Source organism: Acanthochromis polyacanthus, chromosome 8, assembly GCF_021347895.1.
Source record: "Acanthochromis polyacanthus isolate Apoly-LR-REF ecotype Palm Island chromosome 8, KAUST_Apoly_ChrSc, whole genome shotgun sequence".
NCBI classification, from domain to species: domain Eukaryota; kingdom Metazoa; phylum Chordata; class Actinopteri; family Pomacentridae; genus Acanthochromis; species Acanthochromis polyacanthus.
Window position 1 is genome coordinate 8,687,861 of NC_067120.1, and position 103,433 is coordinate 8,791,293.

The 103,433-nt window shown below is 40.7% G+C and overlaps 2 protein-coding genes and 1 long non-coding RNA gene across 3 annotated transcripts; all 3 read right to left on the reverse strand.

Moving 5' to 3' along the window:
* Positions 1-5,441: 5,441 nt before the first annotated feature.
* LOC110949758 (hepatocyte growth factor) lies at positions 5,442-25,928 on the reverse strand. Its single transcript, XM_022191976.2, has 18 exons — positions 25,768-25,928; positions 24,028-24,187; positions 23,589-23,701; positions 22,853-22,967; positions 20,689-20,837; positions 19,250-19,370; positions 16,571-16,689; positions 13,707-13,872; positions 13,472-13,605; positions 12,558-12,651; positions 11,208-11,338; positions 10,397-10,426; positions 9,776-9,881; positions 9,111-9,185; positions 8,732-8,881; positions 8,529-8,635; positions 7,913-8,055; positions 5,442-7,191 (listed from the first exon to the last, which is right to left on the reverse strand). Exons 1-18 carry the CDS (start codon positions 25,814-25,816, stop codon positions 7,012-7,014), a joined length of 2,142 nt encoding a protein of 713 aa, XP_022047668.1. The 5' UTR covers positions 25,817-25,928; the 3' UTR covers positions 5,442-7,011.
* An 11,954-nt stretch (positions 25,929-37,882) lies between these two features.
* Positions 37,883-42,342, reverse strand: LOC127535198 (uncharacterized). Its single transcript, XR_007943867.1, has 4 exons — positions 42,214-42,342; positions 41,395-41,507; positions 40,515-40,597; positions 37,883-38,106 (listed from the first exon to the last, which is right to left on the reverse strand). It is a non-coding gene; the product is annotated as an uncharacterized LOC127535198 (long non-coding RNA).
* A 288-nt stretch (positions 42,343-42,630) lies between these two features.
* Positions 42,631-103,225, reverse strand: LOC110949757 (voltage-dependent calcium channel subunit alpha-2/delta-1). The gene is made up of 34 exons (XM_051952068.1): positions 102,587-103,225; positions 95,719-95,800; positions 95,350-95,466; positions 77,994-78,053; positions 77,239-77,274; positions 76,183-76,312; positions 69,257-69,388; positions 68,314-68,383; positions 67,482-67,532; positions 67,166-67,265; positions 63,436-63,594; positions 62,424-62,528; positions 61,505-61,583; positions 60,892-60,941; positions 60,701-60,790; positions 60,498-60,572; positions 59,878-59,952; positions 54,626-54,697; positions 54,295-54,366; positions 53,664-53,725; positions 53,236-53,312; positions 50,624-50,684; positions 50,443-50,534; positions 49,262-49,343; positions 48,601-48,663; positions 47,928-48,031; positions 47,324-47,413; positions 47,154-47,221; positions 47,015-47,053; positions 46,672-46,743; positions 43,420-43,572; positions 43,148-43,200; positions 42,690-42,745; positions 42,631-42,641 (listed from the first exon to the last, which is right to left on the reverse strand). Exons 1-34 carry the CDS (start codon positions 102,673-102,675, stop codon positions 42,631-42,633), a joined length of 2,727 nt encoding a protein of 908 aa, XP_051808028.1. The 5' UTR covers positions 102,676-103,225.
* Between the last annotated feature and the right edge of the window lie 208 nt (positions 103,226-103,433).

Sequence of the window (103,433 nt, forward strand, 5' to 3'; positions counted from 1 at the left end):
TATGAGTTTAAATACATAATCTCATAACCAGTCATTTTTAACTTAGATACGATCATAAATCTTATTTTCTCTTCACTTCATAGTGGAAGGTAGAGAGTCAGAGTCAGTGCGTCATTATCCAGTCCATTCCACTTGTTCATATGGAGCACGCCCACATCACTGAAATCCAGTCCATGTTTTCCCTGCAACCTAGGCTGCTGTTACCTCCGCATGTGTTATAGGGAACGAGCACACAGAACGGAGGACAGCAGCATTTGGAGAAGAAATGCGAACAGGAATGGATATGCGAAATGTTTTCAGGAGAGGAAGTATTCATCGCTGCTGATAGTAACAATAAGTTAGCTCCAGCCCCCCAGCTAACAGCAGAAAGTCCCATGTAATAAATGAACCAAATGCTCCCTGTTTGACAAATGAAAACCTGGCTTGTTCATTCTGTAGGAGAGAGCCCCTTGTAAAGGAGGCAGAGATGCTGCTGTATCTCTGTGCACGTCTTACCTTTGTTGTTCTGCGGTCAAAAGTTACATTTCAGCTCTAAAAGAACGCTGCTACTTAGCTAGCTAGTTAGTCTGAAATGCACTGTGAAGGTTCTGGTTGTTCATGGAGTTGGTTGTGCACTCTTTTTTTTACCATATACTATCTTTGGGGTGACTTCCTTCTGGATAATAATAATAAAAATAATAATAATCATAATAATCACTCCACCACCCCTATTGACCTGTAGGAGTCAGGGCAGAGGAGCAGAGAGAGTGAGAGGGGAGAACCTCTACTGGAAAGGTGAGTCTAAAGGATTTTATAGGAGAGAATCATTTGTGATGCAGACAGTCTTGGATTTTTATGGAACTTGATGTGAATATGAAATATGAAACATTTCAGTCCAGGTGCACCATATAAGACTTATTTAACTTGAGCTTTTATTTATTAGAGTAATGATTGGAAAGTGGAGATAGCCAAGAGAGAGATATATAAGCCAAATATACGACATAAATAAATAAATAATTTTGCTAGTTTTGGACCTAATATGACTCTGTTTTCACTGGTTGGACTAAAGAAGACTAAGACCAGGAACACTGTGGCTCTAGAGGGAACACTCTCCTCTATTATGATTATTAAAATGGCTGGTCTGGAGCCATGCAATAAGTGGGAACCCACCCCAGAGATCATCAAGGCTTCAAAAAAAGCCACCAGGGAGTACAACATGGCTCACAAAAATTCATTTTTCCCTGTTCTTTTCCTGTTCCTGTTTACAATTGTGCCATTTATTCTGAGTTGACAGTCTTCATTATTTATTTTTGGGCATCGTTAATAAGTTATTCATTCATTTAGTCCTGGGTTTAGTCCATGATACTCTGCTCCTGTGATATTCAGTCAGACCTGGTTTAGTCCTGATTTTAGTTCATGTCACCCTGCTCCTGTGAGACAGAGTTTCGTGTGTGATTGTAATTCTGTTCAGTGAATAGATAACTTAAGTTATAAAGATGTTTTGCTTTTGCTTAAGCACTTTTTATTGTTTAGTTGGCTGATGTGGTCAAATTGAAGCTGTTGTGCATTAGAAATCCTCCAAGACAAATGTTACAAGTGGTTGCTGGAGTTATTTCAGTTATGCACATATTTATGGAAAATGCTGAAATGTGTTGTGCACATCCAGCCACAGAACTTTCATCCATATTTTACATGAAGAACTATTTTCAATACTGCCTGCCGTTGCAGGTTTTTTTTGCTCTCTGCCAGACAGTCACTCACACCTGGAGTTGAACCCCAGCCTCCTGGGTGTGAGACAGCCACTCTACCCACTGAGCTAGGCCACCCCATGCATGTCTCACTCACTCACTCACTCACTCACTCACTCACTCACTCACTCACTCACTCACTCACTCACTCACTCACTCACTCACTCACTCACTCACTCACTCACTCACTCACTCACTCACTCACTCACTCACTCACTCACGCCTGGAATCAAACCCCAGCCTCCTGGGTGTGAGACAGCCACTTCACCCACTGAGTTATGCCACCCTATGCATATATTAATCTTCACTCACTCACACCTCCACATGAGCACAACAGACTTGGAATCGAACCACAACCTTCTGGGTGTGAGACAGCCACTCTACCCACTGAGCTATGCCACCCTATGCATATATTAATCTGCACACACACACCTTACAAATGCTGCAACAAATAAGAAGTTGCCAGGATACAGCCTAAACATCTTGAGGCACTTATAATAATATATGGTGACTTCAATCATGTCACCCTCTCCTCCCACTTGACTGGATTTATCATTCTAAACACCACGGATCATCCACTCATAATATCGTGATGGGCCTCTCACTTGACTGCAGGACGGAGCGATATAGAAGATCTTTGTACCCACAGCGATCAGGCTTTATAATTCTATAGCAAATAGTTGATGAGCTGACAGACAAATGAATTTCCCTTTTGGGATGAATAAAGTAATCTGAATCTTTATTAATTAATTTAAAAAATATATCATGTGGATTACAATAAAGTCAACATGACAGATGATTAAAAACAACCAAAACGTTGATCTGAGTCTGAGAATTCAAAGAGCGCTTGTGGAGATCTCATTTGTTCTCTCTGAGCTTAGTATGAGATGCATGAACTGAAGCTGGGATGAGAATAGATTGAGTTCTTAGAGAGAGCTCTCTGATTTCTCTGCCTGAGATCACAAAGAGACACAAAAGTTGAGAAACTCTGAGAATTATATTAGAGCTTGTTGAGATCTCTTCTGAAACTTTAAAGGAGACTAAACTGAGATTTAGTGCATCTTATTGCTCTGGAGAAAAAATGAGACACAGGAGAAATAAGCCTTAGTCTCAGTTTGGTGTCACACAGATCTCAAAGTTGTCTCGGAGAAGTAAATGAAACATTTTTGAGATCTCTTTTTGAATTTTCTTTTCCTCTGGGATACCACTACTCTCAATCCTATTCCTTCTGATCTGGCTGGATTGGGCCTGTCTGTTTACATGAGACTTGTTGATTTTGATTGGAGTAATTTTCTGAGTATTTGTGTCCATGTAGACACAGCTAATGAGATGTGAGTCGGTTAATTAGCCAGTCAGTCAGTCTGTAGCAGTCCAAAAGTTTCTTGAAGAATTATTTTTGACAGTTAATTTCTTGAGCAGTGTGTTTAATTGTGTACCAAAATCTTTTTTTATAAAGCACATTTGAAAATCACCAAAGCTGACCAAAGTGTTGTTTAATTATACGACAGACAACAAGATCAATTTGTAAAATTAAGCAAATCAAAAATAGTAAAATATGAAGACCACTAAGACAAACCAAAGGCAGTAGAATGCTTGTGTATCTTGGGATATTTCTCAAGAATGTCAGTATTGGTGGGATGGATGGGAAGGTTATTTCAAAGCTTTAGGGATGCCACCACAAAGACACAATCTCGCTTACCCAGTAGCCTCGATCATAGAAGAGTTAATTAGTCATTCTGGAGATCTAAGAGGCCTGCTTACAGATCACTGTACCTCTCTGATTTCATTAACTTACTCTTATTTGTTAATATTGTCTTGTTTCTTATCTCATTTCCTTATAATATCAAGTTGGTAGTATTGGGCATATACAGAACTTCAAAATATTTCAAAGGTGTGAGAAAATGATATATACATTAATTAAAACTTCAAAAAAGGCTCCAATTTAATGCAGTTGCTAGAGTAAATCTGAGTTTATTTCTTTTTCAAAGTATGTTAAAGAAGCTATGTATTTCTGCTCTCTTTGTTGTAATTGATTGGTGTCTTTTTATGTTTTTTTCCCATCTGAATGTAATATGAAAAGTGAGACTCATCAGGTAAAGTGTGAAGTGTGTCTTGTTACAGGATGAAATGGAGATAGGGAAAGAACACTTAATAGGTTTGCTATTATCCCTCACACTCCCTTCTGCTTCAACTCTTGCAATCCTACACATCCTAGGAAATAAGAACACACACACGCACACACACACGTGCACAAGAGAGGCCTAAAACTGAAGAGTCCACAGAGAGAAGAGAAAGTGCCTAAAAAGAGGTTAAATGACATTACAAAGACAACCCAATTAGATTATGAAAGATATTCTTAACAAAGTCTGAAACTCAATGATCTGTAATGGGAGTCCTGTGGCTTATAAAAGCATTTCCCTGGAACCATCTCTCTCTCTGTCTGTCTTTCATTTACCGTCTTTCTCTCCCAACCACTTTCTCCTCCTCTTCACTCGCTCACAAATGTTAACACACACTTGCAGCGGGATTGAGACGCAGATCTCTGCACGCAATCGTCAGCCAACTGTGGCGGCATGTGATGCTATCCTGCTACTGTGTTTGAATTTCAATGGCCAGCCAGCTAGTGAGAAACCAAAACTATTTCAACACGCTCAAAATACACAACTGGGATGCTGCAGAGAACATCTGTTAATGATCTCACTTGATTTCTTTATTTGCACAACTGCAAACTGAAGACTAAATTTAGTCTTTTTGTCTTTTCAGATTCTCAAATTATGGCTGCAAAGAGTAAATCATTGCTTGAAAACTGATTATTGCTTTTAATCTTTTTTTTAATGTCCTGCTTTCATGCCAGAATGCACAAAACTGACACAAGCCACTGGATCATTAGTCTCCTGAGCTCAGGGATGGGAGGTCAGATGTCCTTGTGCCTTTTCGTCTTATGTTATTCATTTTTCTGTCTTTCTGTCCAGCCAGCTGACCTGCAGATTAAAGCAAACTTCTTACACATCATCCCTCTTTGATGCCTCTTCAGTACCTGTTATTACTAAATGCTCTGGCTGTGTGTGTGTGCATGCATGTATGGATTGTATATGTGTATATTGTGTCAGCATCAGTGCATACAGCGTGCTTTGCAACCGAAAATGTCGATCCCAGTGTATTTTCTGCTTGCTCTATAAGTTCCTTAATACAGCATCAATGGATTCAGCGTTTAATCTCCTAATCTCCAGCTCTCAGTCCCTGCTCTCCTACTCTTTCACCTTTAAGCACTCTGCTTCTCACCCCTCTAACACACACTCATACATAGCTACACTCTTACACTCCTACATATCTATCTCTGAATCCCGGTCTGCTAAATTCTAAATAGGATCACAGTGAAATACAGCTACTCTGTTGTACCATTTGTGGTAACTGCTGTAGGTATCTAACTCTGCGGTCGTGCAAGTGGATGAGAATGTGCAGGAATATGCATGTGTGTGTGTGTGTGTGTGTGAGAGAGAGAGAGGGAGATTAGCAAGATTACCAAGACATCCTTATAGCCTCGATGCTACTGTGGTGCCATCTTCTGGTTGTGAAGCACAATAACCTTGTATTAATTATACAGCAAGCAGGAAAAACTGGCTGAGACTGCACACATTTGCATTCCAAACACAAACACGCCACCGAACGAATGCGGCATTTAAAGCATGAAATGAAAAAGAAGAAATTCAAAGATTGAAAAAAAAACATTTAATATACTGACAAACATCATAAAGCATTTCAAATAATTGCTGAAATTGGGTTTAACATCTTGTATATTGGATAAGATTAACTTTATAGTGAATGTACATTATACAGAAAAACATAAGGCAGTACTGTACAACCTGTAGAATATAGCAGCTTGCAGCATCTTTCAGTGCGCACACGTCCACACACACCATTTTCTCACTCTCGTATGTACATACGTAATATAGTTATGATAAAAAGCCATCTCGATCATTTACACTGGCAAAGGAGGTGTGTTAATATGTTTCAAGGGCCATTCAGTCATCACAGTGAAGCCCATTACAGACAATTCAGTTACAAAGCCCATCCCATCCACGAAGTTTGAAGCAACAGACTTTGTGACACTAATATCCAGAGTGGAATGGAATTGGGGGTCTGCCAAGGTCTGAGTGAGGGGATAATTCATTCAGCACTGGCTCAAACATGCACCAGCTCACGTACACTCACACACACAGAGACACACACACTCTCCCCCTCTGCAGTTTTCTTTATGCATACAGACACTGCTGCGGAAAACCATATAAAAACAGACCCGCCCACATTTAATTTAGGCTTAACATTAAGGAAATAGATTTTGTATAGAAAGAGCTTGTGTGTACACATGAATGCTATATTTTTTGTTTTCCATTTCAAATCCTATCAAGGCTGGGTAACCGTACATTCGTTTTATCTACACAGAAAGCAAAGAGCATCCTCATATATACAGTCAGTGATATTGTTGGAACATTACAATACTGGTAATGGAGTTTATTAGGTGTTTCCGTACGTTTGACTTTGACTGAAGGCTGAAACACGCCGATAGTACACTTTATATCATTTTCCTGCCAACATTCACGTTCTCCTGTCATAGATCTATAAGACCCAAATTACATTTAGAGTGCCACAAATACACTCATTAAAATACTATGTACAGTAAGGACCACTTTATCTAAGCCCCTTGAGATGCTTGGAGCTTGGCAAGAGTGCCCTTAGCGTTGCCCTACCACTGGATAGTTTTCTAAGTGGCCCATTAATGTACTCTACAGAGGGAGCTGCAGAGCCACTGCATTTGGTGTTCAAAACATTCAAGTAATGCCAGGAATCGAGAGAATTCACATACACACATACGACTCTGGTGGATTTGCCACCAAAAAGAAAATTGTGAAATGGATGAAAACCAAATATTTGTTTGCCTGGTCTGCTCCCAACTGAATCAAAGTAAAATGTTTCAGTAAAATTCAACTTTTATTGGGTCCCTTCTTTACTTGTTAGCTGCTCTAGCAATTCATTTCCTTCTGTATGTCTTAAGATATGAACAATATCAACTTTTAGGCCTCATATTCGCTGTCATTGACTCTTAGAATCAGTACAGTATTCGTTAATGAAATCTTACATCATAGTGTACATGCATCTGCAGATCACTTTCCATGTAAGTATGTAAAAGTCAGGAACCAGATGTCCTGAGTGCACTGCTGAAGTTCAGAAGTACAGGCTCTTGATTTGATGTAGTCCCCTGATTGTGATTTATTCTGTTAAGTCGCTAAACAATCTGAGGGTTGGGGTAATATTTGAAGACTTTGTAGATCCACTGTGTGTAGAAGGGCACATTAATGAAGATGCCGGGTTGGTTGGCTCGAGCACAGCCTCTGCCAGGGACGCTCACGCCGACAATAACCCTGATCTCACCATCCTGACACACAAGAGGGCCGCCATAATCCCTCTGCAAAAGAATAGTAAATAGATAGCACATTTTGCGACGTCAGTGGGGGAGAAATGGCGATCGCCCCTGTTTACATTTATGGCAGGGTTAAATGAAAGCACAATGTCTTTTAACACTCTCAGCAAAAGACAGTACCACCAGTATTTGTGAACATTGGCAGCTCTCCTCCAAAGCTTGAAACCACAAAACCAAGTCTTTGATAGCTGATGAAATGTAGCGCAACAGTCTCCAGCTGCTCTATTTACAACGGACTGAATACTAAGCCTCAGGATTCAAACAACATTTGTTTGAGATTTAGATCAAACTGGGCTTTGAAAGCAAGGCACAAATAGCCTCATGGAGTCACACTGGGAACAATTACTTTATCCATAAGTCCAAAGGCCTGTCCTTGTTTACCAACAAGAACTGAATGCAACCATATGAATAATAGTGAATGGGTTTCCTTCTAAAACAATTTTTTGACCACATGTTTAAATGGTTCTCCGGCTTACTCCAACAGTCCAAAAAAACATGCTCAGGTTAACTGGTGACTAAATTGTCCTTAGGTGTGAATGTGAATGTGATTGTTTGTCTCTATGTGTAGCCCTGTTCTAAACTGGTGACGTATCCAGAGTGTCCCCTGCCTTCGCCTTAGATTAAGCGGTGTATAGCTAATGGAATGATGTTACATTTGTAAAAACTCTCACTAGGATAATAATACAAACTGTTCCCAACAGTTTACCTCACACACTCCTTCATTCTTTCTCCCGCCTGCACAGATCTTGGTGTTGGTGATGTGGAGGTTGCCTCTGTGCATCTCTCTACACCTGCCACTGCTCACAATGGGCAGATCCACTGACTTCAGGACATCATCATGACCAGTACCTAAAAGAGTTAAGGGTTGCACTTTATCATCAGTATTCTGTTGCTGCACATGCAATACAAATGAAACAACTGGACACTGGTACAGTTTTTGCATGCATATGATCTCACAATATATCATAAATACACAGCCAGATAACATTTAACATATTTGTGTATATTCTCACAGCTGAATGGTTTATACAAAATTATGGCCCATTTTATTAAAGATGTCATTCTTCTCTAAATCTGCTTCTCAAGCAGTGCTGACCCATGCTTAAAATATTACTGACACTGTGAGCCATTATTTAACAGAGGACGTAGTATAATATACTTTTGCACCTCCACCTTATAACATTTAATAAAATAATTCAGAATCTCCAAGACTGCTGCAGGAGAAATGCAATATAAATGCAATATATTGCAAACCCAGGTGACCTCGAGAGCGCGTATGTATACAACAGCTGTGGTGAATATACAGAGAAGAAGATTAGTACCTTTGGTCTCTCCCCAGCCATACATTTTACATATTGTGTCCTCTGGGATGGAGCACCCAGCGACAGGCAGCTGAATTGTATGGACGTTGTCTGCAGGAGAGGCAGGCCTGGACGTATTTAAAGAAAGTACAAACCATGATCAACATCACACACAGAAATATATATATTATTGTATCTTTAATATGATTTTTCCAGTCACTCACTTAGAGAGCTTTAAGAGGGCTAAACTGGAGCCCTCAGGGCCACAAATCACATGAGCAATGCTGACTTCCTGTCTCTTGGACCAGTCAGGAGCGTCCTCTCGAATATCAGAGACTCCCAGCCACACCCGATACTCACTGAGGTCTGGAACACTGAAGAGGCACAAGAAAGAGTTAATGCTTCAAGAATACTCCACATGTATTACTCTATACTGAGAGGCAATCAGATCTGAACAGACAGTAGTGACTATGGTTCGATAAAGAGATAAACAGACGAACTGAACAGATGGATCTGACTTTTTATACTGAGGGTTTAAATAAAGAAATATACCGATTCTTCAAGCAAGAAAGAAGTGACATTGGCAGCAAGCATTGAAGTTACCATGAGGAGAAGCACTGCCTGTCGGTAAGCACCCACTCTTCTCGTATTAGGGAACCGCCACACCAATGCACTGATCTGGAAGGAGCAGAAAACACACAAATGACATATGAAGGGCAAATATTAGGATTCACTAGCTATGAACGGTACAGAACCTTTAGTGGTCAGCTTTAAAAACTATACTGAGAAATCCAATTGATCTTCAACTATGTAAAGATTGAGTAGAAGGACATATAGTAGTACAATGCCAAGCTAACAATACAGTTAATAAAAACAAAACAAACAAAACATCCCTGATTAAATCTCTGCCTATGGTACAGTATAGCATTTGTAGTGTAGGCAGTCCTTATAGTTTTCAAAAATCTGAAGAAGTAAGTAAAAGTTTCATTGAGTTCTATCCATACTACAGAAACACTGTGCTCTCCCTTCACACGAGTTTCTTTCACTATTATGCAAGTTTTATGGCTAAATGAAGATACTGATTGATCACAAATGCAAAAACTCTGAAAATGCATTTGACTCCTACACTAAAAACAAACACACACACAAAAAGGAAAAAAAAACATTCCAGTTTTTTTTTTAAAGAAATTCAAGTCAGGTGTGGGCAGGATGGCCTATTGTTCTTCTTCAGCGGTGGAGGAAAATGTGTAGAATAGTAAACGCCGTACCCTCTCTGTATGCTGACCATCCAGCTGCCGTCTGATATTCCCACCCGACCTCCTCCCACAATCCTGGGTCTTTTATGGATAAAACAGCTCACAGAGGACAGTCCACCTAGCAAACACGCAGACACACACACATGAAATTACACACCCAAATATTTTAATGTTTCTCATGTCATACAATAAACACTTAATTTGGGCCATAAATATGAATTCACAGGCAGACACATTCGGTAGTTAATTTTGACATATTGTTTACACAATCACAATACAAGAGGCACTTGAGCTGCCTAATGAGCCGCCCTAATCATCAGTTTACATAGAAAACATAACCTGTTATGTTGATGAGGCCATTACTTGAGGTCATTATTGAATGTGTGGCGTAATTTGAGCGCTATATGAGGGGAGAGTGAGGATTCATCCTCTGTTCTTGAGTTACTATGAGAAGATGAACTAGTCATACAGAGAGACAACATAATGTTCTGCATCATGTACCGTAATAGCCGGACATAAAAGGACAACGTCAAGTTCTGTACAAAAAGAAATGCTACTCGCCTCACAGGCTATCAAACAAAAATCAGCAGCTTAGCCACTTGCAAACACAGATGTGCTGACAGAGACACTCACCCAAAGGAATGGTGTTCAGTGAAGTATCACCTGCAGAGAGAAGAAGAGACCAATAAAATGATTATGGAATACTAAACTAATGCAGAATAAGAAGCTCACGCAGAGATGTAAATTCTACAGTAGGTGTACAGCCATCAGGGGCCTTGTGTTTGTCTGTCAGGTCGCAATCACTTCTTTCAAATCTGGAGTTTCACTGAATATAATAAGCCATTAGGGACCATACTGGTATGTCTGCAAGCTGCAGTAATTTAACAGCTTAAGATTTTTAACTGGAACAAATCTCCAGGTTAGTTTTTATACAAAATACCTTTCTCATAGTTTCAGGCGACCTTCTGTAAATTTCTGTACACAGTGAAAATCAATCATAATCTGCTTCCATTGTGTAGTCTAATGTGGTGAACATCAAATTCACATTTTTTGTCATTTCATTATTCTTGCGCGTAAATGCCGTTTGCATGTTGACATTGCATTACCTCACAGTTTTAATGGTAATTTGTCAAGATGGTAGATACAGTACATTAAAATCACAATCCTAAACGCAGCAGCATTGTTTGAAAAATGGGTTGTTCGTATTGTCGGGTAAAACACTTGACAGAACTACACACTGGAAATAAAGTGTGTGTAAATGAGGCAGACAACCAGACAGAGTGAAAACAAATCATCACCATCTCAGTCTTTGATCTTTAAGTATGATAATCCTTACTTTCACATGGTCTCACAGTGTTTTCTGTAAGTGTAGTACATTATGTGTGACTATGTAACTCCACAAAAGCATTACATGTACACAGATCAGAGTACTCTGTGCACTCACATGGCTTTACGTTGCAGTAGTCCCAGAGTATTGCAGAATTGTTGGTGTGACACCAAGGACCATGTTTGTCTTTATCAGGATTTCTGCAGTAGTTTCCCTCCAGGCTGGCCGTCAGCATGCCCCTCTCGCCACTGGACAAACACAGAAACAAAAAAGATCCCCTAACTAATCTTTCATCAACACAGAGCGAGCCCCAAAGACAATGTTCAAAACAAAAGGCCGTTTTTTTTTCTGCTGCAAGCTGATGATTTGTCTCCTTTTGAGAGTACAAAGGATTTCTTTGTGATTTATATCTATTAGTAAAAGCTGAATGAATTTAGCTAGATATGATCTGGACAGTCAAACTACACAGCTGTGTAGGCTCTCTCCCTCCAGACAAGATAAGAACATGGATCTGCAGAGGAATTACTCACTGAGACAGTATGCACCCACCTACATCCACATATCTAAAACATACTCATGCAGACATATCCCACACATGAGTTATTCTCATAAGACTTTGAAAACCACACAAACAAAATTCTTTCTCACACCAAATTCCTCAACTGACAATTGTAATAGAAAAGGGTACCAAATCACAGCGACCCTCCATTTCCAATCTGTGTTTATGTGTGTTATATTTGTAGCACAACCAGCTCTCACTGTGACTCCCTAACCCTGACTTTTGACCCCTGGGCAGGAGCCAAGCAGCGGTGCTGAGTGGCTTTGAAGTGTCTCTACAAAGGAGGGGTTTGGGGTCAAAGGGTAGGAGTGAAGTGTATATCCCCCAGCCAAGTTATCACTGGGAGTCATTCCTGCTTAGTTAGGTCATCTTCAGGGAAACACTTTTCTAGCCATTAGGAGATGCTGTAGAGGCGAGTCATGGTACCCGCAGGAGCTGTTTGCACCTCTGAGAACCAAGAGGCTTGACTTGATCCTCTAACAACAATAAAGCTTATCTAGAGGTCAATAATAAGGTGCCTCCCTGCATTACCACAATGTCTCAGGTTTGCACACATGGTTCTCTGAAACACGGACCCGTTTTCCTGAACACTGAGGCCGTCCTGCACAAGCTTGTATCTCAGACAGCTCATCTCCCAGGCGTTCTTTTTCCTTTTGAAGCCTATAAAATTTGCATGTCTTCTGCTCATTATCAGTGGTTCTCTTCGATTCCACCGTGCTCCTAAAAATCCTTCATACTTTGATATGCTGTGGTGTTAACATGGTCTAGAACTGTGTGATATCTTGACATCTATTTTAGGCAGAGACGCTCGTCTGCAATTTATTAATGGTGCAGGTCTGGTTTTCAAATCACAGTGGAGTTTGGGAAAGTTATTAGGTCGGGAAGCAGCCGGGATCCAGTGGGCCGACCTGTTGCTGTGGTCTCTCCAGGGAGCGCAGGGCAGGTTTGATCTAGTCCTTGACTGCTGTCCTTGGTAATTCTCACCAAAGCTTTCATAGCAGTCTGGAATTGGACACAAAAAGAGGAAATAACATGAGACAGGCATTCTCGACACGTACTGCACATATGAACAAACAAAAGATTTGAACAAAAACATGCAAACCAGACCATACAGCCATTCTTAGCCAATTTAGTGTACTATTGTGCATATAATACAGTTGAAATAAAAACTATTAAAAATTTAAAACAATAACAACCCTTAGTTTAGCTATCATAGCTGTCACATTATATCTTGAATATGCAAAGCTAAGAATACACAAAGAAGCAATCCACAATGATGTCTTAGAAAAACATAGGTCATACATAAGTTTTTAAAGCTGTCCATCGCCCTTCACTTCACTGCTGAATGGGAATGTATGCAGGCCTCAAGGGTGTACCCACAACACAACCGCAGACTGGGTTCATAATCCCAGTGCAGGGCCACACAATCGAAATATCCTTGAGATCTCTTGGGAAATTTGAATTTGTGTACTCAGCCATAGATCTACATCTTTTACTTTCAAATCTCTTGCTACCCCAGAAAGAATCCCAACCAACACTAATCCTTCCAGTCTGACTTTCACTGTCCAGTGAGACCTGACCATCCTGAGCTGCTGTCAGATTATATTTATGTGAGATGTCGTGGTCAGTCCTTCCCACAGACCTAAAGTACTACAGTTTTCCGTGGGGATGGAGAAAACGTGGTTACAAACCAATATGTGTGGTTACACGGTCTCATATGAACTCCACCATCCACAGAAATACCACATATTTCTCTGCTTAGGATGCAGAGAAAATCAGCTTTTTCCTCGCTGCTTTCAAATAAAGCTGTCGAGTCTCTCACCGCTGACAGGCTTGTTTTGGGTGCCGCACTGAGGGATATTGGTGCAGAAAATTGTACGGACTCTTGGGTCTGTAGTAAAACACCAGGGGAATTCTTGACCATCTGGATTCCGACAATAGTTCTCTCTCAGGTCCCTGGAAAACGCAGAGAAAGACATCCTGTAATCTGCTCAGATGTAAGAGCAGGCTGGTGGGTGAGTGAGTGGATGTTTGCCTCATGTTGGTTTCTGACTCACTTGCAGGGGTAGGCTTGAGGTGTGAATGTGTGGTTATGGGGATACTGCGAGTCCCAGCGTTGGCAGGTGAGTCCTGTGGGCGTCACATCTACTGTCCCCCTATAGCCCTCTCCTCTCCCCTGGTAACACTCGGTTGTTTCCAGCACATTGCTTTTCTGAGGTGTTTCTGTCAGAGACCAAAAGATATTACGTGTATAAAAGTCAAGATGATGTAGAGAGCATTTAGTTTCACATAAGTAACTTTTGTAAATTCCACAGTTAAGTTTAAGAAAAAATCATAGTAATAAGACTCTTGTGTTTACAGTTGAAACATCACCTCAAATCTGAAGCTTCTGCCATGCCCCTATTTTCTAAAACACATCCTCTCATTGGTCTTTGAAGCACATGACTAAACATTGACTAAAATTAGACTGAGGCAAATACTATAAATGGAAATAGACACAAAAACAACTGAGGCTTAACTCATCCTCGAAAACTTTAAGATATGAGTAGTCCTGCAAGATTATTGAAATCTAAACATATTAAACTCCCCATGCTTTATGACTTTTTTTCCTTCAGCAGGCACAAACGCTGAATTCCTGAAAAAACGCAGAGAACAACACCGTAGATGATGATTGTAGTCATGCTGCAAGATAAATCTAAAGAGTTGCACGTATTTTCACATGTAATTGTATCAAAATAGAAAAGAAAAATGGATTGGGTTGCTAATTTAAGCTGAGATTTCAATGGAAAGGGTAAACAACTGATAAAAGTCCCATTTAGTTCAAATACTGGATGGAGAAAATCACTGTGGATTGCGATGAGTTGAACTTCATGACTGTGGTGTGTGCTGTGTCACTGATCTGCAACCTTGATGAAGCGGAATCCATTTGCCTGGCATTTGTAAATCATTTTCCATGGGTGTTTTTCTCCAAGGGGTTCCAGTAACTGTCGCAGAGGTTCCTCTAGTGCGTTGTGATTTGCTTTTCCACACCAGGACCAGAAAGATTACACAAATTAGCCCACTGACATATCAAGGTGTGACAGGCTCCAATTTCCTCTGAATGCCATCTTCTGCTAAAAATGGGCTACTGGCCTGAATCTCCTGATTACTGTTGGTCACAAATAACAAGTATAACAATGTTGGGCTTTTTGAAATGTCAGGTGTGCAACAATGCTGTGGAATGTGCTTGTATATTTCACCAAACAGCACTGTATAGAGCTGAAAGTCCCACACTGAGATTTTCTACACCTTCAGATAGTACTATACTTTCAAGGCACTTTCTGGGAGGCAAAACAGCCTCCAGAACTTCATTATTCCTCAATTAGACAATGCAGGATTTTATCTCCCAGCTGTCGACACCAAATGGTTCAGACTGTAACAGATAATTTGCTGCGACGGCAGCCAAACCAGTTGGCCCCTAAATTCCACCGTGTCCTCACCCTCAGGTCCTGTGTTAACATGAGAGCTGGATATATTGCCTTTAATCTGAATATATTCAGTTTGTTGCAGTACACAACAGTGTATGTTGGTAAATTAATGATAGTAATTTGTTATAGTGATTTAGCATGGAAATAGTCAACGTGACAGTGCCTCTCATATGATGAATGGCTAAACAGTGTCTGTCTTGGCTACCTACTTTCAACAGAATAGCTCCCTCTATGGGTTTAGATAACATACAGTATAACTAGGCTGATTAAAAATCGGAATAAACAAGGCAGGATGTCTTATCTGCTCTACTTTCCGCTATAGAAAGGCCGCTCATTATGGACAAGCAACCCAAGTTCATTAGCCTGAACATTGCACATGATTGGATCCAAAAATGTGTTACGTTGCAGACCTTCAAGGCTCAAAAACACATTTTCTACCCATACAATATGTCTAAAAATAGATATGGACTCATTTGACAGTAAACAAAGAAGAGGCCTTGTCAAAAGAACACTTTATCTCTCCGTCTCTTGCTCTGTCCTCTCTGCCTTGTTTTGATTAAGACTAACTGGGTCGTAAACTTGGTCTGTTCCCAAAAAAACTCCCATATCAGGGAGGAAGTGAGGGAAGGATGGAGTGCACGGGGTGGGAGACAATTTTTAGAGGGGGGAGAACACAGAGGGGAACAGTGAATCACTGAGTCCACATGGAGGAGTGCCATCTAGTAAACATGGTGCCAGGACTGTTGATGATTCTAGCAGGAAACCAGGCCAGTCACAGACTCAAGAGAAAGAAGCTGAGCCCAACAATAACACGAGTGCTCTCGCTGTTTTATGTTCTCAAGGACCTCAGTGGCTGTCTCAGTGACTCTCCTCTGATTGCGGGGTCAGCCACACATACATCTGCTGGTTTACGGCAAGTGCAGCGACACACAAAGCACAAAGCTCAGACGGGGCAAACACACCAAGTTCTTAAGCATCGGTCACGCCACTTACACTAAGTGGATGAGGTGTAATGAAAGCGATCTGCTTGTAGTGCGTATGACCCTGGTGTTGTGTCTGTATGTCTTACAGGAGGTTAATGCGGAGCAGTAACTGAGCCCTGTGCAGTTTGACTACAACACATAAGAGCTGGCACAGAACAATAAACAGCAGACCAGTGGCGCAGGGGGAAAAATAAACATTCTGGCTATTAGAGAAGACATAACAGAGAGCCAAACCCAAAAGGGGAACTCTGCATGTGTGTATGTGTGTGTTTCACAGCACCAGCCAATAAGAGGGAGAGGAGTGGTAAAATGAAAGGTACAGGAAGTTGTAAACTCTAGTGCAGTCAGTCAAACTTCATGGACCTTCACTGAACACAAACGTACCAACTCACAGAATATACTTTAAATGAACATGCATGGGGAATGCTAATGCGTTCAACTGCACACAAACATTCATGCATACATGCTTACCGCACACTTTGATGTTGCAGTACTCCCAGGACGTGTTTGGGTCTGTGGTAAAGCACCAGGGTCTGTGGCGTCCATCTGGGTTCCTGCAGTAGTTATCATCCAGGCCCTTGTCGGGGTACCTAACACAAAACATGCAGAACAATTGACTTGATGTGTAGGAAACAAAGCTGCAAAAGAGTGAAAAACAGCACAAAGCAACGATCCCACCGCTGCACTATCCATAGCACAACTCCTTGACTTGAAGTTAAGTAACTGTAGCACAAAACATTAACTGTCACATAACTCTTAAAATCCAGATGCGCTTGAAGAGAGAATCATGTTTCCATTTTTCCTTCCGAATCCCTCGCAGAATAAAACAGTAGAGAGGCGATTCAGCATTGCATGCAACTGACACATTAATAACCGGAATAGTGCAAGAACTCCATCTGCGAATCTGTTCAGAGGAAGATAATAAGTTGCAACACTACAGGTGTTCTATAGTAAGTCATCCCAAAGTCCCAGATCCCTTCAGGCCTGCAGCCTCTAGGCATGCAGTATCAGGCTGTGGGATACTCTCATTACATTAGTGCTGTGAGCAGTCTGGGGCGTTTACACAAACAGAGGGATGATTAAAGATGTGGTAACGAGTCTGGGCTAATCCAGACCACCTGCCATCCAACTACTTGGAGCAGTCTTGCTCACAGCTGACATACATACACACATAAACAATCTAAGATCATGTAGGGAATACTAATGAAGATTGAAATATATGGCCTCCCTAGGACATATTTAGGTATAAATTATCTTAAATTTGGACACAAGTCTGCTTCATAATCTCTGCTCAGGGAGGCATGAAAGATGCTGAAGCATCCTAAATCTAACATTTGAGTTGCCGCCATCTGACAGGATCTTCAGGATGCCAAAGTGTAAAGTGAACCGATGCAAGAATTCATTCATCCCACCTGCGTTCAGGATTTCAAATAGCATAAAGTAAGGGAAACATGATTTCACCGGATTTCAGACACTGTAACTTAAATTCTATTCAATTTAATTTACATAGCACCAATTCACAACATATGTCCTCTCATAGCACTGAACATGGTAATGTAAAGACCTTACAAATTTTAAATAGAGAACAGAGGACCCAAAAAATCTACAGTTTCCTTTGGACTGCCTATGAGCAAACAGTTGGCGACAGTGGGAAAGAACCAAAAAAAAAGAAAAATTTGTTTATTATCAAGTTCATGTATTTTATCTATCTATTTTATCAGTCTATTTTATTACCTCTTATTATACAGAATTATTGGTCTGACTACTTTTTTTTAAAATAACTTTTTATTATTTGACAAAAACCGCTGGCCGATTACATATTTTCTATCAATTGTAATGATTACCTCTGTGAAATTTGGCACTTCTTTTTCAATATGTGAATGTACATTATGATGTATGCAGATTCAATTGCCAAGACAAGTTTCCCTGTGGGATAACAAAGGTCATATCTAACTTTAAGCTACAGAGAGCAGCGTTTTCCAACCGCAGAAGGCTTAGGCGCAGTGTGCAAGTGTTTTTGCAGAGCCCCTTAAACCAAATGAACGTAAACAGGCATTTAGTTGACGTATTTGAGTGAATGTGAGAGTTTTATGTGCTGACAATAAATAAATAAATAAATCTTAAAAATAGAAAACGTGGACAGGTAATGGAAAGGTAAGCTGGCAGCAGGAATGACCTGCCGATCAACAATTACTGCTTGGATGAATGTGTGTGACAGGTTCTCATTGCCAAACTAATCAAACGGCTGACTAGATATTTGTCTGTCTGTATATTTGTCAACTCAAATATGCAGATAAACAAATTGGTAGCCATTAATAGGGTAAGCCTTAATAAAGAATAAATTAAATATAAACCTTTTTTGCTTGGGAGTAATACTTATGAATGTTAACAAAAGCCATAACAGAAAGCGATAAGATATACCTCTGTAGTCTATTTTACAACTAAAGAGACTGCTGACTAAGTTTGCATGGATATCCATGTACTCAATTACTTTATACCATGAAGGTAGTTAACTCTGCAAAGAGACACTCTGACAGAACTAATGTTACTATCGAACATGGCGTCGTAGCTAAAGATTGACTGTTCTGACACATAACGTCTTTTTCTGATGAAAAATGCTGGTCTAAAATGTAGTTTATTCCATCTTTTGCAACCATAACGTCACTAACTCAGAATTAATGTTACGTAACAGGCTAAGCACAATAAGTGTTGCCAGCTTTCTTTCACAAATGTGGTGAGGATAATGGCAAAAAGACTATTAAAAATAACCTAAAATTTCCTTCCAATTACCATCAATCCTCAGACAACACTTACGCCCTCTGAAAGCCTCGAGAAACCCTGGAGAGCTTAAAAGAATTTGGAACAATTAAATCAGAAGACGAGTTTTCTCCGCACCCCACTGTTAAAAACACACAATTACACACTGGTATTCCATTGGGGGAAAGTTTTCATTGGCTGACTTCAAATCACTTAATCTCCCAAATAAGTGCGCCACAACCACATGAAACAACTGGATGGACGGACGAAACATTCTCATGCTTTTTGATATTCTGTGCAGCCATGTGTGTGGGCTTAAGTGTGATTGAGAAGGCACAGTTTGGTGTGAAGCAGATGCAGGTCTGTGAAAGTGTGAACGGGTGTGTCCATCACCTCCTGGGGTGGTACAGGTGTTTATGTGGTTCGTCCAGGTCCCACCGCTGGCATTCCTTTCCACTTTCTGTGTGGTCCATAGGTCCTCTGTAATCCTCACCATTGCAGTTCATACACTCAACTGCACAAAATGAAACACAAATGCACACACAGACACAAGGGAGCTTAGAGAAACATATAATCCAACTATAAAAAAAATCCACTATCAATAGATTGAATATGACACTGGCAAACTCACCGTTAGCAATTGAGTCATGGATGGACACACACACAAATAACAACTAAGCATCCAGTTTAATACATTTTAGCTTCTGATTTTCTCCTCGTAAATAGTTCTACAGCATTTTGCAATAAACTAATAAATAATTCAATACCCAATGAAGCTTTATTATGGAGATTATACACTTAATGTATGGAACCACATATTATATGTTAAACTAATGAAGCCAAGTATCTCTTTAGTGAAAAGAAGTCACCATTTGTTGCATGGTAAGTATTCTACACTGTCTAGTGTAAACAACAGAGAGGATGCAGATTAGAATCAGATGTTTAGTCCACTCCTGTAACGACATAGCACATTTAATACCGCAGGCTGCTTGTGCGCTTGTACACTCTTTGTTTGCGTGTCTGTGTGTATGTTTCCTATTAGGACCACTTAATTTCTGAAGAAACCCCAACAGTCATTTTCTCCTGAAACAGCGCAGGCCTTCTATGAAAATAAAAAGTCATTATCTCTGCAGTACAACTTGTGATAACCCAGTGAGACACCATATGCTGGAGAGTTGGAGAGCAAAAGGGATTCCCATTTTGTCTTATCGAACCAAAACCTGGTCGCTCGTTAAAGTGATCCGGTGTCATGCATGCAGAGGAAACAACCCCTCTGACAGCATGAATCCCCAGCGATTAGATAACAGAGGTCATTATCATCTCCTCCTTCTGGGAGACATCAGGGCCTGACGGTAACATTGTGTGGCAGAGACACACTGAGAAAGTGGCTTCCTTTCATCACAACCACATGTATGCCACGGGGATGGATAAAATGGCTAACAATTTATGTAGAGGGGTCGACAGCGGGATTAATATCCTCTAACATTCCGACACCCACTTCTTTAGGTTCAAACCATTTACAAAACTTGAGCCTGACGGAATGAGAAAGGACAGCGTAAACTGAACCACACACCTGGAAACAGCTGTAGCTGGCCTCTGCAAATCAAGAAAACCTGTGCACCTACAACACATATGCATTTACGGATGGATAGCAGAGCACAGTGGTAGCGAGCATGGCCGCAGTCTAAGCATGTGATTGCTAAATTTGCTGCAACTCATTTCAGACTATCAAACCTCAATTTACAATGTGGAGCTGGTATTATTTTAAGATGAATGTTCGCTCAGATGCAGGCCAGGCTTGTTCTCTCTCTCTCTCTCTCTGTGTAACCTACCCTGTGAACACTGTGGTATGCCACACTCCTGGTGTCTCAGGTGGGGCCGTGGGTCAGTGGTGAAGCACCATGGGCCAACGGTGGAGTTGTCTGGGTTGCGACAGTAGTTTTCTCTTAGGTCCTTCTTCCTGAACCTCTTAGACATGAATCTGTCAGAAGCAGAGCTGCAGTTACACAAACAAACACATGTACCGAGACCAGCTGCCAAGTATTTCAGCTCGCATGCAGAGCAACCTTTTTTTTTTAAAAAAAAAACACCCAAGGCCACAGTTTTTTTTCTTTTCAATCTCTGAGAGAATGAGGACTTCGTTTTTCAGAGAGCTGCTGCTTGACTGAAACCTACCAGTAAACATGACCAGCGAAAATTAACAAATAATTGATGGTGATGACAAAGGATTGAATCATCAGTGGTCTGGTATTGTTAATTAGAGAAACCACATTCGTATGTAAAAGCAATGTCACTTTTCCATGAGGCTGGTTGTGACTGTAGTGTAAACACACTGACAAATGAGTCATATCTTTTCCATCAGGCGAGCACATGGCTGTGGTCACCAGTTGTGATGATGGACACAGCGAGTGTAGTCTTTGACTCAAGCAGTGTTTTTCCACATGATGATGAAAAGATAAAGTTATGAAGCGGTCGTTCAGTGGAGCGGGTAATGACAGGTACAGAAATGAGAAAGCCTTTGCTGGGCAATCACAAATGAAAGGAAATCTTTCACTGATAAAAAATGCCATTTGTTCTTGTGTGTGTGAGTGCATCTGTGTATATGTGTGTGTGTGTGTGTGTGTGTGTGTGTGTGTGTGTGTGTGTGTGTGTGTGTGTGTGTGTGTGTGTGTGTGTGTGTGTGTGTGTGTCAGAATATCCCATGCCTGTAAGCTGACTGATAAAACATACAAAGTTCCTGGGTTTAATTACCTGATTTACAGAGACATTAATAGCAGCCTGATAAAGCAGGTTCACTGGAGGTACAAACGTGCACTGGCGGCTTTGATTCGTCTGCCGCTGCAACGGCTCACTACAAAGCCTTTCACAGGGTTTTAATACCTCTGAGGAGAGAGGAGTGGACTTTTTTCCCTGTTTCTCTTGTCGTGAAGGCAAATATTATTCATGTTATTTGTGAATATTGAGCGATTTATCATGAGCTTTTTCTTTGATAAGAATATAATGTGTTATTTTTTTCCACATAAAAATAACTAAAAAATGATGATGACAGGAAAGGGAATGGTATTTGTGCAAATCTGGTAAACTGGGAAAGAATGAGGTAGCATGAGGGTCCAAGATAAGGTTTAGTTCTGTTTTGTACAATGATTTCTGATCGCTGATATCTGATCCAAAACAAACCCAGCCTTGTTTTACTGGCATTTTCTCCCCAGTGCCATTTCTCTCGCACTGTCCTCCCTTGACACAAAATAGTGCACTACAAGCAAGACCACCAACAACTCTTTTTTAATATTATTATTATTATCTGAAAGATGTTGAGACATGATGAAATAATCAGATTTCACAAGAAGCCCTAAAATACCTTTAAATAGACAGTCCGCTTTGTGTTCTCTTCAAATTAGTGAAGTCATTTGTGTCGTGTTTCAGAAACCATAATAGTAATTTGCAAAGAAAGGACTAATACAGTGATCTTGCTTCGTACCACGCAATTATTAGAGATCAGTGCTAATTGCACTTTCACGATCCTTCAGTGGCATCTTTTGTTTTTAAACTTTATCCCCTTGGGAGACGCAGCTTATCAAAAAGTATGTCTGCATATTGAAAAATGAGCTTTATCTGGGAAGTTAACTGGGGGATGTACCTAAAGCTTAACCAAAGCCTGTGTATTAGATATGATCCTAATCCCAGTAAAACACACACACACACACACACACACACACACACAAGCACACATTTGGACGCACACACATACCTAGATAAACAGTAGGGCCACAGCAGGAAATGATCTGTGACTCTGTAAAGCGTTACAATGAGGTCAGTTCTGATGAATGACTGCTCCCAGGAGCCTAATCAACTCCTAATATATCATACTCACACACACACATACACAAAATAGCCTCGAGCTACGAGCTAATTGCGTTACTAACAGGCCAACACTAACACTAAGAAGCACCTTAAAACACTATATTGTTTGACACTTTGGTAAAATCAGATTCTTACTTGTGTTCATGAGGAATGGGAGAAGCCCAGGCCTGGCAAAGGATCCCGCTCACTGTCACCGACCTCCGACCCCTGTAACTCTGACCTGTTCCCACAATGCACTCTCTCACATAGTCTGAAAGAGAGGATGGGGTGGGGGACAGTGAGACTAAAAGCGATAGCACAAGTGAATGTGCAAGTGCAACAGCTTGATCGCAGCATTTTTGTACGCAAAGCCAGTACAGATGATGAAGAAAACAGACAGAAGATGTTCAGTTATGATGCAGAGCTTAACAAGGATGTGACAATGCCAAAAGTCAAATCTGTTTTCCTAATCTGCTCGAAAAATTTCCATGAAATACATCACACAGGCTGCATGCTCACGGCCGTGGTCAGTCAGACTGAAAAGAAATGGGGGTGGGAATTTCCATTGTTTACACAAACACCGCTTAATGACAGAAAATGAGCCATAATGTGCTATAACACAATAAACACGACAATGGTCCTTGCCCTTCCTTGTCTCCCCCCTGAGAGTTGCTATTATTGCAAAAGTAAAATCACCCTTTAAAAAGGTATTTATGAAGCAATCAAGTTCTCCTACAAACTCTGATGCAACTAAACCTCCACTGACTCAGTGTTACCTATTAGAAGCAAGACAACATAAAGGATATTTTTCAGATGGAAAGACGTGATGACAAGAGGAGACACTAGTTTATTAACAGCTGGCAGAGAGACAAGGTGGAACAGTAGGGGGCACCTTTCTTTTGATAGAGTTGGTAGTTGATGTTCTGGTGGATCTGAGTTCCTGGTGAGTTCCTGTCGAATGACAGCCACTGGCATTTCCTGTTTTTATGATCATAGACGAACGCTCTAGAGAATAAGGAGGAAAGGAAAGGCGGCTGTGAGAACATGATGAGAGTGGACATCATGATGGTCAGTTCCCTCTGACTTCTAAAAGCAAACGGCAACCCAGGGCAGAGAACACAGATATTAACATGAGCATGCAGAGGAGGAGGCCTGCTGAACCAGATGGACAACAGTGTGTTAGGTCTGTGAAAAAAATAATTGAGAGAGTTGTGGAACTGCCACAAACTTCACACTCTGTAAATTAACAGCCTTTGTGGGAGAGTTACTTTCCCCTGTTAGCAAACAAATCCTGGAGCTGAGAAGTAATGCCAATAATAGAGCAGACCAACCTGCAGGCGAAGGGGAGTCTTCTGCTGCGGCTGCAGGATTTGGCACACCTGGACAAGCTCAGCTTCCTGCTTTTGGTGAGGTGGGAGGAATCAGGAGACGTGACAACCAGTTGGACGCCATCAGTTTTCTGGTAGTCCTGGAGTGCATTTCTTCTGCCCTCTGATGCACAATTACATAACACAGTCATGAATATTCAGCAGCATTAATTTCACATTTAAATGTCTGACACTCATCTATACTGAGTGGAAAATCACATCAGGCAGGACACAAGCTGACACTGATAGTTTTGTGACAGTCTAAAGACTTCTCTACTCTACTTTCAAGCTCTAATGGCCTTTTTTCCCCATTGTACTTTCTTTTTCTCTTTTATTAAAAGGAAAGTTGAGTCTGATTATTACTGATAAACCGACACACAAACTCATCAGCAAACTGTTCTCTGTGGTCTGGGAGGATCATCTGCTAATGAGCCGAGTGAGAACAAACATTGGACACCAGCATTACAATGTGTGAATTAGTCTGCTTTAACTGTGCATCCTATTAAGTGTACAAGACCTAATAGGATGCACAGTCATTTATCACTGGGCCCAAATGAAACCAAGGATGACACACACACTCAGACACACACACACACACACACACACACACACACACACACACACACACACACACACACACACACACACACTCACTCACTCACTCACTCACTCACTCACTCACTCACTCACTCACTCACTCACTCACACACAGTGGGGGGAGTCAGTGCTGTACCTCAGTGGTTGGCAGGTTTCTCTGCATCTCTGGGAAATTAGAGAGCCACTAGACATTTACATTTCGAGAGAAAACTCCTGCCACCTTCTTTTTTTCTCTCTCCTCCTACCTATTTTCAACTAACTGTCCGCCTATATGCACTTCAGTCGATCTAAGTGCTTTTATAAAAAATAATAAAAAAAAAGAAGTGTTATTGTTGGAAATGTGCCTGAAAAACTGCACAGTTCAGTGCAAACAACAGAGGAACATCAGAGCTGGTTTCAGATTGTATGTTTGGACAGTTTCCGAGGATCACAGAGGACACACTGGCTCCGTGTTTGTCCGATTCTCAACTTGAGTTCACCGGCTCGGCAGTTTCTCCGCCTGAGTGCCAATTTGGAGCAACGGACCGCGAAAGTCACACTATGTTAGAGCAACAAGGGGACGATTAATTTGATTTTAATAGGTCATTCAGGTGGAACAGTGGGCAGCCTGTTAGTGTAACTTATTTATCTCGTTATCTGGCCAGGTAATGCGTAAAATGCGGTGTTAATGAGCTCTGACAGGAGGGGATGACACAACAGGAGGAGTTGGAGATGGAAAAGCTGCTGCTGGTTCTTTACGGATGTTCATAAACTGCTGATTTCTTAGAAGGGTGGGCAACGTAAGAAATGACTTCAAAATTGTGTTTTAGCACCTAAACTGCATCGTACTGCAGTTTAGGTGCTAAAGCAGAAATAGTGCGATCATTTTCTAAGATGGTACAAATATCACAACACCAGCAGCTCACTCAAACCTTCCTTTTATGGTTTCCATCCTAATTTTTCGTCTTACAGTAATAAATGAAGTGAAATAAAGCCGCTCTGAACTCATGTTTGACAGTGTGCTCTGCGTAAAGCGCAAAGCCGTGCGTCCACACACAGTGTCCAGACCTCTCGGAGCAGCGAACCGAGCAGTTGTAAACTGTTTTCTCGCCTTAAAAAGAAACTTACCGGAGCAGGAGACGAGGAAGAGTCCGAAAACGAGCTTGTAAATCCACATCACGGTCGTCACGCACCAACAGTTTCGAATTGGATAAACGCTCGCCCCTTTGCTGCGCTGTCGGACTGCGACCAGGAGAGATGTTGCTTAGACCACTGCACAGAGGATGCGTCTCCTCTCTCTAAGTACTTCCTCGCCTCCCTCCCTCCCTCCCCCCTGTGCGCGCGTGTGTAGTATATCTCTCTTTCCTCCCTCTCCTTTTTCCTTCTGTCTCTTGTCTCTCTCCATCCATATTCCAATTTCCAATTAAGCTTTGTTTACTGGTCCTGACTGGTGTCTTGCAGATAATACTGAGAAAGCCTAATAACTGAATGCCAAAATCAATTTCTAGATCCTCCTCAGCATGCGGTCTTCATCTATGAGTTTGTATGCCACGGTAAAAGGTTACATTTATTTACATGTATTAATCAAGACCAAGTGATTACTGCGTTTAAAACTATTCCAGCATCTTTTTCTCTCTTCTTCTTTCTTCATTTTGCATGTGTAACTTTATTCCAACTCCTACACAAAGCCGTAAACAGCACATGAGCTTAATATACAGTTTGGACAACAGACAGTGCATCTACACACTTTGCAATATCCATTAACTGATTCAAATTTTACAAGAAACCTCATCTAATCAATTCATTAAATGCTGCTAGAGACTTAAAATTCTAATATAATACAATCAGGTTACCATAGATACAGGTCTAGACATACTGTAGTGAAGCTGTGGAAAATTAATCCCTATAAGGACAATTATTGTACTAAAAAATGCATGTATCAATCAGATTTTATGCTCAACCCTTTCTGTCACACATTAGCATTCGACTCAATCATCCTGTTGCATCCTTTACTCTTTTTTTCTTCACAAGTAGCTCAGTGAAACCAATATAGGCACTTGTAACAGACGGGAAACACAATAGGGATGCAAAAAAGGGGGAGTTGTTTATGCTACTTTACTTCTTCCCCCCCGAGTTAGATAAGAAGATACTGGTGGGAGGTATGGATGAGGACAAGACATCCCAGTCCGTCTCCTTAGTGTCATCTCTATTTGCAGTGACGACAGCTCAAGATAGCAGCCCTGACACTTAGGTGGCCTTAGCATTTTCCTCTGAACATCCTTGATGCTGCAGTGGCAGAGCAGCATCGCTCCTCTCCTCCACCGATAGTTGGATGGGGCTTACGGTAAACAGACTTCATGTTAGTTATCACAATGTAGATGGAGAAGTACCACATTGGGGAAATTCCTGGTGTTTTCTTTAAAATCACAGCATGTGTGCAAAACAAAACAGATGGAATAATGCATAAATATTTAACATGAGACAGACTCCATCTCTATCTCCTCTCTGGTTCAATGAGTAATGCTTCTGTGGCTTCCTGAGAGGACTACAGAGTCGTTTGCAATAATAAACAATCAGCCATGAGTCAGATACTTTCACTGGAGCAGAGCACCGAGTCTCCTTTTTTCTTTTTTTTCCTCTCTCCTTCTCTACCTTTTTCCACATCTGCATATACATGCAATAAAACCGCATACACTGTTTCTTGCAGGCAAACATGCATCCAGACTCCTGTTTCCTTTGTCTTCTACTCAAATGTACACACACACACACACACACACACACACACACACACACACACACACACACACACACACACACACACACACACACACACACACGCACACACACACACACACACGCTCACACATAACGAGCAGCAGATGACTGGATAACCTTCACCAGTTTGAGCTCGCAACAAAAAGCCCTCATCACCACAATCTCATTACTGACTCTCCGAGCAAGAATCCAGTGGGTGTTTTCACTGCGTTCGAGAGCCACGGCTTCTGCTAGGAGATGGAAATTAGAGAGACCCAGTAGCCCACTGCTTCACTCATATGAGTGCCGTCACCATTCAAGACTCCTCACATCTGTGGCTGGTTATTGCCAGAAACTTCATATCTCCATGCAGCTGGTAATGGAGGGAGGAAGTTCAATGGGAGATGATATGGAAAATGAAGAAGCTGATGCACAGAGTGTCGATGAATAGCAGTGTGAGAAAATGGATTTACTGTACGAGGGAGGTGTACTCACTGCCGGCCTGTCTGTGTGCTTATTTGTGGAGTGTGTGGAGTATTAATAGACTTCCTGTAGATTTGTTTGGAAGTGTTGTGTGCATTGTGCTGGATGCGGTTGTTTCTCTGGACACTTGTGTGTGTGTGTGTGTGTGTGTGTGTGTGCACATTTTCATCTGAAGCAAATTAGTCAGACCCCATCGTGACCTCTAATCTCTCCAGCCTCTCTTCCAGATTTCAGTCATATGACCTTATGTTCAAGAAATGGATGGGCAGGAAAACTGAAAGAGTGACACAGAGAATAGGGTACAGACGGTGTGACAGTCTGAGAGAGATAAGTAAAGTGGAAAGAAACTCAGGCTGAGGAAACGTGGGTGTAGAGAGCAGAGGTGGCTCAGGTATTTCACTCTAATTAGAAATGAAAGATGTTTAGGGGTTGTGTTTAGTGTGAATGTGTGTGTGTGTTTGTTGGGGTTAGTGATGACAGTGGTGGGCCTAACCACAGTAAACACAGATACTGTGTCAAGAGATCCTCCTTTAAACAAACACACACTTCCTGTTGTCAGTGCATGCGATTGTAGTCACTGCTCGTAATTGAGATCTGCTGACAGTTACAGAGAACACAAATAAACGACGCGCACACACAATCTGTCTGTACAAACAGTTTGAAAACATGGCTTCTCAGATGAAACGGGGGTAATAACAGACTTTTTTTTTCATCGCAGCCCTGTGGTCTGCCTTAGAGTCAAACTTCCATTTGATTTTTCTTTCTAAGCATAATTGTGAATAAAAATAACATATAAAGCTGAAGAGTGGGCATCAGACAGAAATGCAAAGCTGGAGTTTTAACACAGCAGTTCATTATCATGCACACTGACGCACTGAGTCACCAACACATCCCCAAAAATAGATTTAAAGAGGATCAGACGGCTATTATAGATATAAACCACTCAATACGCCATTGATTTTTCTCTCATAATTCACTCTTCAACAGTGAACAACTGCTTTTGTCATTGCCGCTGACGCAGTGAAGATTTATTGATCACAGAAAGCAGAGACCGAAATTTTACTGATGACTCATCTGTAAAGTGCAATGAAGATTTCATGCCTGGGAGAATAGTTTTTTTTTCTTTTTTTCACTGAAGGGATATTACTTTAAACAACAACAATAAAAATAAAAACTCATGAGAGTAAAATGCAGAAGAAATATTCTGTCATCTGCAGCTAGTGTCTTCGTATGGAGCAATTTTTTAAAGTTTCCAAGCTTTAGCAAGATAATTCCTGAACTGGTGGCTATTAAATCTTAATTCATACTGAGCAATTCAATTCAACAGAACACGTTTAGTTCACAATGCACAGTTCCGGCTCAGCTTTTGTCTCTCCCTCCTCCTGTGTTTATGGGTGTTGATGTGAACATTTGAGACTGAGCCTTGGAACAATTCTCCAACAAAATGGCCTGCTGACTTTGTATATCCACACAAACCATAACTGTTTAAATGACACATCCTTCAGCATGGTACACATCAAGTGTGTCACACAAACACATCAACATTCCACACGCACCCCATTGTGCCGGCTCTTTGACGCGAGATGTCAGTCACCCAAAAATTGCAACAAACTGGAAAATGCACACAAATAGGTCATGTTTACATACACAACCTTTATTGTGAAGGAGTTAATATTTTGTGCAATTGTGTTGCTTTCTGATAGAAATCTTTATTTTTGAAACAACCTTCCTGAACACAGCAGCCTATAGCGGAACCTATACTTCCCATTGGGACTCGTCAATTAGCTGCAGAATCAAAAACCAACTGAAAATAAAAGTTGACGCTAAACACACACAGTGAATTTAACTACATAAGTTCCAGTGGAGCTACTGAATCTACAGTTGAGTGTTTAAACATAGCCTTTACACACAAATAGACTATCCACAATTCCAAGCATCTATCACGACAAAAGAATAACCGCTGCATGGTCATGACATACAGGCAAGCTTGGAAGCCAAACACAGCCTGAAGACAAGGGGGACATGGGAGAGCAGGTCTTAAAATAGTGCCTAAACCTGTGTTTCCTCATTTCTTACACATCTGCTAACAGTCAGCTTGTCTTGTCTGCTGCTTACTGCTAATTTACCCCCACGTGATTCACATAGAACCGGAGACACTCATGGGAGGAGAGGTGGTTGGCAAAATTAAAGAACTGAAGGGGGGGAAAGCTGCTCTGGGGCAGCAGGTACATTTCATCCCACATGTGTCTGTGTCAAACCTCATACATGTAATTAACATGCTGATGGTGAACATGGCATAGAGCAGGCGGCTTTGCGAGCAGCCTGAGTCTTCAGAGCCCACCTGAGTGATTTGCCAGAACTCACACAGGTTACTTGAAGCATGAACACACACACATAAACACACTCTGGAAGGTCTTTTGGCATCGGCTGCTTGAGTTGGACTGCTTCACTTCTCTTAGCGGAGTTGCCAGTGGGACAATACTCAAGTGTCTCCAATCACAATCACGTTTTGTTACTCCCTCTCTGTCTCTCTGTTGATTTTATTTTCTCGCATATTTTGATACTTTTGTGACCATATAAAGTAATAAAGTCCAGAAAGGAGAACAAAAATCTGAATCAGATCAATATTTGGTGCGACCACTGTTTCTCAAAAAAAAAAAAAAAAAAAAAAAAAACAGATTCACTATAGTATACTTGAACACGGACTAAGATTCTTTAGTGATAGTTTATACCAAACATCTTGGAGAACTGATCACAGCTCTTCTCTGGATTTAGTCATCTCAGTTGCTTTCATCTCTGTCATCCCTAGTTTGTCTCAGTTTGTTGCAGGACTTGTTGTTCTTCTTTTGGATGAATGTCATCCTTTATGTCTCTGGTTGTAAATTTAAGCTCACTGTCATGCTACATAATAAATTCATGATGGTTAGAATGGAAGCATTACATGTACCAAAGCTTTTTGCTTATGAGACATGGAAAATAAAACTAAAATTAATGAAACAAATAACTTCACTTTAGTGATTTATTGCTAAGCATCTGAAAGTTTTAAACATTGTCTTCACTAAGTTTATTGAAGGATCTGAGAATCAGCATATGACTTATTCTCCAGGATGCAAGAAAAAGTTTGGTCCTTATAGTAATACAAATGTACAATAGACATAAAGCAATAAAGGAATGATATAGTTCACTCCACTTGTTAGCACTTTATACATCCGTAATAATTCAAGTTGCCAAATTGTCAAAAATACTTTTGGTGGATGACATTTGATGAGTTACTTTAGATGAATAACATGTTGTGCAATAATATATAATAAAAAGCTTACAGCTACACTAATTATGTGATGCATATTAGAAAATTTTCTGGTTTAATAAATCTGCAGTCAAATTTTAATAAACAGTTAGCTCAACTGTGGTTCACTGCCCATTGGAGGAAATCTGATGAACTAATAACTATAACAGCAAAACAATCCATGGTAGCTGCATGAGAATACAATATAGCATTCAAAAATACTTGCCACATGTTAATTGCTCTCAAAAATGAATTATTGCATATCTACAAATAACTGATTGTCAATAAAAGTTCCACTTCTAGTGTATTAACTATTTTCATTCAGTGCTACTCACAAATATGCATTGTGTTCATTTTTCTTAGGTGCAACCAAATCCTTAAATGTCCCACTTCATCCATCCATCCATCCATTCTCTATACACCGCTTTATCCTCTCTAGGGTCGCAGGGGGTGCTGGAGTCTATCCCAGCTGACTCGGGCGAAGGCAGGGACACCCTGGACAGGTCACCAGTCTGTCGCAGGGCTACATATACAGACGAACAATCACACTCGCATTCACACCTACGGGCAATTTAGAGTTACCAATTAACCTCAGCATATTTTTGGACTGTGGGAGTACCCGGAGAAAACCCACGCATGCACAGGGAGAACATCCAAACTCCATGCAGAAAGATCCCAGGCTCAGGCTGGGATTTGAACCGGGGGTCTTCTGCTGCAAGGCGAAAGTGCTAACCACTACGAGACTGTGCAGCCCTGTCCCACTTTAAAGGTATGCAAATTCTTTTTTTTTTAAAGTCCTGTATTGTTACATCCTGACTTACTAGCTACAGTTTTCTCTCCTGCATTTGTGTGAGACACTGCTTCGCACCACCAACTGTTGATCATTGGAATATGAACATAGTTTTAGGACTGTCCTCCTAAATATGCACGATATATATAAAAAACCATGAATCTCTTTAATAAATAAATTGCCACATAGTCCCACAGGGTCCCTTTAAAAAATAACCTCAACGTAAAGTATTTTACAAAACTAAAAGCTGTTACGTAAAGAGACTTAACAAATACCTGATCCCACATGAGAAAAGACATGCACTCTTTAACTGTGCTGAATGCATATGCCCCCCACAAACCTTACACCTCATGTTACCAGTTAATATATGTTAGGCCCCACTCTAAACAGAGAAAATCCACCAATCAAGCTGCAATCTGGGCTGGAATGGCATGTGTCACGTTGAGACTGTTCACCTGGACAGATTTTTCCTGTGGTACGCCTGCCAATCTCTCTCTCTCTCTCTCTCTCACACACACACACACACACACACACACACACACACACACACACACACACACACACACACACACACACACACACACACACACACACACACACACACACACACACTACGCTCACAAACAGAGAGGAGGAGAGAGGAGAAAAACAACAAGGTAGTGAGAACAGACAAGTGTGTGATCGTGTTTATGGATTTGGAAAAGGCTGTGGCATTTCCTGATAATCCAGGCCAAGTGTGTGCTTGGTGTTCTGTCCAGCCTTCAGTTTGCCGAACACCATCCTTCTCTCTCTCACACCATTTTGCAAATGCGTTATAAGGTTCCTTTTGGCTGTTGCCAGACTGGGTGGGGGGGATTGTAAGAACAGGTGCCAAAAAATGTTTGAACAATGACAGGAAAATACCTTAAGCCTATTTGAGATCCTTTTCCAGTGATTAACAACTTATTTGACACAATCTGTATTTTCCTCTCGCAGCATGCAAAACCCATCTGAACTTTCAGGACGGTTAGCAAAAACAGAGATTTATCTTTCAAATGACTGTTTGATCTAAGCCTGGGGGGGGGGGGGGGGGGAGTGTCTTATACAGGAAAACACTCTATAAATGAACTAAAGCACTCAGCCAGGCAGCAATCACTGACAAGACGTTTTGCTTTTTTGTTTTTTACAGAATGTCAGTGCTCCACTACAAACCTAAGTGACCCTGATGCCCCTGCCCCTCTGTGTTTTATGGTGATGGAAAAACAGTGACCTCTCTGTCACTACTTGCAGGAAGTGCACTTTTTTTCATAGCTTGAAAAAAACAACAAATGGTGTCAATTAAAAATGTTGAAGCTAATGTAAACCACGTTATAGTCACCAGATTCGGGGAAGTTTATTCAGACTCGGGTTGATTGCCCGGAGAGCATCGTGACCCAGGCGGCTGAGTGTATTGAAGCTAAACTTAGGAGTGTCATTAAGTTGCAGTACAGTTCCAAAAATAGCATTCGCTGGTGCAAAGTCTACGCAAATGGATGTTATACTGCGATCACAATAATGTTAATGAACTTTAGAGGGGTTTACTAATGACATGCTGATCCCTGCAGAGCCAGTCATAGGTCATGGTGTTGATGGTGCAGCATCAGTCTCATGTATCACTTCCTGCAATTAGTGGAACAAACCCAAAAAGCCACTCTCTGTCTTAACCACCAATGAGTCATGCAGTTCTAGCTTTAAAGGCTTTAGATCTGGTGAAATGTTGTTCCTTAGGGGAACCTAACACTAATGGTGTTCTTTGGGCATTGAATCAGCAAAAGAATAGAAAAAACAACTACCCATCACTAAGATTAAAAAAAGCCCCCATTATATCAGTCATTGTTCTGTTTTACACCACAATAATAGCAGAACATTCTGTCAACATTTGAATGATAAGTCAGAATGGAGTTTTCTGATTGGACACAGTTTTCATCAAATCCACAGTTTAAAACAAATCATCTAATCCATTCATTTGGACACCAATACAAGGGAATGCATGTCTGTTGTACTGGTAACTTCAGCTAAAATAGAAAATTAAAGATTAAAAATGTTTAACACATAGTAATAACTTATTTTCTTTTCCAAGCAAAGGTTTTAAATGAGTAGTTCGAACATATGGACTGGTTAAAGTTTCAGTCAGCGGTGTAAGCATCACGGTTTTTTCCAAATTACAAATTAAGAGATGTATAACCTGCCCCTGCTTCTTCCTGCGTCTGTAACTTCTTATGTTAAAGGGTATGACCTTGTCCCTATTTACAAGAGTATCCTGTTACAACCTCCCTTCTAGGTCAATGCTGTATAGCAGACATACAAAGACCTCCCAGCCTGACACATCTCCCACAAAAACAAACATTTTTCTACTTACCACTCCAAACTGTGGCCATACACTGATTCTTAGATTACCATCAGATAAACACAAATAGCATCATAAAGTAAAGCATACAGTTGCTCTCCAACACTGGCGTTTACATCTGGAGCCCCTCTGCTGTGGTAGGAGATAGCAGAAACTGCTAACAATGTTATAAGGACATTACAAAATTAGAAATACAGATATAAGACCGCTGTCAGAACTCAATGGGGCGCTCGCTGCCATGCTGCTTGTCATTGTACATTGTACAGTTGCGCTTTAATTTGGGGGCACCTGCTGTTGTCCTTTTCACACTGTGAGTCATGTGAACATCCACGTGTTTGTTGTAGCACAGGTGAAGAGGAAGAACTCAGCAAACAAGATAAAACTGGTCTTTGGAAGAGCAATTAGATATTTTCTTAGGTGGCCATTTGTACAATTACTGATGTAGTCTGATGTTTGGTCGGGTGTGTTTTATGCTAAAACAAATAGCTTAGCCCCTTGACACCAACTGTCACGAATTCGCAAGATAAAACTTTCAGACTGCAGCTGAGATAGCGTATCCATTCCCCCAATGCCAGTTTGTGTATATTCAACGTGTACCTCGGAACCTTTTGCAGGCACTGGTTTCTTGTAGGACCAGTCGGAATTGGAACTAACTATTACATATCTATGTGTCTATGTTCCATGTGTAATAGATAAATTAACAATCTCCACTTATTTTAATGAGCTGGAAAGCAAAAACACGCAAAAAATTGTTCATATTTAATTGTAAATAAATTCAGGCATCAGGGGGTTAAGCGTACTTCATTAAACAAGATTGAATTTAAATTGACTTCATATAAAGAAGCAAAACTAAATAAATGTCAACAACCTCTTAGAAACTTCAAACATTTACATTTCAATTACCAGCAGAAATCACATTAAGTGTCTGAACAAGTGTAACTTAACGCTCCGTGGAAATCTAGTTTTTAGCCGACCATCACCTGCCTGCATAGACAGACCATTCTGTACTGCAGAACGGTCTGGTTGCACCTCATTATCATTCTGCTATAGGCACGAACTCCTATCATGCGGTGTTAAGTCGAGGATGTAGCAACAGTAACCCTAAAACAGTGATGGGGGAATTGTTTCAGTTCAACATTTGCACGCAGGAGGTGAACACAGTCATCAAGTCGATTAATTTGCTGAAAAAGATTGCAGGGCTGCTTTAGTGCATGATCTAAATCCTCAGCAAAACTTGAAATTTCAGTGGGGTGGGTTGCTATCCTGGAGGTTGTTGTTTCCTGCAGTGAAGGGGAGGAGAACATCGTGTGAAATGCGAGGGCAACTGCAGATTTATACCTGCAGTCTACATCTGGAGAGTCCAGTTAGCATTGATGTAGACACAGGCAACACTTCGGACCACACTCAGCCATAAATCCCACCCATCACTGATTGTGGTGGGTCAGACATACAACAGTTTACAGGGTTGTGGAAGTGATTTCAGCCTGAGGTTAAGTTACACTTTCTTTCAGGGATTTGATAGTATTTGATATTGAAACAACAATCAGAATGCGCAGGCCTATTAAACAGAGCAACCGCACCTTTAATTCACACACCAATACAGGCTGAGTGAAGCACAGATGCAGATGGCTTTCCATTTTCAGCAGCTGTCTCTTTCAGCAGGAAGGATGACATGTTTGGTCCACTCCCAGTGGAGCCAAAGCAACTGGCCAGATGTGAGTAAAAAAGGAGAATTGCAGGTCATAACAATACAACACTTTTATTGTGAATATATCATATTTGCACATAATCAACACCATATTATAAACAAATTTTCCTTTCTTTCATTTTCTCTTTTATACAGTAAATAGTATTAGTGTACAAATGTATACAAAATTTATTCAGGCTAGTGAAGTTCCACAAAAGAGTATTTCATGTACGGTATAAAGCACAATCAGATATCGGAGGGACACACACATGCCTGCACATAGACACGGGACCCCCGGGATAAAACACAAGTCAACACGCGACTTTGATAGACAGCATAACCTGATCACTCAACACCAGCATGTCACCACAAAGGCAAGGTGGAGAGAACTACAAGAGAGGGAAACGGATGACGTGAACCCATGTGTGATCTCTATTGACTCGGTGGAAAAGTAAGGCAATGCAAAATTATCATTGGTATTAGTGTGTTCTCAAAAGTTCTCTCCAGCAGGCCCTGATGCTGATCGTAGGCTAGACAGTGTTCAAACACAGAACAAGCTCATCCATGACATTGCAGCATTTTCGACACTGAGCCTTCAGCGTCTGCTTCACAGCACTTATAGAGCAACACAAAGAGGAAACAAGCATAAGAAGAGAACAGCGAGGAAGGAAAAGAAAAAAAAACAGCAACAAAGAAACAGTCATATTGATATGCTGATCTCATTCACAAGTCATCTTGGCTCCTGAGTCTGGTGATCCAGAGAAGGAACAGAAACAGGATTAATAAAGAGAGGTGTTGGAACGCAAGCTCAAGTCTGGTTTTAGGTTTACTTTGACCAGGGAAGAAACTAATATTAATCTCCCACGATCAAAGTCTCTGGTTGTTTCTTCTGTTGCCTGGGCCACGTAAATTAGAATAACTGCAGCACACTGGGCCCATTTCATAACATATTACTGCAAGGGCTACCCTCTCTTCTCTACTGCAGCGATGTGTTCGCCAAGAAGCATACATGGTCAGAATACAGTGATGTGCTGCTTCAATCAGATACCAGACCGTTGAGCTACTATGTAGGCACTGGGAATTTGATGCATCAATTGAAGACAACCAAAGCTGTCAGTCAAAGCACAAACATATTTGAAATTGTAATATCCTAATAGGTTTTTTTTCACATTGGGTGCACATTGACCTCATTCTCAGGGAGAAATCTAACGGTAGCTATCTATCTAACACGTAAGTCGAATACTGATGTACACGCCACATCTGAGGAATTTCTTAAAATAAACTAGCCTGCAGATTCTCTGTAGTAGCTTTGCGTGTATCTGTGGTCCTTGGTACTTTGTGGAACCTTTGGTGTCAAAGTGTTGGTATTGTCTTTAGCTCTGCACCGAGCACATGCTTCTACAATACAACACCTAGCTAATCACAAAAATGCTAGTTGATTTTGAGACAAAAACTGAAATAGATAGGTAAGTACATTTAAAAACACTCAAAACCGAAGGAATATTCTTCATAGTTGCACTGGTTGCGGAAAGAAACGATCATTACAGCATAATGATTCATATGCAATAAATAGAATAAGCAACAAAACAATACTGAAACTACACAATCAATGCTGTCAGTGAACATACAGTCTTTGAATGATATTAGTTGGCAAGTGGATAACTCTTCATCCTCCGCGAAATAAATCACAGAAACAAATGAGGCAGACTTAAAGGTTTGGTTAGCTCTTACTCTGCACCATAGGAGAGTATTAAGAGTATATCATGAAAATGAGTGCAGCTGAGCACAGTAAATGTGTCTCTATTTTTTGAAATGATGAGGAGAAATGAATGAGCACCCTTTGGCATTGGAAAAATGGAAATGCTGATACTGGTTCAGAAAAAAAAAAAAAAAAAACGTCTCCTTGCAAATTTTGCATACATCCTGTATGGCGTAACTGGAGTGTCTTCTGGCCTCCTGTGAAATGAGATGATCAGTGCTGTGTGTGTAGGTCATGAGTGTCGTAAAGATGTGATGAGCCACAGCAGCAGCAGTTGGAGGGCCGAGCATTGGCCAAAGACTCGGCTTAGGAAAGTCCCTCCTCCGCAGTCAGAATCATCTTCCTGTTGGACAAATCAGCTGGTCAGTAAATCAGACACAGTCTTCACTGACATTCAGTAGTTCTTCTACAAGTACTACCATCAATAATGAGCACATCATGACAGCACTATGTCTTTTATCCTATTAATCTCTCTTATTACAGTATTGACTCTTGCTGTCTTGTTTCAAGTCTCTCATTAAAGACCTATGCAGACATTTAAGTAAACACTCTCATCACTTTCTTGCTCAATGTACATGAGAACTTTGGTATTATTCGATACATGGGACTTTAGTACCCTTGAATATAAATCTGAAGTCAGATGATGCCAGGCTTTGCAAAAACACTGTGCAGAAGGAGAAGCTGCAAGTGTAATATGTAAACTGGCAATTTCTGCTTTTGTAAAGAATATGTGCTCCTGGCTGGGTGCAGAGCCAGACTACTTTTTCTCTGGGGGTCATGTCTTTGTGCTGAGCATCTGGGCTGCTTGTGCTATCTTCATATCTACTGAGCAGCGAGAGTGGATCAATTTTCTCATCCATCTCCCAGCAGGAAAGCAAACAAGCAAATTCCCGAACAGAACAATTCATCTAAATGTTCTGCTGCAATTTGAACGTATTCAGACCTCATTCTGCTTATACGTTGCGCTTGTGTGTATGACATGCACCTGCCTGCTGCACTGTGTGGTTAGTTTTTGTTTTTTCTTCTTTAATTTGATGGAGTATTCGGATATCCGTGCATGCGGGGAAAGAGGTGGGAGCTTTCTGGTATTCAAAAGGGCAGAAAGCCATGTGAAGCTCCTCTGTTTACTCCAGTGACAAAATGGACTGGTCTGGACACAGAGCGCCTTTCCTACGAGGAGCCGAGCCAAAAGTAATGGGACACTTGGAAAGAGGAAAGGGGACACAGCCTACTTTTACTCTGTTCATCTCCTTCCTCTGCCATTCCTCCCCTCCCCTTTGCTTCCCAGCATGGCCCTCTCCGTAATATAAACATGCAGGCACATGAATGGTGGCCTGTTATGTGTACGATCGATGCCTTTGCAACACAATGAAAGGCAGAGTTCACAAAGATATGGGAAATGTGCTTTCAAATATTAGACATCTTATAAATTGTTCAAAGTTGGGTGGGTGATGCAATGATCTCAGACATGATTTATCCACCTTTCTCCTTTGTTTAACTGCTTGAGCTCAAATAATACAACACATGAACTTCCATTGTATCATTTCGAGGGAATCTCAATGATCTGCGTTGCTGTTGCTTGACAATTTGCTTTGAAGCACCTGAAAAGGTGTTCCAAATGTGGATATCGTGGCGTTTCACATCGCCTGACAAAGTGATGGCAGATGTTTTTGCACACAGTTTCGTGTTGCTATTTATTGAACAGTGGTGTTATTATATCGATTGCTTTAGCGCTTTTAACTGCTGAGGATAAATCTGCTCTCTCTGCTGGAGTAAACAAACAAAAGAAGAAAAAATACACAACAAAATGATGCCAGAATGCCAAAGAAAGGTGCAGCAGGCATGCAACAAAGAAACAAAAGCCCTACGTATTGATCATAGTGGGCTATTTACTATTTTCAGGTAGGATATTACTATGAATAGAATAGAATAACACAGATATTAATAAACACTATAATAATGAGTAGATTTACTTAAACATCTATATGTTTGTTAGAAAATCATTCAGTGGATCAACCTGAGTCAACAACCATGGCATCATTATGTTTATGTTCATTAAAGTTCATGTTACTGCGATGTGGTGGTGCTTGAATGGTTGTAAAACAGGTTAAAAGGCTAATGACCAAACTGTTACCCAGCAATTATAGTTTATAGCATATTAACATAAATTACAGGATAATAAATCAGCTGTGAGATTGGCGTGCCGTTATACAGCCTGGTGCACATTGTCCCTGCTATGAACTTTCAGGAACTGCAAAAGCTCGCAGTCGGTTAATACGTCAGTAATGAAGCTTCGTGAAGCTGTGTGATGACACTGACCCTGAAGTCAGAACCACAAACAACAAGAAAGGTGCAGGACTCAGCGTAGACCCTCTGCTGATTGGGCACAAGGGCTCATCCTAGCAGAGAAGAGCAGCAGCCATTGGGATGCAGAAATAGAAATAAAAACAAAGAACGGAAAAAAAAAATTGATGATGATAGGATGGCACAAAGCAAGAAAAATGCAAAAACAAATGAATAGCACTCAAAATTCATGAAAATAAAAGAATTAATAAAAAAGATGAATAAAAAGGAAACTAATGATAAATGAAGGATAAACAGACCAGAAGAGCAGCAGACAGCAGGCTTTCAGTCTATCAGAGAGGAGAGTGCTGATAATAACCAGACAGAAATTGACGGAGCACAACTGTTTAGTCTCGCTAATAGAGCTGTAATCCTCTGCACAAAGACTCGCGTGTGGTTATGTCTTACGTTTTCATTGTTGTCAAAACACACATCTGGCCCTTTGCGGTATCTGGGATTCTGAGCCAGCTCGCATGGATTTGGACCTTCAGCTGGACAGATACTCAGGAAAATATTATTTACTGTCAGCAGTGCACATTTAACATGTTTTAACAACAAAAAATGAATCATATTGTGACTCTTAAATTGTATTTTCCCCAAAATGTGTGTGTAGACAGTTGCTAATTTACTCGACCATCGTAAACATAATGATCAGCTGGATTTGGAAGCCAGTGATTCAATGCATTTTGCCATTTTGTCAACGATAACATGCATTCTTTGAACAAGTTTGAATGTACCTTTACAATAACCTCTGCATGTATGTTTATAATTACCTACTGTCTCGCAGGCAGCAGTGAGTGTGTATTTTGCATGTGTCCCAGTGTTTCCGTGTGCTGAGTGGCATCATTATTAGCAACTGGAGGCCCCTGTTGCAACCCCGTGGTGACTTCTGATGACGACACCTTTACTGTTACATCAGCGGGAAGCTGCATTCAAGACACATCTGTCAAACACATCTCCTGAACACATAAGCACATGCATTGTATATGAGCACGAGAACACCTCCGGCCTTGACCTTAATTCAACCTGATGGCAGCCTGCAGCCCAGATGAAATTAAACAACGGAGCCTAATCTAGGATGTAACGTGAGACAGGCTTTCATATGCCGTGCATCTGGTTTACTGTTCACCCGTGAACATTCAGGGGGACCCGCTGCAAACTCCTCAGGTATATGTCCTTGTATTGACAGTTTAAAGCCCCTCTGTCATGCGGGTGATGGATGGAGGATGGAGAGCGAAAAAGGAAGTGTAACTCTATGTTCCTTTTTTACGAGTCCAGTGAAAGATACAGGGCTGCTCAGCCTGCCGTAGAGGCCTGGGGTCACACGACAAACACGTTGCCTTGGCATCAGTGATCAGAAACACTAGGTTGGTGTTGGGCAGCTTCTCGGCACGATACATCCTGGAAAACGCACATGGAAACACACACATTGACATAAATACAGTCCGTATGCATATAGGCTAAATATCATGCAGCTCTAATTTACATGCATTAGTAAATTCCCCACAGTTTTTAAATACATGGTATACAGTATCTATCAAATACACATGTGGGTATGTGAGCACATGGATACACATTCGTACCATTTCCCTCCTCTTGGGCTTTTTATGCGTAGTCATTAAAGTTCTGTGTCTACAGTTATTAACTTTGGGGAGTAAAGCATCAGACACGTGGGACTCATAACACCCAGTAATTACAGCCATATTTAACCCCCTTCAACAGCCTGAATTGACAAAACGGAGATTAGAGCAAAGTAAATGTGCCTGTGCTCTGCGAATGTGTTGTACTGGTGAGTTTGAAGTATAGCCAGCGAGAGAAGGAAGAAAAATAGATTTAAAGAGCTTTTTGCTTCCCTCTGCAATTCCGGTCACTGACAGATCAAGGTAATCTGTGCCTGATCAGAACTCATCAGAAAACAGCTGCCTAAATCAGACTGCAAAACAGAAAGACTCCAGGAAACTAAGGCTATTCAGGAATAATCCCCACGACCACTAAAGAGAAGGATGTAACAGTCAGAAAAAAATTACAATAAAAGGTGGAAAATCTTTAATAATACAACCTCATTTACTCATGCAGTGGAATCATATGGAACAACACATGCTCATACCTGGAACAGTTTCCACAGTCCAGGACACCTGAGTAGGAGCTTCATCATTGTCAAAGAAGTATTTGGGTTTGTTCTGTGATACAGCTTTCCTTAAACATCGCATCCGGTATGTCTTCATCTGCTGAATCCTGGAAATAAGAAACAGGTTTTTTTACAGGGTGTTACAGAAAACGATTAGTAAGAAATGGTGGGAATGAAACTCTAGAGATGGATAGCTGTAAATGCTCAGGGATGGGATCAGCAAGTTCTGATTCCAGTGGAAAGTTGTTGACGGTGGGGGGCAGCGACTTCCAATCGCTGGGCCGTTTACAATCAAAGTGTTCAAACTTGAAATGAAATCTGCGAAATCCGCGGATCCTTGAAATGAAATCCGCGGAAATCCGCGGATCCGCGGAAAATTCCCATCCCTGAATGCTGTTACCTCTTGGCTAAAAAAGGACAACATCTATACACGGGTCATCGCTCATGTTGCTCACCTGCTTCTAGAAGGTTGGGGAACATGAGACTGAAGAAGAGCTGCTGGAGTATCGACCTAGACATGAGGAATGAAAAGCAAACAAAATGAGTCACACGTGAGTCAGCGAATCTTCAGGCATCTTTAACTGATTTACAAGCAGCCAATAGCTGTTTACTAAAAGCAACACATCTGCCTAATGTCACAGTCCACCGCTGATGTAAATGTCATGGGAAGTTTTCTGTCATTCTGTTATAAAAGCTGGTTATATTGCAGCTGGGCAAGCCATGCACAAAGTGATGCAATGAAATGTTGTGTAACTGCCCCTTGTGCTCCACTGACCCGGCCAGCTTCATCCCTCGACAACATGCAAGTCCACTCCCATTACAAACACCTACCCTAAAGTACAAATGTGCTCCCACTCTGAAAGTACACACACAAAGAACCAACAAAAAGCACACAACCTGCAGCACAACTCACCAGGCAGCACTGGAGGCCACCCAGCCGATACTGAGCAAGTCTGCAATGGTAGGCTGAAGAAAATAAAGGCAAAGAAATTCATTTAGTCCAACATAACACCAGTGAGGTGTTATTCATTTAGCCATTTAATGTAAGTATTATGGTTGTAGGAATAAAGATGTATCATCATGATATTACTGGAAATGTATCTGTTTGTAAAAAGTAATTATTTCAGAAAGAGTGTCTGCTGTCTGACAGCTGGTGTTTGTGTGTGTGTGAGGGAGTTATCTAACCACATAGACTGAGCGCGGTCCTGCTGCTGCCTTGCCGTCTTTCTCCGGGTCGCACACAGACTGGTAGTCATAGGTCTTGTTGAAGGAGTACAGAGAGGTGTTGACGAGGTTGATCATCAGCACCGGATCCACCTCGCCAAAGAACTGACCTATCTAGACAAGTGTATATATACATACACACACACAAGCACAATAAAAGTCAGTAAAAACAGTGTAAATCTCCGCTTGTAAATACAAAGCATGCAGCTGTGTCCCATTTCTCTGACAGGCCTTTATAGTTTCCTACTCGGATTTAACTCAAATTTGCATCCATGTGTGCAGCCAATCACGATGAGCCCACAACTGTTATGTTCATTTTGCTTTATTTATTTGTCTGGATTAGTGTTTGTTGTGGGCAAAAACATGAGCATCAGCAGAAAGCAAAGAAAAAACACAACAAACAACAACATCTAACGGACAACTGCACTTAAACAAAACCAAAATACAAAAGCAAACATAAAATGTCTTATCGACACAGACAGAAAACATACATGGCCAGATTTGTTATCTTTACCTCTTAGTGTAACAGATCAAACCATGAAGACATCATCCATAAACTAAACACAGAAGATGGAATCCATCTGCCCAAAACCTTTGGCTCAAGTCATGTTATCTGCTTCATAATTTCAGGTTCAATGAAATCCTGAATCCAACCAGCAGTAGATTCCTACTTTGAAAGATAAATGCATTGTTCCGTGCTGAAGCTTTATGCACTAAAATTAAAGAGAGGTTATTTTCAGATCCTCTGAGGTGCACTTACGCGCTGTTTTTCAAGGTACTTGGCAGGCAGGTTGTTCCCAGAATTTTGGAGAACTTGCCACAGTTCTTCTGTGAATTTACGCTATCGCAATGTCTCCCCTCTCTTCATGTAAACCCAGACAGACTGACTCGGCGATGCTGAGATCAGGGCTCTGTGGGGGGAATATACCATCTGTTGCAGGACTCCTTGTTTTTCTTGTGACTAAAGCTAGTTCTTTACGACTCTGTCTGCATGTTTGGGGCCGTTAATGCTGCAGAATGAATATGGGAGTGATGAGATGCCTCCCTGCAGTTTTCTTTGCACGACATAGTCTTTATAACTAAAATAATCACACGAGTTGTATAGACTGACTGAATTATCTTTTTTAAACAATGAATGGGTACTCCCCAATAACTCAAATTCATACATTTTACCTTTCAAAAGCAGTTATCAGCCTGGCTGATTATGGTGGCCGATATTTGCCATTTTTGCAGTTATCTATATTGTTGTTTTTATTGATCGATTATCGATAAATTAAACGCACTACTTCAGGTCTGATGCAGCCACCTCTCTCTGTCTGTCATCACTCTGTGGTCTCAGAAATGTTTCTCAAGCAGAGAGTACAAAAACTGAAGAAGAAACACAAGCCGTTGCCACATACCAGGAAATTTGCCTCTCTCACGGTGGCTGAGGCTACGCTAATGACGAGCAGCTAAGTTAGAATGCAGCCACAGATTACCCTGAAACAGAGTCTGGATAACAACAATTAATAATGCTTTATGATATGGACTGGACTGCATGGTGATTGGTGGTTAGCACCGTCGCCTCACATCTATAAGATCCCTGTTCCGCGTCCCTGCCTGGATCTGAGGTCTCTCTGCATGGAGTTTGCATGTTCTTCCTGTGCATGTGTGAGTTCTCACCAGGTTCTCAGGCTTCTTCTCACAGTCCAAAAACATGCTGAGGGTAACTGGTGATTCTAAATTATCTGTAGGTGTGAATGTGAGTGTGCTTGATCTTCTCTGTTTTGTCTGTCTCTGTGTATCCCTGCAATAGACTGCCCTGCCTTCGCCCTGAGTCAGCCGGGATAGACTCCAGCCCCCCACGACCCTACAGAGGATTAAGCGGTCTATAGATAATGGATGGATGGATATGGACCTCAGTGGGCAATAAAAGTGACAGAACAGTAAAATATTAAGAAAACAGAATAGAACAGCAGATGGAACTGCAGGAGACAAACTGATAAATCTCAGTCAATCCCACATAAACAGAGAAGAGGATCCTAGTTTAGTAACTCCTATTTCTATTTTACATATTCAGTTATAGTTACCTTTAGTAATGAATAACTCTAGTTATTAATGACAGGTCCTCTGCTGTCACATGCTTTTAAAACATTACATTAGTAGTATAATCGTTCTAAATATTGGTTAACGGTGGAAAACCCATTTCGGCTGATCCCTAATTTTAACCTGTTAGATTCATGTTCATCACAGAAATTAAATAAATGGCAAGAAAGTCTTATATGTCATACGTTTCTCTGGGGTTTAAAGGCAACCCTGCCACTTTCGTGTCCTAAATCGTGCCACTGCCATGCTCCATTTTCCCCTGTTACAGGTGTTGATATTAGGCTGCTGTCATTGTTACTGCAGATTTTGTGCTGCAGCAGCTTGACTTTTTCTCCATAAATCAAAACACGAGTTCAAAAACCAACCCAGGCCTTGCGTATAAGCTATTGCGTGACGGGTTGTTATTTATATGGGCCTCTCTTTAAGAATAAACTGACTAAGAATGTTAAGGTATGTATAAATGTTTGATAGGCTCATATGTAAAGATGATAGATAGAGAGGTGTGGCTTAATCCTGATAAATGTCTCTGGCTATGATCATAGAGCAACTGTTGCAAAACATACTTCTTGCTCTTTGACAGAAATAAGTCAGCAAAAATGTCCGGCGTCCCTACGGACACCAACCAATCAAAGACAGCAGATGCATGTCTTGACTGACATGAAATGTTTCCATATCCACTGTATATCCTACCGCTAACAGACAGCGGCCGATAGTAGCCTGAAAGAGTGGTGGAGAATTCTTACATACACAGGGGACTCACTTCAGTACAGCTTCCACGACTGACTAAAAACCGTCAGCGCTTTCTCTTTGATCCTCCTCCAGTGGCTAGTGCTTTACCTCACCACAGACATGGGTGTAATGCTGTCCTAGAGGAGTATAGCTCAGAGCAAGCAGGTCATTCTCATAACTTAACTGAGTCATAAGTCCTTTATTTGACCTCTGTATGAGATTGATGAATTAGAGAGAAAGAAATAGGAAATATGGATGCTAGCAAAGTCTTTGATTTCTCTTTTTTCCGATCATGTGGCCACAGATGTCTTATTGAGTGCCGATTTCCCGCTTACTTCCCAAATGAGTCACACATACTCGGTGACACTAGTGTAAAGATAATTGCGGATGATAACTCACCAGGGTAATATATTCGTCTTGATTGGACATGAGAAGAAATCCTCCATCATCCAGTATCACACAGTCTACATGCTACAGGAGAAAAAAAGGCAAACAATTTTATAATGTTGCAAAAAAAGTAGAAAATAACCCAGCTATATTTTAATAAAGGCATTATCAGGCTTCAAATGATGATTACATGGAATGCAAAAGATAAAATGGGACTCCTAAGTCTGGTTGGAGGAGAAAGAGAAACTTAAAGAAAATGACTAAGATAACCCATATTAAACCAGATTGGATTGGATTAGACTAGATCAAATAAACTGCTGTAAAATGTGTTTTTTTTTCATTCGCATTGCTGTACCTTGTCATTTCTCAGACAGCCACAAATCTCATCCTTGCACTAAAAAGAGAACCAGAAAGAAATTAGCTTTCCACAACTATAGACAAAGTTGTAAGATATGCTGTATAAACTACAAATCCATTTTATTAAAGCAACTTACATTCAGTTTTAGTGTAGCATTGATGAAACTGTTCATCCAGAATGAGACATTGAGTTTCACTCCTACCACTGCAGAACAAACCACCAAAACAGACAGATGTTTTTTTTTTTTTTTTTTTTCATTTGTGTTGCATCACAGCAATGCAATAATCTGGTATTAGCAAGACTGACCTGCTGGTTTGAGCGTGACTTCATCGATGACGAGGTCAACCGCTTTGCTTACCAGAATACCTGACTCAGACACCGGCTCCCTGCTCTCTGCTGCAATTCAGAATGGATTCACAGAAAACAGTCAGTTATTATGGTCATTTACCTGAAATGTTGTTTAAAATAGCAGGAAACGTTTCTGTGTATTACAAGTTCAATGGGAATAATAGCTTTCCTTTTTGGAAAATTCCATACATTTTTAGCAGCTGTAATTTATGACAGTGGAGTCTGTGAAGGCAGAACATGTGTTAATCCAGTCAAGTGTACTGTAGCTGTAAGCATGGCTACAGTACACTGACATTTGCCTGTCCTGATGTCTGCTAGAGAGATCAGTGGAGATGACAGGAAGTATACAGGGCAGGAGGGAGGGAGGGCGGGGATGAGCACTGAAAGACGCAGCAGGAAGGGTAAAGAGAGTGATATCAGAGGCCTGAGAGTCTGATCTCTGCCAGTAGGGTTGGGACGGCGTCCAAAGGCAGAGAACAGAATAGGCCCGGTGCCAGACCACACTGAAGATCCTCACGCACAGCTGAGTGCATGCCTATTCAAACTTTTCAGAAGAACTTACCGTTGAAAGATGGAGCTGTAAAAATATAAATTTCATTGTCCAGGGTCCTCTTGTAGAAGCTGGACTCGTACGTCTCTGGATTCTCTGTCCACTCTTCCCCAGCGCTGAAAACAACAGCGTATAATGGCCATTATCGGGAGAAAAAACACCGTCTAAAACATTCAGATTTTAATCTACAGCCAAATGCGAGTCATAAATATAGGGGTCACACAAATGATGCAGTTGATACACGAGAAGACCATCATCCAGTAAAACCAATGACTTTCATGTTTTATCGTGACAAGGAATAAGAATCCATTTTTAGTTTGAATGGTAGATTTCTGACTGAGTGGAACCTCCATATATAGTTCAGGCAATTGTAGCCGTGAGGAAATTGAGGAAATTCAGCTGCGTTTGGCAGCAGGATTTGTAGATTTGACCCATGTCCTGTACTGGTCTGGCAAGCTCTAACAGTTCAGCTGAAGAAGTCTAATCCTCCATGTTCTGGAAAATAACCCAGTGGAGCAGGTGAGTAAAGCAGCCAAAAGTGCTAAACCTAAGAGTATTACAGTCTGTATCCATTTTCATTTCACACGTTTACACCACCACATATTTCAGAAAAGCTGGCAGCAATGTTTCACGACTGCAGTGCTAACGCTAGCAGAGAAACTGATGATAAAAAAAGGAAGAGTACCTTCTTGGATAGACTCTTGTGATTCCTCCATCTGTTGCTACAAACCTGGCCACTATCCCATCCCTGAGAACACCAAGAGCAAGAGCCAATCAAACATCAAAGTCAATCACAGTCACGATTCCTAGTAAAAAAAGCACTGTTTGTGAACTTTGAGAGCGAACTGCAGACACGACACAAATTGTTTTATGCCCAGTCACTTGTCCCATTTTGTCTTAATGTTAAACAGATACTCTTCACTGTGTGTAAATGTGCGTTCAGATTATTTCAGACAAGTGGGCATACCATAAAGGGAAACACAGATGTAATTATTTTATTTTTCTCTCAAAACAGCACGCCTTGGCAGAGCTCAGAATAGCTGGGTGTAATACACATTTTGCGCTTTGCTTTCATCATATTTCACTGGAGAGTAGTGATCAAATCATCCATAATGGAGAAGAAAGGAATAAAACTCTGGCTCAGATAGTCAATAAAATTGTGCATGAAATAAGCATCGGCTATGGTCGTTCAGAGCAATAGTGTACACATGCAACACAGAATTCCACATAAGAAACATTTGTTTTGCTTTTTTTTAACCAGTGCAGTTAATGTTTGCTGCAAGATGAAGAAAATGACACCTTTGCATTGCTTAGAAGAGAAAAGAAGTGGCAGGTCTGGCACTCACACTGTCTGCTCGTTCCAAAGTTTAACCAGTTCAGCTGTCAGACCTGCATCCAGGATTAGTCGGCTCACGAGGGATACATTACCTATGCATTAAAGACAGGATGCATTACACATACTGCAGATATTACAACACCACAGTAACAGTGCTTAGTAAGGGAGTTGTGGTAATAAAACCAAAGGCAATCAACTGTTTACAGATATGCATAAGGAAAATGATGAAGTTATGCTTTTGTATTGAAAATTACGCTGATCAATGCACTGCACCCAGCACTCAGATGTGTTACACTGGATAACTACCAGAATACCAGTATGTATGAAAGTGAAAAGTCTGACAGAGAGAAGATGTGTTCTGCCAAATCTTTTCTTGAGATAAATGAAGGGAGAAACTGATCTCATGGCACCTGTCAGGAAATCATCCAGCAGGGAGACCATTATCATTCAAACAGCAGAAAGTACTTTGTGAAAGATTGGCTGTTGCAGCATTAGGAAGGAGAATGATGCCAAGGCACTGAGTTTAAAGCTCATTGTTAAAGAAGTCACGTGAGCGCATTTCTTTCAAAGCGTCTACGCAGTTTCAACACAGCATCTCCTGAGTGTTGTTTTAAAACATGGCAGCGACTTTTCACAAAGACTCGACACACACTGCACAAACAGCAACAAGAAAAGCACTAATGCCGAAGTATATAAGCTGACCTTGGGTTAAAACGGATCAGGGACATATAGATCCATTAGCTGGATGACGGTGGTAAGCCATACCAGGGGTGAGATGCATTAGATGATGACAAATCAAACCTCGTGAGTCACTGTGTAGCATGACTGCATCAGGCTTCTAGGAAACTCAGCGGATCAGTCTGATGTCACCCTGCTCAGACCAGAGTAATCTAATGACCAGAGTCATGATCTGACCTTGAGCTGCTGGCTATCGTGATATCAGAGGGGATTTGCTGGTTATGTATTTATTACCACAATGAACAGTGAAACATACCATGCATGTGTGCACACTCACAAAAGTCTACTGCACACACTGGAATGCAACACTACGTACTAATTTAGGTGAAACTGTGGGGGTCAGGGGTCTCAATATCCTCATGTGAATACAAACAGTGCACGAAACTCACACAATACGTGCAAGCGTGTCAAGTGAAATAACGCTGGAGAAAAAAAAGAAAAAGCATGACTCACATGCATCTGGAGTGTTTCTATCAATGTACTGGTTGAAGTCGAGGAGAAACTGGGTGTTGTTGACTGACAACTTCAGCTCTTTGCAGTACTCCCTGAAAAAAATAGTTATGGTAAGTTGGACATAGTGTTCCTTGTTTGTTGCTGAAAGTGTATTGTACAGTACTATAAGGGGAAAACTTACCTGGGAGCGATGTAGGTGTACCCAAACTCATCAAACCTCTCTGGCTGTACGGTCTCCATAGCTTTTGAAAACACAAAATAACCAGTTTAGGCCATTAAATGTTACATTGTGAGATGACATCACAAGCAGATGAGCGTATTAAATTTTAAGAAATGCTGCTGGATGATACGAGGACACATTACTGCACATTCTATAACATGCTCTCATATGTATACGCATACACAGACACACACAAAATACTTGACATATATGAGGTGATGGATTACAAAGAGGATGTGGATGGAAGTGCAGCGGTGAGGCACGGGAGAGGAACTGACTGAAAATACTTGCCTTCTTGCCCTGTTGTGACCCCAGAGACAGAAAGCAGTGGAGAGGCAAAAGCAGGAAAGAGAAAAGGTGATAAAAATGCATTCTTCTTCTGAGAAATGATGTCATACCGGGGGAAATGTGCTGAAATTTATGAATATGTTCCACAGTATGAAATAAAATATTTTGCTGCAGTGAAAGAATATTAGCTCTAATAGAGAGACCTTGAGAGAAAGGAAAAAAAAAAGATTGAGTGCACTATGTAGAAAAGCAGAACATAAAGTAATGAAAGGGGAAGTAGAGCATGGGCATGCAAGAAAATAACAAGTAAACATACAGCAGTGTTAGAGAACAATTCATTCCAGGATTTTGACCGCTCTACCTCTGGATTTCATTTAAAATACTGTCTGGTAATCCTTATCTCATAAATGACATGACAGGCATCAATGGCCATCATTCACTGCTCTCTTAAAATGAAGACATTTTGGACATTGCCTTTAAAATATATTGACTCGTGCGGAGCGGTCTGCTAAAACAATTACTGAGCACGGAGTTTCCTCAGGGTCGTGGAAATCTGGTGCTGGATGAAACAATGTCCTTCATATAAAACGTAACAAGCAGATTCATTGTGGTTCTGTCTCTATAGACTGGGCAGGGTGTCTCTGCGTCCAATGGCTTTCCACACCATTCTTTCCTTCGCTTCTTTTGTGCTCTCTGCTTATCTGTCACCATCTCCTCAGCACCAGGATTAGGTCATTTCTTCAACAAACACAACATTCCTCCTATGGATGAAATAAAACATCTTTCCATCCATTACACGCCTTTGCTGGTGACCCTCCCTAATGCACAAGTGGACAAGTGGCTGCGTAAACCACCTACTGCAGCAAAGTGGTGAGATGGATTGAGGTTTCTGGTGGTCTGGCTCCAATGTGAAACTCTATACGGCTGTACAGAGAACTTTAGAGTCCCAAACTCCCCATCGGAGTAGTCTGTGGCGGTAAGGCATGGTGTGTTACTTTCTTTAACAGGCCTGTAAACGTTCTGACAGCCTTTATGGCACAGTGACAGACTCGTTATGGCGGAGAGGGAGTGATACAGAGGCTGAAACACTCAGTCAAAATCTCATCTGTTGGAATAACTGCACCATTAGTTGTTTATGCTTTGTAGCGTCACATCAAGGTTATGAAAAATGCACTAAAGCCAGATGGTTGTGTGCTGAATCCACTGTTTTTTCTACTAATTACATCCTTTGATCAGCGGTGACCGTCCGCCCACGCTTCTTTCAAGTCGGTTTTAGCATTCATACAGGGATCCATCCATCCCTTTCACACCAGACATGCTGAGAAATTTAACCATGCAAACATATAGGAAGGCAAACAAAGGGTCATCACATGGCAAGGAGAGGACAGAGGACACAGAACAGTGAGTACTTGCCCCAAGCAGAAGCTGCGAAATTCCGACACAGAAGCAGGACGAGAGAGAAAAATTCACCATCAGAATCGAAAAGCAAAGGCTTGTACAAGGACTGACCACTGCACATCGAGTATGTGCTTGTTTGAAAGAGTTTTGTCCTTGTGATTTATAAGTGACTGGTGTATTCGCTTGGTTCTGAGCTGATAGAAGCAGCCAGATTTTATCATATGGCAAGACAGCCTTGGGAGCACAAACAAAGCAAAAATAAATAAATAAATAAATAAATAGGCCGAAGAAGAAGAATAAAAGGATACAGAGCGAGGGGAGAGGGACATCAGGAGGAAGAAAGAGTGTGAGGTGAGGACAGCGACCGAGAAAAACAGCTTGACAGACAGAGATAACAATTCAGAGGAAACTATGTTTGTTTTAAGTAGCTCATCATTAAGTAAGAATCTAGGAAATATATTCAAAGAGTTAACTGCAGCAAACAGAAGAGCAGAGGGGATAATGAGGTGATGAGGGAGGTTTGGTTTTGTCTTAAGTCAGAAGAAGGGCCAGACGAAAGGAGCGAAGGAGGTCAGAGGAGCAAAATGCAGACAAGATCAAAAGGCCCAGTGCTTGGGCTGGGTATGGGAGCGAGGGAAGCATGTGGAAGAGTTTGTGTGGGAGTGCAGGCCGACTGACCACTGGGTTACACTACAAAAGAAAAGCACTGTGGGGATTCGCTGATCTCAGCAGCAAATACAAAGGAGTGGCTTTGGTTCCAGCTAGGAGCGAGTAACACGAAGCAAGTGGAGATCCTCAGGAGTGCAACTCAAAGAAAGTATGCATGGGAGTCGGCTGCGAGGCACCAGCAAAATTAAACCTTATTGATTTGTTTGCAAGCTACTCACACATGGCTTGTATCATGTCTTCTCCCAGTTTAGCTTGAATGAAGTGTTCGCTGTATTTTGGCAAAACGAGGGCCAGGCTGCAGAAAAGACAAAGATAGTCGCACTAATTATATCGAATTTTGGAGTTGGAGCTCACTTGAGTACAGAAACAGTTTTGGGAAAACAAATCTGCAGTTCAATACAAATCAAATAGAACTCAAAGCATACAATATTTTCCAAATAATAGAACATATTGTTGTGCATGTTCAGTGAAATGCAAAAGATGATCCGACCAGAGCCCGATGTTAGAAACAAGAGAGTGACCCCTGTTGGTTTAAGCAGCATCCTCCATCAGTAGTCTCAGTAGTTAGTGGTATTATTTTGACATAAAGACAGCTTAATCAACCATAAACAAACAGGCGACTCTTCAGCAATAACAGACGTCTCACCTGTAATCTGTTCCATTGACTGGTGCCCATGTGTACGTCCTAATTCCTCTGTCTATGTACCTCTGCCAAAGATGATACACACAAAAAAGTAGCATTCAGGAAAATGCTCTGTAATGTTAATGCAATGTGTGACTGGCTCCTTATTATTTGTTCTTTATTGTTTCAAAAACATTCTGTGAAAAGTGGTGTTCTAGAGAGTCTGTTTTCTGCCCAAACATTGACGTCTGGCACATTGTCAGCAATGCATTTGTATTTTCTGTTTATGTTTGTCTTCACTTTGTCTAAGTAGATAGAAAGTCTGACCTATCCTCAGTGCAAAAAGAACATTAATTCCTGTATGCAGCTGTGAAAAATATTTTTTCTTTAAAAGAAAGTGCAAAGTTTTCAGACTTCAACAGTTTCAACAGATGAAGTGTGGCTGAATCATTTAATCATAATTTATTTTTAACACAGCAAAAGGAACCTCACTAATCCCTTAATGCTATGCACTAAATTGCATCGAAAATACATTCATATGTCTGCCCCAATTTGTCTATTTTACATCAACAACTCTCACACCATCCAAACAAATTTAAGTTCACCAAAATGCTCTAAATTAAAATGGAAAGCCCCCTCCAGTATTTTCACTTACCTCATCCTGAGTTTTCACCAGAGTGTGAATGGTTTGTTCTCCTGTCTCACCATCAATCATCATTTTCCTGATCTGCAGGGAGAGATGAAGAAACAGACGATGTCACTGGACCTGATTCACTGAGTATCAGCTAATGTGAAAATGGTCTGTCTCATAACCTCATGCTAACAAGTTAGGGACACTAGTTAAATCACTCGCAGGGACAGATAGCAGCTTTATGAGGAGACACGAGACATCTGGCACCTGGATACCTGTCTGGATGTATGCATATGCAGCTGTGCATCTGTGTGTTTGATGGGGGGGAGGATTTCCATATATCTGCATGCTCTACCTCCACTTTGATGTCATTCTCCAGCTCGGCATCCAGAAAGTCCAGAGTAACAGGCTCCTGGAATTTAGGATTCTGTGGAACGGATAATAATTCAGTCAGAATTCTGGCGCAATTCAAATAAAACTATACACAAACCAATCAAACGACACATAAAAGGATCGTTGCGAGCAAAACAGAGAAGAAACCCTTACTTTGGGCTCATGCTGAGTTAGACTGGAAGCAGTTTTTCTCATGTTAAAAACCCTCTTTCTAAATCCTCTTCATCTAAAGCCTGCTGAGTTGATACAGAAAAATGATACAATATGCAGAGGACCAGTTTTCAGTGGTTTTAATGGATGGTTCTGCCCATCACCAGAGAAGAATATTTCTCTGCATCTTAGTGCTGCTAATGCAGAGGTTACAGGTACAGAGTGGACGGTCACTAATATGAGGCAAGTTGAGTAATAGTATTACATTATATTGTCTTATTTTGCATAAAGACTGCTGTAACTTAGCGACACCTAACAAGCCCCAAATAGTCAGCAACATAACCACCAATCACTCATGTACTTGTGGTCATTCTAACCCAGATTGCGCACAAAGATCACTGCACTAATCTATGATTGAGAGCTTTGTGAATTGTTTAGCTGAAGCGGTTCTGATTCTGGACAAACTAAAGACTTTCAGGGCATGAATCACCTTTTGCGAAACATATCAAGAGCTCTTTCCTTTTCTCCAGCCACGGCCACAGCAGCTAAAGGCCAACATGTGTGTTTGTCAGAACGTCTGACTCTCAAAGTTATTCGCGGAAAACTGCTTTGGTGTTTATAGGAGCAGTTGGGGTGATGAGATTCTCTCATCAATCCTAACTTCTCTTGGGACTACAAATTTGAACCATTGTGCCATTCTGAACACGTAGCACCATGTCATTGCCTCTGATTCGGTTCCGCTTTGAAATTATCTGATTCAAGAACGGTACAAAAACTCATTTTTCATCATCAGTATGCTCAGGTACATCTTCATTTTCGGGGCTGTTATTATTGAAACCATTTAATATCAAAAAAGATGCGACTCTGAACTAACTGCAATCCAGCTGCAATACCACGTTAGTATGACAAAATAAATAAATATGCACTCTTATGTGTCATTGTGGCTGCTTTTAGGCATTGTAACAGTGTCCTCTGTAATTTCTCATTTTCTTTCAGGATACGGTTATTCAAAAACAAGTGGCTATTGTAGCTATCAGTTAGTGACTATTCACACAGCTGAGGACATCGAGAAAATCCTTGACATTTTTCAGTGAATTGTAATCCAAAATGTTTGAGATGAACCAGAATTTTGAGCACTAAATATTTAACTGAGAAAAACGACACAATATCACAGAGTATAATGTTGTCCTGGGTAATAAACAATACCAGGTAGGCATTTGACTGTGAAAAGCATGACTTCACCTATTTGCACCACAGTGCTCTTTTGTTGTCCATTCATGACAACCATTTTCCTTGACACGTGAATCTAATCAAATCCAGGGACATAAAAAACAAAGGGTACCATATGGCAGCATTTTGACAACATATCTGACACCAGACACTGCTGAAGCAGATTTGATACAAAGTGACACTGAACTCTGTTAATGTCCCCTCTTAAAAACTCTATACGTCTGAGTGGCTTTATGGTGGTATAAAATAGTAGCAGTAATCTAGTGCTTCTCTATAAAACAGCAGTACATGGAATCTGATACTAGTCTGTCCTCCAAAGCATTCACTCACTCAAAATGTAGGGTAATGTGATGAAAGCAAGCAAAGCTAAATGTGATGTTTTCAACATAGTTTTGTGAATTTTGTAATATACTACCTCAAGGAAGATTAATTTTGACTTCAAAGGATGTGAGAGAAACAATCACAGCAAAGCAAAAAAAAAACTAATAAAATGTAAATCAGCACCCAGACAAGAGGAGCAGCAAGCAAAATAATCATTTACAGTCAAAGACGAGTCGAGTTCCTTACATTTGACGGTAAGTGAAATGAAACGAAGCAGCAAAGGTAGATGATGAAGATGAAGCATCTCAACATGAAAATGAGAAAAGAAAGAATGAAAGATCAAGCGGTACAACACCGGGCGATACAGAATGAAACATCAAACATGCAGTAAGACAGGAGAAAATGCGAAGAGATAAAATAAAAGGGAGGACATCGACATGGTGTGAATTGCAAAGAGAAAAGAGATCAAATCAGAAACAAGGAATGAGAAAGGAAGAGTAAAGAAAAGGCTAGAAAAAAATGAGAGTACTGTACGTGGACAAGAGAATTCTGGAGGTGATCTGGGGTGTGAGATCAAAATAAAACTGCTGCAGCCGGGGAGGTGTGTGTGATTAATATGAAATATCTTGTGATATAAATAAGAAAGGAAATGTTGGGAGGATCTGAGCTCACTATCAGTGTTCACATCTTCCATTTGGTGGATTCAGTGAGACTATGAGCCTCATAATACGTAGGCATGAAGGGAAAAATGGCTCATTTAAATGTCATGTTGAAATGATGTAATTCTGAGAATGCCTGCTTTGTCTGTGGGATACCGGGATAAGGCTGCTGTAAGTGTTTTTATAAACTAATTTGAGAATAAACCTGAAGTCACATTATCTTATTAGTGACATCAACACAAGAATAATTGTAAAACAATGAAATGGCAACTTCTATCCTCTTTGCTTTCCCACTGTACTTTTTTTTACAGCCCACTAAAACTGGCTGCACTTCTAAAACCAAAGTGCAGCAAGAGATGTTTACATGGAAAAAGGAGGCAAAATGCTACAGAGAACTACAGAGAACAGCTTTTTGGAAATCAGCACTAAACTGTTGACTTGCACCAAACACATTCTCTACAACTCAACAACTCAGTCTAACCCTTTGTAGTACTTTACCACGTGGATCCCTATTATTCTTTCATGTTTTTAAAGCTAAATTGTTAAGCTCAAAAGTGCATTAAAGTGTCATGAAATGCCTTACACCATTTTCCCTTTTAAACAGCCTAAACCCTCATTTTTGGATGGTTTTTTTTTCATTGTTACATCACCATGGGATCAACTTCCTCTGCAATACAAAGTCACACTACCCTGCATGTCAACTTTACAAAGAAATTTCACCATGCTGAATGTATCTTCACACAGATGTTTTTGTTTTTAAAAGAATCTGATGTAAATGGTTTACTTCTAGCATGTTTTTAAATGAGACATGTAGAATAAAGCAATTTCAATGACACATCACAATTTTAAGCCGAAATTTGATCAGTTTTCAAGATGGAACAGTAGGTTACACGATGCATAAATAGAGTACTGAAATATAGAAAATGGAATTATTCTCACTGTTTTTACAGTTTCTGGCTCTGATTTAGGGTCTCAGACAGTCAGACAAATCACCATGATTAGGCACTTGCTTTTTCTTAGTATCAACCCTATCACAAAATATATCAACACAAACACATAATACATAATTACAAAACACACTTGCACAATAATAAAACTCTCCATAACAAGAGCAATCATCACAAGCAGAAGAAATCACTGCAGTTTGGGAGGATTGGGAATACAAGAGGATGCATAGCCCCTGCAACAAGCGACAGTTACCGACGGCAACTGCTACTATATCTACTGACAGTTATCGTTATCAGACTGCAATACAGAGACTCTGCACGTCTACCTTAGAATCTACTTCTGCATTCTAGAGCACATCTACTTAATCTCACCTCATGAAAAGTGACAGCATACTTATTATACAGCCTGAGCTTCCTGTTACGAATCCTTTTCTAGGGAAATTATGAAAAGATGCACAGTGAGGAGTTTTGATGTTGCAAAAAACTTGTGGGGGAAGTGGGGGTTTCACGGTCCACTGAAGGAACACACATGGTTTTAAGTGCGTACATTGTGTCACTTCCAGCTGCAGCCCAGTCCATTATGAAAAGTGTTTCTACATAAACACACCCACACACAACTTTGACCCACGTAACTTGTTACCGTCTGATGCAAAATACTGGAAGGGAACAAAAAAACAAAAGAAATATTCCACTCAAACAAACACAAAGAAAACAATCATGTGTAGCTTTGCATTTTCTTTTGCCACATTTTCTTTTTTTCTCTGTAAAAGTAACTTCTCTGTTCATGTTACTTTCAGGATCCTATTTTGCAGTTATAAACTAATAACTAAATTATTATGCATTGACAGAATGTGGATTAACGCATCGACAAAGCCTGTTAAACTGGGAATTAAAATAACTGGATCCATTAGATGTTGTCTTGATGAATTTAGTTGTGGATTGATAGATGGGATGTAAGTGTGTCTCCATGGATCAAAAGTTTTTAGATTCAGGGAGTTCTGAAGTTCTGAGCAGAATGAGGCTCTTCTGCAGGCTTTCAGTGCTCGCTTGCCTCAGGCTGAAGGTGGTGAGCTGCAGTGGGATTTGCTGAAAAGTGGGCTGGAACCTTTTGTGGGGTCACGGCTAATTTACACTGGGTCACATGTTAATACCTGCCAGTGGCTAGAAGTCTTGCTGCATTTTATTTGAGAAACTGTAACCGACTATTCAGGGCCTTTGGCAGGTCAAGACGGGCGGCATCAAAGTAGGTATGTTAAGTGGCATTTTACTAGTTTGTGGTTGAGGTGTTAGTGTTTCCTTCAAATTCTGACTTTGTGCCTTGTAAAAGCATTTTTTCATGTAATAAAACTAAAATGTTTAGTCAATATACCTGGCTAAAACTAAATACAGTAAAGGCTACCCTCAAAAAAAACTCTGCTTTTAGCTTGGAAAACTTCATGTCTGTACAGTAGTAAACACAAACAGCAGCAGTATGATACATTCTCATGATGGAGCTAATGAAATTACAGTCTGGGGTGGAGTATTTTCACTTTAAAACATGTTATCTCTACAATATGCCACAGAAGGTCTTTTTATCCCTCATTCTTAAATATATATGCCAGTGCACGGCCAAGTCTGCATATCTATTTAATCCCATATGGTAGACGTGACCTTCTAGCCCATATCTGAGGGCTGATGATATCAAGTCATACTCTAACTGGGGAATGGATTCTCTTTATGGAGATTGATGAGGTGACAGCACATGGAAAAGTTTGTAAAGAGCCTCCGCCATCTGCTAGCCTGCATATTATTCACTGAGAGCAAGCAGTTACTGTGAAACCATGTGGAAGAGTCAAAATATAATGTAATGCTTCAAGACATTGACCCGCTGAGCCACACAAAGTGATGCATAGGGCCAGATGCCGTACCTTCGGTTGGAGATTGGGATGCAGCAGAACATATCCGTTGGGATCAATGGCAAAGTAATATCCATTTGGACCAATCTGGCAAAAAAAAAGATGAACAGAGGGGAGGGAAATGAATTGTTGTGTCCAGAAAACCCCATGACGCTAATATTAGGCAAACCACTGGTAATGGCTGTTAAAAACATGTAAACAAAGAGCCTCAGTGGCCCTAAAACATGAACATGGAACAATGCGGTTGTAGGTAATAACGAGGGCATTCTTTTTTTGTGTATGATTTTGCATAGACTCCAGGAAAGCACAACCCGTCTAATGAAATCATATCACTAACTAATTACTCCACAGGGAAACATCTCAGCAAAGATCTTGACAAATGAGTCACAGAAGTCACAGGACTTGGTGCGACAAATGTGTTTGTCTGCATGCATGTGATCACACATGGGTGTTCAACTCACTGTGAAGCGTGGCGTGAGCTTCTTGATGTCATCAAGAGACACGTCAATCCCCATTACGCCAAGAATCAACTGATTCTGGTGCTGATGGGAGGTATGAAAGAGAGGATGAGGAAAAATGCATTCATCGGACCGACCCTACCCACCACGCGTTCATGCATTTGCTTACTGCACCTCGCCATTCCTGTCGTCCATATATTTGGTTCTGTTGAAGACGGGTAGTGTTCCAGTGATGACCAGACCCAGTTCCTGATGGAGAGGTCAAGCAAAAGCACCATTCAGCAATATTTCTAAGTAGAGCTGAACAGATTCATTGATCGTTTTCATTGCAGGTTATGAATAGGTGATATGAGCTACCAAAAAACATAATGCCATACCAGAGCATCAAGGTACACATTTGTCCATTGGACCTGTTTGGCCTGCTTGTCTGCTAGAACCATGGGTCTTCCCAAGACATCTAGGTACTCCTAAATTGGAAACACGACCCCGGATTCTTTCATTGCTGATAAAATTCATACTTTAAATGCTCGATGAATGTGGAAAATTATAAAAGAAGTTCTAAAATCACCTGTGTGTTTATTCTGATGGCGCCAATGGAAGGAATCTCATAGAAGTAGCCTGGATAACAAATCACACTTAAATCTTTCAGAAGCAATAGATAACAGGCACGCACATAGCACATAGCACATAGCAGTCGACTGCATCATGGTTGTGTCCTTGTGTTGAGTTTTTAGACACAGAAACGCACATGTGATAACTGCTGATCAGAGTTTCTGCTTGTGCCAGTGTGATGAGATTCTTTTCCTCTCCTCTGTCCTCTCCTGCTGCACTCCTCCACAGGGTGTTCTGAGAGCAGTCATCCCTTTTTAAGCTGCTAATGTTTTAAACATCTGGCCAGGGATGTTTAAGAAGGGCAGATGACAAATAGACCTGCGGGCTGCTCCTCCTAAAATAATGTCTTTTATCATTTCAACATCATTCTGCCCTCTTCAGACACTCTTATACTACGTGTACTAGAAAATTCTGCCCTTGGATGTCCTGAAGTGGTGGACAAAATATAAAAATGAAGTATGTGAAATCGCTCATCACACCTAGTCCACTGAAAAGCAGAACGTTGTCTCATACTGTCACAAACTGACAACAAAGTTCAGCACTGATGTGCGTTGTGATGTGTGCTGTACCTTTGTTGGAGCAGGCCATCCACTGAATGGGTCCTTTATCATAGTTGTGTTGTCCTACTGAGAAGGTGAAGATTCTCACCTGGAGCATAATATTAAAAAACATGCATTTTTTATCACATAAGCTATTTAAATATTACGGTTTATCTTCATTTAACACATATTTCAGCTAACTAGCAACGGTCTAATCCCCCATATAAGGTCATTTTATATTCCCCACCATCTCTAAAAATATGTTGAACAGATAGTTTAAATGCATTAGATTATTCACATATAATTCATATCAAATATAGTCAAAGCAAAGTGTTACAGGCAAAACATGTTCTCAGTCTAGAAAAATACTCTATTGCATCTGTGAACGTCTGACTTGAAGACTGTCATTATATCCTTTGATGCCGTTTCCTCTGAATACGTCTTGTTTTGACAATAATTGTGTTGAAGTGTGCGCGCAACCCCCGTCTAAATGCTCATCTGAGACCCGCTTGTGTATGACAGTGCATGTGTGAGCAGGCTTTTGTTTAACAATAATGCAAAAAACGTCATCTGGCTTCTGCATAAATTTTTGGGTGAAGAGGATGCGCATACGGAAATTTCAGCCCAAAGGGAGTTCCAAAAGGTATCATACCCTCTAGTTTGTGTTGATGTGTGCGTATTTGAATTATTCATGTTGTGGGGACATAAATATGGTTACATTTTGGGGACAAACCTCCATCTGGGGATTAAAACACAAGTCCCCATGAAGTAAATCATTAAAATTAAGACAGACAGTGCTTCAGAATAGGTGCAAAATCAGATTTAGGTTACAGCACAGTTTAGGAATAAGCAAGTGGTAGTTGTTGTTTGAGTCACCAGGAAATCAGTGGAAAACATTACAATGTGCTCTGTAATGATGGAAACAGAACTCTGTGTGTGTTTTATATACCTTTTTGTCTGCATTGTATTTCTCCAGTATGGCCTGAGCTCTTTCCTCTCCTCCGTCAGTAAACAGCATGATGATCTTGTTGCAGTTTGCTCTGCTCACATTAGTCTAGATGAAGAAAAAAAAACAGGGTCTTGATTACTGTATTACCTATTTTAGCTATTTAAGTACACTTTCAGTCAATTAGCTTTGTGTGCAATCTAAAATTTGGGCCAAATGACTAATGGCTGTCCAAATAACTTTCGGTTCACTTGCTGTTTAGATTGTCTAATTATAAGCATCTTCAACTCTGTTTCAGTCAATTCATTATCCACTACTGAAAATTCATGTCATATGTGCAGAAGAATGATGCCCCAAAGTGGAGAAGTTCAATGTATTTTGGTGCACAATGAATAAAAACTTTGATTTGAAAATGTGCTTGCCTTTCATCTTGTGTTGCACTTCACAGTTAACCCTGTAAGACCCAAATATGGGGAAAAAAAGTGCAATAAATAAATAAAACTAAACAGAAATGTATAATGTATGGAAACCCAAATATAAAAAAAAACTACTTAAATTAAAAAAATGGATGTTTTTGCTCATTTTTTCAATATTTGTGTGTGTGTGTGTGTGTGTGTGTGTATATATATATATATATATATATATATATATATATATATATGAAATTAAGCTGATGCATTTTTGCAACAGTGGGCTTTACAGGGTAAACTGTAGTTTGTTAGGAATAGGTAATATCAAATTATATCTAACTTTGCAACATATCTAACCTACTTTATCATCAGGTTCAGAGTTGACCACATCATTCTTCATTATTTAGTCTGTAATAATCCGTTTCTGTCACTGTTCAGACAGTTGAGTCAAGGTAGTGCATTCAACCAGCAGGTGGCGATGAAAGACAACAATCCAAGGCTGCTGAACTATGGCGGCATCACAGGCAGCATTCATTCAAAACTTGTTTTAGGCCTTGTGCTCTCAATCACACTTAAATCAGACAAGCTGGCACGCTTCTTCTCACCACAGAGAGCTGCTCAAAAGCAAACTCGAAGCCTTTTGTGTAGTTTGTAATTCCTTTAGCTGTGATGTTCTGCACAGCATCCTTCAGCAGCTTTTTGTTCCTCACGTTGGCTTGAACCAGATGGTCGAAGCATGCCGTCTTATTCACCCTGGTGTTAAACTGGGAGGAAGAGGCACAAGAGTTACGACCTGCAAATTATTAGTGCAATTACAACATGTGTGCACATGTAGCAATTATACAAATGCAGCGCACGCACACACACACACACAGGACACACAAACACTCCCACCTGGCCTTGGCTGTTATCAGGAGTGGTAAACAGACACATTCATCAAGCCCCACTAATTGCTTCACATCCTTGGTGCTCAAAGATTTGGTACCCATGGAAACAAGATTCTGCTATATAAAAACGAGGTTAGGCAGCAACACCATCCTTTTTTTTTTTTTTTTTTTAAAGGTGAGACCTCATTTCCACCCCACAGCACATACATGTACAAATACTCAACGTGCTATTAACATAAGCCAGGCTTCTATACTCAGCGGTGCTCCAAGTTAAACTAATAATCCTTATTTTCATTGATAAACATCCAAACTGACCCATTTAGACTGGCCTAGAGTGAAGAGAAAGGGCATTTTCAAAGTGTTCCCAATGACAATAAATACAAATGACAGAATAAATTGCATTATAGAAAAGAATATTTAATAACAGTGCATGAAGGACATGGGACAGCAGAGTAGTGTAGTAGTGATTCAGAACTCTTCTAAAACAATACCGCACCTCATCGATCTTGACTAATCAATGTGTCTCTGTGAGATGGCCAATAGCGACACTGAAAACACTGATCTACACAGACAAGCAGGGAGGCAAAAAGAGCCCTGACCGTTTGTGTGCGTGGGTATGTGTGTGTCCGTGTGTGTTTTCAGGCAGCACAGCCGCCTTGAAGTTCCTTTCAGAATGACAATAACAGACATACACATCTCTATTGAACTGAGAGGCAGTATCATATTGGCTGTGGTTTGACAAAAAAGACTGAATCAAGGTGAGCGCCCACGAACGCATGTAGGGCACGCACACGCATGCACAGACACACACACACACACACACACACACAAAGGAAGTTCCCATAATTGCCCGCAAAGAGCAGACAGGGATCTTTTATCGCATAATCTATTAAAAGGAGAAGTGAGGAAGGTGAGGAGGGAATGTGTGAGGGTGAGGAGCAGAAAGGGAGAGGAAGAGGACTGTAAAAGAGAAGGGGGAGGGTGTGCATACAAGACTGCATCTCATATAGAAAATAATGAGCCCACACAGCATATGTGACACATCAATCATATAGTATTTAGAAATATGTTTTTCTAGATGAGTCCATTATATACAAAAAACAAAGGATGTGTATATTGTGCAATTACAATTAAAAACACAATCTTGTGTTGTGAGATAGTAGTATTGGTCTTGCCCAGAAATGTGAATGCGGCATGCTGCAAATTCCACTGTTCTCTCTTGTGATCCTATTACAACGGTTCTTAAATTTGTGTGTGATGGTCCTGGCCTTGGGAATGGATTAGTGATGACACAAGAGAGAAGGCTAATCTTCAAGCTCTAATCCCACCGGACTCTCTGCTATTCTGGTTTAGTACTCTCTGGCATGCCCGTTGCACTGACACCGGCTAACAGCACTGACACTGGCTAACATGGCTGAGCAGGCTGGATAAAAATGACAGAGGCTCAGTGAGGTGATAGGTTCGGGGGGGGGAGGAAGCGAGAACACAAGTGTGAAAAAAAAAACGAGAAGATGAGGACAGACAAGGAAAGAAAAAGGCAGAAAGGCAGCCATCAGCAAGTCCTCTGACCTGCCCAGCTGTTAAGGAAGAGTGTGAGCATCTTCCGTGACCAAATGCCAACTTAGTCCCTGGGCTACTGTTAATGAGGAGCGATTTATGGGTGATATCAGAGACTAATGATTTAGTGACAGGTAACAACACCCTCAGGGGCAGACATAGGGCACTGTGTGTGTGTGTGTGTGTGTGTGTGTGTGTGTGTGTGTATGAATGAGTGAGTCCATGACAGAAAGAAGCAGATGCAGAGGGAGACTAACAGAGAGAAAGAATAAGTTTTGTTGGAGTCGGAACAAACTGGCCACTGATTTACCATTTGCTAACTGATATTGAGCAGCAGAAGGATGACAATTCTAATTCCAGTATAAAATGCCTTATTGTTGTATCCTTCCTGTTACATCACTCTGATCTGAAAATGTGCAACAATATGTCAACATAGAGCAACAATTTCACAATCATACAGGCTGTTAAAAAGAATATAAAAAGAAAATTACCATCCAAATTGTTCAGGTTATGAAGCTTTTTGGATGATCTTGAACCGACTGCACTTCTCTTTGTTACCTGCTCATATAGTTGTGTAAAGAGGATGATTTTTAACCATATTTTGAATGCACTGACTTATCTCCACATACAGTATTTTTTTTAAATATGTAGGTATATTGTTTACTTGGTTGTAAGCTGACTGTAGCAGTAACACAGTGTTCCCAGTTCTCCGCAATTACACAGCCAAACTGTAATAAATTTAAATAATCTTTTTTATCACCCTAATACATCCACGGGTGTTCCCAATGTCCTGCTGCCCTGCAGTTTTGAAGGAAAATTTCAAAAGTTCACAGTCAAAGTTGAATTGGATTTCACTCTTTGAAGTTCTCCCTCTCGTTCCATCTCACTTTCTCAGACACACACACGCACTGAGCTCCACAACAGACTCTGATAATTGCACATCTTTGCAGAATCACAAGTCCACCATGAAGCAGAATACATTGTGTCCAAGACAAAGGGTCCCCAGGGAGAGGAAACAGAGTCTGAATGGCTGTCTTTGGGCGAGGAGAGAACGAAGCCAGCTCCAACCACTATAAAGACCCATCTCAATAAACACCTCCACAGGCACCCCTCTACGCATCACACAGTCTCCTGATTGGCTCTCTCTGAGTGTAATCACCAACGTTGAAGGCCTAGAATAGATGGTCGTAGAATGAAATGGTGTAGAGGGAGAAGGACAGAGGTGATTGGTGAGTGAGAAAAGTGGCAACGAAGGGAAAGAAAGTGGGAACAGTGGAGGGAGGAAAGTTGTGGAATTGCGTATAGAGGAGTGGAAACGCATAGTGTACTGGGAGATCATTCATTGACACAAAGAGATGAATGGATGCTATATGGTGAAATGCTTAGAGGAATTGCATGAGTCAATGATGAAAAGGAACGAGTGATGGAGGGATCAAGAGGGTGATGAATGACTGTTTCCGGGGTTCACTTCAGTCAGAGGTGCACTTTTAATTCGGCCAGGAGCAGTGGGAATGGACGTGTGACCGCAATTGTGGGTCTAAAGGTGGGGTGGGGGCATGAAGTACAGAGTTTTAATCCTGTACACCAAATAGAGCAGTGGGTATTTCATTAAAGGTCTGTTTCAGGGTGGCCAGACCTGAGAGAAATCCATATTTCATTACTTGTCATCCATCTCTCTGCCCCTCTTGTACGTGTATGTGTGTGTGTCAGCATCTGTTGTGTATTGTAGACAAGTGAAAATGTATGTGAAAGTATCTGAATGGGTGTGCAAATGCAAAAGCCCATTCACACACTATTAATCCATCTTTCACTCTCTGTCCCTTTTCTCGGGCTGCATCCCCATTGCCACGCATCAAAAAATTCGGCAAGAAGAAGGTTTAATAATACTCACATAAACTACATTGACATAGTCGTCGTCGGACAGAGTCTCCAGCATCTCACTGACTGAGGTCCTGATCAGTTTGAGAGTCAAGCCAGACACACTGCCACTCCTAAAAGACCAAAAATAATTTAAATAAAGTAACCTGACAGCTTTTCATTGCTCAGTTCCTGTCCTGTGAGATTTTACTCGGTGTAATTAGAACTGCTTCTGCTTTGGGAAATACATTGCATTATGTGGGGAATCTAGAAAGGCATGCATTCTAATCAGGGGAAATCATGACTGATGTGAGGAGGTTATGGATCAGTGAGATTATGAAGCAACTCACGCATCGACGAGGATTAGCATATCTTTGGGTGAGGCAGCTCCTTGAATGTACCTAGATGGACGTTAATAAATTGAAACACATTTCTGGCAAGGAAACCCATACACTTTGAATGACATTGAATGTTGAAGGGCAGTGATTTACATAATAATTAACTTTGAGATAACACAATATTACTTTACACCTTGAGACATAATATAATAATATATGGCTGGACAATGTGGATGGATTTATCATCACATTCGTATTAACAATACTTGATAGTTGTAAATGTAAGCAAAATGGGGGAAAAAAAGGTACTCAATGCATTGAACTATGTTCAACACAGATAATTCCAATAATTATAATTTGTGAAACAAAATGACATCATCTCGAATTATTCAGGTTTGCTTGGAGCAATTAATTTAACAATATACAATATAAATATACTAGAAAATGTGAAGTGTGTGCAAAGCGGCAATTAAAGCAAAGGGTGGCTATTTTGAAGAATCTAAAATATAACTCATGTTTTGACTAGTTTCACACTTTTTTTGTTTACTACATAATTCTAGGTGTGTTTCACATTCCGTTTTCATGCCTTCAGTGAGAATATACAATGTAAATAGTCATGAAAATAAAGAAAACCTTTAAATGAGTCCAAACTTTTGACATACACACAACAAAAAATAAATGTTTTTGTCATATACACCTGCATCTAAGCAACCAAAGATGCAGCTACCAAGCAGCCACAGTTGCGTCTAAAACCAGGAAATGCTACTTTTTAAAGTTTTCATTCTGGCCAACACTGAACACTGAATGATGCTTTTAATATCCGTGTTGGTGCCACTTTTCTTACCATGGCCTCCTGCGGACATCATAGAGATCAATTTTACTGGGGGTCTTCCGAGCATCCATCCAGGGAGAGGCTATAAGAGAAGATTAGATATGTGTTGTAAATGTGCTATATTTCTTTTTTATATCATAGTCCAAGGGAATAAACACAAATTCCTATTTTGGTTTAATTTCTGACGCATCTGACTGTCACACTGATCTGCCAAAATCCTGCAATATGCAGTGTCATATTCCACTCAGCACTGTGGACTCACTGTCAGTCATTACGTAGACAAGAAAAGCCACATTTTGTCTCATAATGACAGTTGGCTTGGTTGGATGGAATCCTAAATTTATCACACCATCTACATTATTACATTTTTTTATGCTCAGTAACATTATTTGAGGAAGTAAACAGGAGGGATAAAATATTAATCTGAGATGCAAAGCACTGGATTCACTTGTTTTGACACTAATCACTTGCTCTCTACCTGTATACTATTACTGGGGGGCACCATGAAAAGAAGCCAGCACAAGAGTGTGTGTGACCACCTGTCATGCATGCTAAGAGGTTAGAAAAAGAAACAGAGAATAAATCCAAGGCCAATGCAAATTTATGAATATTAGACTGTTTTATTAAACCTTTTCCATAAAGCTATATAGAGTCAATGATGACAGGGAAGCTCATGAATACAAATAGCTTGGCAGGGAAAACACTCACACAGTAGAGAGTAGCACTTGACTGCTGCAGTTAAGTGCAGAAAGAAAGCATCTCTGTCACCACACATAGAATCAATACAAGATTAAGCTTATTTATGAAGTCACATGCTGTATTATGGGTCAACCAACTAATAATTGGTCAATAAGCTGTCAGACATACACAACTTTAGTGTGAAATGAGAAGATACAAACAACTTATGGAAGCAAAGACATTTTTTTTCTTAGATTTAATTTTTTTTTTTTTTCACCTGGATAGTAGCGGGCCAGGCCGGTAGCACTACCAAACACCTGCCAGAGGAGGGTGGGGTCATCCTCCCTGTTCTTTCTGAACACATCCTCCAATGCCTCCGTCCAGCTCAGCTCATTCAGCACAATGGTGGCTGGAAATCAGACATACAGAGAGAAAGAATTGTGTTCTTCAGTTGGGTACATTATCCATCATGTCATATCTGTATATAGCCATATGTGTATTCATTATGCCATTTCAGTGCATGTGAAAGGTGTACATAGTCTTTATTATATCTTTATTTTTAGTCCTATTGTACTTCTGTATTTCTTGTCTTGCTCCTTCATTTGTATCTCGCTGCTGTAAGTTTCCCCAGTGAGAGATCAATAAAGTCCATCTCATCTCATCTCTTGCCCTAAATACAGGCATGTCTAAGGCAACAGTATACAGGACATCATTGTAATCCGATTATAATTTGACACAACTCTATCAAAGTGTGCATGTCTCGGTGTGCATTCTACAGTAATGTTTAAAAGAGATGTAAGAATACCAAGACATGTGAACATCCCAGATTTACACAATCATTAAGATCTGCATGCAGGCCCTCTTCATGTCAGCCCACTGTCCCAGCAGGATACCAGAGCAAATATCAGGCTGAAACACCCAGATACTTAGTGTAGCTAGATACACTGAGACAAGGTGTTCAGGCAAGTGATGGCTTTGCACTGGCAAAATTAAACTGTTTAATTTCACCAGGAAAACCCAATAACCTGTGTGTGGCCGTGTGCATGTGCTGCATGTGTGCACGTATGTGATTGATAGTGTGTGCTGTGAGAGGCAACAGGCATTATGGATGTAATGACACAGCACCCAGACAGCTCAGAGCCACATAACACTCACTATGATGGATGGAGACACAACACATGCTGCTCCAACTCTATCTTTCCTCTGTCTATCTCCCTACTGCTCCTCTTTTTTTTTTTAACCATCTTCTATTTTGCCTGTTTTCTTTCTTTATACGAACATTTTAGTGTATACATGTGCTTATATATGACTCTGGGTAGACGTGTAAGCGTGCATGTGTGCAGGACACATTGGTGTCATCAGTGTGACGTGGCTCATTGATGTGCAAAGCAAACACTGTTCATTTGCATGCATGCCTCTGGAGGGGGGAGTTAATGAAGCCTTGGCTGCCAGGAGTGCATGTTTTTTATTATAGGAAGAGAGAGAGACAGAGAGAGTGAGTGCAAGCAGCGGTTGTGCACACAGTAATGTATTTCTCTCATTAAGTGTAGAATTTTAAAAGAAAAAGGAGAGAAAATAACACCGCAGTCCTTGTTGGGTAATGAGAAAATTGCAAACTGTATGTCTGATTTTTGACTGAAGACTGATGAAGACAGATGGGTGACTGGATCGCTGTGTATCTGAACAACAAGCCCACACATTTAACTATTTGAGCTAGTTTGATGCACTGAGAAGACAGGCACGTAGTTTCGATCGGAGGACCAAAATACAGCTCAACTAAACTTGCAATATGTTGCTTTTTAATGTCTCAATTGGTCTTGAATACTCCTGAGTTAGTAATAATATTTAATAAGCTAAACTCCACCGCTGCTTCATAAGGGATCCGGTATCCTCTAGTTGTCCATATTGCCACTGACACTAATGAATTCCCTGGCTGCACTCAATATGGCTTTGATGCCACACTGAATCTACCCCAAGTGATGACTTCATCTCAGTGGGATATCACGGGCACAATATAATTTACAAAGAAAAACAACATGGATTAACACAGATTTCTTTAACATGAAAGAGTGCCTTATTATTCACTGCTTCAAACGAGGGCAAGGATTCATTTCCTTATGCACTCAAACAGCAACCATAGACTATTTGTTTGTCAAACAGGAGCTAATGAAGAAGGAAACTACTAGATCAGTTACACTGATAGAGATAGAATGAATTCAACAAAAGGAAATCTCAATTACAAAACATCAAAGTTCAAAGCGCAAATAATTTAATTATAATTAATTGTTTGACATTTTGAGAAATACACTGATACACATTGTTACTGATAGTTAAATAACAACACCCCTGCCACTCTTGTGTAAATGCTCAAACTACATGGTTAAAGCAGCAGCAGATTAACTTAACATACCATTAAACCCCCCAAAAAAGGAAAACAGCCAGCCTGTATCTGTCCAAATGTAGTCTTGCATAGCCAGACCATTCTGCAGCACATTATGTTCTTGCTATGCCTCATTATCAGTCTGCTATAGAGAAAAAAAAAGACACTCTAGCTTGTTTTTATTACTTTGAACCAATCGTGATAGAACTGTTTTGGTGGAACATTTGCACAGAGGGGAGCCAGTGCTGTCATTAAAATTGCTAATTCACCAAAAAATAACTAGCAGGGCTGCTTTACTGTAGGATCAAAACCTCAGAAACACCTTTCCCAAAGGGGAGGACAAAGCCATATAAAACATGCTTATACCCATAGTCTATATCTGGTAAGTCAGACTAGTCCAAATGTAGCAAAATTTGGCAGACAGCACCTCTTAAACTCAAAATTTAGGTAATATTTTGTTTGTTTGCAGTAGTAAACGAGACTAGTAGAGCCAAGGGAAGTGAATGTTGCTGGCAAGTCAGTAGTGGAAGAAAAAACACAGAAGGAGCTTGTGTGTATTGACAAACCTGGTAGTAGAATTATGCGTAGATCTCACAAGCACTGCCGCCTTTCCGAGGCTGGCAGAGTGGAAATCAACACATTTACACTGACAGTGAAAGCAGCGAGGTTTTAGTTAATCGCTGTTAGCTGTGGCCCCTTCAACAGATGAAGGCAGTCTGTGTGAATGTGGAAGTGTTTCAGTAGAAAAGCCCTTGTGTGAAAAACAAACAAACAAACAAACAAACCAAAAAATGCCCTGAAAAATTTAGTGGCTGTTGATTGACTTCCTCAGTTTCATACAAACCCCATTTATGTATGAGATTGTTCCATATGGAGGTGTAATAATGAAGGATGGTATCTGTATAAGTTTTTCAAAATCATATTGGCCTCCCTCTGAGTGCTACTGTCTTTTTTGTCAGCTGTTTGTTCAGTTGTTGATCTGTCAGATTCATCCTTGTCTATCTGCACTGGCAATTACATTCTCAGTAAGCCCCTCTGGCCTGTGCCGTACCTCAAGGGTGCTAGGTCTTATTTTGTTTTCACTATAAATGCTGCCACTGGGCTTTAGTTGTATTTATTTATTTATTTTAAATCACTTTTATGCTGTCAATTTTCAGGTTTCCCAAGTACAAAGAAAATAAAACGAGATATGGGTACTTAATTAGTCTTGCCATCTGCCACTGTCACTCACCAGTATTTCATCACATCTTGGTTCTATAGCACCATATTGGAAACCTTATGTGAAGAATCTTGGTGCTTTTGATTCCTATTCTAAATTGGACTTGCAGATCAAATCGTTGCTTCAAGCTAACTTTTTCATACTAATTATCCAAAATCAAAACTTTCTTTATCTAAAAAAATCATTCATGCGTGTATCACTTTAAGGCTGAAACTTGAAGTCTTCAAAAAGTTCTCAAGAAAGAGTCTTCAAGAAGTCTTCAGAGTCTGATGCGAGTAATGCTTATTCAATACAGAAGCTGTAAGAACAAACATGAGCAAAATCTCAAGATTTTAACTGAATGCACAAAGCATTGCATCGTCTTTTATATCTTCTCCTAAACACTCCTCTTCCGTTCTGGAAGGCCACAACCCATCGTCTTAAGACCCAATCAGGATGTATATGATGGAATCGTATCAAAAGTTAGACCACCTCCTCTTTTAATTTCTTCTCGGTTGGCATTATTTCTGCTTAGCTCAGCATAGCCTAGTTTTCAACTCATGAGTGCAGACAAAGAGAGGGCATGCACTTCCTGTCTTATGCCTTACATGGGCTTCCGTTGGGTTGCCGCTTTCCACAGGATTATTTAGTGTGTTCATAACTTCAGTTGACATGTTAGGTCATTGTTTGCTCTTAAATTTGATTTGCACATCCTATTTGTCTGATTTTGTCATTTGTTCAGTCTTAAAATGCCACAACATAAGTAGAGGCACATTCCACCTATCCCGCCATCTTTACATTGACTTGAATCAGTTGGGGATTAAAGTTTCTCAGTTGTCTATAAGAGCTTGAATGGACTAACCCAAGCTTGTCTGTTGGACCTACTGCCACGTTTGCTTTATAAGATCAGGATTTCTGATCAGTTCCTAGATATAGTCTGTCCCTTAATGCCCACTAGGCTTTCTCAGTGGCAGTTTCCAAACAGGTCATCAACTTGACTATTAGTTTTCAAATCCCAGTTCAAATCTATTTTTATTCTGATTTTTCTACTTTCTGCAGTTTCAATATCCATATGGGAGTATAGCACCATACTAACAGCAAACCTTGCAATGTGCTTTTACTTTTGCTGTAATGGTTTTATTGTTCTGTGTTTTTAATTGATTCAGTTTGAATTTGTTTTCAATGATTAGTTTTTTTTGTTTGTATTTAAATGTGCGATATAAATACTAACTTGACTTCCTCTCATCTGAATGTCTGTATCCTGTCCGATACTCATCTCACACATGCTGATTTCATAAACTTGCTACTCACTTTTACCAGACAATCCAATTTTCTCAAGAACGTTTATGGGGTGGGGATCAAATTGAAACGTCAATAACATAAAAATCTTCTGCCTGTGTTTCTTCTCCTGTTCTCCAAAATACATACTCCTGGCACAGTATGTGAACCTATACATGCTCAAAGACACATTTTCTTGCCAGTACTTCTATTTGCCTTCTGGATAATTTTCATCAGCGCTGCACCCAGTCTCAATCCTTACTAGCTGAAATCATAAAACCTTCTCTCAGCCCCAAAATAAACTGGCCCCTCATTTCCATAACAAAGATTATACCCCGCAACGCCCTACCAGGTTTGGGATCCTGACTTATACACACACACATACCTATAGTTTCTTTCATCTTGCTTAGATGAGGCTTCAGCCCTGGATAGGTCCCAGAAGCTCACCGTATCTATGCATACTCATTACTGGGTACCAATAAACTGCATCCTTGAGAGAAAGGCAGCGTGAGGAGTTGTGGCACCCGGCCCAGTTTACGGGCGGTATCTCACAAAGTCACAGTGAGTTCAAAAAGCATACTAATAAACCAGACCTGCACTTTTACAGATAACAACACCTGACAGCCATCCATTCCCATCCTCACCCCTCATCTCTGCCCATGTGTCTGGGGTCAGCGGAAAGGTGACGTGCGTAACCTTGGGGCCAGACGGTTCCTCAGCATGCTGAAGTCCATGCTGTGGAAGTCACTCCATCCTGCTGTCCCTCCAAGTTGCCTCTGACGCAACACATCCCCACTGCACACTAATTACTGCATATCTAAACACAAACACACAGATATCCTGCCTCACAGAAACGCAGATAAAAGTACACAAGCCGGCAACATTGCAGCCCGGCGGTGGGGAAAAACTCCGGTAATTGGGCTCATGAATCGAGAACCTACGTTGTGGTGATATATCCTTGAGCAAAACAGTGCACACTTTATTGCTCTCACAGTAAGTCACACTATAATAAGAGCATCACCCCGGAGTTTAAAATGTAAAAATAGACAAAAAGAAAAGCCACTCGGATATAATACATAATTCAGACCACAGTTAAGATATTCAACAGACCATCCTTAAATCATTGACATTCAACTTGAGCTCTGCTAATGCCAGGGAGACTCTAGAGAATCAAATTATTCTGAACCACTCAAGGTAAATGTCACCACATGATGATGAAATGATCAGAAATGCACTTTTGTAACAAACAGGACAAGAAAGATCTGTAACAGCACAGGCACTGACATCTAGTTTCCAATTCATGGTTTGTCCCTCCTTAGACCAACCGCTGTAGTCTAGAAATATCCAACAAGCCTCGCTGTTTCTGTGGTGCTCTGACAAAGTGACCCGACCACAACAACCTGACCCTCATCAGACCTGCTCAGATCTTTATACCTGCTCACTTCTCCAGCATCCAACACCGACCACGGGAATCAAATATTCACTTGACCTCTAATATATCCCTGACATTTACATGTGCTCTCCTTACGAGATAATCAATGAGATTTGCTTCAGCTGTGAGCGGTCATGATGCTTTGCTCATCAATGGTTTCATTTACACGTTAAAATGTTTCACGTAGATCATGAAGTACAGCTGAAGTAAAATCCAACCAAGAAACAAAATGAGGCAACTGAATACATGATAGTGCAGTTAAATGAACCTTACTTGGTTGTAAAAATGCTAATGCTGCCAGTACATTGATTTACTGCAGCAGCTGAAATTATTGTTTCATGATCACGATCGGAGAACAAAAGGGAAATCTAGCACAACCACCTTGTCTGATTTATAATATAAAACATAAGCAAAAAGTGAAAGACAAGGATAGGTATTTAAATACGTTGTGTATTTAATATACAGTGAGGAAAAATACAAGTAAAAGCAGAAATATGGCTCAGGAAATGTAACGTGTGCTAGAACTCATTACAGTCAAAGTGTGTTTATGTATGCTTGGATTATTTACGCTATAATAAATGGTTAAGCCAAAGCCTCGGAACCGCTAATGTGCTCCTCATTGTCGAAACCTTTTCATACCAAATAAATAAATAAACGCACACATCAATGCACGCGGCAATCCATTTCAGTTAGAGGGCCCTCTGTTCGCTTACATCCCAAGGACACACATCCTGGAGTGCAGGACAAGATCCTGTTATGCTGCATCATTTTTTTTTTACATTTTTTTCCCCCCAAACCATCATTTAGCTAGGGGCAAGTTTGCTGGAGGCACAATCTGTACACAACATTTTATAATGAGTTGGTGTGTCAGTTGTATCCATGGTTACAAACTTGCATGTGTGTGTGGTTACTCACAGCCATCATAGATATCAGTAGGAATGTGGACAGCCGTGTGGTTGTGGTCGGTCAAACGTCTAAATGATGAGTCCTCTTTAAAGTCCGGACGGATCCTGTATTTTCTTCCCTCCGTCTCATTTGCATCCAGCTGAGGAGAAGAATGCAAATAGTTCAGAGCACAGATTTAAAATATCACACAAAGCATCTTGAATATTATTTGCTGAAGCATCACAGCATATACAAAACCATCTGCCACTTCCAACTGCCTGAAGTAATAGTGTCGTTGCTGTACTTTTTCGCACCCTCCCAGCTTGTTTAAAAAAAACATAGCATTATCGACTGCTTGCTTGATGATGTCTTGCTTTTTTTTTCTTCCTTTTTATCCCCTTTACTTTGGAGGAGGAGCAGGAGACAGCCAGATTGTCTATGCCCCTTGTGGAGATTTATAACTCCTGCCGTGCATTCGCCAATTTACATCAATGAGAGCAGTACAGACGGAGAGATATATGAAGAAAAGCATGATGAGATATGGATGAAAGAATGGAGGGTGGTGAGGGAGAGAGGTAGCACGGTGGAGAGGGAGAGAGAGAAAGCGAGACAAAAAGCAAGAGGGAGGCGGGAGAGAGGGTGCGAACAGTGGCTTCCTAATAAAGCAACAGCGTAGCCAGCTCATACATCTCATCTGTCAATTAGAGGAGAAGCATGGCAGAGACCTCTTCACCTGAGAGAGGGTGGGAGGAGGGATGACAGAAAGGAAGCTACATGGGAAGAAAAGCCCGAAGAAGAGGCAAAGGAGTGGGGGGTGGGGGGTGGCGAGACTGCAGTAAAAAGCTGAGGCAATGATAGAAAGTGAGGCTGAAAAAAGACACGAGTTTGGTGAATAGGAGAAGGAAAATGTGGGAGAGGAGGGAACATGAGGTGGTGAAAGGGAGAGGACAAGAAAGCGAGAGAGAAAGAAAGAGCTTCTGTGTAACAAAACCACATTACAGGCGCATGTCTGACTGTGACCCGGGTGTTTGCAGGGGCTTAAATAGACGGAGAACAAATAGGCAGACAGAAAAAAAGCACACTCACATTGTCCTTTGCGTTGTAGTAGGCAATTTCATCATCCTGTAAACAAGTCACAGCACAAATATCACTTTTTGGATGCTTTAGGGTGTCGCACATAGAAATGTCACATTTATACCATCGTAATAATCCTTAATGCATTTCTAAACACTTCTTTATTTTGTTGTTAGTTAATTTTCCTGATTTATGCTAATGAAGACACTGGTCTGTGTTTTCAGTTAAATAAATTCTGTATGAGCTAAGCTGAGTGTGCAGAGTGTTCCTTTTTTTTTCATATGCGCCTCTGTGCCCACAGCCATTTGCAATGCTCCGGGGAGGCATTTTTTCCTGCCACTGAGGGAGCAATATGGTAATTCCCAGCTCAGACGCATATATAACAGTCTCGGAGACAAGTATTTTTCCTGACCATCGCTTCACTCTCATTGTAATCGTCTGCAGCTGTGGTTCATAGAAAGCAAAATATCTGCCATCTGAAATGGGGGGCATGATGTGTCATAACGCTGTATAATGTGCAGTAAACCTATTTACCGATGAAGCTGTAATCACTGCTAATAGCAGCAGCAAACAGATTAAACCTATTCAGGCAATGAAATGAATGTATGGCCAGAAAATCCAGACTAGATGCATGACCATTTGTACATCTGCCTGGGTTTTCTGGCTGCATACTGTATATATTACATGTACATAATAGTCACACATATTCATTCATCCTCTGAGTGTGTGTGTGTTGGCGTCTCTGTATTCTTTTCTCCTTTGGTTACCTCAAACTCGTTTTGCCATGCATGCGACATCTGGAATTGCTCAGCAGCTGTGGCCAGTTTCTGGGGAGTGAAATGTGACAGGGATTTAGATTGAAAACCGCACTGAGTATGATTCCTTCACAGTGTCTGTCTAATCACAGAAAACGTGAGCAAAAGAGTGTATGTTAAAAAGGCATCAAGTACACCCAGCCTAGAAAAGAGAAAAGATTAGGATCTTACTTGCGGAGCTCAAACTACAGGACTATCATGGTCTTACAGCACTCACTGCCCACTAAAGGCCACACCACAGAATATCAGAATGTCAGAATGAAAAGGTTGTAGTGTGTGTGTGTGTGTGTGTGTGTGTGTGTGTGTGTGTGTGTGGGACAGAGAGTGTGAAACACAGAGCGAAATGAAGAAAGTTGGGGTCAGCACTGTAAGACATGACAGACCATCGAGTAAAGTGAAGAGCAAAATGGATTACCCACTGAGAAGCTGTCAATCAAACTGGATACTGCTAAATAACTAGGGGATACAAATGCAATTCAACTCAACTTTGCCTGAAACGTCTGTCTTACTTGCAGACATACACACAGTCCCATTGAGATGCAATAAAGCAAGCAAAATAGTGAGTAAGAGCAGTTCATTTATCGCGCTACATTGTTATTTTTTTCGAAAGCACAAGCAATAAAAAGGGCAAACACATACTAAACAATGCACATTTATCACTGAGAACAAAGTGTGGTCTGGAGTGCTCAGCACACACACGAGAAAGTATATATTGATTACTGAAACATGAGTCATGAGTTAGGAATTTTGTGTGCGCTTTCTAATATTTTAACATATTGAGGGACTGCTTTCTGAATTCATGACAACGGCAAAGCTTAATCTGGCTTATGTAATGATGTCCCACAGTGACAATGGGGAAAAATTGAGAAAAAATGCTAACAAGAACACACAAATACATAATGGAGGGAGACAGATACCAGATTTCTGCATTTTAATGTTGAAGTAGTTTAACCGTTTTTGCATGCTTTTTCAAAGATCTTGCTCAAAGTTTCACTGCTAATGTCTACTGTGATGAAAAAGGCAAAGGGTTAGAATAAAAGAACAATGAGCTCCTGAGGCAGACATCAGCCAGGCAGAGAACCAAACAGAAAAAGGCACTATTGCACAAGACTGTGTGTATGTTCAACCAAGCAAATCCACACGGATCAAACCTTTACCTGGACCTGGCCTGCCCTGCTTGGACTCTACTGGGTAATGACAAGCCTGTGGAGAAAAAGATTGCCCTTAAATAAACCCATCCGTCTGACATACTGACTTCCCACACAACAGCAGAGTTACAATAGCCTCAGAGAAACTCGCCTAAGTGAAGCATTTTGAATAAATCAGTACAATTAGAAAAGATAACTAGCAACTGTATTTATAGCTCCATCGCCCTCTGATATCCATCTGTTGGACTGTCCAAGTAGGACAGTAACAGGCATGTCGGATGTGGATGAGACACTTATAGATTCTGTCATTCTGTGTTTCTACAGACTGTGGGTACGAACGGGCATCTGCGTGTCTTCGACCATGTGTCTGCTGTCGGCAGTGGTTCCATTCTTGATCAACAGTCTCGTCCCTTTGGCCTCCAGTGCTGGGCTTTGTTCCAGACCTATCTCCACCTCCTCTGCACTGGATGTCAGCAGCTAAATATACACCGTATTCCAGCCATAAACACACACACACAGACACACGGACCACACAGCATCGTGATAGTGAAATTATTACGCACAATTACACCATGTGCACCATGCACAAAAATAGCATGTTCCATCACAGCGTCAAGTCCTAAATCATATGTTTTCCACTTACAAACCGCATCTGACAACTGCTCGACAGTGACGCTTGTTACCAGCTGACACTGAAAGTGTTTAGACCGTTTCAGTGATTTTGCCTGGACATTTACATCTAAATCAGAAGATCTAATTATAGTCTAACAGCTTTATGAGCAATCTGAAAACACATCTGATTTGCAGTCACATCATGCCGACAGACATTTGGTGTCTTGTCCTCCACTCTGAGAGCCCCCACATGCTATAGGGATAGTTTATCAGTTTTACTTGAAATCATGTGATGCCCATACAAGTCTCTGTGCTATTGGTACAACTGTATCTATAAAATCTAATTCTCGAGATCAGTGTGTTTAGCTGTTGTTTAACTGTGTATTCTTGTTTTAAAGATTTGTTTTGGCCTTTTTCGGCTTCATTGATAGGACAGCAATGAGAGAGAGACAGGAAAGAGGGGAGAAGAATGAAGGAAGGACATGCAGCAAAGGGACATGAGCTGGATTCAAACTCATGACTGCTGCATCTGGGACTATAGCCCCTGTTTATGGATCCCTCAGTCAACCTGTTGAGCTACCAGGGCGCCCCATATTCAAAAGGTTCAATAAAGCAATATGCAAGAAAAGATCTCCGCTAGAACTCGGCGGCAATTTAAATTCAAATTCTTTTCATGCCAATAAATACATTTTGCTACACCTCATATACAAATATACTTGTTGATTTGACGATTTTGCGAAGTAGCTGCTCTTTATAACTTCATTCCCGACGTATATCAGAAAAAAAAAAAAAATCTAATTTAAGCTGGTAATAATGTGCCTCCTTGGGGAGAGATGCAGCCACAGTTCATATGTATGCTGAAAAGGCCACGTGGAAGAGGCCCTGTTGCTCGGCTAATGTCGGCAGTACAACGTCACACCATGTTAATATAACACCACTGAGCTTTACCACTTTACCACCAAGGCATTTCTCCCAAAATGTCCAATTTGTTAAATGCATCACTGCAAACACATGCAACAGCGCTTAACGCAGTGCATGAACATATGGGTATTGATTGCACATCTCTCCTTTGGTTCAAGATTACACTCCCGGTCCAACGTTGTATATGATATGATACATGAATATAAGCAACAGCTGCTCAATACTTCATACATCGTACATCAAACTTAAGCAATTTGTATGACATTAATGGGGAATAAAGGTCTGCAACATTTTGTGTGAAATGCCCATTTTCCTCACACTTACTGTATATGAACATGCACACACAAATCCACACATGGCTGCTAAGAGAGCCGACCGAAAGGGTTGTTAAAAATTCATGACAGGGCTTTGACAAGGCTCCTCTCCCCCCTGGGAGATATAGGGGGGGAGGATGAGGATGGGTGTGCAAGGAAAGATAACTAATTACCCCTCTATTTTTCTCAGTATCCATCTCCCTCTTTCAAATGCGTGCACATGCAGAGGTCATCAGGCAAATAAAGCAACAGCACAGTCAAATCTCCTGTCCGGACTTGATGAGGCCGCTCTTTGACTGACAGCTAACCTCTCTGAAACGGCATAATAGTTCATTACAGAGCTACTGCCATCTCCGTCAATTGATTAGAAGCCAGTGTTGCTCAGTTAAAGCACACCAATTCAGCACTACAGTGGTTTACTTAATGAGAATCCATAACATGCTCCTTGTAACATGCTTGATCTAACTGCTCATTAGTCTCCCTTTCACTTATTGTGAAGGCTCCACACCATAATGAGTCCACTCTTTCACTGGATGACCACTGGAGACCTCACTGACCCTCCCCTGCTGCCTCATGGGAGAGGACGGCTGGGAACTGGATGGTGGGAAAGTACAGTGGTTCATGGAATGAAGTGGCTCAGTGAGAAAAAGTAGCACAGAGGAGAAGGAATTCAGAAGAATAATGGAATGTAAGGCAAAAAATTTCCAATAATCTCCACAGGCGGCGGCGTTGAAGCATGTTGGTTTAGCTATATCTTAATCCCAGCTGAACATAGAAATGACCTAATGATGACTGCAACAACACTGGAGCCTATCAATATTCCAACAGCCAAATGGGGCACGTACGGCATCGAACGCACCTTCCGCTGTTCGTGCACACTGATGCATGAGGTCATTACACCGCAGCCATTGAGAGCACAGCCTGGAGCTGGCCTGGATGGCACCGAAGTCCCGCTTGCCCCACTGAGAGATATTTCTGCCCGGCTCTCGCCAGCCTTAGTTGTCATTCTGCCAGGGCAGCCCAGCAGCCCACCATGCATTTAGTGAGAAAGCAGAGCACAGCTTAAAGGATAGACAGGGAAGATGAGACAGGCTCTGCTAAACCTCACAGAGCATCTCAGACTCCCTGTGTGTGTGTGTGCATGTGTGTGTCCATAGGCTGCACACGCCTGAAATCAATGGGCTTTTCAGAGCACACTGTCCCACTCCCACAGACAACAAAACAATACTCACAAGAGTAGTAAAGGTCTAAAAGATCATTAACGCCCACATTGGGTCTTATTTTTTCCCCTTCCTCATTTCTGACATGTCCACGTTCATGAAGACTGGTTTCCATTTGCCGTAATGAGTTCCGGCTCAAAGGGACGGCGAGAAAGTAAAAGTAGGGAGGTCAGTGTGGGGAAAAAGGGAGGGGGAAAAAAGGAATCTCAAAAGGGAAGAGAGAAAGACAAATAATGAGCAGATGGATTCACAAAAAGGACAACAAAGAGAAAGAGAGAGAAAAAAGCAATACTCTGAATCAGCACCATCACCTTCAGCCTTCAAAGTTGACTCATTAAAACCCAGTTTATGAGAATGAGCACTGGGACGATGAAAAGAGATATGAGGATATATACAGATATATACGGGGTGGGGTTGGATGCTTCATCTAGAAATGTATTTGTTTGTGTCCTGGGAAAAGGAAAACAACAACAAAAAAAATCACCCTCCTGCATGTGTAATAAATAAACACCATGTGTGTGTAGGGATGAAGAGCAGCAGGAAAGGAAGATCCAAAAACAGACAAAAAACAAAAGGATTAAAAAGAAACAGAGAACAGGAAGTGTAAAAAGAGCAGTACCGCTAAAGATCACAAGGGAGGGAGCGTAATAAGACAGCGAGAAGGGTCAAAAGAGATAACGAAAGGTTGATTCAGAATTCCAGTTTGACGAAGCGCTGTGGCAAAAGGCCAAGAGCTGGACACAAGAGAGATACAGTAAACCAGAGACAGAGAGCACGAGACAAAGAGAGAAAGAGCCGATATAACTGCAGCTGCGAGAACCCATAGAACCCATGGGAGAACCTCGTTGCTCCACATGTTTTCTCTTAGAGGCCCAACCATCTGATGGGAACAGTAAATCCACAGCTGCTCCCCATCTCATGCCCTCCCTTTGGCTTTTTTTTGTTTTGCTCTCATGCATGTATCTCAGTGTTGTGTGCATCCTTTACTCTCCACAGGATTTCGAGGTCACCTGATCAAATTTCAAAGGGAATCTTTGTTTACAACAGTGAAACACTAAGAGCAGTGTTCCTCTGATGTAACATATAAAATGATCGATGGGGTTTACAAGCGTAGACTGAGGTGTTGGGTAATTTATTAATTCTTCAAAAATCAGATATAACCCAAAGCCATGAGATAAATAGGAAAAATGAGTTGCCAGTTAGTGAAAAATCTGATCTTAGGATCCTCCCTTTTAATAGAGCATTAAGTCTGCAGCTAAGAAGGTTAAGAAATATTAAATTGCTCTTGGATACAGTGGAAAGCGGAGGCATAGCACTGACATGTCCTATCACTACTATTAACCAACTGGACATTACACATCCACCAGTTCTGGAGTAATTTTATCACTTGGAGTCATATTTATGGTCAACTGGCATGCGTGCAAAATTAACTCTCTTGTAGCCAGGCGTAAACTAACCGTGACGTCACCCGTTGGTTTCAACGAGGAGAAAATGAAGTCCAGATTTTGCTACTTCCTGGTCGCCATTTTGGATTTTTGGGAGCCAGTGACATAAAAAGCGTCATCAAACAGGCTGGACCGGAGGGCAACTTGGGGTAGGACCAGTCAATGGGACTGTCAATCAAGTATAGCCACGCCCCCTGGCTCCGCCAACTTTAACGATTTATTTAAAATTCAATATTGATTTATTTTAAGATCAGCCACCTGATCTCTCATTTTGACCATGAAAACTAACGGGAAAAAATCCTGAGCTGTAGAAAATCAGTCTATCAAATTTTATTTTTTCCAAAAATGAATTGGGGTCTATGGAGCAAAAGCTTTTTGGAGCCAACCCTAGCGGACGGCGTTATATTGCAAGTTTTTGACACTTCCGGGTGGGCTTCAATTTTGGAGCCAGATGCTACGTCCACTTTATATACAGTCTATGGTTGTAGCTCTGTTTTGGTCTCTTCGCTTTATTCACCAGCTAGTTGGCGGCTCTGTCTTTGTGCTGCTTGATGGTGAAAAGATGGAGCCAGTGTTTATTTTGTTTGTTTTTATGCATTTTGTTTTTTGGTAAAAACAGCTGCCTACTGTAGCTAAATACAAAGCTATAAGAGTGGTGAGAGCGAATCATAACAGTCAATCAATGGACACAAGCTTGTTTTTATGAATAATTAATTAACAGATTTTAGTGAGATTGTATCCAACACACTATTGCAACAACACAGCATCAGTAGGGTAAAAATGACATCTCATGATAGTCTAAACTCAGCTCGGGCTTCCTAATAATTCTGTTTCACAGTGATATGAAAGGATCAATAAGTGACATTGCTATGAATTTTCAGCTGCCATAAGCTATTTTTCCTTGGAGCAACTTTTCTGACATTTCACCATTTACAAGCTATACATAGTCAAAGCGGAAATACAGGGTGACACAAATAAACAGGAACTTTTTAACAATCCAATAAAACCAAGAGTGGTGGAAGAAACCTATTTTATTCATAGTAACTGAAACCTTAAAACATGCCATTTAAGAAACAAAGATGGAATTTTCGTTTTTTAAAATTACTTCCTGTAGATGGCGTCCTCCTGTACAAATGCATTCTTGAAATCTGCTGTTGAGGTTCCTCATTGGCCGCTGCAACATCTCAGCTGGGATACTGTGAATTTCATCCTGAATTCTCTGTTTTAACTCATCCAGAGTTCTTGGTCGAGTCGTGTACACTTTAGTCTTGAGATAGCCCCAGGTAGATTTCAGGAATGCATTCGTACAGGCGGACACCGTCTACAGGAAGTAATTTTAAAAAAATGAAAATTCCATCATTGTTTCTTAAATTACACGTTTTAAGGTTTCAGTTACTATGAATACAATATTTTTCTTCCATCACTCTTGGTTTTATTGGATTGTTAAAAAGTTCCCATTTTTTTGTGTCACCCTGTACCATAATGGTGCACATAAAAGCATATCACTACTAATGGTTCTGATCTGGAAGTCATTTATTAATCATTGATGAAACTATTAGTTGGTATAGACATTTTGTTGAAGAAATAAAATACAAAAAAAAGACACACATGGAGAGGCAGGATGAATATGTAGCAGCAGCGGTAGAAAGCGACAGAGCAACACTAACTATTTTGTCACAACTCAGTTACTGCAATTTTCAGAAAATATGACAATATTGATTCTCACAAAATGCTGCTTGCCACCTTAATTGAAATAGATCACTATTAGATATGAACAAACAGCATATCTCGACAGCAAAAAGGTCGTGACTCCGGAGCATGTTGTGATCCACCGACACAGTTTGGATTTGTTCTCGGTGAATGTATTAGACACTTGTCCCTGGCCTACCATAAGTCTAGTTAGAATTCCCCATCTGCACTGCTCCCTCCCACTCCCTCTCTCTTTCTGTCATCGCACATAAACACGAACGCAAGCACACACGCAGTCACACATGCAGACACCTCTTGTCTGCTTAATATGATCAGTGCAGAGCGGAGATGGGAGGTTGAGCAACATCTGCTCTGGAGACTGGAATATCTCTGATCGTATCATAGCCTCTGCTCATTACTGTGTTACTTTAGCGCACACAAAGACATATTTATGTACACACACACACATGAAATCATCACAATGTCACATCTTGTGCTCATTATTGTAACATTGTGACAGCAGGCAACAGATTAATAAAAATATGGTCCAACACCTGGGGCATAAGGACTATAATACATATGCACGAATAGCACACGAAACATTTAACACACCTCAAACTAAAGGGAACTGGATAACTGGACTGTTTAGTGTTATATTGGGAATGTTAGAACTATAACCACTAGAAATTACAGCTGTTGATGTGTTGCAGTCTATATTGAAACACAATATTGGAAGAGTCTTCTAATGAGTGTTTTTTTTTTCTAGTTATGATTCATTTATGGAAATGGAGGCGCTGCCACCATATTTGATTGTTTATATGAAACTATAATACACATTTGTGTCATAGAAAATTGCTACAAGCCAGTTTCTCACATTATGTTCCGCTTTAATGGAGACTTCAAGGTGAGCTCAGAAAAAAGAAGCCTTCGTGCATGTGCAAATATGTGCGGCAAAAAAGAGAAAAGAAAAAAACATGTATGCATCTTATATAAGAGGCATAGTGTTGATTACTTTGACACCCTGTGCCTTCAATAAACAGATGCACTCTTTATACAGAATGTTTAATCAGGTGGGGGAATCAGTTACTTAGTGAAAAAGAAAAGTGAGGAGAGCTGATTGTTAGCATACGATTAAATGGACTAACTTATACTGATTCATATATTAAAGGACAATGACGAAAACATATGCAATGTAGTGGTTGATTTCAGGGCAAATCCCAAGACAATCCCTATCCAGTAATATGACAATTTACATACAGTATTTCAGTAAAGCCTGCACAACATGAAGGCTTCATTCCACTAGAGCCGACTTGAGAGACTGTAGATGTTAAGACCTTATGTGCATCATCTACTGAAGGAGAGAATATTAGTGGCAGACATGACACCCTGATCTGCTTTAAAGTACAGCAACAATTAAATGACTAGGGGGCTAATCTTGTGAAGAGATCCAAGTTTCACAACCCAGAAAGCCTTTGTAAATCTGACATATATAATCTTATACACTGTAAGTATCTATAAACTATTATGTTAAAGAACTTGTGGCTGAACTCTGCTGATAAAAGAAAAGAAAAAATGCACAAGTGAAGCTTTGTTTGGGTTGACAAATGTACCAGAGCTAAACTGAAAATGCCTTGCCATATTTAATAAATGAGAGTGCAATGAGAGTAGAACTTGTCATGATTTCAAAGTTATAGTTGAAATTGCTTCTGGAAAGAGGTCAGATGTTTGAGTGATCTAACAAGAGACATTGAATTGACAGTTTACTGTCAAGGAGGGTGAGGGCATAATGGTGTGTGGAGTGATTGAAGTGTCTGGAACTATATTCCACTCAAATTCTGTGTTAAAGACTCTCCACATGAAGGCTTTATAGAAGCACATAAAAACTCTTTTCTATCAACGTTTTATCGTTGATAGAAAACAACAGCGTCAGTACAGACAGAAAATATCAAAGTACCTATAGAATCCACAGCTGCATAATGCATTTTCCACTTTCCCTCTGCTCAGCTGCTATAATCCATAATAAAGGCAAACAAGAGAAAGAGCCAATATATTTCTAAATGCACATCATATAGAAACTTTCAAAGCTTTAAGTGGCACAGCACAGACACTGCCATTTAGGCATATTCTGGAGACAGTTTAGATCTTAATGATTTCATTATAAGCAGAGAAGTGGATTCTGCTGCTGGACAGATTTTTTTTTTAGTATTTTTATAGAATTTAATACATTTATCCTGAAGTGAAAACTGATAACCGCTAGAGGTAATTGTTACAGCATCCCAGCTAACCACAACACACTGTACAAATTTATTAGAGACAATCATCAAATGACTGTGAAAAAGTGGCATCATTAGACAGGAGTACAAGACTGATAATCAATTTAATACACAGATGACAGCATCCACTAAAATGTTTCTAATTCACAAGTAACAGCTTCATTAACAGCTTTTATTAAAATAAAAATCACAGCAGTAAAACTCACTATTTCAATAACTAGACGAGCCTCCAGTAGAGGGCAGAACCACGTCCATGCATGATACTCTGTATCAATTTTGATCATCCTACGTATCTCCCTTCTTACTTGATCTGCTGACCTCTAACTCCACAACTGAGCAGGGGACCTTAGACTAATCTTCAGTGCCAAGTTTGATTATCCTGACTTCAGCACTTGCAGAGATATCTGACCAGACATACCCACCCACCCACAAACATACATACTTACCCAGCCAGATACCGAAGCGAATGCAGTAACCCCGCTGACATACGTCAGGCGTGGTTAATTAAGGTACACATCAGTAAACATGATGCCAACATTGGAAGAGAAGAGATGTGCCATTTTGAAAACACACTTTAACCCAGAAAAATACAGGCACCCAGACATCAGTTCACACACACAGTATAGTCTCACACACGGAGTAATGGGCCACCTGTGTCCTGTAGAATTTTAGTGGTGCTGGTTGAGGTATCACTCTAAGTAATGTTGTAGACTGGCTCATTAGTCACTGGATTGAGCCCTTCACCTCAGGAAAAGAGAGGAACTGCGCGCGCGCACACACACAGACACAGACACAGACACACACACACACACACACACAGACACACACACACGCACGCACGCACGCACGCACGCACGCACGCACGCACACACACACACACACATTCACCCACAATAGACTGTTCAAGCAGAAGCCAATAACTGCGGATGAAATGTAGCTTCTGAACGTGAGGAACACCGCTTTCAGACAGCAGATGTCTGACAGGGGTCTAGACAAGTGTTCAACCCGAATTGAACCCGTTCATATCCAACTGTCAGACACTGGTCAAACCCTCATCGCTGCCAATCATAAGATATGGGTCCATCCTGAGGTTTGCTTCAACATTTTCATTACGCCGCTGCAACAACAAAAACAGATGCTATTTGCACTCTGTGGAATAAACACAGCTGGAACAGCTGACAGTGTGGCGCTGCATTAGGCAAACAACAATCAATTTTTAGGATTTATATTAAAACATAAATACAACAAATACGGTGTGCTGCTGAGTTTGCTTGTAGTTAGTGTTAATATTATAGTCAGGGTAAAGATAGTATTATGTGACACAGTTTCTACTCCTTGAAACAGAAGCATCATGGCCAGGTGTTTCCAAGCCTTGCTTCGGCATGAAAAAACATCAATCCATCCATTATCTATACACCTAAGGGTCGTGGGGGGCTGGGCCCATCCTAGCTGACTTAGGGCAAAGGCAGGGGACACCTTGGATAGGTCCCCAGTCTATCACACGGCCACATTTACAGACCAACAACCACATTCACGTTGACAACTACATACAATTTAGAGTCACCAATTCACCTGAGCATGTTTTTGGAGCGTGGGAGGAAGCTGCAGCACCTGGAGAAAACCCACGCATGCACAGCGAGAACATGCAAATTACATGCTGAAAGATCCCAGGAAGGCCGGGATGCGAACCGGGGATCTTCCAGCTGCAAGGTGAAAGTGCTAACCACCAAGTCACTGCGCAGCCCCATGAAAAAACAAACATGAAATTTCTTGCACTCAAAGCCCCGCAACAGTGCGCAGCTCAAAATAACTCAACGTTTTACTCGAATTTGTTACCACTCTGCACTAATCACACAAAGAAAAAAGTGCACTGTTCATTTAGGTTTTACTGGACTTGTCCGATTCCTTCCCAGATTCCTGAAACTAAACTGAAATGACATCTAGTGGAAGATAAGGTGCCTCTCGCTCAATCCAAGACCCTCTGCTCACGCTCACTGCTTGGTCAGCTATACTCATGTGCCCTGATCAACAGTATTAAAAAATATGATGAAAAGTTTGGTTTTTGGTTAAGCATCCCTAAAATGCAAATAAAAGCATTTCAAAGAAGGATTGTGTTGGAGTCTAAATTCCAATCAAAGATTTAAATTTTTACTCCCAACGCATATTTGTTCCCAATGTTGGTTAGCAGTTTCCCTGGTTACACACATTGGTCGAGCTGTGGACTCTAATTAAAAGCAATCAGTTTCTATTTTAATGAGCTTTGTCAAAACTATGACTGTAGGACAAAAACCACAAAGCTTTGTTTCTACCATCATAAGATATAGTGATGACTGTGAGTCAACTTGGGCTGCATCTCTGTTTCTGCTTTGTATTGCTGCCTGCCGTCAGTCCCTCCACCACCCCAGCATCCACCTGCAGAAAGAAATTTTCACTCATCACCCCCCCAATATCTGTATGTAAAAATATCTATTAAAGTCGTGATGAGCATGAAGTCTAATTCTGACTGTTTTCTGCTGCTATAATAAAACATTTAAACATGAGCCGTCTGATTAAACTTCTCACGATATAATGAACGGAGTATAAAACAAGGAGGTTTACACTGAACCACCAGTATTGGTGTCTTTCTTCAGTTTTTTATTAGATTGTTTTTTTGTATTAAGAGTTGTGCTGCATCAATAATTAAGTTTTTAATTAATGTGTATACAGACAGCGAGATAACGAGAGAATAGGCTGGAGGTAGGGAGGGAGAGATGTGTTGAGGTAATTGGATTTAGCCTTGGGCACATCACACACTCTCAGTAAGTGGTCAGCTACATTTGACAAACATTTTCAATCACCGCTCTCTCTCTCTCTCTCTCTCTCTCTCTCTCTCTCTCTCTCTCTCTCTCTCTCGCTAAGCAGAATTCGGTGTTAAGTGTGATAAGTAGGCATGTCACGTCTGTGTTATTGCATGTACGTATGTGTGAATTGTTTGCCATCCATTTCACGAGAGAGGCAGGGAGCTTTAATGTCACTGAGATGGCAGTTATAAACCCATTGTAATGCAGATCACTGTAGGGAATGTGCCCTTCATGATCTGTTCCATAGGAATTGTAACAATATCAACCAATTAATCAGTCTGACTTTATGTATACAGCATTTTTAACACAAATAAAAATGTAACAAAAAATGCTTTACAAAAAATAAAACAGTGCAAGCAATCACATCCCGACCTCATCTCATTCACATCAATAAAGGACTTCTAAAACACAGGGATTGAGAAAATGAGGAAACACTATCCTGTATCACACACGCATATATAAACAGAATAAGAAATTAAATAAATGAATGAATACATTTTACATTAAATAGACTAAAATATGGAAATTGGTATCAATCAATAAAAATTGTTCTGAGAAGAGTAATAAATCTATCAAATCAATCACAAGCCTGACTAAAAGGGTAGGCCTTGAGGTTGCTTTTAAAAATATCAGCACTCTGCTGCCCTCAGGTCTTCTGGCTGTTCCAGATATGTGGGCCGTAATAGCAAAATACTGCCTCACTGTATGTTTTTGTTCTGGCTTTAGGTTTGATTAAAGAGTCACTGCCAGAAGACCTGAGGGTTTTAGAGGGTTCATAAGATAAAAGCAAATTGGATAAATATGAAGGACCAAGAGCATTAAGAACTTTATGCACTAATAAAATGAGCTTAAAATCTATTCCAAAAGAGACAGGTAACCAGTGCAGAGACTTTAAAATTGGTGTAATGTGAGCTCTCCTTCTGGTCGTAATCAGAACTTGTGCTGCCGAGTTTTAGGGAGACCAGACAGGAGAGCATTACAGTGGTCAGTTCTGCATATAATAAAAGCATGCATTAGTGTCTCTGCATTAGCTTTAGGCAGTACTGGTCGCAGTTTGGCAATATTTTTTAACTGATAAAAAGTTGTCTTAGCAATATTTTTAATGCTGCTTCTTGACCAGGTCATTATCGAAAATGAGAACTGTCAACTAACTTAAATGGTAAAATAAAGGTTAAATAAAATAAAATAAAATAATGTGCGGCTTAAAATTGATGCTTCAGTTCCAATAACCAGGACCTCAGTTTTGTCCTTGTTCAGCCGTGAGAAGTTCCATCCATGATTTAATGTCTAAAATAACAGTAAAAAGATCATCAATTGGCCTGGGGTAATCAGGAGATATGGCAATGTAATACTGATAACGCAATACAGGCTTTGGATTCTGGGAGTTTACACTTGGTCTGAGCTTAAACATACAAATGTGACCAATCAGAAATTTAGAGAGGAGTTTTTAGGAAATAAACTCGAAGGCACTTGCAGGTGGAGATGTCTATGTAGTGTGTGGCCTCTAATTAAAACAACTTTATTACTGTCCCCTTAGCAAAAAGCTACGTACACAACCTTTGCTAATCACGAGCAACAACTTGGTGATCATTAGTAATTTTCTCTTCTCAGTGTGAGAAGGGGAAAAGGCAATGGCTTGAATAACTATATGTGTTTGTCCCAGTTGGTTTGTATGTGTGTGTGGTTGTGTGCATGTGTGTAAGTGCCCCCAGTTGAGCTAAAGCCATGGTATACATTGTAAAAGCCTGATAAAGTGATCCCTCCCTACAGTGCACAGCCAAGCTCTCATTAATAATACATGTTACACTGTGCCACACACGTATTTAGCATGAGTAGACAAACATTAACGCACACTTGTTTCACATACCTGTGGCTATGTAAACTGTGGCCTTTGGAAGGGCACCCATCACGCAGAATTAGAGATCAGAGAGATAGAGAGGACAGGAGTAAGAGAAAGACGAAGAGAGGATGAAAGTTTGAAAGCAGCTGACAGCTAAGTGAAAGTGGCTTGAATGCCTCGGGCTATCTCCAATTATATTGACATTGCGAGTCCCTCCCAACCTTATATCAAAGGCACTGAATGAAAAAGGAAGTCCCAACTGCGATGAGGATCCTCTTCATGTATTCTGTCTGATAAACTTTAACGCCAAAAGCCCTGCGTCGAACTGAGATGATTAGTCAGCAAAAATCAGCTCAAAGTGCAACTGTAAAATCTGCTGGGGCAGTTTACTTACATCATGTTTTGATCTGAGTTTGCTTGCGCTCACGGTCGCTGCTACTGTACTGTCTTAGAACGACACCCAAAATGCAAAACCTGCAACAATATGAGCTCATTTTTTTCCCCCTCTCAGCTGCCCTCACTGTGCCATCCTTCACAACCATCTTCCTTTGCTCTTTGTCTAGCTGTCCATCAATCCACGTATCCATCATGTTCATGCTCATATGCCCTTCCTTCCCAGCATTCATTCACCCATTTATCTCTCCATCCATACATCTCAGGACAGAGAATCCAATATCAGTGTGCCTTGAGGTTACTCATAAGTGAGGATGAGACACGAAGACACAATAAAGAGCGAGAGATGATCGATGTTGGGAGGTTGGATCGACTGTCAGCATCAAGAAAGCCGATGCCCCACCTGCTGCCCATGTTCATAAACTCTACACACACCTAAAAATACCCACGAACCCAACCTCTCCACTGTCATTCTCTTCCATCACTTGGTTCATGCACTCGAGCCAATTTTCACATCGTTCCTTACGCATCTTATGGCACCAGCACACGGAAAAATGATAAGACACCACAGTCTTTACATAACATACACAAGACAGACACTTGGCAGGAGATGTGTTTAGGAACATTCATAAATACTCTCTTTCCATTACTAATAAGACAACAATGGTGAGGCCTTATAAAGGCAAAGCAAGGGGTGCTGTGAAGTCCCTGTGAATGTATAAAAATACAATTCAAACTCCTGACATAAATGAGAATCTATGACCCACTTCTGCATAAAAAAAAATAGAGGGGCGGGATAAGAGGGAGAGCAAGAAAGAACCTCCCTGGGGTCAAGGCTCTCATTATCACATTCCATCGCACAGAAGAAAGATCTCAGTCCCTGCTTTCTGCTCTTTTGTTTACATGCTTCACCCACTGTTCTTTCTGCATGCACAACACATCTCCACGATCTAGCAAAATTAGGTTTGCAAATTTATACAAACATATCACCTCACCACTGAAATATTACTGGGCTGTTACAATATGACCACCACAACAAGCATACGCAGTTCAGATGGTAGCTTATGCCAATATAAAGGCTGCCAGAAGGTTGTCCTGAACCATTCCCTCAGAGGAAACATTTCGATATGGAGAAGCAGAAGAGATCTTGCTGCTAATAAGGTCCTTACAGTGTTGTGAATGAAACTTTGTCCATTTAAAGGCTTTGGACTTCAACCAAAGCCAGAGCAACCACACTTGGGAAACTGAGCCAAAGAAGAACTAAATAAATAGATTGTACCCAGATGGTGGTGTGACTGTAACAAAATACTTCATGTTTGGATAATAACTTGTGAATTTGCGGATTTAGTCATCTATTCCTTAAAGAATCATGCCATTATGATTACACGGTATATGTTTAACTTTAATTAACACTATGATTCAGTTTTATATGATCTATAATTTAGCCCTATAATATAATTATAGCAGTTCTTATTATGTTTGTTAATGCAGGAGCTTCAAAGACCATAAGATACAGCAGAGACTTCAACTCAACTTTAATTGCTGTATCTGGATATGTTTGCTCTGTGAGTACGTAATATCAAAGGCAGAGTCAAATAAATGCATAAATAAATAAAGGCATAACATTAAAATGACATATACAGTCTCAGTAGTTATCAGATTTCAACATTGCAACATTTCTCCCATTAGATCGTCTGATTCTAAACTATAAAAGGTGCAGCAGCTCAGTGTTGTGTTCAGCTGAGACTTGACCTTTTTTGAAGTTAACCAGCTTTGAACAACAGGCATATTTTCCAGTGGAACATTTTAATATTTAAATATTAGTTAACCCTATTCCATCACTTGAAAGGTCGATTATCAGCGCATCAACACAGTCGGCGGTGCAAAATCTAGTCAATATAGTCTGTGCACCGATATCCACACGTAAGCTGAATGTACAAAGCTCATTCATTTCAATGCAGAAGTTGCCATGGCAAATTATTTCTCCAGCACAATGATGTACATACATACACCAATCAGCCACAACATTAAAACTGCTTGATATAATGTAAATCAAAATGTGAAAACAGCTCTGGACACTAGACCTCTGGCTTTGTCCTGTGATGGTTGGAACCAGGACTTTGGCAACAGATCCTTTCGGTCGTGTGGGTCGTGGGAGGGGGGTTCTTATTCCGAAACAATGTTTATTTGGTTGGTACATGCCAAAATAACATCCACATGAATGCTGGGACCCAAAGTTTCCCAGCAGAAAATTACAACGTAACAAGATAATCAGTGATATTCACATCAATCATCACTAGTTTTAATGTTGCAGATGGTTGTTTTATATACGTCCTGATTAGTATTAGATTTAATGACATCAATAAAAAAAAAACATGAATAAATGTCACAACTGTCACCAATACCTACAGCACTTAATAATACCTGCAATGTTTTCACCGCTACACTTTAGTTATTGTGTATACATGTTTGAGTCTGCAGGAAGAACAGAACAGATGGAAAACTGCTCTCTGTCATGGCCTTTGTTAATAAAGAGTTTCTCCTGCACAGCATCAAAAGCTACAAAAAAAACGCAAACTGACAGTTGGTTCCTCTGACTGGGGTGAGTCCTACCTTCAAGGCAGCAGACCTCTTCCGCAGCAGCTGTTCTATGTTCCTCGCTGCTCTGGCCACAAGCTCCTCCGCATCATTTTGCTCCACGGTATAGAGGTGCACGTTTCTCTCAAAAATCTACACAGAGACAATGCACATGATCATACATGTAATAGATGACTCAATAAATCCTCATGTGTCAAGCATTTCTTTTACTGTTTTGGTTTAGTCAACTGAAAAATCTAATTTTCGTTCTTTCATTTGATTTAAACATGACACATTGTAGCTGCCTAATGTACTGGTGAAGGTAGGGGATCCACAGCAGTGTCAAATCTGAATTATGTTCTGTCTTTGTGGATGTCTCTGTGTGCTGCATTCAGTTGTTTTTACCTGAGTGAGGCTTTTCCCAGCTGTGGCCGTGTCTGCCAGGGTGACGAGCTCTTTCTGCATCTGATCAACCCATTCTTTAATCCTGTGGGACAAAACAATGCACACAGAACCAATCTTGTAACTGAGACGTAATGACTTTATAAGAAACAGAGATTTCACAGTGCAATTAAACTGTCAATCAAGCAATCTTACATCTATCATCCAGGCCGTCCAGTCACATAGCATCAAAACAAACAAGGCCAAAGAGAATCACTCTTGCAGGTCAACCAATCAATCTCGAACCACCGGCAACAAATCCAATGCCTTCTAATAAAACACGTGTCACTGGGTGTCAGCCAATACGATTAGTTTCTGAGAGTTCAAACGTAAAGTCAACCAATCAGATTGGTGTCAGCAATTGTTGTGACTGGTGACTGTGATGCGAGTGGACAGTCAAGAGGTGTGAAGAAGCCAGGATCAACAAGCTTTTCTGTATAACAAAGAACTCAGCATCACTTCTAGCCTCCCGGTGCCATGGATGTATAATAGAAAACAGATAACAGACTCAAAGATGGCTCCCACTCAGTTGGATAATAATTGTTTGCCTGATGCAAAAGCCAGATATGTTTTCTTGCTTCCAGGTTTGGTTTAGCAGTGCTACATCACTGCCCGGATGTTACCTTGGTCTTAGCCTCCTCCAGTCATCTTATCAAAACACAATGAACACACTGCATGCATCATACTGACGTGAATCAAACAGTCATGGATAGAGATTGGCCAGAGAATGATGAATACTGATGATCTAAGTCCTAAAACCCACCAGCAGGTTTGAAACGCATGTTCTCTTTTTATTTTTTAAATCACTTAAATTTCATTATTTATCCGAGCCAGACACAGAGAAAAAAACAAAAGAATCGTTAGATGGTCAACTTTTCAATGATTCTTCAACTATACAACTGTGACACACCATTGTCAGAAAACTAAACCAGATCGTAGCTTAAAATCATGATATTTTATTATTTAAGATGCATTCTATAGGTATATTTTTTATTAACAAAAACTGTTTTGCAGTAACTATAGTCACCAAAAAAACAAACAATTCTGCGCTCCACAGTGTAACCATATAGCCATTAATGACATAGCTGCCATCTAACCAAAAAATACATCAGGAACTTTTTTTTTTTTTTTACATAGAGTGTTTACATAGAGAAGAAAGAGACAAGTATGAAAGCAAATTAAAAATGTAACTAATAAAATATTCATAGCACGTGGAGTCACCATTTTTCCAGTACAGTATTGATATTTTTTTTCAAATTTTTGCAAAATAAATCAAAGAATTTTTTCTTTTTTTGCATTATGATTTCATCATACCTTCTAGTTGCACTGTTTCCATAAAGCTACAAGACTGAAATGAGCCCACAGTGAATAAAAACGAGAGGCAAGAAACCGTTAACCTTGCCAGCAAGTTGATTTCTCACGATATTTGTGAGTTCACAAATCTCTCAAGAAACCATCTTGCTCCGCTCCCGCCTTCACTTTTCGTACAGCACCAAGTTGGTTCGGGCCAATCATGCAGCTGTATTTGTGTGTGGGGCGGGATAATGGGCGGGATATCAGGGTGTGACGACGGCACCGGCGCCAGTACATCAAAACAAACATGGCAACGATCGTGTAGATGCTGCTATTAAGTCAGTTTTAGCTGAATCTCCTATCTCTTCTTTGAAGGAAGAACAACGAGAGGCGCTTTGCGCATTTCTGGATGGTAAAGATGTTTGTGCTTTTTTACCTACGGGTTTTGGTAAGAATTTATTCTACCAATCGGCTCCGCTCGTTGTGAAGAGCCTGCGATTGGCTAAAAACAAACCTGTCAGAGGCGGGACATACTGTTGCATTGTCCAATCCGTGCCTCTTTCCTCCGAACGGATTTACATGGAGCGGTCCCAGATTGATATTGTGGAGTACTATCAAGTACTACACAATTATTAATCTGGCTATTGCCAGGTTAAGAAACCGTATCAACCATAAAGCACTTGAAATAATCGGACTCATCCCAAAGTGCACCTTGTATGATAGGATTTCAGGAGCAAAGTACTTGTGCACATATAGATCCATTAATTCACCATATTGCACTGTTCTGCTACCATGTCTGCACTCACATTCACATGCGATTGTGTTTGACTTCATCAACATAATGAGATAGTGCCATTAATATTGTATGAGAATGATAACAGGTTGGCACAGAATACGGATGTTCTCATTGCCGTTTATTCACTTTAACACAGACTCAACTGCGATCGTCCCCAGTGGTAAAGAGACATACTATACCCACATATACACACCGGAGTATATTCATGCTGGGAAAGCATTCTCAGAAAGTGTCATTGCAGCAGGGTAATGAAAGTCAATTTACAGTAGGTGGAAAACATCAACAGTGACACCCAAGACAGCCAAGGGTGGTAAGAGAGAAAGGTAAAGTAGATAAAAAAAAAACACAAAAAAAACTGAGAAAGATGCATCACAGACACAAAATCCACAGTGGATGAGGAGAATTCAGAGCAAGTACACTTGTGGAGAAAGATGAGACATCTCGCAAGAGAAAGAATACCAGTGGGGATAGCAGAGTGAGAAATACTGTTGCTTAGAAGGAGCTTAACTAGCAAAAGTCAAGACATCTTGGCCAATGCTTCTCTAATTCAGACTTGCAAAAGGTGAGCTTCTTAAACTCCCTAAGCATTTTGGGGGAAGGTACTGCACTCTGGAATATTCATGACGGATGTAAAGCTGTCTCCTGTCATGGCATGGCTTCGGAATTGCAGTGCTATTTGGACATGCAATTGGAACAAATCAGCACTAAGAGAATGGTGGGCATCTGCGGTGAAACATGCCTCTTCGCAACGCCTACTTTTAAGTCCAAAGTTTGAGTATACCAGTCACATTTGTCTAGCTTATAAAGGGTGAAATAACAGGGAGAAGTAAAGCAGACAATTGTTATATACTGATAGCTGACTTCAGTGCTTTTATTGCTGCTGAACTTTTGGCTTATTAAGTTGTAGGGGTAACATGTTTTGTGTTGGTGGGCTGCTGTGCCATACTCTGCTGATCTATAGCTGTTGTAAGATTTTTTTTTTCTTTTTGTGGTAAAGTCTGTCTTGTCTTTGAAGAAGAAACATAACTTTTAGGGCTTCATATTTAACAGTATTAAACAGGTCAAGTCTGAAAGGTGCAGATGGTTTTGGTCAGGTTTAGGCCCTTAATTCAGGACTCATTCTAAAGTGTTTCGTGATATTTTAATTTCCACTGTTTACACATGTTGCTGGGCACTGAAGATGGGAAAGGAACACAACACTTTCTCTCCTAAATTCTCCCCTTCATCCTTTCCCCTCAGGCTCACTTTTCTCTGTTCCCAACTCTACTAACTGTAGGTGTTTTAGTGGACCTTGGACCCATAAGCTCCCAAAGCCTGAAGCACTGACACGTCAAATGTGAGTTAGAGTTTGTGTGTGTGCGTTTGTGTGTGCTTCCAGAGGCTTGACATTCAGAGGAGTAGAGGGCCTTCTCTCCCGAGTTTAGCTTCTGCTAAATCTACTGCTACCAGTGTAAATCTTTATAACAACAACTCTCAGGTGCTGACAAATGGATGAGACAACCCAGGCTGTGGTGCGGTATCTGTGCATGCGTTCTTCTGCGCATTCAATATGGATGACAGACTTTTTTCTTTTTTTTTTGCTCCTTTTGCTGGGGGCTTTTGTTTGAAATCTATTTAGAACATTTTGTCAGAGGATTCATAAAAGTGTCTCATTTGCAGATTCGCTCTGCCGAAGTCCCGCGTGATCCTAAATATCCTGTATGTTTATTCTCTTTAAGGGCTCACATAGGAGGCTCATTATACACAGGAAAGGGCAATAAAATAGAAAGCTGTACTGCACGTCTGTTGCTTCTTCTGGATATTTGCAGTCAAATCGTTTTGATGAATGTAAAACGATGACATGTTATCCAAAGGCAGGAAAATTCCCTGCACATGATTTCCTCACCCTTGAAGCACGCATTTCTAAGCATCCCTTCAAGTCCCAACCTAAGTTAATAACAATGCTTCATAGCTGCTGTGAGATGAAACCCGCTCTCGGCCAATCACGACTAATAAAGTCAGATCACTAACTAATGGATCTCATTTTAGGTTTCCCCACGCAAATGCAAACTAGGAAAAGTGTTGATGCTTAATGCCAGATGATTTTTCTCACTTTTAGCTCACGTTATGAGATGGGCTCTCATCAATTGCTGTAATAATATGGTAATTTAGAGATGCATGGGGAAAAAAACTGTAATAAAGTCAGTGTTGTTGAGCTGAGGTAGCAACATTTTTCTGCTCTGGTTGCTGGGCTTTGATTACTGCAGCCTGTGGTACAATGTTGGATAATTAAACACACACACATACATACACATGCACAGACACGCACAGACAAATGGCAACTGGGTCAGACACTGGCCTACATTGTTTTACAGACACAGGAAGAGCAAATGAGAGCAAAAGAAAAAAACTGAAAGAGAAGCAGAGAGTTAACACAAGAAAGAGGGAGACAGATGTTTTGGCACGATCATTTTGGAACTAGAGAGAGTAATGAGCTGGCCCATAGTGTGCATCTCAGTAGGCGGCTGTGTGAAACTACAGTCTAATTACACATCATTACGGAGGCAAAGGAAGAAGCAGTCTGGTCCAGACAGCAAAACAGAATGAGGCATGGAAACACCAACTGTAATGCACCAAAACAACCCGTGGTGCTCTGCTCGCACTCTGTAGCCTCCACACTAACACCCAGGTGGCCAATTCACTTCTTGTTCCGCCTGACCCAGATACCAAACAATGCCTTGATATGAAGTTGAGCATTTCGGATGAAACTCCGACCACTTCATCAACCCTCAGTCTTAGAAGTTCCGCTCATCGGATCGTTGGATATTCTACAGCCAACATCAGTTCTAAACTCAAAAAAATCTGTCTTTCAGGAAAGCTGTTTCCCCGATCTTGTTTTTTCTTCACTTTGAAATGCCAGACAGTGCGAAGATGATTTGTCTCTGAAGTATAGTACAACAACACAGCTATTTAGGAGCATAAGGAGACAGAACAGCGCCTCATCACAGTTTGCCAAACTGCTTATTCCTAATGAGTATATGCTTCCTCTCAAAACATTTGATAAGCGTAATTCAAAACGGTGCACCTGATGAATGCAGTCGAAAATCCAGTTAATCTTGATTTCTTTTAGCTCATTCCGAGCATTCTATTGCATCTCATCAGCACGCACTCCCAACAAACAGACATTTTCTTTGGTTTCCAGTTCCTTTCCTTTCAGAACATATTACCGGTAAGCTTTTATTCCTCTCATGTCCCTGTCCTTAGCAGGGCAGCAACGCATATGACCACTTTTATTCTATTGTTCATTTCTTCTATAAAATGATTCTATTTTTTGATGAAGAAGAAGGACGAAACGATGAGTTGTACATTTTCCTCTGCAGAGCCTTCAAAGGAGAACCCATATTGAATCATCTGCTCTAATGATGATCTCAACAACCATTCAAAAAAAGAAGAGAGTCCAGGGAAATACAAAGATGGGTTTCCTGAATGTCAAAGCAAACCCAAAGCAGACAGTTTTTCTTTTCTTTTTTTATTTGCTCTGATTATTTCTTTGTTTGTTCCTAAAAACTAAACTGTTTTACCTACAAGATAATGCAAGCATTTTGTAAAAACAAGACATTAAATGGAGCTGATTTTGTAAACATATTTACTCATTTCCACTGGGCAGATTTGTCATTTAGCACAAAGGCTGTTCAGCAGTTCTTTGCTTTCACCATTAGGCTAAACAAATGCACGGCTGTTTACTGTGTATACCAGGAAAGTCTGGTTTCTATTACAACGTGCTCTTGAATTGGTCTCGTTTAAATTTGGATATCAAGAGTGTATCTGAAACTTCATTCATTCATTCATGTATTGTTAATAATTAGTCTACCCTTATATGGTGTAAAAAGTCAGGCAAAATGTTCAAAAAATTGAAGGCAGCTGCCAATATGTTCTATTTCAAACTTATAATTCAAATATATCAGATAAAATGACTTCTGTATGTCCTGGCAGGTTGTTGAGGTTGCATTAATCACCGTTTTAAATAAGGTGTAGCCTTAACAAAATTCTAAACGCAAGAACATCAGCTATTATTTCTAAATGGACTGACAGGCATGTCAGCATCCAAACAGCAATTCAATCTTTTCTGATGCCGTCTGGTTATACTTGTGTCTATAAGTATTGGATTCAGACTCTTCAATTATAGTAGTGTCTGTGTCTTTGATTGTCACTGGTGCTGAAGGAGATGCTCAAGAAAATCCTGCACTGAACACCGAATTAAATCTGCATTTCAAGAGGACTCTATGTGGAAAATACCCACCAAACTACAAAAGTATCCAATAATTGTGATTTTGAGGATGAGTAATGTATTGGGGGTACAACAAGGGGAGGAATAGGGTTAGATGAGCTTACAGTGGCCACAGACAAAGGCCAACTTTTGTCATTTTACGTAAAGCAGCGGGACCGAGCGAAGTCACCGTAAAACTCTCCTACAACTTAACAGAGGAGCTGTCACTGCTCTGCGCGGCCACCGGCGACAAACTGCTGATTACAGTAACCAACATGAATCGAGGTGCTGGAGGCGAGCAGACTGTCCACAATCCAGACGAGCAGCGGTGCATGAATGGAACGACCTGCCCATCACACTCTCACACCCACGTAGCCGTGCAGCCTGTCCACACCCTGAGAGGATTTGTCTCTTAAACGGTCTTGGAACAAAGAGGTGGGGGGAAACGCACACACACGCCACAACATTTATGGTCGGGAAAGGATTACAGGACTTACATGAGCGGTGTCGGGAACTGCGATGCCCAACAAGCGTCCTGACATAACAGGACCAGAAGCAGCCAGGATCGTACCCTGCAGGTATCCATAGTAAAAGAGAAAAAAAAAAAAGGAGAAAAAAAATAAAGAGGGGAGGAAATTCCCCGACGCGCGTCAATGTCCAATCTTCTGCGCTCCCCTTCGCCGCCGATGAATGGAGCTGTGCGCGGAAGCAGCGTGTGTGGCCGTCTGTCGCTGCCTCCCAGATTAACGAACACTGACACCTCTAATCTGATCACTCGGCCATCCAGCGCTCTAACAGGTACTGCTGAAGCTGGAGATTTCAGACTCCCTCCCTCCACTCTCTCGCTCTCTCTCCCTCGCTCCTGTTATCCCTGCTCCCTCTCAGTCTACCGAGAAAAAAAACATCCAGTCATGGGTACTTTTGCGTAATTCTCATCTGTGCCTTAACTGACTTTACGCACCATCCCTGTTGTTGCATGGTCACATAAAAAAACAAAAAAACAAAATATGACCAAGCAGTATAATTTATCTGGTAATTCAAAAATAAATTGGATATTTGCTTTGCTCCAGTATGCTTTTTCTTTTTTCCTCTTGCCCTCACTGTAAAGCATTCCATATTGTGAGTAACAGATTGTTTTTTACCTCCCTATAAAGAAACACCTGCTAAAAGGAGGGTCTGACTGCAGGTACCACCCACACAACCATACGCACGCTGAATACAGACACGGGCTTTTTGCTTTTTAAAATGCCTTACAACCTGCAACCTGGAGGTATGGGAGAATTTACTGGCTTTGATTGCACAGTCATGATCAGTGCTCCTGGCAGCATGAGAAGCAAGCAGAGA

Coding starts and splice junctions, on each gene's coding strand:
- LOC110949758 (XM_022191976.2), bottom strand. CDS start 25,816: ATGTGGATTTACAAGCTCGTTTTCGGACTCTTCCTCGTCTCCTGCTCC. Junction 13,606..13,706: donor CCTCAAGCCTACCCCTGCAA/GTGAGTCAGAAA, acceptor TGCGTTTTCCAG/GGACCTGAGAGAGAACTATT. Junction 9,882..10,396: donor ACTGAACACCATTCCTTTGG/GTGAGTGTCTCT, acceptor CGTGTTTGCTAG/GTGGACTGTCCTCTGTGAGC.
- LOC110949757 (XM_051952068.1), bottom strand. CDS start 102,675: ATGGATACCTGCAGGGTACGATCCTGGCTGCTTCTGGTCCTGTTATGT. Junction 63,595..67,165: donor ACTATGTCAATGTAGTTTAT/GTGAGTATTATT, acceptor TCTTCCTCCCAG/TTTAACACCAGGGTGAATAA. Junction 61,584..62,423: donor AATACAATGCAGACAAAAAG/GTATATAAAACA, acceptor ATTATGCTCCAG/GTGAGAATCTTCACCTTCTC.